The 119,996-nt window shown below is 51.2% G+C and overlaps 5 protein-coding genes, 1 non-coding gene and 1 pseudogene across 15 annotated transcripts; 3 read left to right on the top strand and 4 right to left on the bottom strand.

Moving 5' to 3' along the window:
- The first annotated feature begins 13,437 nt into the window (after nt 1-13,437).
- LOC106732076 (zinc finger protein RFP-like) lies at nt 13,438-28,919 on the top strand. The gene is made up of 7 exons (XM_089770819.1): nt 13,438-14,015; nt 15,466-15,561; nt 20,511-20,732; nt 22,355-22,377; nt 24,197-24,312; nt 26,608-26,679; nt 27,253-28,919. The coding sequence occupies exons 1-7, from the start codon at nt 13,491-13,493 to the stop codon at nt 27,765-27,767; spliced, it is 1,569 nt and encodes a 522-aa protein (XP_089626945.1). The 5' UTR covers nt 13,438-13,490; the 3' UTR covers nt 27,768-28,919.
- On the top strand, nt 17,248-20,154 carry LOC149522144 (zinc finger MYM-type protein 1-like; annotated as a pseudogene).
- Nucleotides 28,920-42,363: 13,444 nt separating the features above from the next.
- LOC149522143 (paraneoplastic antigen Ma1 homolog) lies at nt 42,364-42,927 on the bottom strand. The gene has a single exon (XM_089771483.1). The coding sequence runs from the start codon at nt 42,925-42,927 to the stop codon at nt 42,364-42,366; it is 564 nt and encodes a 187-aa protein (XP_089627609.1).
- Nucleotides 42,928-54,252: 11,325 nt separating this feature from the next.
- Nucleotides 54,253-71,994, bottom strand: LOC102457120 (E3 ubiquitin-protein ligase TRIM7-like). Its single transcript, XM_089771482.1, has 7 exons — nt 71,956-71,994; nt 69,419-69,514; nt 68,900-69,130; nt 64,872-64,894; nt 63,322-63,437; nt 58,651-58,725; nt 54,253-57,002 (listed from the first exon to the last, which is right to left on the bottom strand). Exons 1-7 carry the CDS (start codon nt 71,992-71,994, stop codon nt 56,485-56,487), a joined length of 1,098 nt encoding a protein of 365 aa, XP_089627608.1. The 3' UTR covers nt 54,253-56,484.
- TRNAS-UGA (transfer RNA serine (anticodon UGA)) lies at nt 60,276-60,357 on the bottom strand. The gene has a single exon. It is a non-coding gene; the product is annotated as a tRNA-Ser (tRNA).
- A 6,364-nt stretch (nt 71,995-78,358) lies between the features above and the next one.
- On the bottom strand, nt 78,359-94,145 carry LOC149522142 (butyrophilin subfamily 1 member A1-like). The gene is made up of 4 exons (XM_089770875.1): nt 93,589-94,145; nt 90,270-90,290; nt 89,019-89,045; nt 78,359-80,711 (listed from the first exon to the last, which is right to left on the bottom strand). Exons 1-4 carry the CDS (start codon nt 93,668-93,670, stop codon nt 80,191-80,193), a joined length of 651 nt encoding a protein of 216 aa, XP_089627001.1. The 5' UTR covers nt 93,671-94,145; the 3' UTR covers nt 78,359-80,190.
- Nucleotides 94,146-105,249: 11,104 nt separating this feature from the next.
- On the top strand, nt 105,250-116,519 carry LOC102459563 (uncharacterized). Of its 10 annotated transcripts, none has more exons than XM_075913961.2 (5): nt 105,264-105,379; nt 105,982-106,041; nt 109,190-109,361; nt 113,607-113,696; nt 113,936-116,519. In XM_075913961.2, the coding sequence occupies exons 3-5, from the start codon at nt 109,223-109,225 to the stop codon at nt 115,321-115,323; spliced, it is 1,617 nt and encodes a 538-aa protein (XP_075770076.2). In that variant the 5' UTR covers nt 105,264-105,379; nt 105,982-106,041; nt 109,190-109,222; the 3' UTR covers nt 115,324-116,519. The 10 variants fall into 10 exon arrangements, with proteins under 10 accessions (XP_075770066.2, XP_075770076.2, XP_075770072.2 ...); XM_075913957.2 differs by having other exon boundaries at nt 109,138-109,361; XM_075913958.2 differs by lacking the exon at nt 105,264-105,379 and adding an exon at nt 105,386-105,597 and having other exon boundaries at nt 109,138-109,361.
- Nucleotides 116,520-119,996: the final 3,477 nt, after the last annotated feature.

The raw sequence follows: 119,996 nt of genomic DNA, 5'->3' as shown, positions 1-119,996 counted from the left end.
GCATTGGAGAGGGTCCAGCGAAGGGCAACCAAAATGATTAGGGGGCTGGAGCATATGACGTATGAGGAGAGGCTGAGGGAGTTGGGTCTGTTTAGTCTGCAGAAGCGAAGAGTGGGGAGGGATTTGATAGCAGCCTTCAACTTCCCGAAGGGAGGTTCCAAAGAGGATGGAGAGAGGCTGTTCTCAGTAGTGACAGATGGCAGAACGAGGAGCAATGGTCTCAGGTTGTGGTGGAAGAGGTCTAGGTTGGATATTAGGAAAAACTATTTTACTAGGAGAGTAGTGAAGCACTGGAATGGGTTACCTAGGGAAGTAGTGGAGTCTCCATCCCTAGAGGTGTTTAAGTCTCCTCTTGACAAAGCCCTGGCCGGGTTGATTTAGTTGGGATCAGTCCTGCCTAGAGCAGGGGGCTGGACTTGATGACCTTCTGAGGTCTCTTCCAGCTCTATGGTTCTATGACCCTCTTATGTTATGCTCCTATGATCCACCATGCCAAAGAGGCTTCTTCATTCTTCTTCAATTACCCTTTGCTTTATCTGTCTATCAGGGTGTAGATAAATCTATGTATTAAATATATTATTTCATATGACTTGACATTGTGCCTCTCCATATAACCGTGTAACTTTGTGTTAGAAGCTGAATCCATATAACCTTGTAACTTTGTTTTCTATTTAGAAAACTTGTAGAAAACTGAGTATATAGTTAAAGTGGTAAAAATGTCTTTTGCTAGGAGTAGAATAAGATCTTCCCGCTACTCTCTTCCCCCCCACTCTGTAATCAATTGCCCTGTTGAATGAATGAGATGTGAATGAGTAAGACGTGGGAGCCAGCAAAAATAGAGTCTTGGACTAGATAGCTAAATGCAATCCCTCCTGGTGCCCTGCATGTGTACTGTGAAGACGCACCCTTAGATGACATTTTTCATAGAATCATACACTATAATCATAGCACACTAGGGGAGGTCACACCACAAAGCTATTTCGGGATACCAGAGGTATCCCAAAATAGCTACCCCATGTCTGTTGAACACGTCTGCTATTGCAAAATGTAGCGGACACGCTATTTCGGCATCCTTGTAAACCTTGTTGCACGAGAGATAAGGGGTGTCTAGAAATGGTGTTTTATTTCAAAATGTGATGCTGTGTAGACACACCAAATTTTGAAATAGCTTATTTATAAAAAGAATTGAAATAGCGCAAATTGCATATCTTATTTTGCAGATGCACCCTTAAAACAGGAAGGGACCTCAAGAGGTCATCAAGTCCAGTCCCTTATCCTCATAGCAGGACCAAACACCATCTAGCTCATCCCTGACAGGTGTCTGTCTAACCTGCTATTAAATATCTTTAGTGCTGGAGATTCCACAACTGCTCTAGGTAATTTATTCCAGTGTTTAACCACCCTGACAGGTATGAAAAGACTGGGGTAGCTGGTGCATATTAGCAATTAGATTGTCCTAATGACACAGCACAGGGCAGGACATTTTTCACAACCCTGAGTGATGTAACGCTGAGCGTGTGTTTGTTTCCTCCCCTTTATCTTTCTTTTCCTTTCTGCTTCTTCCAACCCCTCTGCTCCAGTTCTTTACCTATGTGGTTTCTGCATACTTCTTCCCTTATCTTCTCTTGCTCCTCCTCCCAGGCTCTCTGTTTACTTCACCTCATCTGTTCCTGAGTGCAATTGGTATCAGGTGGGACAGGAAGTTCCCATGATCAGGAAAACTATTTCTGATGCAGAGCAGGAGGAACGGAGAACAAAGCCCAGAAAGTTCCCAGCAGCCATGGCCTCAGCACCTCCTGTACTGGAAATGCAAGAGGAAACTAAGTGCCTCATCTGCTTGGAACATCTGACAGACCCAGTGTCCATAGACTCTGGGCATAACTTCTGTCGAGGCTGCATCACTCAGTACTGTGAGATGTGGGCAGAGGGGGACTATGACCCCTTGTGCTGCCCCAGCTGCAGAGCCCTGATCTGGAAGGGGACTCTCTGGCCCAACTATCAGTTGGCAAATATTGTGGAAAAACTCAAACAACTGGATTTCAAACCAGGAACAGTGACACTGTGTGAGAGACATGGCAAAGCCCTGGATCTGTTCTGTGAGGAGGACGGGGAAGCCGGGTGTATGGTTTGCTGGAGATCCCAAGCACAGATCTCACCCGGTGCTGCTCCTGGATGAGGCTAGCCAGACACACAAGGTAGGACACACTCTAGATCCAGGTTAATTCCATCCTTCCCTGTTCACACTCAGTCTTTCAAATCTATAAAATCTCCCATTCCCCCAGATGTTCTCCCTTGATTTCTGGTTCTGCCTAGGTCTCTCCCTTGCAGGGCCCTTTCTCCAGAAAGGTGCAGGGAGCCCTGGCTAGTGCTGCTCCAGGGAACTTGCACTGGTGTACAAACATCTTAGCTGATTCTGTTTGGCTTCACCTGGATTCCTCACCCAGTTAGATCTGGGTATTCTATTACCAGTATCACCTACCTGACTGTTAGCTCCACTGGTGTCCATCCTCCTACTCACTAATGTGCCTTTCTCCATTGTTGTATTCTCTCTTGATTTTCTTCCCAGTCCATATTCGACTCATGCATGGAGATTGCACGAGTATCTTACAACTATCTCCGAGGAGTTCCTTGTTTAAACTCTTTTAATCGGTTGCGCCAATCTATTTGTCATTAGGCGTAGGAGCAGCACGGGTGCAGTACAGCCCAGCCGTAGGCTGTCTGGTGAGTTGGGTTCCCCTGTAGTGCAGTGGTTCCTGCTCTAGGGTATAACAAGATGATTCAGCCTTTGAATGCGCTTTCCAGTGAGTGCCATGTCTGCACTACAATCAATTAAAGGACAGAGTTGCGCTTGAATGAGGGAACATACATAAGCTCACAATCCGGGTCAAGTAATATGGGGTTATGTTTTATCTTTTGTCCATGCTGTAACAAACCGTTTGCCAGATCAACAGAAGCTGAGGTTTGCAGACTTCTGCGGTTGGGACACCGTCTCACCCAGATACCGGTCATATCTTATTTACAGTTTCCCGGGCCTGAGAAAGGGGAACTTAGGTCTGGACCTCTCACCCACACAGGATGCGGGGTAAATACCCTCCGACTCAGCAAATGTATTATTAAATATAAGTCCCAAATAATTGGTTCAGGCTGAGTTGAGCAATTAGGACACAGATTGCGATAGAGATCTACAAAGACCCATGGCAACGAATTGACATATATGATAATAAGTTAAGTGCAATGATATATTGACCAATAGGAAAAGAACACTTCAGCATTAGAAACACCCCCTATTGAATATGCATAAAACATGTTATTGTCAGCGTCACTTAGTATAAAAGTGGGACCCCAGCCCCCGGGGTGATGGGGAGGAGAAGATGTAGTCCTTGGAAGGGCCTTGTGACGATGGGGAAGGTGAAGGTAATGAGAAAGATGATGGGCTAACACCTAAGATTGTTCTAGAAGGAATGATGGTAAGGAAATATGAATGGACATTCCCTGTCTTATGAAATTGAGGTGTTTGTGACTGTGCTAACCTTATGAATAAACTGTAAATATTGTAAATATACGAGAGTTTCTATATTGTGCGCGTTGCAACTGTGCACATCAGGGTTCCCAATCATTGTATAATTGAATACTGGGCCTGATCCTGGGCAGAGAACCTGTTAGCCCTAAAGGTGGGTAATTAGAATTTAACATAATCTTCACTCAGGCTACATTTTATATTAGTGAAGGAATGAATACCATTTCCTTCTTCTATTTATTCACACCATTCATGATTTTCTAGACCTCTAAAATTTCCCCCTACCCTTTAGTCATTTATTTTCCAAGCTGAAAAGTCCTAGTCTTGTTAATCTCTCCTCACAGGGAAGCTGTTCCTTACCCCTGATCATTTCTATTGCTCTTTCAGTACCTTTTCCAAATCCAATATAACTTTTTTAGATGGGGCAAAGAGATCTGCACACAGTATTCAAGAAGTGGGGGTGTATAATGACTTTATGTAGAGGCAATATGGTATTTTCTTTCTTCTTATCTATTCCTTTCCAAGGATATGTCTAGACTACAGGCTTTTGTCAACAGAAGTTTTGTCGACAGATACTGTCAACAAAGCTTCTGTCGACAAAGAGCATCTAGACTACATCCAGTTCTGTCGACAAAGCAAGCTACATGACAGTGTAGGCACAAAGGACAGAGTAGATGCAGAGTAGATACAGAACTCTGTCGACAAAAGGCATTATTCCTCGTAGAATGAGGTTTACAGCCATCGACAAAACTGCTGAGTTCTGTCGACGTTGTGTCGACAGAACTTGGCGGTAGTGTAGACGCAGGCATAGTTTTGTCAACAAAAGTCCACTTTTGTCGACAAAACCCTGTAGTCTAGACAGACCCCTAATGATTCTGTTAGTTTTTTAGTTTTTAGACTGCCATTGCACAGTGAAAAGATGTTTTCAGGGAACAATCCACAAGGATTCCAAGATCACTTCCTTGAGTGGTAACAGCTCTTTTAGACCCCATCCTTTTTGTGCGTATAATTTTTCCATGTGCATCACTTTGCACTTATCAGCACAGAATTCCATCTGCCCTAGTGCTGCCCTTGTGAGATCCCTTTGAAACTCTTTGCATTCGGCTCTAGACTTATTTATGTTAAATTAATTTGTATTATGTGCACATTTTTCCACCTCACTGTTTACTCCCTTTCAAAGAACATTGATAAGTTTAACAGTACTGGTCCAAATGTACATCCCAGCACAACCCTCATTCCTTCTCTTTTTTCCCTCTGACTTTTAAGTGGAGTACCCGGCAATGTTTCCATGATGATCTAACGATCCTTCAGTGACTTGATGCTAAGCCTTTTGTTATCTTAATCACCTTGTCTCCCTCTGTTTAGGAGAGCTCCTTGCCCCACAGACAAGGCTGCAGGCAGCTCAAACTCTGTTGCAGTTAAGAACTAACTGCCTCTGCAGCCAGGGCATGGGCTTTAAGCAGATCTCCTGTATGAAATACAGGGGAGTCCTAGTGAGGACGTTCTCAGATCCCTCCTCTGGTGGGAGGGAAGGAGAGAGGAGAAATGAGACACAAGCTGCACCAGGGCTGGGGCATCAGGGACTCAAAAAAGGTCTCTGGGAAGGGCTGGCAAGCCATGGTCAGCGTAGCAAAATAATGCAGCAGAGCGGGGGCAGGGAAGACAAGCCCCCTTTTTGTGTTACGGGCTGGTTTCTTTTTGTGGGTGGCTGGAGAGTGCTGCTTGGACTGCGCCTGCAGCCACCTCGTGGCTATTCCAAAACAGAACCTGAGTGAGGAAAACGAATTGGCCTGGTGTGGGACTGATTTACTCCAGGTCCCTCACAGCCGGGGTGTGGGGGGGAAATGCTCATCCCTGTGAGGTGCAGCAGGTGCATAGAGTCTGGGTGAACCCCTGGTTTGGGGAGGCAGCCTATGGCTAGCCCCCCAGCCCCACCCCTTCTGTGCCCACCGGCCCCAGACCCAACCACTGGCCCTGGGCCTAGGGTTGCTGGGCAACATGGCCAGTGGTTGCCAGAGCATGCAATAACCCTATGGGTGGCACAGCCCCAGCCTCAGCCAGCTCTGGGACCTGCTGAAGCCACCCCACCCCCCCCCCCCACACACACACAGCTGAGCCTCTCACCCAGCCCCGTTGCTGGAGTGGCCCCAGGAGTGCACCGTGGGGCCCCCTTCCTGCCCCAGCCACTGGGGGCCGACTAGAGGCAGCGCACGGTGAAACCTCATCCAGCAGTTTGGAAAGGCAACACCTTCCCCTGCCTAGAATACCTATCACCCAGCAGCAGGTGCCTTTGCACGCTGCAGAAGTGGCACTTACTGCCCAGGCTGAGGGACTGTATTCCCAGTCCCTGGAGGGCAGAGGCAGCTCCCTGGGACCCAGGCCTGTGCCAGCCAGAACAGGGCTGCTGGGGAGGGTGAGAATTGGCCCCAACCGCCCCCAGGGCTGAGCTCTGCCTCTCACACTCCGGCTCCCTCTCCCCTGCGATGGTGACTCTGGACCCAGACACGGCTCATCCTGTTCTCCTCTTGTCGGAGGATGGGAAACGTGTGAGACATGACTACACGCGGCAGCCACTGCCCGGCACCCCGGAGAGATTTGACACTGTGCTCTGTGTGCTGGGTTGCGAGGGGTTCACCACAGGGACACATTGCTGGGAGGTGGATGTCGGGGGGTGAGCGATGCTGGGCTGTGGGGGTAGCCAGAGAGTCTGAGCAGGAAGGGATGGATCAGCTGTGATCCCAAGGGGGGGATCTGGGCTGTGCAGTAGTTCTGGGATCAGTTCCAGGCTCTCACTGACCCGGTGACCCCCCGTCTCTGAGCCAGACCCCCCAGCAGGATCCAGGTTTGTCTAGACCGTGACCAGGAGCAGGTGACATTTATCAATGCTGCAGTCGAGGCCTTGATCTTCACTTTCCCGCCGGGCTCCCTCCCTGGGGAGAGAATCCGACCCTGGCTCTGGCTGGGAGGATTCCAGCTCAGCCTGTGCCCCTGAGACCCGGAGCTAAACCTCCCAATTAGGACAATTAAATGAGCATCTCCAGCCTCAGGCATTCCAGTCTCTGCGACCCTGCAGGACTCCGGAGCGCCTGCTTGCTGCTGACATTCTAGCATGCAGTCCGTCTGGCTCCGACGGCTCTGGGGAATCTCTGGGTTCTCAAACCGGAGAGAGCAGGGGGTGATGCAGGTGGGGGAGCCCGTCTCTTTCTACCCATGGGCTCAGATGCCTGCTTGTCACTGTTCACTATTATTCACGACGGCAGCGGGAGCCAGAATGACCTGGCATCCTGCTTGGCTCGGCCGCTCTCTCCCAGCCCCCCTGCGCCCCACTTTGCCATGGCGGTGGAAAGTGGAGAACCCTGGGAGGACAGGGGGAGTGCGGCTTTGTGGAGCAGGCTACCTAGCCACTCCAGCTCCCGCTGCCGTGCTGGGTCAGTTCTCACTCCAGCTGTGTGCATCATCCTTGCAAGTGAAGTGATGGGATTGTGGTGCAGGACTGTCACTAAAACGTGCTGGAAGTTGGGGAATCAGAGGAATTAGCTTCCCAGGGACAAGCGCCAATACCCAGGCAGGGTATCAAACAGCTGCTAACAGCCAATGCAATGCAATGGACTCTCCTGCATGATGCCGCACCAGGGGAATTTCTCAGCCTGGCTTGGAAACCCAGTGATGCTGGGGTTTGAGCTGTCCCAAGCACATGGACTGGGTCTAAATGCCAAACACAGGGGCCCCAGCCAGGAACCAGACAGTCCAGTATTTGAGCTTTTCGTTCGGGAAACAAATTGAGAAAATATCAATGAGACAATAGAAATGTCCGGTATTTTCTGAATACGATGTAACGTAGATTGGGATGGAATGTCAAGTGTGTCCGGTATGTTTGTTGAAACCATCCTGCAACCCTAAGTCTGAAGACTCCAGCCAAAGGGACTGGCCCAGATCCCAAGGGTGAAATCCATGTACTCTGGACTGCAGCATCCGGGGAGGGAGAAAAACGTCGTTGGCCAGTCTAAGAGCAAGGAGAGGTTCGACTGCGGGTCTGCGCTTTCTCTTTTCCTTTGGTAACTAACTGACTTTTTGCCTAACACTCGCACTCACAGATATTCTATCTCGGCAGTCAATAAACTTCATTTACAGTTTATTTTTACCCATGAGTTTGCGAGCAGGATGTGGCAAATCTACTCCAGTATCACAGAGGCTGGTGGACACCCTTTTTCTATGGATACTGTGGTGAACAAATTAATGAAGGAGACAGTATATTCCTGAGGTGCAGTGTTGGGAATCGGGGGGGGGATCTGGCTGGGATCTGTCTATATGCGATTAGCTGGAGTGGGCAGAGAGGACGTCCCCGAGCCTCTGTTTGTGTCAGAGGCTGGGAATGGGCGGCAGGGGAGAGATTGCTTGGTTCATTCCCTCTGGGGCACCTGCATTGGCCGCTGTGGGCAGGCAGGCCACTGGGCTGGCTGGGTCTTTGGTCTGACCCAGCCTGGTTCTTTATGGTCTTATGAGTGATTCCGGGAGCCTCTGTGCAATCTGGCTGGGTGTGGGGCGCCATTGCTTTCTCCAACACATCTTCCGTGCGCTGGACCGATGGGAGAAACAGGGACAATCCGAGCAACCTTTAAAATTGCTTTTGCAACTGAGGTATGTCTACACTACAGCGCTATTTTGAATTAACTTAATTCGAAATAGTTAATTCAAATTAAGCTAATTCAAAATAACGCATCTGGACACAAAAACTAATTTGAAATAGCGTATTTCTAATTCGAAATAGCACATCCACATTGAGTGGACCCTGAACCGAAGTTAATGGTGGCCAGAACCAGTGCCGGCAGGGCATCAGGTTAGTGCGTGGGGCTGCTGCTTCAGGCTAACTGAGCTCTGTGCTTAAAGCGCCCCTGATGGCCCTGGCGTACGTCTGCCACAACTCTTCAATTTTGAGGCACACCTGCTCCTGGGTGCGCCTGTGGCCCTTTCTGGCCATGGTGGCCACTATGCATTCCTCCGCCTAGTGTAGAGATTGTGGACACTGGGGGCCTCCCCCTAAACCTCATGGAGGTCCATGATCTCCGCTCTAGTCCACGAGGGCGTGCGCCGTCTATGGGCCCTGGCTGGCCCCTGGGTGTTGGGGGACTGGGCGGGAGATGGCTGGCTGCCACTGGCTGGCATTGTGCGGCCACTGGGTGAGGGTTTGCAGCTGCTGGCAGGCCTGGCTCTTGCACGTGCCCAGTGGCCAGACTCTACCCCTTTAAGGGCCCTGGGGCTGGGGAAGAGGAGAAGAGTTTTCCTGGTTGTGCCCAGAGAGGCCACCGAGGGAAACTGGGAAGGGCTGGAGGCCCCCTAATTCGAAATAAGTGTCTACACAGCGCTTATTTCAAATTAGGTGTTATTCCTCGTAGAATGAGGTTTACCAAATTCGAAATACATGCTCCACTATTTCGAATGTATTTCGAAATAGCGGTTTGCAGGGCTCAACAAATAATGCAATCTACTTGCCCGTGACGAGTAGATTGCAACCTGGAAGAGCCGGGTTCAGGTGATCTGCGCATGCACAGAATGATCTGCGCATGCGCAGATTGCTGGACAGCGCTGCAACGGTTCGGCGAGCCCTGGTGGTTTGGCTGTGTAGACGCTATTGAAGTTAATTTGAAATAACAGCTATTATTTTGCATTAACTTTGCAGTGTAGACATACCCTGAGTGAACAAAATAAGTGGGCTTGTGAGCAACCCAAAAAGATCCTTCTCGAGTGGAAAACTGCAAACGGACTTCTCTGCAACATGGCAGGAAGGTTTCTCACGGGGAAAACTACACGCTGTTTGGAAAGGGATGCACCATCCAGGGATGGATGATGACTGGGGGGCTTGCCACCCACCTGTGGCTCCCTGCCCTGTCCTGCTTTGTGGATTGGTCCTGCTTCGGATAGGGGTCTGGACTCGATGACTCCTGAGGTCTCTTCTAGCCCTGGGATTCTGTGATTAGAATCATAGAACCATAGAGCTGGAAGAGACCTCAGAAGGTCATCAAGTCCAGCCCCCTGCTCTAGGCAGGACCAATCCCAACTAAATCAACCCGGCCAGGGCTTTGTCAAGCCGAGACTTAAACACCTCTAGGGATGGAGATTCCACCCCCTCCCTAGGGAACCCAGCCCAGTGCTTCCCCACCCTCCTAGGGAAATAGTTTTTCCTAACATCCAATCTAGACCTGTAACTTGAGACCATTACTCCTTGTTCTGCCACCCGTCACTACCGAGAACAGCCTCTCTCCATCCTCTGTGAATCCTCCCTTCGGGAAGTTGATTCTCTGATTCTATGATCCCTGCCAGAGGTAATGCCAGACAGCTCTGGTGCCACCCGCTACGGCTCCCAGTTCAGGCAGGGTTAGTGCGGGCAGGGAGGGGGAGCCCTGAGGCAGCAGGCAGAGTTGCTGGGCCTTCAGTGAGACTCTGCAGCATGGCAGGGATGCTGGGGATGAGGGAGGGAGCCACTTGTGAGAGCTGCCCCCCGATGCGATCATGCCCCATGGTAAGAAATGGGAAGCCCTGTGCTTTTGGGCCTCCACATTTTTACCAGTGTGTCCGTGTATGGACACGGCACTGACGACCGCCTCCTCCACCCAGGGTGTGTGCAGCAAATAGGGTGGCCAGGGGTCCGGTTTGGAACCAGACAGTCCAGTATTTGCGCTTTCTGTCCGGGACGCGAATGGAGACAGGAGAAATGTCCGGTATTTTCTAAAGAAGACATAATGTAGCTCGGGGTGGAATGTCAAGTGTGACCGGTATTTTTGTTGAAACCGTCTGGCAATCCTCGGCGGCAAAGCCGGTGCCTAACTCTATGGGGGAGGTGTAGCACCTGCCCCCCTCACGGTCTCTCCCGCGGGCCAGCTTAGGATGGTTTCCCAGCTAGCTTGCTGTGTTTGTGGATGCAGCCATTGGGGCAATGCGTGGTGGGGGGAAAAGTGGGGGCACACGCCCCCCCAAATGCCATGGGCGAGAGGGGCAACGGGCCAGCAGCTGATGAGGGCGGAATCTTTGGGCAGCCAGGGGGACTAGTCGGAGGGCTGGCATGAGCACTAGGGCCCCAGCCCCAGCACTTATGCGCAGTGAGGGGGAGGGGGGAACAGAGCAACCCATCCCCAGCCTGCTTCACTCCCCTGGCTCCTGGCCCCATTGCACAGGGAAGGGGATGAGACTGCCCCCCTCCCTCCACCCTCGCCAGCAGGAAGCAGAGTGACATGGTCAGGAGCTGGGGCTGGGTTGCTCTGCTTCTACTCGCCACTGCTGGGGAGTGTGTGTGTGTGTGGGGGGGAACCCAGCCTCCACTGCCAGCACCCGGCTGCCCCCCACAAGTCCTCTGGGTCACAGAACTTGGGGGTGGGGCCTTGGGATTCAGGTAGGGATGTTAACTATCAGGTACATGAATAGTCAAGTAACCTCATGAATTCTTATCAATTAGCCGACTATTCTGTAGCCTCGGGGGTGGGGTCTGCAGCCAGTGGGCTCTGGCCCCAATTGCAAGGAGCCCCCTGCCATGCCGTGCCAGTGCCTGTGTCTACACAGCGCCACATTTTGAAATAAACCACGATTCCAAGACGTCCCTTAATCCTCATGGAATGAGATTTACAGGGACGTCGGAAGAGCGAGCCCGTTACGTTTCGAAATAGTGGGTTTATTTCAAAGAGGCAGATCAGCGCTTTCGGGACACCCGATCCACTCGCCTCCTGCCCGCAGTGCAGAGACCCTGTGCAGCAGAGAAACCTCCGGCCCAACAAGCAGCTGGCAAATGTCATAGAAATAGCCAAGCGGCTGAGTCTGCAGGCAGCGCGGGCAGCAGGGGGGAAGGGGATGTGCGGGGCACACCAGGAGCCTCTCAAACTATTCTGCAAAGAGGACCGAAGCCCCATCTGTGTGGTCTGCCATCTCTCCCAGGCTCACCGGGCGCACACGGCGGTGCCCATAGAGGAAGCTGCTCAGGAGTACAAGGTAGGGGACTGCTTCCAGGTGCTTTGGAAGTTAACGACAGGGCAAGCTGCCTGTGCCAGGCGGGCCTGCCTGGTTCAGCTCTGAAAAGCCTGAGCGGTCTGGAAAATGACACACAAGGTAAATGCTACGGATGTGGCAAGAGCAGCGAAACATGGCATGGCTGGGTGGCAGGAAGGGCTGACCATGGAGACTTGGAAAGCTTTCTAACACGAGAAACTTTTCCTCGAGAAAAAAAACAGGACTATGTAGCACTTTAAAGACTAACAAGATGGTTTATTAGGTGATGTATCCCCGGAATAGCGCTGCCGTGGAGACGTTCCTTTACTGTCCCCTCTCTATGTGGAGTTTTACAAAATGGAAAACTTAAAATGGGTTGGTCAGGCATTTTGAGGGATGGGGCCGGACTGTAAACTTTAGACTGCAAAGTCATAAAGTTTAGCATATTTATCACAATGTCGCCCTTCTGTGCCAGGGTTTGCTCCTGATTAGAGAGTTCCTGACGTTTTTATGACTTATCAGCAGGAACTGCCTCTGACCTTAATCCAGAGAGCCCAGTAGCCCAGCTGGTCCCAGGTGAGTGGCTAGAGCCGGGTGACTCAACTTGGGTAGCCCCGGAGGCCACAATGACACTCACAGCACATGCCGAGGGCTGCAACTTAAGTGTGGTTGCATAGACATGCAAATATGCAGGCAAATAGCTTCTTTCACACTGTCGGGCATGAATACAAAGATTAAGGCAAAACTACACAACAGACAGGCCCCATTTAAGTCAGTTCTGTTGATATTAATAACATGCAACATTTACCCAATTTCCACCCATAGGACAGCACTTTTACGGAGCAATGACAGTCCAGGTATTTAACCACCGAAACGCACCTCAACAGACGACCTTTATATTGACTACTTTTTGGTTTTAGCTCCCACCTGTGGGCCACAAACAAATGGGCTGCGGACCACACGTGGCCCATAGGTCGTGTGTTGAGTAGCCCTCGACTAGATGTTCAACAAGCTATAAACCTGCAATAAAATCACACGGGGGCTGTCTCAGCAAACTTGCTGAGTCCACCCGGACTATTTCAATTGCTGGTATTTCTCTTAACACCCCAACCCTTAGATTCCTGCTCCTGCAAGCTCATGGGCCCCCGGCAGATCCTGATGCATCTAGGAAGCCCTAGAGCAGTGGTCACCGACCAGTAGATAGGGATCTATGGAGGAGACCATGGCACCTTTGACAGGGGATCCTGACAGGCTTGGCCTGGAAGCTGTCAAGTGCCGGCACTTCATCTGCCCCTCTCAGCACTTCTGTGCTGCTCCTGCCCTCTGCCTTGGAGCTGACACTCACCCCTGGGAGCTCCTGTTTGCTGTGCAGGGCACAGGAAGAAGAAGAAGAGGGGTGCTGATGTCAGGGTGCACCTCCCCCCACCTTGTACCCCATCTCCACGGGTAGGGGGCAGGGATGGAAAGAGTTTTCTGGCTGCTTTAGGGAGTAGGGGTGAACCTGCCTTAGTCCCCTGCATCACCACCCAGAAGCCACCAGTGGGAAGCAGTGCCCAGCTGGAGCCAGCATTCCAAACCCTGGCCCCAGACCTGAACCCCTCCTGCACCCCAAACTCCTGCCCTAGCCCCGAGTCCCCCTGCACCCTGAACTCCTTTGCTGCTCAGCTAGCGCAGTTCAGAACCCCTCCCACACTCCAGATCCTTTAGCTCAAGATCAAAGTCTATATTCCCCTCCCCGGCACCTCAGCCCTCTGCCCCCAGCCTGATAAAAGTGAGTGAGGATGGGGGATGGAGTGAGCAGGGGCAAGCATGTTTGGGTTTGAAGTGGATCCTGGATTGCCCTTACATTCAAAAAGTGATCTCATGCTTAAAAAGGTGGGAGACCCCTGCCCTAGTGCCTCTCCACGTAGCACTGGGGGCTGGTTGCAGGGCCAGAGCTCAGCCTCGTGCTACGGTTTTCACAGAAGCCCAGGGCTGTGATGTGAACAAACAAACAAACGGCATGAGCCAAAGTCCCAGGAAGGGAAACACCCAGGTGCTGCTAGAGGTGGGGCTTATTTCCGAGCTCAGGGAAGCGACACCAATCCAGGGACACTGCCTGGAGGCAGCCATGGGTTCAGGGACCTCTGCAGAAAGTCTCCAGAATGAAGCGACCTGTCCCATCTGTCTGGAGTACTTCAGAGAACCTGTCACTCTGGAGTGCGGGCACAATTTCTGCCAGGCCTGCCTCAGCCGGTGCTGGGAGGCACCCGATCCACTCGCCTCCTGCCCGCAGTGCAGAGACCCTGTGCAGCAGAGAAACCTCCGGCCCAACAAGCAGCTGGCAAATGTCATAGAAATAGCCAAGCGGCTGAGTCTGCAGGCAGCACGGGCAGCAGGGGGGAAGGGGATGTGCGGGGCACACCAGGAGCCTCTCAAACTATTCTGCGAAGAGGACCGAAGCCCCATCTGTGTGGTCTGCCATCTCTCCCAGGCTCACCGGGCGCACACGGCGGTGCCCATAGAGGAAGCTGCTCAGGAGTACAAGGTAGGGGACTGCTTCCAGGTGCTTTGGAAGTTAACGACAGGGCAAGCTGCCTGTGCCAGGCGGGCCTGCCTGGTTTGGCTCTGAAAAGCCTGAGCGGTCTGGAAAATGACACACAAGGTAAATGCTACGGATGTGGCAAGAGCAGTGAAACATGGCATGGCTGGGTGGCAGGAAGGGCTGACCATGGAGACTTGGAAAGCTTTCTAACATGAGAAACTTTTCCCCCAGAGGCTGAGTCCTTTTGAAACCCAGCTCCCTCTGGCGAAACGGGGGGACTCTGCGGAGCAGGTGCTATGACACATTAAATCACAGCACCAGCAGGCCAGTCTGTGTCTCAGTCACCATCCGGCTGGAGAACGCGGGGGTCCAAAGCTGGTGAGGGCATTGCTGATTGTATCACGGCCTGTTGTTCACGGCATCTCAGTAGCCGCTACCATGCCCAGATGAGATCTGACCTAGATTCGGCTGGACCCTACCCAAAATAGTGTGAGGGACAGTTCCAGCCCTGAGCAAGGCTCATCAGCCAAGTAAAATGCAGGGTGAGAAGGGAAACTGAGGCCCAGAGAGAGGAAGTTAATTGGCTGAGATTGCCTTGAGCATGGGTTCCCAAACTGGGGGAGGCGTGTGAAGAAATTCCAGGGGGGGGGGCGCGAGGCTACCCAGCCCCACACACCTCCCAGCAATCCCACTGTTTTGCTGCTATTTTTTTGGGACGGAGGGCGTGAGGGTTTCTCAAAAATCAAAAAGGGGGGCAAGATGCCGAAAAGTTTGGGAACCACTGACCTTGAGGGACATGGCAGGGCAGGAAAGAGCACCCAAGCCTCTGGGTCCTAGGTCAGCCCCTGAGGCCGTGCTGTTGTGGTCCTAGCTGCAGTGACAAAGTTGGTCAGAAGGGAAAGTCTCCTTGAGAAAGGCTCAGCCAGGAGCGGCAGGTTCTGAATTCCCAGGATGCTCCATGAGGGGGGTGAAACCCAAATGCGGGTCTGCGCTTGATTTTTAACCAACATTGGCATGTTTAAGGGGGTGTGTCCTAGTGCTCAGGCCAGTCCTGTCCCCGGGGCTTCAGGGCTGACATTCAGAGGAATTTGGGCCCCACAGAGAATCCCAGCCCAGATTTCTAACCTGGGACGGCTTCTGGGATTTCGATCAGTTTGGGATCTTTTCAGAGAGGGATTATTTCACACGGAGAAAGAAAAATCCAAGGGTGTGACCCCAGCTTCATGCTGCCGTAAATCAGCGGCGTCACGGGGTCAAGTAATTTCAGAGGCTGAATGCAACCCACTCCCAGTCTCCATTCGTAGGTGTCCACTTCCCTCATATCTGGCATCATGACGCTCCTCCGGTCATCAGTGAGGTTTGCTTTTGTCTTTTCGATTGGCAAAGATGCTCCTCCCCCTCACTCTTCCCCCCCAAAAAACGGAAACCACCCAAATCGTTTCTGTTAATGCAGGAAAAAATTCAGGCCCATCTGAAGATTTTGAGGGACGAGAGAGAGAAGCTGCTGGGATTGAAGCTGAGCAGAGAGGAGAGCAGGCAGGAGTATCTGGTAGGTGCCTGTGGTTATTCACCTGCATTGACGTGGGGGGTGAGGCCTGTCTGTAGGCAGCTTCCTTTGGAGCCTTGGGGAGTGTCGGCTTTTGTCACGGACGTGCTGTGCGTCTGGGTGGAGATGGATTTCTGCCCAGGCTAATTTGGGACCTCCGGAAAAATCTCCGCCTGCCACGACTGGGGTTGGAGATCTTGCTGCCTGCCAGAGCATGGGCTTGGGAGCTAGAGGCTGGCCTCAGCGGCAGCCTGGGTAAAAGGGGGCCCTTGCCACACATGTTGTCAGGAGTGGGGTGTTGCTGTGAGTCCTCACAGCGATCCTAAATCTGGCCAACTTCACCCCTCTTAAGAAGGACACATGGAGGTTGTGGTGAAGGTGCTGGTGCAGGCCTCGGCTGCCCAGCAGGAGGCTACCCGGGTGCAAGTGGCTGCCCAGCAGGAGTCGGTGCAGCTCCAACAGGAAACAAACCAGCTGCTGATGAGCCAGGCAGCCCAAGACCGAGCCACCCTGCAGGAGGTGGTGAACCAGCTGCAAGCCCTGGTCATCCAGATGTGTAGTCAAGATGGGACCCGACCATTATGGGCCAATTGATACTTACAGGCGACCACTGGTATGCGTACGGGGTGTGCCGGGTGTGCCCAGGCACACCCTAATGTCTTAGGGTTGCCAGGTGTCCGGTTTTTTTGCGGCTCTGTCTGGTAAAAAAAATCCAGAAAATCCTGGACGTGTGCAATGGTATTTTCTGGTTTTCTGACTGGGTGCCCGGAAGCCTGGCGGAGGGCGTGACTGGGAGGCCGGGCGCGATCAGTGCTGGGAGCCCTGGCTGTGTGTGAGGAGAAGGGGCAGCCTGGTCCATGCTCCTGCGCGCTGGTCAAGCGCGTGGTGGAGCTGCAGCCGGACTGACTCGCGCTTCGCCTGGACCGTGCGGGGGGGTGGGAACGCCCTGGGATTGGCACTGCCCGGGTCAGTCCCACTCCCCACTGGCTGATACACTCCTCCCCTCTCCCCTGGCCAGCTGGTTGTTTCTCCCCCACTTCTCCTCCGGATCTTCCCCGGCCAGACCCGCTACACCCTCCGCCAGCACTGCTTCTGGCGGCCAGTTCTCCCCTCCTCCTGAGCTGTCCTGGCCAGCCCCGCTCCCGCTGACCACCCCCTCTTCCCCCAGATCTCCCTCAGCCAGCCCCACTCCACCCGACCCCTGACCCCCACTGACCAGTTCTGCTTTCCATCGGCCACCCCCCTGATCTCCCCCAGCCAGCCCCAGACCCCCCACCACCACTCTGCTTCACGTCCCCCCCCTTCCTCCTGGCCAGCCCCGCTCAAGAAGTGTGTCCAGTATTTTTTTAGGACTACCTGGTAACCCTATAATCACCAAAAAAAGTAGCTTTGCATTTTAATTTAATTGCTTGATACGCTGTTTTCGTTTTAAAGTACAGATTGCTGTATTATGCAATAAGGGCCGAATTGTATAATACAGATGTTGTAGAAATGTATAGAAAGCCCGCGTTACCTCGCAGCATGCGTCCCCACTACTGCGGCGCCACATTACCATCGGTCCTCCCCTCCCCCTCTGACTACTATTCTAGAAAATTCTTTGACCTATATAAGCTACTGCGTCAGGTGTGCCAAGCGCAGTGTTCACAGTGTTTGTAATCTTTGTCGCGAGTACTCTACTGAACTCGCATAACAAGCCCATGGCTTTACGTTTTAATTCAATCACATGATACCCCTTTTTAATTTTAAAATATGGATCGGTTCGTTGTTAAGAAAAGGAGCAAACTGAATTATAATGAATGTGCTGATAGTACTGCAAATACCTCGGACTCCTCGGTTAAGAACTTACATGAAGATAATGCTGCCACCAGTTCCAGTGTGTGCAATAAACTGAGTAATAACCAACAGAAACAGACTTTGTCTCTTACGTCAGGTCAGCATAGTTCCTATTCAAAGCCATCAAACATTCCATCTGATGACCCGGTCTGTGATATTCCTAAAAATAGATTAGAACTGTCTCGTTTATCTAGAGGTCCTTATCAGCTTAGATCGAGCATGTTTCCTAGAAATAAAATAGGGAATAAACAAAGACGTTTTTAGTCCAATTGGTATGAAAAGTATAGGTGGTTAGAATATAGCCCATCGAAGGACGCAGCATTTTGCTTTTACTGCTGTTTCTTCTGCTCTAATGATGCAGCAAACAAAGATCACACGGATCCAGCATTTATTGATAAGGGATTCAGAAACTGGCTAACAAATGTTTTAAAAACCACCAACTGTCAAAATTTCATGTGTTGAGCTGTTCTTCATGGTCAAGTTTTAATGAAGGGAAACCTATTGATGTATTGTTGGATGAGGACAAGCAGGCTTATCTGTCTAAACAAGAAGAACGGTGCCATAACCAAAGTGTAATGGAGCGACTGATTGACATTGTTCTGTGTTTGGCGAAAGGTGGAGACCATTCAGGGGTCACAGTGAAAAAGCTGACAGTTTTGAGACAGGTTTATTTCTAAATCTTGTCAATATGCTCCAAAAATATGATCCCGTAATGGTAAAGCATGTGCAACAATCTCCTTGAAACGCTACCTGGCTGAGTAATCGCATCCAAAATGATTGAATTGTGGCCTTGCACAAGATTGTGCAACACAAGATTGTGTCTTCACTAAATGGAAAAATGGTCTCTATAATTGCCGACGACACTACTGACTGTGGACACCATGAACAGATATCCATTGTGGTGCAGTATTTTGACAATGAAAAACATAGTCCAGTTGAACATTTTGCGTCTGTCTGTTCAGAGACTATTAACAGTTGATGCTCAGTCTATTTTTGACCAGTTAAATGTCATCCTTGGCATTCTTAAAATTAACTGGTCATCAGTGATGTCTGTCTGTTTTGATGGCGCATCTACTATGTCTGGATGTACTGCGGGAGTTCAAATGAAATGTAAAGAAAGAAACAGTGAAATACTCTATGTACACTGCTATGCGCATTGTTTGAACCCCGTCCTAGTAGATGCATGCACTTCAAGTAAACAAAACAGAACTGTCTTTGATTTTTTTGGTGTTATTCAGACTCTTTATGCCTTTGTGGAAGGGAGTCCTGTGCAACATGCAGTAATGGAGAAGATTTCACAAGAAGCAGGATCCCAGTTGCAGACTTTGAAGTCACTGTCAAACACAAGATGGGCATACAAAGCAGAAGCAGTGGCTGCTGTAAAACAAAACTACTCCATCGTTTTACAAGCTTTACAAGATATTATGGAAACAACTCGCCTTGCTGAAGCTAAAATAAAAGCCAGGGGCCTTATCCATGAACTAAATTCATTCAAGTTCATCTCTGCCCTTCACATGATGCATCCTATTCTCCAGATGGTGGTAAAAGTGAGTAAGGCTCTTCAAGCTCCAGATCTCAACTTACTGCAATGACAGGGGTGAAAAGCTTGCGTAACTCTTTGGCTGTGATGAGAAGTGGCCCATAATATTTTCAATCTATTTTCAATGACAGTGTGAAAATGTGCGTAGAGAATGATATATCGATTCCCCCAGTTAAGAAGAGAAAAACGTCCACTCGTATTGATGACGCGTTTGAGTCCCAGCATCACTTTGATACAAAAGAGGAGCAGGAGAGAATAACTTCATTTTACCCGCTCCTAGACTCAATGATTACCGGCATTGACCAGCGATTTGAACAGGAGCCTTGTAAAATGGTGACTGCAATGGGAAAACTGCTGAGCTTAGACATTGGCAGGGACAATATGAGAATCACTGCCAACAAATTTAAAGAATCCTTAGATGAGTTGGAAGCTGAAGTCAGATTGCTTCAGGGTTATGACGGATCTGTTCCTAAAGGTAGCACTACAAACACCACCAACAGAGAGTGGCTTGATTGGCTAAAGGAATTGGATCGATCTTCCATGTTCTAGGCCTTTTACAAATCTATTCAATGCTTTGCAGTCTTACCTGTTACAAGCTGTTCATGTGAAAGAGCCTTTTTGAAACTAGCACATGTAAAAAACAAACTAAGAAGTACAATGTCCCAAAAGCACCTCGACTCACTCATGATTTTGTACACTGAACAAGAATTGGCTTCGTCAGTTTACAATGGTGTGATTGAGGAATTTAAGACCATGACACCTGGTGAGTGACGTCTCATTCTCTAGGACAGGAAGATGAAGAAACCTTAATCTGTTTTGGTCAATTTGGTTTAGCTCACTATCTGGTTAAAGATAAAGATCATGAAAATTGACTGTATCTTTGTATACGCCTGGTTATCACTACAGCAAACATTTGTTTTTTTGTGTCTCATTTTTTAAGTTTGTATTTTTTAAGTAAAGTTCCGTTGTTAATTTTTTTTAAATTAAAGTTTAGTTAAGTTTTAGTTTCTTTAGTTTGTTTGATGAATAGAAATAATGTCCTTTATGATTGAGTATTCAATAAATGTTCGCCTTTAAAAAAAAAATTCCCTGGGTGCACACCCTAATGAAATGTGTTGCGCATGCCTATGCAGGAGACGATGATGTGGAGGCCGATCTTTTGGCCTTAGAAAGGACAGCTTTGCGGGAAGCCTAGCCCCAAGCCCATTGGGCCACCATTTTAGTCCCTTTCCTGAGTAACGTTCGTTTGAACCTATCAGATTGATTTGAACTAACTAAGTGGAGCGCACTTCCTGGTTCAAATCAGCGGGTGATCAGAACAGTGCATGGGCAAGATTATGCTAATGAAGTGCAGGATATTTAAATCCCTGCTTCATTAGCAATTTCGGTTGGCTACATTTGCATCCCTATCTCGAGATAGGGAGCAAGTGTAGACATACCCTAAGGGATCAAGTGGGGATGTGTGAGAAAATTCTCTTTCTCATAACCCCAGATAAGGGGCAAATGTTATATGTCTTAAACTGTGCGAAGATCCCTCCCTGCTACACCCCCAACCAGCCCTTTCCCTGTTTTCACACAGAAACAGACACAAGCCGAGCGGCAGAAGGTTGTGGCCGAGTTTCAGCAGCTGCGGCAGTTCCTGGAGGAACAACAGCGACTCCTGCTGGCCCAGCTGCAGAAGCTGGACCAGGAGATACAAAACGAAACTGTCACCAGACTCTCGGAGGAGATTTCCCGCCTCAGCGAGCAGATCGGGGAGCTGGAGGGGACATGCCACAAGCCAGCCAGTGAATTCCTGCAGGTGAGACCGATTTAGAAACAGCCCAGCCCCCACCCAGGGGACAGTTCAGCTCGGGGGTCTAGCAGTCAGGAAAGCTCAGTGTGTGAATTTCTGAAATGTGCAAGGCAATTCTATGAAGAATTAGGAGACCTATAGCTAGGAGAGGTGGAACAGCCCCCTTAGCTGAACTAGTCCTTGGTCCTGGGGCCCGGTGAGAGCCAAGTTTTCCCAAGAGTTGCACAATCCCTTCCCTGGGATCCCCAGTGTGTCCAGGGCCAGATTAAGACATGCCGAGGCCCTAAGTCAGGGCTACTCAGCTTTGGAAGCCCCGGGGGGCCACAGTGATACTCACAGCACATGCTGAGGGCTGCAACTTAACTGTGATTGCATAGACATGCCCATATATATGCAAATATATGCAAACAGCTTCTTTCACACTGACAGGCATGAATACTAAGCCATATCGTGGACAGTTCTCTGAAAACTTCCACACAGTGTGCAGCGGCGGTCAAAAAGGCAAATAGGATGCTAGGAATTATTAAGAAAGGGATAGAAAATAAGACCCAGAATATCTTACTGACCCTGTATAAAACTATGGTACACCCACATCTGGAATACTGTGTACAGATGTGGTCTCCTCACCTCAAAAAAGATATTTTGTCCTTGGAAAGGGTTCAGAAAAGGGCAACTAAAATGATTAGGGGTTTGGAACGGGTCCCATATGAGGAGAGGTTAAAGAGACTGGGACTTTTCAGTTTAGAAAAGAGGAGACTGAGGGGGGATAGGATAGAGGTCTATAAAATCATGAGTGGTGTGGAGAGGGCCGATAAAGAAAAGTTCTTCATTAGTTCCCTAAATAGAAGAACTAGAGGACACCAAATGAAATTAATGGGTAGCAGGTTTAAAACTAATAAAAGAAAGTTCTTCTTCACACAGCGTGTAGTCAACCTGTGGAACTCCTTGCCAGAGGAGGCTGTGAAGGCTAGGACTATAATAGAGTTTAAAGAGAAGCTAGATAATTTCATGGAGGTTAGGTCCATAAAAGGCCATTAGCCAGGGGATAAAATGGTGTCCTTGGCCTCTGTTTGTCAGAAGCTGGAGAGGGATGGCAGGAGGCAAATCGCTTGATCATTGTCTTCGATCCACCCTCTCTAGGGCACCTGGTGCTGGCCACTGTCGGCAGACAGGCTACTGGGCTAGATGGACCTTTGGTCTGACCCAGTACAGCCGTTCTTATGTTCCCACAATGCCCCGGCACTCCCAGCACCTCCTCCCTGGGGGCTGGAAACGCCGACACCCTGTACCTGTCTAGTCCAGCCAGCCCCGTCTGCTTGCATCTTTCAGTGCTCACCCTGCCTGGAAGATGCCTCACTGTTGTGGAGCGTGTTCCCAATGGAGCCATTTTGAAAGGATCCCACCTGTTGAGCCCCACGTAAACCCAAACCACACTGTGGGCCGCAAATGAACCGCGTGTTGAGTAGCCCTGCCCTAAGCTATGTCAAGTTTAAGACGCCCCATAGTCATTTATTAGTAATTATTTCGAGGTCCCTCATCTGAGGCCCCCAGCTGCATCTTACTTAGTTTGTGCATAAACCTGGCACCTTGCGTGTCCTGAGATTCTCCTTCTCTCTCCTCCCCTCTAGGATGTGAGATGCCTCTTCAGCAGGTACGTGGGCCATCGCACTCCCCTCCCTCCGCACTTCACAGGCAGGAAAGAGCGTGGAAACCACGTTAGCTGCACTCTCCCCCAGGGCTACACAGCACAACGAAGGGGGCAGGGTCCCTCTGATTAGCTTACTCCCGAGGCTTCTCACCCTGATAGAGAAGACTCCAGAATTCTCCATTCATCGGGACAGACCGAGCTCCAGGGTTTCCTGGAGCTGCCACCTCCCTGGGGACAGGCTGCCTCAGGACTGTGGGCGTGGGACATGGGCCTGTCACTGCTGGAACATTGTGGTTCCAGCTCGGGCCAGCAGAGCTCAAGAGACTTTCCCGCCCGAGGGCTGTTTGGAGACCTGTGTGGGATGAGCTGGGGAGCGGGGAGCTGGTGTCTCAGTCTAGTTCCTAGTGGGCAGATTTCTACAGCCCTGGGAACTTCCCATCCTTCGGAGCACAGAGGTCAAGATGTGGACTGGCTGTGGAGACTCAGTTCCCCCTTTATCCCCAGAGCAGGTCTCTGCAGGCCAGCTGAAAATTATGACTGAGACCTTCAGAGGTAAGGTTGCCTGGTCTTGGCCCGTGTGGCACCCGCCCGGAGGCTGGGAGAAACAGAGGAATTCTCTCTCCAGGCCCATGAGAGCAGCGACTTCCACCCACAACACTGCAGAGTTTTGGCACAAAACCAGCTGTTTTTGCGCCAAAACTCATGCAGCGTCCTCACCTCAAGGGTGTTTTTGCGCAAGAAAATGTACAGTGAATCAACAGAACAGAAGGGCTGTGTCTAGATCGTACCCCTTTTCCGTAAAAGGGATGCAAATTAGACACAGCGTAATTGCAAATGAAGCGGGGATTTAATTTCTTCCACTTCATTTGCATAAACATAGCTGCCGCTTTTTTCCGGCTCGGGTCTCTTAAAAAAAGGAATAAGGAACCTTTCGGAAAAGGCTTTATTTTCCGAAAGATCCCCGTCTAGACTGGCGCTTTTTGCCGGCAAAGCCCCGAGCCGGAAAAAAGTGGCAGCCATGTTTATGCAAATGAAGCGGGGGAGATTTAAATCCCCGCTTCATTTGCAATTGCGCTGTATCTAATTTGCATCCCTTTTACGGAAAAGGGGTGCAGTCTAGACACAGCCAAGGGGTTTTGCAGTGTAGGGGAAGGGCATGCATGTGTTCATTTTAAACAAAACGTGGTTTGGAAAGTAGATATGCATAAAGAAGCATGCTGTGGCTCACCACCCTAGGAACAGTCTAAAAAAGGCCAAGAGGAGAGGGGGAGAACTACACATGTGGAGAGGAGAAGTACAAGCATGTGACAAACAAAGCCATATATGGAAAGACTGAATATGATTGGTTTAGAAATTTATTATATATAACTTGTTATGTAACCTGTTATGTAACTGCCATGTGCTATAAAACAGCAAGGGGAGGGGCTCCTTGCTCGAGGGGCTCTGGCTGATTTTAGTACCAGGGGGCTCTCCCTTTGTGCACATTGAATAAAGTCTTGTTGAATTGAATTGAAGACCCTTGATTCTGCCCAGCACCTGACTCTCTGGGAACCACAAAATCCCAACAGTAGGTATTCCTCTCTCTACAAAAAGTAGGTATGGATGGCAAACGGGGTTTTTTTTGTGTGCAAAAACAGCCTATCAAAAGAAGCACAGGTGCACTGGTGGCCATACTATTAATGGCAAGCAGAGCTTTCTTGCGACAGTGTCCATGCAGTCTGGCTGCTTTTTCCGGGCACTTTTGCACTGTTCTTGCTCAAGAAGCCTCCAGTGTAGACGTAGCCTCATAGAAATAATCTAAACCGGCACTGTCTCTCTGCAGCTATGAGAAGGGGTGGTCCCAGCCGCCGCCGGAGATTTCTCCTGCGATGGAGAAGAGGATCTTCGATTTTCCCCAGAAAACTGCTGCTCTAAGGGAGACTCTGCGGAAGTTCAAAGGTGCTGCAATAGGAGCTCGGAGGGGAAACCGGGCTGGGCCTCTAGGCCTGGGAGGAGACGGGCAGTGGCCGATGGCATCCAATGAGACGGCGTGTCTATTGAATGGGAGGTGGAAAGCAGTGTAAATGAGCTGCTGTGATGGGGCCCAGGTCTCCATACGTCTCACATGGATTCGCAGTTTGGGAAAGGCCTGCGTGGAAGTGAATGTGAGGACTTAACTGGGGTACCCAGGGCTGTGGGGGGCAGCTCTGGGCCTCAGAAGGGGCAGGGTTGGGGTCAGGCTTCGGCGAGGATTTGAAGGGTCTTTTCAAAATTATTATTTGATATCACCCACCCTCAGGGCAGCTGCCCCTTTTGTTCCTCCCCCGTCGCTTTAATATCAGCTGGCACCAGCCCAGTTTTAATCTCTGAGGAACAGTAAGGCCCAAATTCAACAAAATGGCCTAATTTGGGACCCCCATTTTCTCTCCCAACTGGCAGTGATGGGGGCAGAGAGGTGTCCTCCGCCGGCTGCGGGTGCAAGAAGCAAGCGCTGGGCATGGAGAAGAGGTGGGGGAGGGGTGACGCAGGAACAGAGGCCCTGCTATGGCTGGATCTTAGGCCTTCGCCTGCCTGTGCCAAGGTCTGCTTAGGGCTCGGCAGCCACTGAATGTGGCGGGGAGGGGTCACAAACTGCCCCCCGTGTCTCTTTGCCAGCTCAGGGGATCTGAGCCGTTCAGCCAATAATACGCCAGCTCGAATCGCCAGACTTGGAACATGATTTTGCTCGTTGCATGTCAGCCTGTGGAGGACAAGGGCTCCGAGGAGATGCTGCGTAAAGAGATGTGGGGCACAATTAGGAGCCTTCGCCTGGTAAACACCTCTCACCCCTTTAATGCCAAAGGGGATGGAAGAGTGTATAGTTCTGCGCATGCTAATGCCTTTGCAGCATGTACGGGTGCGTCTACACTGCCCGGCTATTTCATAAGAATGGCCCATACTGGGTTAGGCCAAAGGTCCATCTAGCTCAGTATCCTGTCTGCCCACAGCGGCCAATGCCAGATGCCCCAGAGGGAAGGATCACAACAGGGAATCCTCACATGATCCCTCCCATGTCACCCACTTCCAGACAAACAGAGGCTAGGGATACCATTCCTACCCATCCTGGCTAATAGCCATTGATGGATCTAACCTCCATGAATATATTTAGCTCTTTTTTTAATCCTGTTAAAGTTCTAGCCTTCACTGCATCCTCTGGCAAGGAGTTCCACAGGTTGACAGTGCGCTCAATGAAGAAAAACTTCCTTTTGTTTGTTTTAAACCTGCTGTCTATTCATTTCATTTGGTGACCCCTAGTTCTTATATTGTGGGAATAAGTAAATAATGTTTCCTTATTCACTTTTTCCGTACCAGTCATGATTTTATAGACCTCATTTTAGACCCTGAATTGTATAGATTCCAGAATAGTTATTTCGAAATAACACGTCTACACTGAAGGGAAGCCACAAAATTAGTTGGAGGCAGGCTTCCCTAATGTAGATGTGCTATCTCGATTTAGGGCCCCAGGAGGCACTGGGGAGAAATAATGTAGAATGGCCCTGATGAGGGGCTATTTCGACATAGCAGCAGTGGAGCATCCACACACACCTTATTTTGAAATAGCTATTTCAGAATAGGTGTTATTCTTTGTAGAATGAGGTTTACAGATTTCGGAATAAACCGTCCGTTATTTTGAAATTATTTTCGAATGGCTGTGTAGATGCTCGCATTGTTATTTTGAAATAACACTAGTCATCTCGAAATAATGGTGCAGTGTAGACGCATCCTGGATGTGGGGACTGACCCAGCACTAGGTGAATGGGATGCTGAGGGAAAAGTAAATATTTCTGACAGGTTGTATGTCCGAGGGGGTGGGGAGACCTCTTGGCTCCTTTGCTGGGAGAGGCTTGAATGAAAGAGGAAAACAATGGTTTCAGAGCCATGGATTTACTAAACAGCCCTGAGCATGTCTTATGTCTACACTGCTCAGAAAAGCTGGAAAAAGACTTTTCTGCTTTTTTTCCCGAAAAAGGCTTTTCCAAAATTTGGTCCGTCTACATAGAGGCCAAATTTCGGAAAGAACTCCTCTTTTGGAACATCCCTTATTCCTCTCACCAAGAGGAATACAGAGATGCTGAAAACACATCCGCTTTTTCGGAACATAGCCTTTGTATCTCTGCTAGTTTCCTGTCACAATTCAAACCAAGTTAGCTCAGCTCAGATGCTGTTATCAGTCTGAGAGCAGGAAATCTCATCTCTTTTCTCTTTCCCTGCCAGACAGTCTACCATATGAGCTGGAAATAAAAGGTTGGGAACCCCCAGGAGCATACGGCCAGGATGAGATTACAGGTGAAGATGATTTTTCATTATGAGAAATTCCCCTGGACACATTTTCATAACATTGTACCTGACATGGCCAACCAAACGCATCCCGGCCACCAACACCCTCAGCCCCAACCATGAAGTACGGAGACGATCCCGAGCAGAAGTCCCACAAACACCCCTGATGCCAACCTCGGTGCTGTGCCCCAGTTGTATGGGCCCCTGCGCTCCTGGGAGAGCTGGACCCAGGGACCTGGCTCAACCCATGTTCCGGACCAGGTCTTCCCTCCCGCACCCACTGCACTCATGCGTCTCCCCTAGAAGTGGCAGGCTGGGAAAGTTGGACTCTTCCCCTTACCCCAAGAAAATGCCTCCTGTGCAGCGAACAGAACCAGACCCACATAGGTAGGGCTCCATGGGGCCCGGAGGGCGGGGACTTCGCGAGCAGTAGCTTGGAGGCGGGGTTGGGTGAGAGCTGTGCCAGTGCGGAGTTCAGGGGGCCTCCTTTCTTGTTGCAGGGCGGCTGGGGAGGGTGAGAAATGGCCCCAGGCGCCTCCAGGGCTGAGCTCTGCCCCTCACACTCTGATTCTCTCTCCCCAGCGAATGTGACTCTAGATCCAGACACGGCCCATCCCCTGCTCCTCCTGTCTGAGGATCGGAAACGTGTGAGCTGGGCAGACCCACAGCAGCCTCAGCCCAGCAGCCCAGGCAGTTTTGATACTTCCGTCTGTGTGCTGGGCCGTGAGGGATTCACCTCGGGGAGACACTGCTGGGAGGTGGAGGTGGGGGATGGGGAGTTCTGGGCTGTGGGGGTGGCCAGAGAGTCTGTCAGCAGGAAGGGACGGATCAGCCTTAGTCCTGAGGGGGGGATCTGGGCTGTGCAGTACTTCAATCAGTTCCAGGCTCTCACCTCCCCTGTGACCCCCCTGCTCCTAAGCCGGGACCCCCGCAGGATCCGGGTCTCTCTGGACTGTGACCGGGGGCAGGTGACATTTATCGATGCTGGTGCCAAGGCCCCGATCTTCACTTTCCCGCCGGGCTCCCTCCTGCCTGGGGAGAGAATCCAACCCTGGTTCTGGCTGGGGTTGGGATCCTGCCTCAGCCTCTGCCCCTGAAGATCAGGGTGGAATGTCTTAGAAGATTAGAGTTGGAAGAGAGCTCAACAGGTCATCCAGTCAACCCCCGGCTCACAGCAGGACCAGCCAACCAGGACCTTGCCAAGCCTGGTCTTGAAATTCCACCTCCTCCTAGGGAACCCATCGCAGTCAGGGCTGGCTCGAGGCACCAGCAAATCAAGCACATGCTTGGGGCAGCCCATTTGCAGGAGCGGCATTTCCAAGTAAGCAGCCACTGTCAGCAGTGCCCGGCCCCGCCCCGCCGATTTTAAAGAGCCGCGGGAGACACCACTACCCGCTGTGCAGCGCTGGCACCGTGCACGCCCGGAGACTGCTGGCCCCCCTCTGCCTTCTGCTGCTGCCCGGCTCCGTCGCCTTTTTCATGTCAGCCCTGCCCATGGGGGGCTGGGGCGGGTTCACGGGGGGATGGCCCCAGTGCAGGAAGTAAGTGTGTTATGAGACTTATGATGATCCTATTCTTGATCCAAAAGAAAGGTTTAAAGTGGAATGTTTCTATTGTATTTTGGATGTAGCTATAACTTCCATTGATGAAAGATTTTATCAGTTGCATGGTCTTTGTGAAAGTTTATACGATATTGGAAATATTAAAAATCAGTTTTCTAAAGAAGACCTCATAAAGCACTTCCAGGACCTACATGTAGTGCTCAGTACTGATAATGCTGCTGACATTGATGGAGTAGAATTGTATGATGAATTCATAGCTTTATCTGAGCAAATAAGTCCTAAAATTTCTTCTTTAAAAGTATTCGAATTTATAGCAAGAAAGGATTTTTTCACTCCAAACACTGCTATAGCATTATGCATTCTTTTAACGTTAGCAGTATCAGTGGCTTCTAGGGAGCGCAGTTTCTCAAAACTGAAATTACTAAAAAATTATTTGCGGTCCACCATGTCTCAATCGTTTGTCAATACTCGCATAAATTTCAGTTGAAAGGACCATTGCAGAAAGTTTAGATTTTACTGAATTATTAAAAGGCTACGCAAGAATAAAAACCAAAAAATTCAGTTAATATAAATTATTTTAATTTGAGAAACTGGGCACACCGGAAGACGTAAACGTTTTTCATTCCAGTGTATAGTTGAACCCAAGTTGTTTGTAATGGTGATTTTGTTAAAATTAAATGAGTGCACCGGTAGAAATTTGTTTTATTTCACTGACTACAAATTTTCTGTTTTCATTTTTTTTAAATTTTAAATAGTCAAAACAAAATTGCAAAGTGCACACGTGTAAAAGCCAACAAAAAAAGGGGGGGGGGGGGGGGGGGAGATGGCCAAAATTTTTTTTGCTTGGGGCAGCAAAAAACCTAAAGCTGGCCGTGAGCCCTCTGCTAGACCTCCCCGAATGCAGCTTGAGACCATTGCTCCTCGTTCTCCCATCTGCTGCCACTGGGAACAGCCTCTCTCCATCCTCTTTAGAACTTCCCCTCCAGGCGGTGGAAGGAGGCTCTCAAATCCCCCCTCACTCTTCTGCAGACTGACTAAGCCCAAATCTCTCAGGCTCTCCTCGTAGGTCACGCGCCCCAGGGCCAAGGTCATTTTTGTTGTTCTCCGCTGCATTCTTTCCAATCCTTTCTGCAATGCGCCCCTTCCCCAAAGCTGGATGCAATACTAAAGATGTGGGCTCACTAGTTGCCCAATAACGGGGAAAAATAAATCACTTCCCTGGTCCTTTTCTGTAGGCTAGTTGCCTACTCTTTTTCCACTCCACCCGTCATTATGTTGCCTTCTCCCTTCTGTAAGGGGTGGACGCCCCCAGTGTGCCTCAGTGCCCCTTGACTGTCCTCATATAGCCCCTCTCAGGGTAAGTTACAGTCTGCATGGGTTGCTCATCATAGGCACACAGTAGTATATAACTGGCCCTTTAAGCAAGGCCGAGTCCACAAAGCAGTTTCTAACTGTTGTAACGGGGCACACCCCAGGTAGGGGGACCCAGGCCCACCCTACTCCACCGGGTCCAAGCCCAGGGCCCTGTGAGCAACCAGGTAACGGGTCGCTCCCTCGGCGGGGCCATCCAGCTGAAACGCACCGAGGTTCTCGGGCCAGCTCCCACTCCTGCCCTGGGCCACTTCCTACCTGGATCCCCGGGCTTCCTTCCCCTGGACTTGTCCAGCTGGCTGCAATCTCCAGGCCAGCATCCCCTCAGCCAGCAGTCTCTCGGTGGCGCCAACTCGCCTCCACCCAGCCCCTCCTGGAGTCCCTGGCAACCACTGGGTAAGAGCTCCCTGCTCCAGTCCTTCTCCTTCGGCTGTCTCCCTCCAAGGAGATCCTGCTCACTCTGCAATCAGCCCTCCACTGGCCTTCCTTAAGCAACCTGTGCTTCTCTATATATACCTGCCAGCTGGGCTCTCACTCCCCTAATGGGTTCAGCTGGTTTCCCCAAGCCAATTGTGCTGCCCTAGATAGTTGCTGCCAGCTGGGCTCTCCCTAGCCCCAAATAGCTCCAGCTGGCCTCTTTCTTTCTAGCCCCGGCTCCAGGCCTGAGTCCTGGTCTTAAAGGGCCAGTGCAGGGCAGGCGCCCTGTCACAGGGTCACACACTTTGCCTCTCTTGTTGTTGCTAGAAACTCTTCTTGTTGTCCCTCACAGACAAATTGCTGCAACTCCAATTGCACTTTGGTTTTCCTAAATACACCCCTGATGCGGGGACCATGTTTTTATCCCCCCCTCCATCATCTGTCCAAATTTCCACTTCTTGGAAGCTTCCTTTTTGTGTTTAAGAAGCTCAAGGAGATTTCTCTGTGAAGCCAAGCAGGTTGCCGACTGTCTTTGCTAATCTTTCTGCACATCGGGAAGGTCTGTTCCTGTGCCCTCACTAAGACTTTTTAAAATACTGCCCTCTCTCCTGGACTCCTTTCCCCCTTCTATTAGTCTCCCAGGGGATCATAGAATCCCAGGGCTGGCAGAGACCTCAGGAGTCATCGAGTCCAGTCCCTGGCCCAAAGCAGGACTAACCCCAACTCAACCATCCCAGCCAGGGAGGCGATCCCGAGCAGAAGTCCCACCCCTGACACCAGCCTCGGTGCCACTTGCATGGGTCCATGGGCTGCAGGGAGAGCTGGACCCAGGGGCCTGGCTCCACCAACGTTCCAGACCAGGTCTGCCCGCCGCACCCGCTGTACCCATGCGTCTCCCCTAGAAGTGGCAGGCTGGGAAAGATGAACTCTGCTCCCTGCCCCCAAGGAAACACCTCCTGTGCCACGGATAGCACCAGCCCCACGTGTGTAGGGCTGCATGGGGCCCTGAGGGTTGGAAGTGCCGGACCTTCTGAGCAGTAGCTTGGTGGCGGGGTTGGGTGAGAGCTGTGCCAGTGCGGAGTTCAGGGGGCCTCCTTTCTTGTTGCTTATGATGCCTGCAGGGAGAGGCTGGGGGTGGGAGTCCTCTTCTCCGGCCCCCAGCCTCAGGACAGCCGGCCTTCTGCAACTCAAACACCTCCCCTGTGGCCCAGCCCCATGCCCCACACTCAACCTCCTGCCCCGGCCCAGAGCTTGCACCCCAAGTCTCCTCCTGCACTCAACTCCTCCCCCACAGCCTTAGGGGAAGTGCGGGTGTGGGGAGAGGGGGAGGAGGGGGCAGGACTTGGACCTGTTCCAGGCACCGCATAAAACTAGACAAACCTGTCGGACAGGAACACGGTCACTGAGCAGCATCCCGGCATGAACGCTGACCCGGCTTTTCAGACGTTCGCAGGAGTTTGACAGTGCAACGGACAGGCGCGAGCAGAGGGCATTGTCTGCTGAGGGCTGACACATCCCTCTCCATTACCCCGGCAGAGTGGCAGCGGGGGGCGTGGAGGGGTGTCTACTGCATCGCTCCGCTTAGCCATCTCACGTTTCCTTGGGCAAGGGCCGGCCTCTCCCATTGGAGCTGCTTCCTGCTCCCTGCCTTGGGGAGATGCTCTCCCTCTGATGCCAGCCTCTGCTCTTCTCCCTGGGCTGGTAACAGGGCTCCCCTCCTACTTTCGAATCTTAAATGGCTCTTTCCCCGCCCTGCAGCTTCCTCACTGTGCCCTGGCCTGGGAATGAGGCTGCAGTAGGGGAGGGAGTTTTCCTCTGGGGTTTGAAGCTGGTACCTGCCTCCTGCCCCCGCCTCACTAAAACCTTCTGACACCTTCCTTGTGGAGTCTGTCCTGCTGGGAAGGGAGCAGCCCCAGCAGGAGAAGCCGGGAGCTGAAGCTTCCTCAAACGTGAGAAACAGGCTGAGGCGCTGCAGCGACAGCTCAGCCCAGTCACAGGGCTGAGGACAGAGGCAGCTCCCTGGGACCCAGGCCTGTCCCAGCCAGAGCAGGGCAGCTGGGGAGGGTGAGAAATGGCCTCAGGCGCCTCCAGGGCTGAGCTCTGCCCCTCACACTCTGATTCTCTCCCTCTCCCCAGCCAATGTGACTCTGGATCCAGACACGGCCCATCCCCGGCTCCTCCTGTCTGAGGATCGGAAACGTGTGAGCTGGGCAGACCCACAGCAGCCCCTGCCCAGCAGCCCAGGCAGTTTTGATACTTACGTCTGTGTGCTGGGCCGTGAGGGATTCATCTCGGGGAGACATTGCTGGGAGGTGGAGGTGGGGGATGGGGAGTTCTGGGCTGTGGGGGTGGCCAGAGAGTCTGTCAGCAGGAAGGGACGGATCAGAGTGGCAGTGGGGGGGCGGGGAAGAGGTGTCTACTTAATCTCTCTTCTCAGCCATCCTACGTTTCCTTTGGCAAGGGTTGTAGGGGAGGGTGTTTCCCTCTGGGGTTTAAAGCTGTGACCTGCCTCTTCCACCCCCTCCGCACTAAAAGCTCCTGACTCCCTCCTTGTGGCATCTCTCCTGCTGGGAACGGAGCAGCCCCAGCAAGGGAAGCAGGGAGCAGGCACCTCTGTCAATATGAGAAGCAAAGTGAGGAAGGCCGGTGGCAGCTCCGCTCAGTCTCAGAGGCCCAGGACTGAAGCGGCTCCCTGGGACCCAGGCCTGTCCCCCGCCAGAGCAGGGTGGCTGGGGAGGGTGAGAAATGGCCTCAGCCACCCCCAGGGCCTAGCTTTGCCCCTGACGCTCTGATTCTCTCTCCCCAGCGAATGTGACTCTGGATCCAGACACGGCTCATCCCCTGCTCCTCCTGTCGGATGATGGGATGGGCAGCCATGTGGACGCCACTGCCTGACAACCCGGGGAGATTTGATGCTGTGTGCCACTTGTATGGGCCCATGGGTCCTGGGCTGCAGGGAGAGTTGGAGCCTGGGGCCTGGCTCCACCCACGTTCCGGGCCAGGTCTGCCCCCTGCACCCATGCGTCTCCCCTGGAAGTGGCAGGCTGGGAAAGTTGGACTCTTCCCCCTGCCTCCAAGGAAACACCATCTGTGCCGCAAACAGCACCAGCCCCACGTGGGTAGGGCTGCATGGGGCCCTGAGGGCCGGGGGGGCTGGACCTCCTGAGTAGTAGCTTGGGGGTGGGGTTGGGTGAGAGCTGTGCCAGTGGGGAGTTCAGGGGGCCTCCTCTCTTGCAGCTTGGTGATGCCTGCAGGAAGAGGCTGGGGGTGAGAGTCCTCCTCTCCAGCCCCCAGCCTCAGGACAGCCTGTCTTCTGCAGCTGAAACACCTTCCCCCGGCTCAGTTCCATGCCCCACACCCCAACCTCCTGCCCTCCCCCAGAGCTTGCACCCCAAGCTCCGTCCTGCACCCAACCCCTCCCCCAGAGTCTCAGGCAGGTGTGTGTGTGGGGGGGGGGGGCTGGGGGTAGGACTTGGACCATTCTAGGTGTAACCCTTTCCCCAGGTAGCTCTGGTAGCAGCCAGGGCTGGGTTCAATATCCTGGGGTCCCTTTTCATCCATCTCACCCACAACTAGCTCGAACCCCCACCCAGTAGCCTGGGAAATTCACACACTCCTGGGCGCCTCTGAGAGGCCATGCTTCCCCACTCACAAGCACAGAGTCTGAGCATGGAAAAGAAACTTTTAACGAAAGAGAGAGAGAGAAGTGACATGGCATTAGCTTGGGAAAATACCACAATCAGAGTCCATAACCAACCCGCGAGTAACCGTCCCAGCTCAAGTGGATTGAGCAACGTCCTTTGCCTCTCAGGCTCACCAGTCCTGAGTCTAGTCCTGAGAAGTGGGTCTGGCCCATGAAAGCTCATCACCTAATAAACCATCTTGTTAGTCTTTAAAGTGCTACATATTTTTTCCTTTTGTTTTACCAGGATCAGACTAACACGGCTACCTCTCCATTGTTAGTCCAACAAGGTAAGGGTCCCATTCACCTACCCAAACTTTCTCTGTACCCCACTTCAAACGCCCCCCGCCCCTTCCAGCTCCGTCCAGCTCCGTCCAGTCAGCCTCTTCTGCCCCCTTCTCACTAAAGGCTTCTGACCCCCTCCTTGTGGCATCGTTCCTGCTGGGAAGGGAGCAGCCCCAGCAAGGGGAGCCAGGAGCTGGCACCTCTGTAAACAGAAGAAGCAGAGTGAGGAAGGGCAGTGGCAGCTGGGTTCAGTCTCAGGGCCCAGGACAGAGGCAGCTCCCTGGGACACAGGCCTGTCCCAGCTAGAACGGGGCTGCTGGGGAACCCGGCTGCCCCCAGGGCTGAGCTCTGCCCCTCAGGCTCCGATTCTTTCTCCCTAGCGAACGTGACTCTGGATCCAGACACGGCCCATCCCCAGCTCGACCTGTCTGAGGATCGGAAACGTGTGAGCTGGGAAAGCACTCGGCAGCCACGGCCCGACACCCCGGAGAGGTCTGACACTCATGTCTGTGTACTGGGCCATGAGGGATTCACCTCGGGGACACATTGGCAGGAGGTGGGAGTGGGGGATGGGGAATTCTGAGCTGTGGGGTGGCCAGAGGGTCTGTGAGCAGGAAGGGACGGATCAGCCTCAGCCCTGAGGGGGGGATCTGGGCTGTGCAATGGTGCTGGGATCAGTTCCAGGCTCTCACCTCCCCTGCAATCCCTCCTGCTCCTGAGCCGGGCCCCCAGCAATATCTGGGTTTGCCTGGACTGTGACTGGGGGCAGGTGACATTTATCAATGCTGGACCCGAGGCCTCAATCTTCATTTTCTTGCCTGGCTCTGCCTCTGGGGAAGGAATCCGCCCCTGGCTCTGGACGGGGACAGGATCCCGACTCCGACTGTGTCCCTGAGACACCCAGGGGTTCTCTGGCCTCACACCCGCCAGTCTCTATCAGGTCTCCCTGTGACAGTCTGTCCTGCTGTCGCTGTGACCCTGGAGGCTGCTACAGGTCTCAGCTCTGTGCAGCCTTTGGCCTGTCCCACCGCAGAGAGCACTGAGTGAGCGAGGCAGAGACATGCATCTCATGGTCCCAGGGATCATGCAGCCTGTTTGCCACTGTCCTCTGTGCTCTGGAGATCCTGGGTCAGACAGTGTCCCTGGGACTGGGGTGGAATCAGGCCACTGGGAATGGAAAATGGGCTTCTCAAGCCACAGTCAGCCTAGCATCAGTGAACTGAAGGACCCTGGAGATGCAGAAAGAGCAAGTTCCCCGGAAGGACAGATGTGGGGGCTGGGTAGGAAGTAGAATTCACAACCGGGCTGGGGACAGGTAGATGTGGGGGCCGGAGCAGGATGCGCCTGTCTCAGCCTGGGCCCCTACCTTTGACGGGAAGGACTGACGTGAATACCACCTGTGCGCCAAACTCCTTCACCCGTAGCCCCAGAGCCCTGTAGTTACTCTTGATCCACTCAGTGTCACACCTCGCAGTATCACTAGCATGGGGTAGTAGTCAGAAGGCAGGATAATCCTCGACAATGCCTCTGTGACAAAGCTGAAGGAAGTGGCATCTTAAGAGTTGAGAATTCATGCCCCAAATAGCTGAATTTCCCAGCCACCTCCCCAGAATTTAACAAACTTGCCATTGCCAACCCAGAGCCAATTCCCTCTAAGGCAGTGGCTGTATCATGATGGACCCTTATATGGTTTTGCTAATGGAGTTCTGCCACAACTCCCATCCTTGTTGGAGTAAGGGTAAATATGCAGGATAGAGAGGAGGTGGTGTTGCAACCTGTACGTGTTTAATTACCTATTGAGGGTGAATTAACAATCTTTGATTAGCCTCTTCCTGAATTACCATTGGACCCACAGTACTCACAACAGGAGCTGGAAGAACTAATACTGATTTGGGATGCTTAACACCATATGGTCCAACTACTGACCATATTCCTGAATCCTTTAGAGTAACCTCAATCTTGAATATTTCTGCACAACCATATGCTAAATCATGCAAACTCTGTTTCCCCCTCGTACCTCCAGGGACTGGTGCAAATCTGCCAGTTGGATACAATATCCCATCCCCAGGGGCTGTGTCTAGACTGGCAAGTTTTTCCGCAAAATCAGATGATTTTGCGGAAAAACTTGCCAGCTGTCTACACTGGCCGCTTGAATTTCCGCAAGAACACTGACGATCTCATGTAAGATCATCTGTGTTCTTGCGGAAATAGGATGCTGCTCCCGTTCGGGCAAAAGTCTTTTTCTGAAAGACTTTTGCGCAAAAGGGCCAGTGTAGACAGCACAGTACTGTTTTCCGCAAAAAAGCCCCGATCGCGAAAATGGCGATCGGGGCTTTTTTGCGGAAAACCGCGTCTAGATTGGCCACGGACGCTTTTCCACAAAAAGTGCTTTTGCGGAAAAGCATCCTGACAATCTAGACGTGCTTTTCCGAAAATGTTTTTAACGGAAAACGTTTCCGTTAAAAGCATTTTCAGAAAATCATGCCAGTGTAGACGTAGCCAGGGTGTTTAGCTGTTAACAACCTTTGGGGTCACGTGGTGTCTGGCTGAGTAGAATGTATCAACCCAGGTGTCGCTTGCTTATATAGGTAAGGAGTCCAATTTACATACCGAGCCAAGAAGGACTGATTGCACCGGAGTATTCAGTCATATGCGCATATTAGACTTCCCTTGGTGTAACAGTATGGTTACAGCCATCAACTGTAAAGTCTGCTATCCCATACTCACATTCCATCTAAATTGCATTAAAATAGTGCCACACCAGGCTGTAAGAAGGGGAGAAGGCCTTCCTAATAGCTCCCCATTGTCACCAGAGAAAGAAACAGATCTCAAGATGGGTTAAGAAAAGTAACACCATTCTGTCTGGCAAGAAACTGCTCATCAATAGTTGTGGTTCTGGAATCCTCATTCTATGATTATTGTCATCACACTTTCCTATTGTTTGACCGTGTGATCTCTGCCTGGTTTGTAATTGTTTTTGTCCGCTGTATAATTAATTTTGCTAAGTGTAAAACAATTAAGGTGTTGGGGTATGATTGGTTAGGTAATTCTGTTATGATTGGTTAGGAAAATTATATTAAAATAATTGGTTAAGGGATAGCTAAGATGGACTCAAGCTTCATTATATAAACTGGGGTCCAAAAAGTGATAGAAGCAGAAGGAAAAAAGGAAACCAGCTAGAAGAAGAGCAACAGGGAAACACGCACAGAAAGGAACAAGAAGAAGAAGGAGGAAGACCTGGAAGAACTCACCTCCAAGGCCCAGCCAGGACCCCTCTCTGCAATGCACAGGGGCAAGTGGAGGGCATTTTCTGCTGAGGGCTGACGCATCCCTCTCCTTTACCCTAGAGAGTGGCAGTGGGGTGTGGGGAAGGGGCTTCTACTGCATCGTGGCAAGGATTGGGGTCTCCATTTGGAGCTGCTTCCTCCTCCCTGCCTTGGGGAGACGCTTTCCCTGTGATGTCGGCCTCTGCTCTTCTCCCTGGACTGGTAATGGGGCTCCCCTCCCACTTTTGGATCTGAAATGGCTCTTCCCCAGTCTGCAGCTTCTTCACTGTGCCCAGGCCTGGGAGCGGAGGGTGCAATAGGGGAGGGAGTTTTCCTCTGGGGTTTAAAGCTGGTACCTGCCTCCTGCCCCCGCCTCACTAAAACCTTCTGACACCTTCCTTGTGGAGTCTGTCCTGCTGGGAAGGGAGCAGCCCCAGCAAGGGGAGGAGGGAGCTGAAGTTTCTGCAAACCTGAGAAACAGGCTGAGGCGCTGCAGCGAAAGCTCAGTTCAGTCTGGACAGAGGACAGAGGCAGCTCCCTGGGACCAAGGCCTGTCCCAGCCAGAGCAGGGCGGCTGGGGTGGGTGAGAAATGGCCCTGGCTGCCCACAGGGCTGAGCTCTGCCCCTCATGCTCTGATTCGCTCTACGCAGCGAATGTGACTCTGGGTCCAGACACGACCCACTCCCCGGCTCGTCCTGTCTGAGGATGGGAAACGTGTGATCTGGGCAGATCCACAGCAGCCACTGCCCGACAACCCGGAGAGATTTGACACTGAGCCCTGTGTGCTGGGCTGGGAGGGATTCACCTCGGGGAGACACTGCTGGGAGATGGAGGTAGGGAATGGGCGAAACTGGGCTGTGGGGGTGGCCAGCGAGTATGTGATCTGGAAGAGAGAGATCAGACTCAGACCTGAGGTGGGGATCTGGGCTGACTCTCACTGACCCTGTGACCAACCCCATCCCTGAGCCCCTCCATGAAGGATCCGGGTCTGTCTGGACTGTGACCGGGGGCAGGTGACATTTATCGATAAATTTATCGATTTATCGATGCAGCATCAACCCCAACTCAACCATCCCAGCCAGGGAGGAGAACACAAGCAGAAGTCCCACAAATACCCCTGACACCAGCCTCGGTGCTGTGTGCCAGTTGTATGGGCCCATGGGCCCTGGGCTGCAGGGAGAGTTGGACCCAGGGGCCTGGCTCCACCCGTGTTCCGGACCAGATCTGCCCCCTGCACCCGCTGCACCCATGTGTCTCCCCCAGAAGTGGCAGGCTGGGAAAGTTGGACTCCGCTCTCTGCGCCCAAGCAAATGTCTCCTGTGCCGCAAACAGCATCAGCCCCACGTGGGTAGGGCTGCATGGGGCCCTGAGGGCTGTGGGGCTGGACCTCCTGAGTAGTAGCTTGGTGGCGGGGTTGGGTGAGAGCTGTGCCAGTGGGGAGTTCAGGGGGCCTCCTCTCTTGGCACTTATGATGCCTGGAAGGAGATCCTGGGGGTGGGAGTCCTCCTCTCTGGCCCCCAGCCTCAGGACAGCCGGCCTTCTGCAGCTCAGCTCAGTCTCAGGACCCAGGAGGACGGAGGCAGCTCCCTGGGACCCCGGCCTGTCCCAGCCAGAGCAGGGCTGCTGGGGAGGGTGAGAAATGGCCCCAGCCACCCTCAGGACTGAGCTCTGCCCCTGACGCTCTGATTCTCTCTCCCCAGTGACTGTGAGTCTGGATCCAGACACGACCCATCCCCTGCTTGTCCTGTCTAAGGACTGGAAAAGTGTGAGATAGGGAGCCACACGGCAGCCACTGCCCGACACCCCGGAGAGATCTGACACTCAGTCCTGTGTGCTGGGCCGTGAGGGATTCACCTTGGGGAGACATTGCTGGGAGGTGAAGGTGGGGGATGGGCGATTCTGAGTTGTGGGGTGGCCAGAGAATTTGTGAGCAGGAAGGGAGAGATCAGCCTTAGCCCTGGGTGGAGGAGAGGGGATTCTTGGCTGTGCAGTGGTGTTAGGATCAGTTCTAGGGTTGCTTTCACTGACACTGTGACCCTCCTGCCCCTGAGGCCTCCCCCCCAAAGGATCCAGGTCTGGCTGGACTGTGACTGGGGGCTGGTGACATTTCTTGATACTGGTACCAAGGCCCCGATCTTTACTTTCCCACTGGGCTCCCGCTCCGGGGAGAGAATCCGCCCCTGGCTCTGGGTGGAGTGGGGATCTGGGCTCAGACTCTGCCCCGAGATCAGGGTGGAATATCAGAGAAGATTAGAGTTGAAAGAGATTTCAACAGGTCATCTAGTCAACCCCCTGCTCAAAACAGGGCCACCCAACCAGAAGCTTGACAAGCCTGGTTTTGAAATTCTACCTCCTCCCTAGGGAACCCATCCCAGTGTTTCCCCACCCTCCTAGGGAAATAGCTTTTCCTAATATTCAACCTAGACCTCCCCCTAATGCAGCTTGAGACCACTGCTCCTTGTTCTGCCATCTGCTGCCACTGGGAACAGCCTCTCTCCATCCTCTTAGGAATCTTCCCCTTCAGGGAGTTGAAGGCTGCTCTTAAATCCCCCCTCACACTTCTGCAGAGTGACTAAATCTAAATTCCTTAGGCGCTCCTCATTGGTCATATGCTCCAATCCCCATATCAGTCAAAAAAGCAAACAGAATGTTAGGAATCATTTAAAAAATGGATACAGAATAAAACTCATCTTATTGCCTCTATATAAAACCATGGTACGCCCACATCTTGAATACTGTGTACTGATGTGGTTGCCTCATCTCAAAAGAGATTTACTGGCATTCAGAAAAAGATTCAGAAAATGAAAACAAAAATGATTAGGGGTTTGGATCATATCTCATATGAAGAGAGATTAAAAAGATTTGGACTTTTCAGCTTAGAGAAGAAAAGACTAAGAAGGCATATGATAGGGGTGTATAAAATCATGACGGGTGTGAAAAAAGTGAATAAGGAAACGTTACTTACTTATTCCCACAATATAAGAACTAGGGGTCGCCAAATGAAATGAATAGGCAGCAGATTTAAAAGAAACAAAAGGAAGTTTTTCTTCATTGAGCGCACAGTCAACCTGTGGAACTCCTTGCCAGAGGAAGTGGTGAAGACTAGGACTTTAACAGGGTTCAAAAAGGAGCTAGATAGATTCATGGAGGTTAGGTCCATCAATGGCTATGAGCAAGGATGGGTAGAAATGATGTCCCTAGCCTCTGTTTTCCTGTTTTGATCCCGCCCTCCGGGGAATCTGGTATTGACCACTGTCAGCAGACAGAATACTGGGCTAGATGGACCGTTGGTCTGATCCAGTATGGCCATTTTTATGTAAGAACTTTTCTATTTGCTGAGATGTGTTTTCAGAACCTCTCATCTCTGCAAATCTTGTTTCCTCACCCAGATAAAGCTTCAGGTGCATTTAATTCAACATACTATGACACATACTATGTACATTCATACATGTGTATGTTGAGTATCTCATCCTAAAACCAGTACCTTAGACATTAGCCATAACTTCTATGCTGCTTCCTTCTCAGAGGCTGATGCTGCTAAAGCAGAAGTGGGAAACCTTAGCTTGGTGGCCAGAAGGAGGTCGCGTGGGCATGCTGAGGGGGCAGGGATATAGGGCAGAGGAGATGAGTCAGGAGAAGCAGCATCTCTCTATGCCTTTGCTCTCCCTCGCCTTTTATCTCATGTGCGCCAAACACTCGATAACCCCAGCTCTCTGCTCTTCCTAGCTCCCGCTGCCCCCACCATGCAATCCCCAGTGTCCTCCCAGAACCCATCAACCTGGTCCTTAATGTGTGATGCCCCAGAGCCGAGCATCCTGAGGGATTCTGGGAGGAGAGGAGTTAGCAGCCCCAGGGAGGGGAACAGGTGTCTAGAGTGAAGGGGGAGGGCTGGCCCCAGTGTCCTTCCTCTCCTCCCCATGGCAGCAGGATCCTGGCTGGGAAAGGAAAGGAAATGAGGGGGGGGAACTTCACCCAGGCAGAGGGAATAGCTGGAGGAATTGCTCTCTCTCCCTTCCCTCCCCCCACTTTCTCCCAGCCTATCAGCTCAGCAGTCAGGGCTGCAGCAGGGCAGAGGGGCTGCTGGGGGCTTCTCCTTTGCTTGGGGCTTACTTAGATCAGGGCTGGCCCACAACGTTTTGGCTCCTGTGGGAAGTGCTGGCTGGCTCACATTGGCTACGTTTGGGTCCGGCGCTGTGGCTTAAGGTTTAATCTTTGTATTCATGTCCGTCAGTGTGAAAGAAGCTATTTGCATATATTGTTCTAGGACAAGTCTGTTCTTTGCTATCAAATGACTTCAAGTATCTTCAAGTAGCTTCAGGAGCTGAGATACTATGTGGTTGTCTAGATAATGCATCAGCATCTATGTTCTTGCTTCCTGGGCGGTACTTTAGGCTGAAGTTGTATGTGGACAATGCTGCTAACCACCGGTAGCATCCAATTTGGCTGATGTCAAAATATATGTTAATGGATTGTTATCCGTGCGAACCTCAAATCGTGCTCCACACAGATAATCATGCAACTTATCTACTACAGCCCATTTTAAAGGCAGAAATTCAAGTTTGTGCACAGGGTAGTTTCTTTCAGAGGGTGACAAACTTCGACTGATGAAAGCTACTGGCCTCAATCCCTCAGGGTATTCTTGATATAATATCCCTCCTAAGCCATCCATACTGGCATCCACATGCGGAACATACGGCTTTTGAGGATCAGCAAATGCTAATACAGAAGCTTTGGAGAAGCATTCCTTAATATTCTGAAAAGCCTTTTCACAGTGTTCATTCCATCGGTCCCCAAAGGGCTCAGAAGGTTGGAAATAGGTTTTATCTGTTGGAATATCTTTAGGTCTTGAGCCATTTTTGTGAGGTGGTGGAGGGTAGCCTTGCAACAACTCATTCAGTGGTCTTATCAATCTGGAGTATCCCTTCACAAAACGCCTATAATAGCCACAGAATCCCCAAAATGAACGTAGGGCAGTTAAATTCTGAGGCCTGGGCCAACTGGAAACAGCCTCAATTTTTGATGGGTCCGTGGCAATACCTTGCTCTGACACTATGTGTCCCACATAAAAGACTGAAGGGCGGCAGAATTTACCCTTATCCAAGGATAGTTTCAAGCCTCTTCCCTGATATCCCGTACCAGTTTGGAGGAGGGAGGATTTTGGCGTGAGTCAGAAAGCTGCAGCTTCAGGGCTATTAGGTTGCCAGAACAAGCACCTTTCAGTATTTGTTCCATTCTCACCTGATCCACGCAGCTGGCAAGTATCCCCTTCTTTACCAGTACCTTATGTAGGAGCTTCTCTAGACGGCATACGTACTGTGACCGTTTCTCACCCTCTTCTTGATAGGTGGTGTGAAAACGCAGATACAAATCTTCTCCACTCTCAGTAGTCCCATAAATATCATCCAAAGCGTGGAGATACTCCATAGCACCAGCAGAAGGTTTACTCATCCGTAAGGATCTAATGACATCAGAGGCTGGTCCTCTCAGACTTTCAGCTAGTCGTTGCCGTTTCACAGTATTGGAGCATTGCCATTCCTCCATCATCTGGAGAGCTTGGTCTATCCAAGATTCAAAGTCATCCTCTCCAACAGGGGTAGGATGAATGCCAGGGAAAAATCTCAGCTTCCGATATCCAACTCCTTCATAGGAGGGAGGGGTATATTGTTCCATCATTTTTCCTAAAGCAGCTATCAGACCTTCATTTGTGACAGCTGAGGACATAGATGCTGGAGTAACAATGGTCCTCACATCTTCCACTGACTTTCCCCTCTTTTTGCAGAAAAACATTCAATTTAGCTGCAAAGTCAGAGCTCACAGCTTCAGTGGTCTCCTCCTCTGGGACATTCCCAGGCAGAAACACAGGCCAGGGACCAACTTCACCCACAATACCAATTTCCGAGGGTACACATTGTGGGTCAAGATCAGCAGCTGCTCTCACCAGTACTGACACAGTCTGGGTGTTAGAGTCACCTCGGCGACCACAGATTGTGGTTTTTCCAAAGATTTTTACAGTTTCTAATGCCTGGTAGATAATAGCATCCTCAGTATCTATGGGCACTTTACCCAGCATAAGCGCTCGACTGGGTGGTGTGGGAGAAAAATCAAATAACTCCAATTGTGTCTAAAGGGGGGGACTGTGAAGGAAATCAAAACTCTCTAAAAGAAAACTGCTGTAAGGGTTAAAAGTTTTCCAGGCCTCTCTCGCTGTATCAGAGAGAAATCAAATTAACTCTAATCAAGACCCTTACAATGCCTATCTCAAGTTCATGGATACTCCTAGTCTGTCACAATTTGTCATGTAAACCCTTATCTTTGTCACAGTTTGCCTTGTAGACTCCTCCACTCAAGTTCTCATGTGGCTTTGTGTACTGTAAAAACTTACTTCTAGCACTCCTGGTGTGACCAGAAACATCTCAGAGTACTTCTGCTGAGACTTTGATATGTTAAAGAAAACAATCAACAACTAAACTGTCTGAGCATACTGTATACAGGATCCCTGAAACTGTCTCTCAAGGCTGGCTGCTACTGCTCTCTGGTAGCTGTCAGACTGCATGCATGCATAATAAAGTTTTTCCTTCTAGGTTTCTCTCCTGCCTCACTGCTTTGACGTCCAGCCTTGGACCCTTCTGGGGGCTCTGTACCCCAGGACAGTGGCACTCCTACATCTCTACACCAGGACAGTAACTTAAGGGGCTCCATGATGTACCCAATAACAGAATTAGCAACACAAACCAAGGTTTTAAATACCAGCAGATCTCAGAAAACAATCATAACTCCAACACTATTAAAGAAAGCAAGGACAATTTTTCTTGCAGCAAAATTAGAGGTGGTAAAGGGGATCCCAGCGGTGCCTCCAAAATGTAACCCCCTTTTTCCTCCCTGGGTTACTGGGGAGCAGGTCACACTCACAGGTGTGCCTGGGCGCCTGGTGTTGTAACCCAAAAGAGATCCTGAGTACCCCAGTGGTGATGGTGTTTAGCTGGGGAAAGCCTTATCCACCCCCTTGCTGCAGTCCCTTGCTGGTAATGAATGTAAAGTGGCAGTGCCTCCACCTGGCTGGCCTTGTACACACACTGGTGCCTTGAGACCCTCCAGGAATATACTCATTCCAACATAAAGCTGGATCTAATTCCAGAACAGCTACAAATCATAGACATCTAATAGAACACTTTAAAATAAACAATCTTTACTTAACTAAACAGGGATTAACAAATTAGCAAGGAATAGCATTAACAAAACACATAACAATAACTGAAGCTTATATAACTAGACAACAGTGACCCCACCCCAGAGTGTGCACACCCTTAGACTCAGTCCCAGACACTTGCTTGCTTTGGCGCGCTGATGTTGCAGCTGTAGTGAGGGTTTGGTCCAGGCTAAACAGCAGCTCTGTCCCAGGCAGCACTTTTCCAACAAGGCCCAAATTTACTGCCTCATGCTGTGCCTATAGGAAGCAGCCTGCTAACTCCCAGTTCCAACAGGCATGTAGTAGCTGCATCCAACAGCCCCTGCACTGGGTCAATGTCCTTGGCAGCAGCCTGGCTCCCCCTTTGGTTCCAAACTGCAAGGCAGAGTCCCAGACTGCTAGGCCTCTTCTTCAAGCACATGGGGAGAGCCCCCTCTCTCCCACAAGAGTCCCTCCTTCCTCTTTGTTCATGGGAATTGTAGTCTGGATTGTAGCACACAGGGTCTTTTTAAAATAAAACAGAGGCCCCTTTAGTAAGGGGACTACACCTACAGACAACGTTAACATACTTTTCTTCTTCCTGTTCAGAGACAAACAGTATTCCTTCAACTTATTCAGTTATTCCAGCATAATTCATCTTTCTGTTACAGTATAATTCTTTCTACTTTCACAACCATGTGGAGACTCTTAGTCCAGCATAAAAAAGTTCTGTGAATGACACCCAGGATGGGTGAGGGGGGGAGGACTTACCAGTGTAACTACATCTGGTTAACCACACACTTTAAAGTGATACGTTAGCTTAGAGCAGTGTAAGACAGGAGCTTAGGCCTAGACCAGGCATGTCCAAAGTCCGGCCCGCGGGCCAATTGCGGCCCGTGTTCCGGTTTAATATGGCCCCACAGGTAATTTGGCAATATCTATCTTTTATGGCCCCCAACGAATCCATATGTATTGAGATGAATACACTGTAAAATCTCAGTTAATGTCAGTTGATCTAAATCAGTTATAAATATATTTGGACACAACATATATACTTGGTGTTATGTTCCTGTTCATATTTTTTTAACTTAAAAGTTGACAGACAACCTTTATTACCAATAATATGTAATGTACTTTACAATGTTCCTGACATATATTTCAGCTTCCTGGATTTTTTTTTTCATCTGGCCTTCAGATATGAAAGGCAGAGTGATTTAACACCTGTTTAGATTTGTCATCCATGTGACGAAATGAAAAGTATGCCGTTTGCAATAAACTTTGCATAAAATAGTTAATTTGCATTTAATTTTAATGGTTCAAAGAATGTCAGGCAAAATGGTCGGCCCTCGCGCATGTTCACTTCATCAAATCTGGCCCTCTTTGAAAAAAGTTTGGACACCCATGGCCTAGACCCACCAAGGGACTTAGGTGCTCAGTGTTGTAACCCCTAACTTCTGGGCACCTAGAAAATCCCTGGAACAGCAAATGGAGCCACAAGGCCTAAGCTAAGTGTCAAGATTTGTTTCATATTGAATGGGGAGAGACATGTGCCTCGGAATGGGATCTACAAAATCATTCTTTTTTCCATGCCAGATTCTATAGGATGGGCAAGTGCAACCACCCTGGGCCCTCTGATTTCAGAGGGAAATGTGGTCTAGGTCTGCCTGGGAAGGGAGGTCTAGATCTCAAGGCAGGTTGTACCCTGGCTCCTTTGGCCTCAGCTGCCAGCCAGGACCTGGGACCTCTCTTGGTTTTTACCACTGACAGGAGACGCTGATTGTAGGAGTCCGGGGTTTCTTTGGTGTAAGAAGGAAAATGTATGTTGTTGAAAGGAACAATGTTGAAGTGTGTATGTAGCTGACCAAATGTGACCTTGCATTGTGAGAGATAGTGAACCTACTGAAACCAGCCTGATCCAGCTTTTCTGCTTCAAGGATGAGACTAACACTCATGTCACTAAGTTTATCTATGCATATTGAGATAGGGGGGCTCCGAGCATTAAGCCAATCATAACGCTGTTACTAGCTTATGTAATGTCTATTCCTTTTTGTGTGTAATCATGGATATATAAGGTTGCTGTGGACATTTGATTTCTGAAGTCTTCCTTTTGAAACTTCCCACAGCTGTGTCTTAATAAAAGTGTTTCTCTCCTTTCAACCCTGAGTCTGGATTTCTGTGACAGGTGCAAATGTTATTTTTTACAAACAACATGGGCACATTCTTGTGCCCTGAGCACAAGGCACAAACAGTAGAAACAAACATCAGCCGACAGCTTCAGCCAGCAGCTTCCTTACTCCGAGCCCCACGTCCGTGTGGGCCGGGAACCCTGGGCCTGAAGCCAGCTCTGGGGGCCTGTGTCCTGCTAGGCTCACCCTCATGGCTGCTTCTGCTGCAGACCATGTGCTCTGTGAGCAAGAGCCTGAGGGGAGGGCAGATTGGCGCTTTGAGCACTGCCTGTTCTTGAAACAGGCAGCTCCCATTGGCCAGAAACCAGGATTGTGCGGCTCAGGATGGTGCTGGGGGCCAATGGGATTGTGCTGGGGGCGGGAGCAGCCATGAGGCACCCCTCCCCTGTTCACAGTGAGTGAAAAACAAGAGGCCCTGCAGTTGCTACATTGTCCTGCATTTTGCTTCTGCAGGGCTGGAGCAAGCCGGGGGGCCTGCCAGGGGCTCCCTGCTGTGTCTGGGGCCTGATTGTTTTGCCCAGGCCTGCTGTAGCACCAGCGGGGGCTCCCTGATGTGAGGGGAGCAAGGGGGGGGGCCCTGGAGTCAAGCTTCAAAAGTCTGGCTCCCATATTTGGCTTATGAACCACGTAGGTTGCCAACCCCTGATCTAGAAGGCTGGAAAAACCACTTCCAGTAATGTAGGAAGCGTCTGCACTATGTAGTTGAGTTGCATTAGCGACTGTAGCGCACACACGGCCTTATTCTGCCTGAGGCCTGTCCACACCTGAAAGTTGGGTTGGCCTCCCTGCGTGGCTCGGAGCTGTGAAAGGTGTCACCCTCTGTGAGGGAGCTAGGTTGATCTGAGCCCTGGTGCCGAGGCAGGCAGGTCAATGCAAGAATCCTTCTGTTGATCTAACCACAGCCTCTCCCAGAGGTGGATTCACTGCGCTGCTGGAAAACTCCTTCGCTGGGTGTAGGAAGTGCCTTTGGCTAGCCGCTCATTTCCACTGCTATTGGGGTGAATGAACGCTCCCTGGTCCCCTGCGTCTTCCTCTACAGGTGCAGAGCCTCCAGCTTCTCCCCAAAATCCCAATTCATTAATGGTGTCCCTGTCACCCTACATCTGCCTGTTCCCAGCCCGGCTGTTAATTCTGCTCTCTGCCCAGCCCCTACATTTGGGTCTCTGCTCTTTCTGCAGCTCCAGGGTCCTTCAGCTCGCTGATGCTAGGCTGACTGTGACTTGAGAAGCCCATTTTCCATTCCCAGTGGCCTGATTCCCCCCCATGTCTCAGTGGCACTGTCTGGCCCAGGGTCCCCAGAGCTTTCCTGGGCCACAGACAAACAGCGGCAAACAAGCTGCATAAACCCTGGGGCCATGAGATTGGCATCTCTGCTTTGCTCACTCAGTGCTCTCTGCGGTGGGACAGGCCAAAGGCTGCACAGAGCTGAGACCTGCAGCAGCCTCCAGGGTCACAGCGACAGCAGGACAGACAGTCACAGGGAGACATGATAGAGACTGGGGGGTGTGAGGCCAGAGCACCCCCGGGTGTCTCAGGGACACGGTAGGGGTACGTCTAAACTACGTGGCTCTGTTGACGGAGCCATGTAGATTAGTTTACTTGACAAAAGGGAAATGAAGCGGCGATTTAAATAATCGCCGCTCCATTTAAATCAAAATGGCCGCCGCACTGTGCCGATCAGCTGTTTGTCGTCACAGCGCGACAGTCTAGACGGGGATCTGCTGACCCCAGAACCTTTTGTTGGCAGATCCTGTAAGCCTCGTTTCACATACATCCTCTTTTCTAAGTTAAAAAGCCTCAGTTGTTTAAATCTCTCTTCTAAACCCCTAATCATTTTGGTTGCCCTTTTCTGAACCTTTTCTAATGCCAATATCTCAATATATCTTATACCATGGATTTATAGAGAGGCAATAAGATATTTTCTGTTTTACTCTCTATCTCTTTTTTTAATGATTCCTAACATTCTATTTGCTTTTTTGACTGCCGCTGAACACTGCGGGGATATTTTCAGAGAACTATCCTCAATGATTCCAAGATCTCTCTTTTGAGTAGTTGTAGTTAAATTAGTCCCCATCATATTGTATGTGTAGTTGGGATTATGTTTTCCAATGTGCATTACTTTACATTTCTCAACATTAAATTTCTTTTCCCATTTTGTTGCCCAATCACTTAGTTTGGTGCGATCTTTTTAAAGCTCTTCTTGAAGCTTTGGTCTTAACTATCTTGAGCAGTTTGGTATCACCTGCAAATTTTGCCACCTCACTGTTTATCTCTTTCTTTCGATCATTTATAAGTAAGTTGAATAGGATAAGTCCCTGGACACACTCTTCTGGGATACCACTAGTTACCTCTCTCCACTCTGAAAACTTACAATTTATTCCTACCCTTTGTTCCTGTCTTTTAACCGGTTATCAGTCCACGAAAGGACCTTCCCTCTTATGCCATGACAACTTACTTTACTGAAGAGTGTTTGGTGAGGGACCTTGTCAAAGGTTTTCTGGGAATCTAAGTATACTATAGCTACTGGATCCCCCTTGTCCACATGTTTGTTGACCCCCTCAAAGAACTCTAGCAGATTAGTAAGGCATTTTACTAATTGTCTCATCATTTCAAGACAATCTCCAATTTAAATGGGATTCTTCCCAGTGCAGAGGGCAGAGTGTCTGGCAGGGGAAGGGATAAGAGAGTTGAGATTCCAGGCTTTCATATTTATAACACTATCCCCACTCTGAACTGGTAGAAGTACATTTTAATTATGACAGAGGAACAGACTAAGACTGTCATGGCTCCTTCCCCACTCTGGCATGATAAATGCAGAAGTGAGGACCAGCAAGTGTACCCCAAAGCCCTATCTACCAGGCTTTGGTATAAAACTTCCCCCAAAATCTTAAAAACCTAGATCTTGGGAATAAAACTTCCGCTGCCACCACCCAAATGTTGATAAAGAAATCAGGGGAAAGATCATTTGGGAAATCTCACCCATAAAATAAAAATCAGGGCACACAATTAACCACTGCCAGGTTAATAAAAAGAAAAGAAAGAACTTTTTTTATTACAACAATATTCCTGTTGCAAGCATAATGACTAGATAGGAAGGTAACAAAATATAGTCATGGAGAAACTCCATGGGCCTAGAACTTAGTTACAAAGAAAAGCCAAAACATCTTTTAAACAGTGCCAGATCTCAGATCCTATACCCAACCCTTAAAACAATAAAGCCTAACGAAACTACCTAAACTTTACCCTACTTACAGAAAATGAAGAATGGTGTCTTGAAGAGAGAAAGAGACATGCTTGTCCCTCTCTGTAGCTGCAGAAAACACACCCAGAGAGACAAAAGGAGAAAGGAAAAAACCCAAATTCCTTTGTCCCAGTTTGAAAGTCCCACCTACATTCCTACTGGTCACTCCACCTGGCTAGGTGTAGTTAACCCCTTACTCCCCAGGCTGCTGGCTAACCCTCATAATCATGACAAGACAAACACAGGCATTTAATAGGAAAAGGTCTGAAACTCACTGATTCAGGCATTAATGAATTGAACTGATTGCTTATAGTCACCATGTCCTTCAAGTTTTTAGAACTGGTAGAGCTCATCCACCTGTATCTAATGTATTTGAGACACTCTGGTTCTGTAAATGTAATGATCAGGCCTTTTTTGTAGCCATATCGGAAGGCTTAAAGCCTTCACCTGCAGGCAGATTGAAAAATCAGAAGCTGGGAGCTCTACAAGAGGGTGACACATCCTCACATTTCATCTAAATTACATTAAAATGTGTTTATGCTGAGTGATGCGGCTTTGGCCTGGTTAGCAGTTTATTTGACATAGAGGAAATGTTGCCTTAATTCATCTAGTTATTAAGTGCTCTGTTCCTAAGTGGCTCCATGTCGGGGACAGATTTTTTTTGACCAAATACTATGCTTAGGGATAACAGCCCACCAAAGTGAGTGCTAAGTACCTAATTTTTTCCTGTGAGTGCTCCAGCCCTGGAACATCCATGGGGTTGGTGACTCTGTGTCTCCCTCAGTTTCACCTGCAGGAATTCACCTGCTGGCTTCTGCCACTTCCCATACAGCTCACCGAGAGGGAAATCTGTGTGGAGTATCAATCTGGAGCCTAGCCAGGCCAGCAGGAGTCACTCTTGTTCCTCCAGGAACTGCTGCAGTTGCTGAAATTCAGCCACAATCTTCTCAGTTTGTGTCTGCTACTGAAATGAAAATAGATGTAAGCGGGGGGCTGACTCGATGCTTCCATTACAGCCAGCTGGAATGGGAAAGAAATCCTGGGTGTGTTGATCTGAGGAAGTGGGTCTGGCCCACGAAAGCTCATCATCTAATAAACCATCTTGTTAGTCTTTAAAGTGCTACATAGTCCTGTATTTTATGTAAATACAATTTGTCCCTGCTTTGCTTAGATGTGGTAGATATTCGGCTGTTACAATGGTGTTTTGTTAATTGTAATCAGCCTGTCTGGTGTTGGGTGACAAACTGTGTTAATACCAATTGCAATCTCTGTAATTATTGGGGGAATACAAAAGAAGAAAGTCTGTGCTTAACCTGGCACAAAGGAGGGAAACACTCTGTTAAAATAATGAGATTGTGGATGTGCGCATGTAAATACAGTTCAGTCAGTTTGCTTAGGCCTGATAGATATTCATCTGTGACAAGGGTGTTTTGCGCATGGTAACCAGTTTGGCTGTTGTGGGGTCACAAACTGTGTTAATACTAAGGCTACATCTACACTATAAGGTTTTTGCGCAAAAATGGCTGTTTTTGTGCAAAAGTCCGCTGAGCGTCCACACCTCAAGCGCGTTTTTGTGCAAGAAAATCTACAGTCAATTGACAGAACAGAGGGCTTTTTGCGGTGTAGGTATGCCTCCTTCTATGAGACATAACACCTTTTTGCGCTACAGCTCTTGCACAAAAAGGCATGTGTGGATGCACTGCAGGGGTTTCTTGCCCAAAAAGAGCCTATCCGAAAAAGCACAGGTTCTCTAGAGCTTTCTTGCGCAAGAGTATCCAGGCAGTGTGAATGCTCTCTTGTGCAAAAGCGCATCACAAAAGCATCCCTGAAAAAAGGGATAGAGAATAAGATGGAGAATATCTTATTACCCTTATATAAATCCATGGTACGCCCACATCTTGAATACTGTGCACAGATGTGGTCTCCTCATCTCAAAAAAGATATTCTGGCATTAGAAAAGGTTCAGTGAAGGGCAACTAAAATGCTTAGGGGTTTGCAATGGGTCCCATGGGAGGAGAGATTAAAGAGACTAGGACTTTTCAGCTTGGAAAAGAGGAGACTAAGGGGGGATATGATAGAGGTCTATAAAATCATGAGTTGTGTGGAGAAAGTGAATAAGGAAAAGCTATTTACTTGTTCCCATAATATAAGAACTAGGGGTCACCAAATGAAATTAATGGGTAGCAGGTTTAAAACAAATAAAAGGAAGCTCTTCTTCACACAGCGCATAGTCAACCTGTGGAACTCCTTGCCTGAGGAGGTTGTGAAGGCTAGAACTATAACAGTGTTTAAAAGAGAACTAGATAAATTCATAGAGGTTAAGTCCATTAATGTCTATTAGCCAGGATGGGTAAGGAATGGTGTCCCCAGCCTCTGTTTGTCAGAGGGTGGAGATGGATGGCAGGAGAGAGATTGCTTGATCATTTCCTGTTTGGTTCACTCCCTCTGGGGCACCTGGCAATGGCCGCTGTGGGCAGACAGGATACGGGGCTAGATGGACCTTTGGTCTGACCTGGTATGGCCGTTCTGATGTTCTTAAGTTTTTGTGCAAGAACTCTTCCGCAAAAGACTTCTTGTGCAAAAACCGTGCAGTGTCGACGTAGCCTAAGTGCAGGAATTGTGAGAGATGATCAGCGATGCTTGCAGTTATTTGTGGGGATTCAGGACAGGCAGACTGTGTTTAACTCAGTTCAAAAGGAGAGAGAGTGTCAGTGTAAAAAACCTCGGATGGACAAGGGCTCCCCTGCCAAAGCTCTGTGAAGTTAAATGTCAGGGCTCTAAATCAGCAGGCTGCACGTCCTCCAGGTGTGAGCTGTAAGACTGGTCTCTTCCCCCACCCCACCTCAAATGCTAAAACTAGAGCAGTCTCCACGAGGAGGCTCTTTTATTATTTTAAATTTACTCTTGTGGCTGGACTGCGCTTTGGGGTGAAATCGCTAGGTTTGCCCCAGAGCCAAATCCACCGCAAGCCAGCAGAACATGCAACGAGCAGCATGATGAGCAGCCGGCAGGGGGCGAAGGAGAGGCGTGAGGAGCGGCCCACAGAGCGGCCGCGGCGAGGGATGACAAATGGCGAGCAGGGAGCAGGCAGATGGCGGGTGACCAGCGGGATGAGTAAGATGCCTCTTTACCTCCCCTGCACTCGGGATGGGAAGTGAACTCTGCAACTGCACCTCTGAACTCTCGACCTGCCCTGAGTTCTCAGCAGCTGGGAGTGGGGTGCAGAGAAGGGTGGGGCATGTGAAGGGGACGTTTACATTGCTGGACGTAAGAACCGGAGAGGCAAAGGACGCTGCCGAGCCTGCTTGGGGTGGGACGTTTACTCGCGGGTTTGGGTATGAACTCTGTTTGTGGCGGTTTCCCAAATTAATGCCACGTTACTCCCCTTCATCTATTAAAGGTTTCTTTTCCTCTCAAACTCTGTGTTTGCGAGCGGGGGAAGCGTCACCCCTCAGAGGCGCCCAGGGCTGTTGTGTGAATTTCCCAGGTCACTGGGAGCTGGAGACAGAGGGATGGATGGAGAGGAACCCCTAAATATCGAACCCAGCCCTGGCTGCTGCTGGTGCAACCTGGCAGAATGGTTACATCGGGAAAGGGCTGGTCAGGGATATGGATGGAGCCTGGGCATCTATCCCCAGCCTTCTCCTTCCCCCGGAGCCCTGTCCCCCGACAGCCTCTTCCCCTCCCTGCCCCTGCCCTGCAGGGAGGAATGGGCCGGAGGGGATGGTGCTGGGGTACAGCTGTGTTTACAGTAGGACTGACAGGAGCAGCACTGACCCCAGCACAGAGCAGCTGCCGCAGTGACCCCAGAGTAGAACTGATGTCCTGACGTCCCACCCCAGCCTGCCGAGAAAACTGAGCTGAAGTGACAGGCCTGGACCAGGGGCTGCTCCCTGGGGCGGGGCGGAACAAGGGCCCCAGGACTGGAGCAGCCCAGCGGAGGAGGGAGATCCCTTCGCTGCCACGAACACTGGCTGCAGGTGCGCGAGGGGCTGCTGGTGTGTGGGGCTTGTGGGGCGCTGGAGCTCTGGGCTTTGCAGCAGCTGCATGTTTCTTAGAGGTGACTGGGCGGGGCCAGGCAACTCCTTGCGCTTTTATTTGGGGGTTTTCAAGCTCTTCTCCAAAGACGCATGCTGGGACTTCCCTGGTCCTTTTGGCTCTGTCATGGCTCCTTCCCCACTCTGGCATGATGAATGCAGAAGTGGGGGCCAGCAAGTGTACCCCAAAGCCCTATCTACCAGGCTTTGGTATAAAAATTCCCCCAAAATCTTAAAAACTAGATCTTGGGAATAAAACTTCCGCTGCCACCACCCAAATGTTGATAAAGAAATCAGGGAAAAGATCATTTGGGAAATCTCACCCCTAAAATAAAAATCAAGGCACACAATTAACCACTGCCAGGTTAATAAAAGAAAAGAAAGAACTTTTATTATTACAACAATATTCCTGTTGCAAACATAATGACTAGGTAGGGAGGTAACAAAATATACTCATGGAGAAACTCCATGGGCCTAGAACTTAGTTACAAAGAAAAGCCAAAACATCTTTTAAGCAATGCCAGATCTCAGATCCCATACCCAACCCTTAAAACAATAAAACCTAACGAAACTACCTAAACTTTACCCTACTTACAGAAAATGAAGAATGGTGTCTTGGAGAGAGAGAGAGAGACATGCTTGTCCCTCTCTGTAGCTGCAGAGAACTCTCTCCCAGAGACAAAAGGGAGAAAAGAGAGAAACCCAAATTCCTTTGTCCCAGTTTGAAAAATCCCACCTACATTCCTATTGGTCACTCCACCTGGCTAGGTGTAGTTAACCCCTTAATCCCCAGGCTGCTGGCTAACCCTCATAATCATGACAGGCTCCTTTTCTCTCCCCCCACCAAACAGAGACCCCCACGTTCCATGTTCCCATAGGACCATGTTCCCTGGCTGCCCAGGGCTGTGTCTGTCCCTTGGTTCCCCAGAGATTTCATTAGCTCTGGCCTGGCTCTAGTCTCTGTTTGCCAGAAGCTGGGAATGAGCGATAGGCGGTGGATGACTTGGTGGTTTCCTGTTCTGTTCACTCTCTCTGGGGCACCTGCATTGGCCACTGTGGGCCGACAGGACACAGTGTTCTAAGGTCCTGCCCCGGCTTAGGCTGGGGGTCACTGGGTCTGTGTTGTGGATGCTACAGCCCGGCTCAGAGTCAGACCCCCGGAGCAGCTTCTGCTTTAGCTGTGGGGATGGCTGGCTCAGGCCCCAGGGGGTGGGCTGCAGTGGGATCATCACACTTGCAGGTGGGAAAAACCTCCTGCAAGGCTCAGACCGGAACCGTTGGTTTTATTTTCGCATTTCCCAGAGCCAACCGTTGGAGCACAGCTCTGCGCGGAGGTTCAATGGGCTCCTAATACATTGACCCTGCTCTTCTTGCTCCCACAGGCTGTCCTGGAGTGCGGGGGCATCCCCGGGCCCTGCGCCCCCCATCCGCAGTCACATGTGCCTCTCAGTCAGCAAGTAGAACAGGTTTATTGGTTCACAGGGACACCGCGTAACTTAGACTTCTTGTTACGGGAACCAGGAGCATTCAGTACAGCCCATCTTGGGGAAAAGGGGGGCCTCAGCTCTGGGACCCTGCCCCAGCCCCCCAGGCCAGCTAGGCTCCCTTCTCCTCCCGCCAGCCAAACTAACTCACAGCCCCTGCTCACAGCCCCCTAGGCCTCCGGCTTTGTCCTGCTTTCAGGCCCAAGGGGTTACTTGCTGTCACCAGGCCCTCAGGATGGGAGAGACTGAAGATACTTCCACAGTGAGTCATGCCCACCCTCCCGCTTCTCATCCAGATAGTTCTGCAGTGCCCGGGGAAACTGAGGCGCACATGTGCACGCGCGCGCACACACACATACACACACACAGAGGCTATGTCTACACTGGCATGATTTTCCGGAAATGCTTTTAATGGAAAAGTTTTCCGTTAAAAGTATTTTCGAAAAAAGTGCGTCTAGATTGGCAGGATGCTTTTCCAGAAAAGCACTTTTTGTGGAAAAGTGTCCATGCCAATCTAGACGCGCTTTTCCACAAAAAAGCCCCGATCGTCATTTTCGCGATCGGGGCTGTTTTGCGGAAAAGAAATCTCTGCTGTCTACACTGGCCCTTTTCTGGAACAGTTTTCCGGAAAAAGACTCTTGCCCGAACGGGAGCAGCATAGTTTTTCCGGAAAAGCACTGATGATTTTACATGAGATTGTCAGTGCTTTTCCGGAAATTCAAGAGGCCAGTGTAGACAGCTGGCAAGTTTATCCAGAAAAGTGGCTGATTTTCCAGAATAACTTGCCAGTGTAGACACAGCCCCAGAGTGTGACTCCAGAACAGCACAGGGCAATAGGAATCACATAGAACACAACAAAGCAACCGGAACGAATACAAATCAGAGTGAATACTGTGACTAGAGGAGCCCACACAGCCCCTACTACGTCCCACAGGCACCTGGAGCACGGGGCTTTGTGGTGGCCTAGGAGATGGTGGAGTCTTGGAGGCCAGAGGCTGAGGGGACCGAGGTGGTTCTGCTGGAGTGAGAGGAGCATCTCCGTAGGCTGCAGTGATGCAGAGGCCAGAGACGAGGGAGAAGCAGCTGATGGCCCCCAGTGGGACATTCCCCCAGTGTCTCAGGGACACAGTCTGAGCTGGGAGCCTTTTCCCCAGAGCCAGAGCCAGGGACGGATTCTCTCGCCCTCGAAAGAGGCTGGCGGGAAAGTGAAGATCGGGGCCTCGTTCGCAGCATCAAAAAACGCCACATTCCCCCCTGCGCAGTCCAGAGAAACCCGGATCCGCTCAGGGACCCACGTCAGGGGCAGGGGGGTGAGAGGGGAGGTGAGAGCCTGGTACTGGCCCCCATCACACTCCACAGCCCATATCCCTTCCCCGGGGAAATGCCGGATCCAGTCCTTCCGCTGCACAGACTCCCTGGCCACCCCCACGGCCCAGCGCTCCCCACCCCCCACCTCCACCTCCCAGTAATGCCGCCCCGAGGAGAACCCCTCGCAGCCCAGCACACAGGCCCGGGACTCAAATCTCTCCGGACTGACGGGCAGATCTCGCCAGGTGTGTCCCCGTCTCACACGTTTCCCATCCTCGGACAGGACGAGCTGGGGATGCACCGTGTCTGGGTCCAGAGTCACCGTCACTGCAGGGAGGAGAGAGAATCCGAGTGCTGGAGGCAGGGGGCCAGCCCTCGGGGGGAACGGGCGGGCGGGGGTCTGGGATTATGTCTCACACTCCCTGGCAGCCCAGATCTGGCTGGGATACGCCCCCATTTCCTACCTGTGTTCTGGGCCCCTGGATGCTGTAGCTGAGCCGGGATTTCCCTGCTGGGATTTCACTCCCCAGGGGTGTTTCTGGGGCTGTCTGGGTGGCTGCAGAGGCTGCCTCGCTGGCTGTGGCTGAGCCGCTGTCCAGAGCCGGTCTTTGGGGCGGGCAAGCTGGCCACTTTCCACCCTCCCCACTGATTACTCCCTGCCCCCCCCCCTTTTTTTTGGCTTGACAAAAAATGGCGACCCCCGGACGCAGGAGACAACCCGGGGCCACCAATTGGTTAGGACCGGCCCTGCTGCTGTCAGACCCCCGGGGCTGGCCTGTCCCCGCTGGCTGAGGCTGCTTCATTGCAGTGCAGACGTCCCGGCTTGGTCTGGAGCCGGAGCTCTGGGACTGCCTGCGTCCTCCCATCCCCCGGCTGCGAGAGACATGAGGAGAGGGCCCTGCTGGCCCCCGCCCCTGCAAACGCCAGAGGGGGCACAGCCTAGGCTGCGTCATGCCCATAGGGGGCCACTGGTGGCCAGGCTTCCGTCCGAGTGCCCGGGGCCCCATGCAGGGAAGCACTGAACGGGCTCCGCGCTTGGGGCTGCAGGGTTGGTCCCAGGGGAAAGAGAGACGCGCCGTCCGCTGCCCAGCACTCGCCCTCGGGGCCGTGTCTCTCCCCAGCACAAATGGGTCCAATAAACCAGCGGTTTTCAACAGAGGGGTCACGCCCAGGACTGGGGCGCAGCACGTCGGGGCCTGGGTCTCGTTGCTGCAGGGGAAGCGACGGGGGGGCTAAGGCGGCTCCCTGCCTGTCCTGGAGACTGCGCAGACTGCGCTGTGCCCCAGAAGCGGCCGGCAGCAGGCCCGGCTCCTAGGTGGAGGGATGGGGAAGAGCGCACAGGGCTCCGCGCACGGCTTCTGCCCCCAGTGCTAACTCTGTGCTCCCACTGGCTGGGAACCTGCTGCTGGCTGCTTTTGGGGCGCAGCCTGGTCTGCGGTGCCTGGAGAGGCAGGGAGATGCCTTAGCCTCCCCACCTCCCACTGCACCGCTGACCGGGAGCCGCTCAAGGTAAGCCCCCTCCTGCTCCGGCCCTGAGCCCCCTCCCAGACCCCAAAGCCCTCCTCTTCCACCCCACCCCAGAGCCTGCACTCTAGTCGAATTATGCTGGGGCGCAGGCCGCAATAATTTTCTTCATTTGGAGGCAGGAGGAAAAAAGTTTGAAAACCAGCTGCTACGCAAGCGACGTGCCCTCCCCCGCCGTGGCCCAGCGGGCTCTCTGCTCACACGGGTGCAGCCGGGAGGGGCCACAGGGCCCAGGGAGTGAGAACAGCACCACTGAAGACAGGAGGCGGAACACACCTCACCATCAGTGCAGGTCTGTCCGGCTGCCCCGACGTCCGTCAGTGTCACTGGGCAGGGCCAGTCAGTCTGTGTGTGTTGCAAAGGCTCCCTGGGCAGTGGGTTGGTCTGCTCCCTGAAGGGATTTTGGGGCCCAGTTTTCTCCTATGTTGAGGCTAGCCCCGTGAAAACTCACCCTTCTTGTGTGTCCTCTTCACGCTCTCTGCCAGAGAGGCCCCCCGTTCTTTCTCCAGCTCAGACGGCAGCCACACTAGAGCGAGGAGAGGGGGAGAGAGCGAGATGTCAGCCTGTGGCGGTTATGCTAGTCAGAAACGGTCACACTGAGGGACAAACAGGGGAACGGGCAGAGATACCGAGTCGAGTAGAGACAGGGAAGGGGGGGAAAAAAAAACAAGAAAGAATTTCTAGCAAGGGCAAAGTGTCCTTAAACATTCTCCACAATCTTCCTTGCACACCTCATATGACGCTAAGGCTGAACCTTACCTGCTTTGCTGGCCCTGTCTCTGGGAGGGTCTAGAGGGGCTTGCGCCCCTGTAGGGCCACTTTCAGGTGCGACTACGCTGCACCGTTATTTTGGAATAATGGCCGTTATGCCGAAATAACAACACGAGCGTCTACACAACAATTCCGTCATTTCAAAATAAATTTGAAATAGCGGGCAGCTTATTCCGGCTTGTATAAACCTCATTCCACGAGGAAGAAAGCCTCTTCCGAAATAGCTATTTGGAAATAGCTCCGCCCCAGGGCCATTCAAACTAATTACACCCCAGTGCCTCCTGGGGCTCTACATCGAGGTAGCGCGTCCACATTAGGGGAGCCTGCCTCGGACTCATTTTGAGGCGTCCCTTCTATTTCAAAATAAGCTATTTCGGAGCATTTCTTCTGCAACAGCTTAGTTTGAAATACGCGTGCCGTGGAGACGTACCCTTTTCACTGCCGGAACGGTAAAGGCGTTACGCAGACACTTTCCTCCTGGGTTTCAGATGATTTTTCTGAGCACCCGCGGCTCTAACTGAAGCCAGCAGGACTGGTCGGTGTCCAGAACCTCTGAAAATCTAGGGCAAGTTCCATCCGGGACCTGGCAGCATTTAACACACTCAGAGGCCCAGGCAGCCCGTACATCGGGGATACTCACATACAAGTGTCAGAAGCTCCCTAAAAGGCGTGGGGGGGGGGGCGTCAATACCTAGACCACGCCCCCTGCCAACAAGGCCCCGCCCCCAGCCATCCTCTTCCCCTGAGTCCCTGCCCTCATGCTGGCTGTTACTGTCCCCTACCAAGGCTCCACTGCCCCACTGTTCACTCCCTGTCTCCCAAGGCCCCTCTACCTGCCCTCACGCCTTTCCTATTCTCCCCCAAGACAGCACTCCCGTCACCCAGTGCTTGCGCCTCTCCACCCCTTTCCCACAGCTGTGGGGGGGCCACGGGGCGATGTTTTCCTGACTTTTTTCTGCCTTAAGTGAGTGGGGGTGAGGCGAAGGCCTTGCAGGAAGAGGCAGAGTGGGGCGGGGCAGAGGCTGAGCAGGGCACTGGGTTAAGAGATAGAGCCGAGCAGGACAGGACACAGGCAGTCCCCTCCCCCCCGCAGCATCAGTCCCACCACTCGAAAGATGCCTCTGGATCCTAGTCACATCCCAGCATTTCCCCGCTCTTGGACAGCCTTTCTGGCTCCCTGGCCCCTCATCCATGCTGAGCTCCATTCACACTCTAGACAGGAGCAGTATCTAGGGCCCCTTCTGAAAGGACCAAGGGACAGGGAGTGTGTTGCACTGCTTAGGGGTGTGGCCAAAACACAGGCCTCGCTGTGAGCAGGATTCGAACCTACGCAGGGGAACCGTATTGGATTTCAAGTCCAACACCTTAACCACTCTGCCATCACAGCACTGTTAAGCGATTTAGTAAATAATCCTAGTACCCAGGTCTGACATCACCTGACAGAATTCAAACAGCAAACCTGGCTCCCACAGCCCAGAGGGGCTCATTGCTGGGCCGTGGGGTGAAGCATCAAACCAGCTCCCACCTGTGGGGCCTGTAAGCGTTGTCATCCCCACTGTACAGACAGCGACATGGAGCCGGTACCTGACCCGGCCAAGGTAAAGCCGTGACTTAGGGTACATCTACACTACAGCGCTAATTCGAACTAACTTAGTTTGAATTAGTTAATTCGAACTAAGCTAATTCGAACTAACGCGTCTAGAACTAAAAACTAGCTCGAATTACCGTTTTGCTAATTCGAACTAGCATGTCCACATTAAGTGGACCCTGAACCGGAGTTAAGGATGGCCGGAAGCAGTGCCGGCAGGGCATCAGATGAGGACTTAGAGCGTGGAGATGCTGTCTCAGGCTAGCCGAGGGCTGTGCTTAAAGGGACCCGACCCCCACCCCGGACAGACAGTTCTCAGGGGTGCCCCGCTTGCAAAGCAGTTCTGGCTTGGAGTGCCCTGAGTGCCCACACTGGGCACATCACAGCACTCGGCCATCAGACCAGCTGCACTTGCCGCAGGCTGCCATCTGAGGAGAGGGGGCAATTGGGGGGCTGCAGGAGAGCTTCCACCCCCAGAAACCCGCAGAGCCAGCCCAGTCCTGCCCATCGGGAGCTCGTACCCCATTCATCCCTCACCTCCTTCCACTTACCCTTCTCTAGCCCCCCTTCCTGATGTACAAAATAAGGAAAACGTGTGGTCAAAAAAGAATCTCTCTTTATTGAACAAAACTCGGGGAGACTGGGAAAAGGAGGTGGGAGAGGGGAAGGGAGAGGGTGGGAGAGGGGAGGGCAACTAAAATGATCAGAGGTTTGGAAGAGGTCCCATATGAAGAGAGGCTAAAGAGACTGGGACTTTTCAGTTTAGAAAAGAGGAGACTGAGGGGGGATAGGATAGAGGTCTATAAAAGCAAGAGTGGGGTGGAGAGGGTGCATCAAGAAAAGTTCTCCATTAGTTCCCATAATAGAAGGACTAGAGGACACCAAAGGAAAGGAATGGGTAGCAGGCTTCAAACTACTAACAGAAAGTTGTTCTTCACAAAGCAGAGTCAACCTGTGGAACTCCTTGCTGCAGGAGGCTGTGAAGGCTAGAACTAGAACAGAGTTTAAAGAGAAGTGAGATAAAGTCATGGAGGTTGGGTCCATGGAGTGCTATTAGCCAGGGGGTAGGAGTGGTGTCCCTGCCCAAAGTTTGTGGAAGGCTGGAGAGGGATGGCACGAGACAAATGGCTTGGTTACTGTCTTCGGTCTATCCCCTCTAGTGTCCCTAGGGTTGGCCGCTGTCGGCAGACAGACTACTGGGCTAGATGGACCTTTGGTCTGACCCAGTACGGCCATTCTAAGCTCAGGGCTCAGGGTCGGGGGTCTCAGTGGACCACCTTTATTTTCATGCACACCTGCTCCTGGGGGGTCAGGCTGGCAGCTCTCCTGCCCAAGCCGGCCACTTTCCTGTGCCTAGTGCGGAGATCGTGGACGAGGTCCACGATGTCCGCACTAGACCAGGCGGGTGCCCGCTTCTTGCGTTCCCGGGCAAGCTCCCGGGATCCGCCAGCCTGGTCCCGGGAAGAGGGCGTGGGCTGGGGGGCATCGGGTGGGTGGCTCGATCCGTGCTAGGTGCAGGGTCTGCTGGCTGGGTCCTGGCAGGCTTGTACCTGGCAGGGGCATCGTAGCCAGCCCGTGCCCCTTTAAGGGCTCCGGGGCCGGGAGGGGGGCATACGAGTTTCCCTGGTGTTGGCCAGAGTGGCCACCAGGGAAAGCTGGGGAGGGCTAGCCTCCCACTAGTTCGAATTAAGGGGCTACACACCCCTTAATTCGAACTAGTAAGTTCGAACTAGGCTTAATCCTCGTAGAATGAGGTTTACCTAGTTCAAACTAAGCGCTCCGCTAGTTCGAATTAAGTTCGAACTAGCGGAGCGCTAGTGTAGCGCCTATCAAAGTTAATTCGAACTAACGTCCGTTAGTTCGAATTAACTTTGTAGTGCAGACATACCCTTAGAGCCCAGCTCTTACTAAACTGCTTTGAATGGACTCTTGTCTCCATTTACAAACAGGTGTGAGACTGTCAGACGGGGCAATGGGACCCGGCTCCCTTTGCCTGGACCCTGCCTTTCTCCTCCCTTCAGAGACACTTGTTTAAGGGAAAGTGAATCTCATTCAAATGACTATAGTTTAGGAGCCTTTTATTGTTGCTGTTGCCTTGGAAACGCCCTCACCCATTTCCCCTGAGTCAGGAATGATCATTTATTGGTTCCCTCTGATTGGTTTTAGTTTTATGTTAGCACTAGAAGCCTTACCCAGCCTTCCCAGGGTCCATCCCGCGGTGGGAGGTGGCCGCATATCCTGGATGTTGGCTTCATCCCTGGACCAGCCCAAGACCATGGGGGCGGCGGGTACTGTCTATTGGCACTCCCTGGGCTGGCCCAGAAGCAGCGGGGGCTGTGCAGCAGCTGGCAGCTGCCCCCTGGGGCAGGGTGGGGTGTCAGTTGCTGCAGGCCAGTGGTATCCTGCTGGGGCACTTACTGCCCGCCTGTGGTCATTCTTCATATAATATCCTTCTACCAGACCCCTCCCTTTCCTTTTGATGAGAAACATTGATGGCAGACCGCAGTGCTCTGGCACAACCAAACCCCAACCTTGCTTTAAGGTAGGATAAGAGGACCCTGAATACCAAATTTGGTGGTCTTTGGTCTTATCGTTTATGAGGAGTTCTCAAACAAATGGACTCGCAGACAGACAGGCAGACAGACAGAAGCACATTTCTAAGCTATATAGTCCGATCTATTGCAACATGTTGCTCAGAGCCCGTCACTCCCGAAAAGCCCAGACTCGTGCCTCAGTTTCCCCACCCAGCTCCCGTCTTGGTACCTTTGATTTTCCTCATAGTCTCCTTCAGCGCATGGGTTTGCTGGCCCCAGTAACCGAGTCTGATTTCCAGTTCAGGGGAGGCGTCCTCTGGCTGTGGCCACGCCCCCTTTTCACATCTAGAAACAGTTTTTCCACGTCAATCATTGTTGATTTGACTGGCGCGTTGTTCTCTCCGTTTCTCGCCAGTGACAGTGCCGAAGGCAGGGGCCTGGGGAAGGAATCTCTGTGCCCAGCCGCAGAATAGCTCCGGCCCCAGCAATGGCTGGGCAAGCTCCCCCGAGGCGTCCCACCCATGTGCTTCCACCCGGAGGCCCCGAGACCAGCACTGGGGAGAGGAAGGGAGCCCAGCAGGCCCCAGGCACAATTCACTCCTTGGACTCCATGTTCCAGTGTCCGATAGAATCCAAGGTCCCTGCTGCTCCTTGGGCATCTGCCCCCCTGCAACTGGGAACGAGATCAGCTCCCCCCCCCCCCGAGCAGCCTGTTGCCCCCCAGCCTCCGAATGGGCCTCGTGTAGGTCAGACAGGCTTTGCTTGCTCCGGCCCTGGGCAGCAGAGAGCCCCCATGCCCTGGGGGTGACGGGTCCGGACTGTATGCCTGGAGCTCAGGGCATCGTCTCTGCCCTCAGGCTGTGGCTGCTTTGCAGAGCTCACAGTGGCAGGGCTGCACAGATGCAACTGCCCCCCTCCCTCCTCCGCACCATGGGCTCTTCAGTGTAGCTGCTGGAAGCCGACAGGAAGGAGCTCCCTGCCCCCAGTGAGCAGCTGGAGCTGTGCTGGCTGGAGAAGCGTTCCCCCCAACATAGCACTGTCCACACTGGTGCTTAGGTCAGTGTCGCTTATGCCTCTCAGAGGGGTGGCTCCTTCACTCCCCTGAGCGAGGTAAGTGTCACCGAGGGACAGGGCAGCGCAGGGACGGCCTCAGAGGATAAGTGATTTAGAAACCAACTTTACAGTCTAGGAACAGCAGGAGCCCCAGGTTTATGATAATCCCACGGAGATTCCGTCCCCGTGATAATCCCACGGAGATTCCGTCCCCGTGATAATCCCACAGAGATTCCATCCCCGTGATAATCCCACGGAGATTCCGTCCCCGTGATAATCCCACAGAGATTCCATCCCTGTGATAATCCCACGGAGATTCCATCCCCGTGACAATCCCACAGAGATTCCATCCCCGTGATAATCCCACGGAGATTCCATCCCCGTGATAATCCCACAGAGATTCCATCCCCGTGATAATCCCACGGAGATTCTGTCCCTGTGATAATCCCACAGAGATTCTGTCCCCGTGACAATCCCACAGAGATTCTATCCCTGTGATAATCCCACGGAGATTCCGTCCCCGTGATAATCCCACAGAGATTCCATCCCCGTGATAATCCCACAGAGATTCCATCCCTGTGATAATCCCACGGAGATTCCGTCCCCGTGATAATCCCACAGAGGTTCCATCCCCGTGTGTCACCTTCACCACAGAGCAGCGGTGTCCTGGGATACTTGTTTTCTCAGCCTGGGGCCAGAACAATGACACGGGAAGAAGCCACTTACCTATCTGTGGTGGTTCTGCCATCCTAGAGGGGAGATAGGAAAAAAGACGCTCAGTCCTGCACGCCACTACCCCCGGGGAGGGGGGTCAGTTGTGTTAACTTCAGTAGAATCAAGGGGCTCCAAAGGAGACAAAGGTGCGAATTGGACCCTGTCACAGTCCAACATGAAGCGAGTTAAACAAGGTTTAAACAAGGTTCGCAGGTTGGGATATAAACATTTCAGCCTGCTGAGTCCCATGGCAAACACACCTTTAAATCCTTGCTCGTGTTTTATTAAAATACTGAGGAAAAGAACCGGAGAGAGCTAGAATAGAAATGCAAAGCGTTCCTTGTGCCTTTTCCCAATAGCTAGAGAGGTTTTAGATGGAAATTTCCTTGTGCGACAGGCTCTTAGGTTATATCTACACTGCACGCTTATTTTGAAATAAGCTCTTCCAGAATAGTTATTCTGAAATAACTTATTTCAAAATAGCACATCTACGCTGCAGGGAAGCCTCAGGATTAGTCCGAGGCAGCAGAGGCGGATATAGGGCAGGGCGAATGGGGCGGCCGCTCCGGGCCCCGCGCTTCAGAAAGCCCCGCGCATGCGCAGTGGCAAAGCGGGGGCTCCGCGGAATTATGCTGCCCGGGGCCCCGCAAAACGGTCATCTGCCCCTGCGAGGCAGGCTTCCCTAATGTAGACCCACTATCTTGATTTAGGGTGTGTCTAGACTACATGGCTCCATCGACGGAGCCATATAGATGAGTTTACTAGACATAGGAAAATGGAGTGGTGATTTAAATAATCGCCGCTTCATTTACATCAAAATGGCCGCTGTGCTATGCCGATCAGCTCTTAGGTGGCACAGCGGGGCAGTCTGGACGCTCCACGGTCAACAATGGAAGCCTTTCTCGACCACTCTGTTATGCCTTGTGGAATGAGGTTTACTGGAGCGGTCGACAAAGGCTTCCAGACCTGGCAAACTTGTACCGGCATCTGGCTGCTCAAGCCATGGCACTTAAGTGTTTGTCTGGCCACAGGTTTGCAGCAGTGTCTTGGACAGCTAAGGGTATGTCTAGACTGCGTTGCTATTGCGGGATACCGGAAGTCTGCCGAAATAGCAACGCTGCACCTTTAAAAGCACCCGTTACTTCCCGAGATAGCAGGCACGCTATTCCGGTGTCCCTGTAAGCCTCGTTCCACAAGGGTTAAGGGATTTGTTGGAATAGTGCCTTAGTTTGAAATTTGGCACTGTCTACACAGCGCCAAATTTCAAAATAAGCTCTTTCGATTTAGACATAGCACCAATTGCCTAGCTTATTCCAACAGAAGGGTGCTGTCTAGGCGCACCCTAAGTCAGATTTTGACTGAACGGCAGCAGAAGTGTGGGAGTGGGGAGGGGAAAGAGAAAACCAGGGAAGGAAGGTAAAAAGATGCCCTGGGAGTGGAGGTGTGTTACTTAGGCCTGGTTGCCCTCAAATATTAGGTTGTTATAGCTACATCGCACAAGGGGGAGAATCATACTCCTGAGCTGCCTAGTTGAGCCAAACTAAGTCCCCCCCTGCGGTAGGTAGTGCTAGGCCAAAATAAGAACTCTTCCATCCACCTGCCTATTGCTGCTGGGAAAGGCCATCAACTGTTCCTCTAGGTGGCCCTCCCTGCGCCCCCTCCCTCCACAGGCACCAGTCACCTATATCCTCCCTGTCCCTCAGACCCTTTTGCTGGTCACCGGACCTTTTTCTACATCCTGGCACACCAGCTCTAGCAAAATCTGGCTGTTCTTTTCTGTATTATATCACTAAGGTTTGTTCTCTCCTGTTACAACCCCCGGCTAACCTCCCCAAGGTTCTTCTCACCTCACTCCAGTTTCGCCACCTTGAGAAAAGGGACCTTGTCTTGACACAAACACGAATTTCTCTCTTTCCTGAGCTACCAGGGGTAATCCAGCTAGCTCAGTTGGTTGAACACAAGCTTCTTAGTTTTAGGGTTGTGGGTTCAAGCCCTGTGTTGGGTGAGATGCTTTTGCCAGAGGATATTGTGAAGACACGGACTTTCGGGGCTACACGGCAGGGCTAAACTGGAAATAATTTATTTTTGAAATAGCTTGTTTGGCTTTTGGCTGTGTCTACACAGCAGTTATTCCACGTTAGAGCCCTCTTCCCCCGACTTCCCTTACAACGAGGATTACAGAAGTTGGAGCGAGCAGTCCTCCAGTGTGACCGTATATTGACATTACGTCACAATCACTGCTTGTGTGTAGACGCAGACTTTGTCATTTCAGAATAACGTCCGTTATTTTGAAATAATGCTGCTGTGTAGACATAGCCTGACCGGGTTCAAAGAACTAGATACATTCCTGGAGGATAGGTTCATCAATACTTATTAGCCAGGATAGGCCGGGAGGGTGTCCCTGAGTCTCTGTTTGGCAGAAGCTGTGAATGGGCGACAGGGGGGAATCACTTGGTGATTCCTTGTTGTGTCCACTCCCTCTGGGGCATCTGGCATTGGCCACTGTGGGCAGACAGGACACTGGGCTAGATGGACCTTTGGTCTGACCCAGCCTGGCCGTTCTTGTGATTCAGGTGCTAGTCAGCAATTCTGGAGACTTGGGTTCACTTCTTAATCTCCTCAGCCACCCACAGAGTCATTGTGTCCCTCAGCTCCTCTGTTGGGCTTGTCCGTGCGTTGCCAGCTTTCCAGAGCAGGGATGTGTCACCCGCCTTGCTTGTGTTCAAAGGCAGTTTAACTCTCAGCACCCCACCTTTACACATGCATTCATTCCATCAGCGCAACCTCGGGGACCGGCTCTCTCCCTTCCAGTTAAACTAGGTAGATACTGACTCAGTTTCAGCCGATCTCCTACCCAATTAAATTAAACTTGCAACAGTCTGTGGAAAAAGGAAGCCAAAGGGTTTTCTCTTGTGCAGGTCAAACCGAATCAGCGCAGATGGAACAAAAGCCAAACAATGCGTCAAGGTACAGCTCCTAGCACGAGTGCTCCCAAGTCAGCTGTGTCCTCTAGATCAGGGTTTCTCAACCATTTGGTGCGAGTGCCCTTAGGGGTACTTGAGAGAAGTCTAGTAATAGAGATGCAGCCGTGTTAGTCTGGTCTTGCTGAAACAAGACAGGACTATGCAGCATTTTAAAGACTAACAAGATGGTTTATTAGGTGATGAGCTTTCGTGGGCCAGACCCACTTCCTCAGATCAAATTGTGGAAGAAAATTGGCACGACCATATATACCAAAGGATACAATCAAAAAAGTGAACCCCAATATCATTATCTCATAGATACTAACCTCCCCCCTCACCCTCCCTCTGCTCTAAAATCTGATTTGTCAGTTTTATATGTGTTCACTTTTTTTGATTGTATCCCTTCGGTATATATGGTTGTGCCAATTTTCTTCCACAATTTGATCTGAGGAAGTGGGTCTGGCCCACGAAAGCTCAACACCTAATAAACCATCTTGTTAGTCTTTAAAGTGCTTCATAGTCCTGTCTTTTGTTTCAGAGAAGCCTGGGAGGGTACGTCAACACAACTGAAATTGGGAGAAAACTGAAGTTTTGTTTGACGTTTTACAGCATTTTATTATTTTGTACTTTTTACGCCCAAAAATTTCATCGCCTGCCCAGCTACAATGAAGTTATTTAAACAAATGTGTTGCCATGGTAGAAGAAAAATGTTGTGTGTCTGAAAACTGGGGATATGTATAATTTTTTTAAAAAGGGGTACTTTGTAAAAAAAATGTTGAGAAACACTGCTCTAGATGCTATGATGGTAATAAATAGGATTAATTATTAATTATTATTAACAGATCTTGGGACTAATTGTGTCACTGCTGTTCTGTTCAGTAGCAGCTCAGCTGGTCTGTGAGGAATTTCTGCCTGTACAGATGCCTTGGAGAGCTGTGGAGAAGGGCGTGAGACCTGGCCACACCCCAATGTCTCCTTAGGGCAAGGAATGGGTCTCCCTGGGGCCCCATGCAGGGAGTGTCAGGAGCCCTTCCTTTCCCTGGGCTGGGAGCTGGGATGTCTCCGGCTCAGTCTCACCTGCAGGAATTCACTGGCTGGCTGCTGGCACTTCCCCTCCAGCTCCCCGATCTGCTCGCTGAGCTGGAAAATCTTCACGGAGAGTTTCCTGACAGCATCAGTCTGGAGCCCCACGATCTCCTCGTTCAGCTTCTCCAACTGAGCCAGCAGGAGTCGCTCTTGTTCCTCCAGGAATCCGCGCAGCTGCTCAAATTCAGACACAATCTTCCGCCTCTCCCGTTCTGTCCTTTCCTGCGGTGCACAGACACGGAGAGGGGAGGGGAGGGGAAGGGAAGGGCAGGGACCGGGAGTGAGAAACAGCTCCCAGAGAGTGACACTGTGTGCGCAGTAAATAAACACACACAGAGACATTCACCAGGGGTGAGCATAGAGGAGCAGGAATGCAGAGAGAGGAGAAGAGGGCGCAGGAGAAGGGGGAGAAGGAAAGGAAGGATACCCTCGGCCCCAACCCTGCAGTGACACACACAGAAAATAAAGACTCCTCCCAAATAACTTCTGGTTAATGACAATAGGCCCTACCAGGTACTCCTGGATTTTCCTCTCTTCGGTCACTTTAAATCCCAGCAGCTTTTCTCTCTCCCTCTCCAGAGTCTTCAGCTGGGCGAGGATTTGTTCCTGAATGAAGAAAGCCAAGGTCAGTCCCTACCGTGAGGGTGAATGCGATCCGTGGATGGGAACACGGGGATTGCACGTAGGGACAGGGAATTTATTTCATCTTGGCCTTGCTGCTACTGCTGGTGCTGCACTATGTCTAAATCCAGTGTCCACCTTTCAAGAAGGGAGCTAATAAATTGGAGGGTTCAGAGAAGAACCAGGAGACTGGTTGAAAACCTGCCGAATAGGGACAGACCGAAAGATCTCAGGCTCTTCCTCCAACCACAGAGAGAGTTAAGGGCGGATGTGGTCTACTTCGGAGTTAGACAGCACTCCGTAAGTGCGGGTAGTGAACCCCAGGCACAACGTACCAGGAGTGAGGGTGCATTCTGCCTCACCGACCATTTTACCATCAGGATTTGATTTTTTTTCCCCCTCCAGAAAGACCTGCTGTGGTTAACACAGGAATTCATTCAGGGCATTGGAATCCATGACCGTGAACCCTCCGCCCTCTCTTCCCCCCCGCACGGAGCTCTCTGCTGGGTGTTAACACCACATTTCAGTGTGTGAGGCAGCTGTCCCCTCCCAGCGTGAGCTCTTGTCCCAGGCTCTCTGCAGACTCAGGCAGAGGCTGTGCTCATTCTGCCGGAGTCATGATTTCAGGGTTTTCTTCTGTCTTGCATCTTGTTGCTAAGGAAAACTCAGGCTCTGATGGAATCAGAGGCTGGGACCTAGGCAGGGTCCAAACTGCCTGAGCCTTAATCTAGCCCTGTAAACACTCTCCGACTTAAGGCCTCCAGGGCCCCCTAGGACTGTGGGTGCCCTGCTGGCCGTGCCTGAACATAAGAACATAAGAACGGCCATAGAGGGTCAGACCAACGGTCCATCCAGCCCAGTGCCCTGTCTGCCAACAGTGGCCAATACCAGATGCCCCAGCCTTCAGCACATCCTCTGGCAAGGAGTTCCACAGGTTGACTGTGCACTGAGTGAAGAAAACCTTCCTTTTGTTTCTTTTAAACCTGCTGCCTATTCATTTCATTTGGTGACCCCTAGTTCTTATATTGTGGGTATAAGTAAATAACTTTTCCTTATTCACTTTTTCCACACCACTCATGATTTTATAGACCTCGATCCTATCCTCCCTTAGTCTCCTCTTTTCTAAGGTGAAAAGTCCCAGTCTTTTTAATCCCTCTTCATATTGGACCCATTCCAAACCCCTGCTCATTTTTGTTGCCCTTCTCTGAACCTATTCCAATGCCAGTATATCTTTTTTGAGGCAACCACATCTGTATGCAGTATTCAAGATATGGGCATCCCATGGATTTATATAAAGGCAATAAGATATTCTCTGTTTTATTCTGTATCCCTTTTTTGCAACTGATCCTTCCATCCCTGGCCTGGCAGTAGCATGGACACATCTTGTTTCAAGCCTGGCACTCGGCTCTAGAGACCTCATCTCCCTAAGTAACTGTGCAGGGCTACTTGGCGGGGGCACCAGGGGCCTGGCGTTCTTGTCCCTGCCATGTGGAGAAATTGGAGAAGGTCCAAAGAAGAGCAACAAGAATGATTAAAGGTCTAGAGAACATGACCTATGAGGGAAGACTGAAAGAACTGGGTTTGTTTAGTTTGGAAAAAAGAAGACTGAGGGGGGACGTGATAGCTGTTTTTAAGTATCTAAGGGTATGTCTACACTACCCTCCTAGTTCGAACTAGGAGGGTAATGTAGGCATACCGCACTTGCAAATGAAGCCCGGGATTTGAATTTCCCGGGCTTCATTTGCATAAACTGGGCGCCGCCATTTTTAAATCCCTGCTCGTTCGAACCCTGTGCCGCGCGGCTACACACGGCATGAACTAGGTAGTTCGGACTAGGCTTCCTAGTTCGAACTACCGTTACTCCTCGTGGAGTAACTAGCGGGGTAGTGTAGACATACCCTGAAAGGGTGCCATAAGGAGGAGGGAGAAAACTTGTTCATCTTGGCCTCTGAGGATAGAACAAGAAGCAATGGGCTTAAACTGCAGCAAGGGAGGTTTAGGTTGGACATTAGGAGAAAGTTCCTAACAGTCGGGGTGGTTAAACACTGGAATAAATTGCCCAGGGAGGTTGTGGAATCTCCGTCTCTGGAGATATTTAAGAGCAGGTTAGATAAATGTCTATCAGGGATGGTCTAGACAGTATTGGGTCCTGCCATGGGGGCAGGGGACTGGACTTGACCTCTCGAGGTCCCTTCCAGTCCTAGTATTCTATGATTCTATGATTGTATGGGAGTGGGGGAGAGGGGGCTTTGATGGAGCTGCAGATCCAGAAATAGCAGGAAATTGGGGGGGAAGGGGGCTCTGTGGGTGGGAGAGGCTAAAACCCAACCAACCACCCAATAGACCCTCCTGCTCGCTCCCCACCGGGGAGATTGGCCGTCAGGCTGCAAAGGAAAGAGGGGAATTAAGTCTGGAGCGTTTCCTACCTTGTGTTTCTTGGCAGCCTCCTCTGTGAGCAGCATCATGTGAGATTTGTGCTCGGTGCCGGGGAGAGGGGGGTCTCCATCAAACCCCGCCCAGGGCTCCCTCCTCACAGAGCCAGTCCCCAGGTGTCTCCAGTCTCACCCACGCATCCCCTCCCCCCACTTTTGCACTCAGGGGTTTGCTTTTCCCTGCCAGGTCCCAGCAGAGTGCGTGTGTGGGGGGGGTCCCTTCCTGGATCTGGCCCTGGCCTATGGGGCAGCCCACAGGGCAGAGCTCCCCACCCCAGACCAGTTCTCACGGTGCTGAGGGAGCAGCCTGCACAGAATGTGGGCCGGCCTCCTACACTCACCGGCTCGGCCGAAGGGTCCTGGCAGGCGGGGCGTGTGGGCTGCGCTTGGGGGGCCCGTTCAGGAGGAAGGGAAGCCATGGCCGTGTGCCTCCAGCGCCGGCTCTCCCTGCCTGCTGCTCTGCCGCTGGTTTTATTGCCAGCTCCCACCCTCCTGTCCGGAGGACAAAGGAGGGGCTAAGAGGAGGAGGAGTCAAGGGGTGTCTCTGTGTCCAGACATGAATGGCTTGGCTTGGCCCCACCCTCTGCCTTGCCCATGTGGAGACGAAGGGGACGTCTACACTACAGGGCAAAGTCCGACTAAGACACACAACTTCAGCTGCGTTGATTGCGTTGCTGAAGCCAAAGGGAGAACACTCTCCCCTCGACTTCCCTGACTCCTCGTGGAAGCAGGGGGACCGGCATTGACCGGCGCGCCCGTCTCGCTCCGCATTAGCGTGTCTTCGCTAGACTCGAAGGCGAGGCCTAGGCGACAGTCTTTTATCGGAAAAAGCTACGCAACTTCCTTCTGCATTCAGTGGAGAGCCCCAGTGCCGCACGTCCCTGCCCCCCCATTCCAGGGGACATTGGGGACACACTCCTGCCCCACACTCCACACCGGGAGCAATGAGCTTGGCATACACTGGCCAGGGAGTAGGGCACCCTGGGGTGCTGCTCCGGTAAAAGCTGGCTGGGATGCTCCCAGCTGGGGTCCCCGGGGCTCTCCCACAGGCTGCCACGCTAAGCAGCAGGCAGGAAAAAGGGGCTGGTTGGGGCTCTCCACACTGGCCAGAACTGCCCCATCCCTGACCCCGCCTTGGGGGCCTTAGGGGAGGGAGGGGGCTGAATCGCCCCCCTCCTGATTAATACCAACGCGGCTGGTTGCTTGCGGTTCCCCTCCCGTCACTATCCGGGAACAAACAGCCACCCTGCCCTGTGGTGCGGGAAGGGGGCAGAGCCGTGGGCTTCCCGCGGCTCCCTGGTAGTGACAGGAGGGGACCAACAAGCAGCAAGCTATGTCGGCAGGAATTGGGGGAGGGGGCTACAGCCTCCCCCGGCCTCCCTAAAGGAACCTCTTGTGCCCCCTGCATTTCCACCACACCCCAACCCTCTGCCCCTCACCCCTGACCCCCCAGCCCTGACTCCTGCACCCCTCAACCCTCTGCCCCTCACCCCCCACCCCTGACTCCTGCACCCCCACATTCCTGCCCCCTGCTGAGTCCCCTCCCTGCCCCCCTCACATCCCTGCCCTGAGCCCTCCGCACTCCCTCCCCCCCACACTTAGGCTTTGTACAGGTATTGTCATATTGCATCCTCCCCCCCACACACACCTCCTTCCCCTGACCTCCCCCGGGGCAGCAGTACAACAGTACCTGTCAGGAATGTCAGTTATTGTCTCCCTTGCCTGGGAAAGCCACCGCTGCTGAGTGTGGAGCCAGACTGGGCGGGAATGGCCTGGAATGGCCCTTCCCCTTGCTGGGTTTGTTCCTTTCGTTTCTTTCAGCAGTTTTTATTGCATGTGCCTGTTAGGAGCGTGTGTGTGCTGGCTGGGTAGGCAGTAACAATCTCTCTGTACCTTTCCTGTGTCGCTACAGCGGAGCGAATGCCCAGTGCTGGGGAGAGCCCCTGCTGCTAGTTCCTGGGCAGGGGCAACCGCAGGCTACTGATGAGAGAGGTCCAGCAAGCAGCCCACAATCCATAGGTACCTTAAAAAGAGTGTTCTCATAAATGTACCCCCCTGCATCACAGTGCGATACCATGGCGGGCTTGTGGGGAGAAATGTGCCTGATGGGCACACGACCCTTTGCTCCCACTCACCCCCAGATGACTCGTTTTTCCCCCTCCACGCATTGCCGACATTTCCCAGAAGGCAGTGTGCCGGAGGGTGGGGAGTTGCACCGTGACCGTGCGTTGTCACAAGCACTCTGGGTGAGTGTGCGCGGTGTCAATGCACGCCATCCAGTGTGCCTGTGTATGCACAAGAAGGACAACCTCATGCCGACGTAACGTACGTCCACCGGAGTCTGCGGCACGGATGTCGCTGCAGGCGGACGAGCGCTTCACCCGCTGCTCTCTGAAGAGCGGTCGTCTCCAGCCTTTTGAAGCACGAGATCACTTTTAGAATTGAAGTGCAATCCAGGATCTACCTCAAGCCCAAACACCCCGGCCCCTCCTCCTTCCTGCCCCTTCTCCAAGGCCCCGCTCACTCCATCCTCCCTCCCTCCCCCATCCTCACGCACTTTTATCAGGCTGGGGGCAGAGGGCTGAGGTTTGGGGAAGGGGAAGCGGACTCTGATCTTCAGCTAAAGGATTTGGAGTGTGGGAGGGGTTCTGAGCTGAGCCTGGGGGGGAGTTGAAGCATAGGAGGGAGTTTAGGGTGCAGGCCCTGGGAGTGATTTTGGGTGCAGGGCGACTCAGGGCTAGGGCAGGGGGTTGGGGTTCAGCCTCCTGTGATATTCCATCTCGGCAAATGAATGTACATTGGGAAAACATCCCCTATTTGGACACAACATAGTTTTTTTGCTGAAGAAGTCTCTTATCCATCAACACATCCCTCCTATAATATCCCCCCCCCCCCTTTAGCCCGGCAAGAGGATTTTTCAGTGCCTTTAATTGGACTCAGGTGTCCATAATTAACCTGAGGTGACCCATTTCAGGGTCCCAGAATCAAGCCCTTTCCCCTGCACCAAAACAATTAATGGGGGCAATTCATACCAGATAAGTTAGTTCATTGAACATGCACATGGATCAGACCTGGCTTGGCTGTTGTTAGAGTCACAGTCACTCGCCGGGTGAAGGTCAGAGGCAGCCTGTCTCTGGGTGACAAGTTGTGCCCTGTTTGTACTTGGCTGCCTCTGGGCTAGGGCTGATCTGTCTGCATCCTGACTTCCCAGTGGCTTTGTATTCAGAGTGTCACAAGTTGCTGCGGTGCTGAGAACTGGGATGCCCACGCAACGAGGAGTCTGATCTGACCCGCTAGGGGAGAGTCTTTAAGAACATAGACTCCTCCCAGAGCAGGTCTCAAGAAGAGAGAGCGTAGTAGAAAAATCCTGTTATAGGTTATATATGAGTTAAAACTGGACCCCTTAAACTCCAGTCATCTGAAGAAGTGGGCTGTGCCCATGAAAACTCATGATACCATCTACATGTTCAATTAGTCTCTAAGATGCTGCAAGACTATTCGTTGTTTTTTAAGTTTTTCCAGTTACAGGCTAACACAGCTCCCCCTCGGAAACCGTCATGTTTTAAGTGTCAAATGTATTGTGTGTTTTATGATTACGATTATGTTTCACATCCTGCCAGCCACCCTTTCTGAAAGCAGAAAGGACCTTTACCTTACCATTTGTAAAGGCGCACCAGGCAGAAGTTTGTGTCTGAAGCTGATTCCAAGGCAGGAATAAATTCTTATGATTTTCTATTTAAGTTTTAAAATGAGTATTGAGAAAATAAGTAAAAGGGTATGATGATTGTTTTCTCTCTCTCTCTCTCTCTCTCTCTCTCTTTTTTTTTTTTTTTTGTAATTTGATGTTCCTGTTTCAATATTCATATTGTGTCTGTGTAACCAGGAAATCAGTTCTGTTTTGTGTGCATGAATGAGGAATGTATGTCAGATGATAAGTGTGAAGGCCATCACTGGACCAGATGTTTTAGTGAGAAGCCGAAACTGACGCATCAGCAAGAGACTGCTGTACACCCCTATTGAGATGCGGATAAAGGTCAGACTGACCACTCTAAAAGATAAGGCAAGTACCTACCAACAGGGACAGGACAGCTGCGGTAGGAGAAGAACAATTTAACAAAACAGGAACTCTTCAAACACGATTGATCACAGCATGATGGTGTGAAACTCACAGATCCCAATGAAGGAAAACGACTTTAACAAGGAGCTCTTTTGCCATAATTTTGGGGTTCATCCTGCCACTGTACTGGTGCCTCAGTCGCCAACTGGCAGCAGGGCACGTGTGTGTGTGTGTTTGTGTGTGTGTGTCAGCTTTTATATTGTATTCTCAATAGACATGGTGTTTTGCCTTTTCACATAACAAGAGGCAGGAGAAATCCTTGTCAGAGCCCTTTTACTATTTCACTCTGCTGCCCAGTCTCATTTCAAGCTGAGATCCTCTGCCCGGCCAGAAAGAAGGGAGAATTCTCTCTCCATTAAAAGAAAATGGCGTGAAAGTGGAAGGTGGAATTTTGCAGCATCAAAACATGTTGCTTGCCCCATTCTTAGTCCGGCCATAGTCTGCAGTGCAAGCGAGTAGCTAATTTCTCCCTGCCTTGCTTATCACAATACCCTCAGCACTCCTCAAGCCGTGAAGTCCCCCCAGGGGAATCCCTCACTGCCCAGCACAGGGTGAATATACTACAGCTGTTCACAGCAGCCCAAGGTTTCAATGGAGGGCTCAGATCCAGTGAACGTCCAGATGCTTTGTTGAGTTAGCATCTAATAAAAAGGCACAAAGTCGACAGCATGCAAACGTTGGGCCCAATTTGACCTTGTCATGGTGGTTTGATGACCAATGGGCTGATAGCTAATGAATAAAAGCAGTTCCCAAAGCCCCCCCTTTGGCAGCTGTTACATCGAACAGCTTAATCTGTAGTCATTCCCCCTTCACAGCCCTCTAGAATGCGCTGAGAGCTCGATGCTTGGGGTCACCTTAGAATCATAGAGCTGGAAGAGATCTCAAGAGATCATCAAGTCCAGCCCCCTGCTCTAGGCAGGACCAATCCCAATTAAATCAACCCAGCCAGGGCTTTGTCAAGCCGAGACTTAAACACCTCTAGGGACGGAGATTCCACCCCCTCCCTAGGGAACCCATCCCAGTGCTTCACCACCCTCCTAGGGAAATAGTTTTTCCTAATCTCCAACCTAGACCTCCCCCACTGTAACTTGAGCCCATTGCTCCTTGTTCTGCCATCCATCACTACTGAGAACAGCCTCTCTCCATCCTCTTTGGAACCCCCCTTCAGGAAGTTGAAGGCTGCTCTCAAATCCCCCCCTCACTCTTCTGTTCTGAAGACTAAACAAACCCAAATCCCTCAGCCTCTCCTCATAGGTCATGCACTCCTGCCCCCTTATCATTTGGTCACCCTCCACTGGACCCTCTCCAATGCGTCCACATCCTTTCTATAGTTGGGGGACCAGAACTGAACACACTAGCCCAGATGTGGCCTCACCAGAGCCAAATTAAGGGGATTAATCACTTCTCTAGATCTGCTGGCAATGCTCCTCCTAATGCAACCTAATATGCTGTTAACCTTCTTGGCTACAAGGACACACTGTTGACTCTCATCCAGCTTCACATCTACTGTAATCCCCAGGTCCTTTTCTGCAGAACTACTCTTTAGCCAATCGGTCCGCAGCCTGTAACAACGCTTGGGATTCTTCCGTCCCAAGTGCAGGACTCTACACTTGTCCTTTTTGAACCTCATCAGATTTCTTCTGGCCCAATCCTCTAATGTGTCCAGGTCACTGTGGCCCCTATCCCTGTCCTCCCGCGTATCTATCTCTCCCCCTAGCTTAGTATCACCTTATTGCTCCGGTTTTGTGGAGTCCACCACCATCACGTCCACACAGCCCGTGTTCGTTTTTACACCATTTCACCTCTCAGACACAACCGCAACTACCGTCAATGGGGACACTTTTTGAGGCCTGCGGTTGTTTCTTAAAAACTGAATGACATACAGGCCCCCCATGTCCATCACAACACCTGGAAATGTTGCCACGTGTCCGTCGCGCAACACGGTGGAGCCAAGACTGGGTCAAGACAAGAGCTGCATTTAGCGGTACTGGTGTAACAGGTGCCGTGAGCCTCTGCCAGCAGTGACTCAGTTCTGGAAACCCTGCAGACAGAGTCTCCCCCCTGGGAAGTTCCCTAAGCTGCTCAAAAGGCTCAAGTGCCCAAAGGCATTGATTTCCATGTAAGTTAGGAGCCTAAATACCCTCCCAAATCCTCCCCCCAGGTTTCTCCCAAACCACCCCCTCCTTTTTTTTTGCTTGACAAATTTTGGTCCGGTATTTTTTTTTAAAACCATCTGGCAACCTTTTGGGCAAGTCAGGCGATCACCCAGGGCCGCCAATTGGTTAGTACCGGCCCTGTTTATACCCCTGTGTAAGTCACTAGCCGCATTACCTGCCAGCATACTGAGGGCCTGGCAAATGTCAAGTTCAAGGTGTTGCATGAGCTGACGGCTCCCCCATTCTTCAAATAAGGGAGAGGAGCAGGAATGCAGTTGGCGGGGGCTCCGAAGGGCAAACAGGCTGCAGAACGGGGCCTTTGCATCGCCGCGGAAAAAGGGCAACGGAGAGTCTCCTGTAGAGCAGAGTTTGATGGCCTGCACGTTTGAAACCACACAGGAAGTCGTGTCCCACATGAGGGCACCGAGACATTCCATCTGGCTATTCTTGGCCACACGGGCTACAGCAGGCCAGGGTTGTTTTCCACCACGCCCTCTTTTATGGCAGCTTGTGATCTCGTTAACCTGACCACGAGCAGGATTAAAGACTATGACTCTTTATGCCCTTTGTGCTTCCCCGTAGGGGTTATAAACCAGAATTTAAAGCAAAGGTGAAGCTCTAGTTTGGAGCAGCATTGTCCTGGGGGACACGCACCATCCTGGGAAACAGCTGTGCTGTAGATCCTCCCAGTTTGCCTTCTGCCTGTCTGAAGAGGCCCCAAATCTGCCTTGGAAGGACACACCCCAGGGTAACATCCCCCAGTGGGTACCCATCCACCACCCTCACCTCTCTCATGCTGGAGCATTATGATGAGGCAGAAATGTCTTTCCAATGCCAAGTGCCTGGGAATGGAATCACACGTCTACTCAAGCGATTTCATCACTGGGCCCAACCACATCAGAGGCTCATGTAACTGCACATCCACTAATGCAGGGCGACTCAACTTTGGAAGCCCCGAGGGCCACAGTGATACTCACAGCACATGCCGGGGGCCGCAACTTAAGTGAGGTTACATGTACATGCAAATATATATGCAAATATATGCAAATAGCTTCTTTCACACTGATGGGTATGAATACAAAGGCAAGATTACACAACACACAGGCCCCATTTAAGTCAGTTCTACTGATATTTATAAAATGAAACAGTTACCTGATTTCCACCCAGATGACAGCACTTTTCATGAGCAATGACAGTCCAGGAATTTAACTACTAAAACGCATCTCAGCAGAAGACGATTACATTGACTCGCCGTCGTGAAGCGTGTTCCCACTGGAGGCCACGTTCAAAGGATCCCACCTGCAGGCCGCATGTTGAGTAGCCCTGGATTAATGGGATCTTTGCCATCAAATGCCAGCAATGCTTCTCTGCCATGTACATTGGCCAAACTGGACAGTCTCTATGGGGCTATATCTAGACTGCATCCCTCTGTCAACAGAGAGATGTAGATTAGGCACATTGAAATTGCTAATGAAGCCGGGATTTAAATATCCCGTGCTTCATTAGCATAAACATGGCCACCGCTTTTTTCGAACCAGAGTTTTTGCAAAAGAAAAATGGCAGTCTAGATACCAAGGTGTTTCTTCATGAGGTGTTCTGTTACCACCTCTCTGGCTTGTGCTCATGGCCTGTGCCTAGGTCCTCTTCGGCAGGAGCGTTTCTGTAATATCCGTCCTGTTCTTGCCAACTTCTGTCAGCAGGGCCTGCCTGTTGCTCACAGCTTCACTCTGCTTTCTACTAGCAAAGTCTTGCCCATTTCTGTTGAGGCCTCAGGCCTCACACCGGGCTGGTGATACATGGGCATCTGTTTCAGGCCTTCATTGTACTACCTGGTGCCACAGAACTCAACAGCCTGTTCATTGCGCCTGATTTTGAGACACGTTCAGTCTCCAAAGGCAGAGACATTGGGATGTCGGAGGCCTCATTTAATGGCTGATCTGCCATCTACCACCCAACTCAGGCGCCCAGCCTGAGCTCCGAGTCAGTGTCCCACAGCCAAAGTAAGGGGAAGACTCTCTCCCCATTGAAAGAGGCCTTTGGGAAAGTGAAGATCAGGGCCTCCTTATCCGCATCAAAAAAGGTCACCTGCCCCCGTTCATAGTCCAGATAAATCCCAAGCTTCCGGAGGGCCTCACTCAAAGGCAAGCAAGTCCTAGGAGAGGTTAGAGCCCGGAACTGGCCCCCCCAGTCGTAATCCACGGCCCAGATCCCCTCCTCAGGATTACGCTTGACCCATCCCGTCCTCTTCACAGACTCTTTGGCCACCCCCACAGCCCAGCCCTTCCCACCCCCCACCGCCACCTCCCAGTAATGGCTCCCGGAGGTGAATCCCTCACAGCTGAGCACACAGGGCCGAGAGTCAAATCGCTTGGGATTGTCGAGCAGCCGCTGCCGTGTGTCTCCCCATCTCACACGTTTTCCATCCTCAGACAGGATGAGCTGGGGATGAGCCGTGTCTGGGTCCAGGGTCACAGGCGCTGGGGAGAGAGAATCAGAGCGTGAGCCTGAAGCTGGATGGAGGTCAGAGGGTGCATCTTCACTGCACCATTATTTCGAGATAACTAGCGTTATTCTGAAATAACAATGCGAGTGTCTACGCAGCCATTCTGTTACTGAAAAATAATGGATGGCTTATTCCGACTTCTGTAAACCTCACTTCATTAGGAATAATGTCTCTTCTGAAATATCTATTTTGAAATAGGGTGTGTGTAGACGTTCCACTGCTGCTATTTCGAAATAGCCCCTCCTCCGAGCCATTCTAAGGATATGTCTACACTGCAACTCTATTTAGCGTTATTCTGAAATAACAATCTGTGTCTACACAGCAGGCAGTTATTTCAAAATAGTGTCAAATTCCTGTCAAGCTGGAGGACTTCTTACTCCGACTCCTGTAACCTTCATTGTACGAGGAGTGAGGGAAGTCGGAAGAAGAGTGCTTTGTTTCTAAATAAATGCTGTGCAGATGCTCCCAGTTCCAAAATACGATATTTTGACATAAAATATGCAATTGACATAGCTCAATTTGCGTAGCTTATTTCGAGTTAAGCCCTGCAGTGTAGACGCATCCTTATACTTGGAGACTGTGTCTAGACTGGCCAGTTTTTCCGGAAAATCAGCCACTTTTCTGGAAAAACTTGCCAGCTGTTTACACTGGCCGCTTGAATTTCCGCAAAAGCACTGACTTCCTACTGTAAGAAATCAGTGCTTCTTGCGGAAATACTATTCTGCCCCTGTTCAGGCAAAAGTCCCTTTTGCGCAATGCTTTTGCGCAAAAGGGCCAGTGTAGACAGCTCAGATTTGTTTTCCGCAAAAAAGCCCCGATGGCGAAAATGGCGATCGGGGCTTTTTTGCGGAAAAGCGCGTCTAGATGGGCACGGACGCTTTTCCGCAAAAAGAGCTTTTGCGGAAAAGCGTCCGTGCCAATCTAGACGCTCTGTTCCAAAAATGTTTTTAACGGAAAACTTTTCCGTTAATAGCATTTCCGGAAAATCATGCCAATCTAGACGCAGCCGGAAAGTTTTCCCTAATGGCTAATCTAAATCTACATTCTTGCAGATTAACCTTGTTATTTTTTGTCTTATTTAAAGGAGAAAATTGACCCCGGTTCTTTTCATCACAGCCCTTAGCAAATCTGGAGACTTATCAGATCCCTCCTCAGTATTCTTTTCTTAAGGCTATACATGCCCTATTTTTTTAACCTTTCCTCATCGGTCCAATTTTTCTAAATCTTTCACCAGGTTTATAGCTCTCCTCTAGGCTCTTTCCAATTTGTCCACAGCTTTCTTAAAGTATAGTGCCCAGAACTAGACTCAGGAGTCAGGACTTCAGCTGAGGCCTCACCAATGTCAAGTAGATGAGGACAATTACCACCCACATCTTACGTGCAACATCCTTGACAGGACACCACCATTATTATACACTTCTTTGCAACAGTATTACACTGCTGACTCAGATATAATTTGTGATCCACTCTAACCCCCAGATCCTTTTCTGCTGCTTGGCCAGTTAGTCCCCATTTTGTAGCTGTGTGGTCAACCTTTCTTTCCTAGGCGTAGTAGTTTGCACTTGTTTTTATTGACTTTCTTCTTTCTGGTTTTAGACCAGTTTGCCACGGTCCTAAGCCCGTCTTCTAAAATGCTCACAACTTGGTGTCATCCACAGATTTTGTAAGCAGGCCCTCTACTCCCTCTACTTGATAAAGATATTAATAGCAATGAGCACTGGGCAGACCCCCATGGGACCCCACTAGATCTGTCCCCCAGTTTTTCACTGAGCCTTCGAGAGCTACTTTTGGAATATAACCTTTCAAACCAGTTTTGCACCCACATTATAGTAATTTCATCTAGACCAAATTTTCCTAGTTTGCTTATGAGAATGCCCAGTAGGACTGTCTCAACTCACTAAAAGCAAGATACATCACATCCGCTGCATCCTCCATGCCTATTAGCCCAGTAATCCTGTCAAAGAGAGTAGTTGCTTTGGGATGATTTGCTCTTCACAAATCCATGTTGGCTATTACTTATCAACCTATTATCCTCTAGGTCAGGGGTGGACAATAATATTTGATGGGGGGGGGCACTCCAAGAATTTGGAATGTGGTCGAGGGCCACACTCTTCCATGATATCAATGGAGGAAATGTGGGGGTCTGGGATGGAGGTTGGGTACAGAAGGGAGTTTGGGGTAAGGGAGGGAGTTTGGGTGAAGGAGGTAGTTGTGACCTGGGGCACTGGAGTGGGGTGCAGAGAGTTGGATTGTGATATAGGGCAGGGGATTGGAGTACAGGAGGGGGGCACAGGTATTTAGGTTGTGAGCTAGGACAGGAGGGGACTGTGATCTGGGACAGGGGATTGGGGTGCCAGATCTGGGATGGGATATGGGGGCAGAGGATTGGGTATGTGGAGGAGGGGGCAAGAGTGGGGGGCAGAGGGTTGGTGAAGGGAGGGTCTGGGATGCCAGAGGCAGGGTCTGGCCTGGAGACTTACCAGTCAACAGCCCATTCCTGAATCAGCCTCTCTGCCTGCCAGTACTCCCTCTGCACTGCATGCCAGCCCAGCTTCACGGGTGATTAATCAGCCCTGCCCCGTCAGTCAGCTCTGTGCATAAAACCCTGAGCCTCTGACTGGGCGGGGCTGAAGCTCTGCTTAGAGGGAGCACTGCTGCCTGCCCCTCCCCTGCCCAGGCTGCAGCCATGTGCTCTGGAGCCCCTTGTGCTTTGTGGCTGCCTGTTATTGAAACAGGCAGCTCCCAGAAACCAGCCAATGGGATTATGCTGGGGGTGGGAGCAGTTCCTAAAGCTCCCTCCCCCCTCAGTTTTTAAAGTGAAACTGCCCTGCAGCCATGTTTCTGAGTGGCATACAGGTGGGGTGAGGCAAGTGGGGAGCCTGTGTGGGGCGCCCCACAGTGTCTGCTCTAAATGTTGATTGTTTAATAATTTGTTCCAGTATCTTTCCAGGTATCAAAGTTGGGCTGAGTGGTTTTCAGTCCCCTGGGTTCTCTTTGTTTCCCCTTTTAAAGATATGTGTCCTGTTCGCCCTTCTTCAGCCCTCTGAGATGTTAGCCCTTCTCCGTGAGTTCTCACAGGTGGTTCTGAGATTGCTTCAGCTAGTTCCCTAAGAACTTGGGAGGAATTTCATCAGATCATGCTGACTTGAATACATTTAAGTGACCTAAATATTCTTTAACCTGATCGCTCTCTATTTTGGCTCGGACCAGAGGCGTAGCAAGGGTGTTATGCACCCTGGGGCAAAGGCAAAATTTGCCCCCCCCCCACCTCCCTTATCGCGCAGCAGGGCCCCAAACCTAGTGCACGGCTGACCCCAACCCTGGGAGGAGGGCGGAGGAGCTTGTACCACATCTTCCCCTGCCCCCTCCAGGTTGGGGCCGGGCCCCCTCATGCACCAACCTGCCAACGGAGATGGAGGAGGGTCGGGCTGGGGGCAGAAAGGCGGGGAGGAGGTGGCTCCAGCTGGTGGCAGTGGGTGGAGGAGGAGCAGGCGAGCCGAGGGATGACAGGGGGAGAAGAGGGGGACTAAATTGGTGCCCCCCTAGCATGGCACCCAGGGGCAGCTACTTCCCCCCCCTACCGCCCACCCCTCACTATGCCACTGACCTGGACTGCATTAGGAGCCTCTGAGCGAAGAGACAAGGAAGGATTAGGGTTGCTAACTCTCCCAGACCAGATGCCATTGCCTCAAATAGCATCCAGTCAGTCCAGACAGGAGAGTGGCAACCCAGGAAGGCTAATAGCTTTTAGGAAGAACACAAAGCATCTACTCTGGATGTAGGTGCTGAAGTGACATTTTTTTGTGCCACTTTCATGCACAAAACTCCAGCTTGCCTGCTGCCTAGCCATGTAGGTGACTAAATTTATTCGGCAGCCCCTACAGTGCTACCCCGGGCAGGCAGACTGCGGCCCCTCTCCCACCTACACCCCACCACAGTCCACGCCGCAGGCTGAGAAATCCCTTTCTCATCTGTGTGGCCGGTAGGTTGGGTGCAAGGGAAGGTGTTTCCTTACAGCAGGGGCCTCCAACCCTTTGAACCACAAGATCCGTTTTTCAGCTGAAGAGCGATGTAAGATCTACCTCCAACCCTTCCCGCCCCTTCTCCGAGGCCTCACCCTGCTCACTCCATCCCCCTTCCTCACTCACTGGCACCAGGCTGGGGTAGGGGGTTGGGTGCAGGCTCTGGACTTGGGCCAAGGGTTTCGGTGTGTGGGCGGGGCTCTGGGTTTAACCCAGGGTGGGGGAATGGCATCCAGGAGGGGTTTCAGGGTGCAAGCTCTGGGAAGGAGTTTGGCTGCAGGGGGACTCATGGCTGGGCCGGTAGGTTGGGTGCAGGAGGAGGTTCAGGGCTGGGGCAGGGGTTCAGGAAGCAGGCTCTGGCTGGACACTGCTTAACTCAGATGGCTTCCGGGTGGTGGAACTGTGTAGATAAGGCAGCTCACTCCTGCTCTGGCCCTGCACCCCTCTTGGAAGCAGCTGGCTTGTACAGCAATGGCTCCGTGGGGCCGTGTGCCGCCCCTCATCTACAGGCACCGAGCCCACAGCTTCTACTGGCTACGGCTCCCCGTTACTGATCCATGGGAGCTGCAGGAGCGGTGTCTGCAGGCAAGGGCGGCATGTGGAGACCCCCTGCTCGGCCTTTCTCAGGGGCTGCAGGGACATGCCAGCCACTTCCAGGAGCAGCAGTTCCCACCGGGATAATGACTCCAGCCATGAGAGGCTCGGCATTTTAGAACTCACGCCTCAAAGAATAAAATTGAAGCGCAAGAGAGAAATGAAAATGATGAAATGCACAGACCAGTCACCAACCAAACTAGCCCACTTTTCAAGCAGCAGCAGAAGTAACAACAACCCCCCCTCCCCCTCCCCTCCATGTATGTGTTGAATCAGCAGATAAGAGTGCAGGACAGTTTGTGTGTGTGTGAGAACGAGAGACACGCACAGCGCGAGAGAGTGACAGATTCGCACGGCCAAGCTCCCTCCAGCCCCTTCTCTCTGTGTGGAGACAGGGTACAGGAGTGGAGGGAGGAGGGACACCCTGACATCAGCACCCCTCTTTTCCCTCCCCCACACCCTGTACCACAAGCAGGAGGCTCCCGGGAGGGGGGGGGCAGTTGCAAGGCAGAGGGCAGGAGCAGCAGGACAGTGGGTGGAGAGGCAACTGAAATGCCAGCGCTTGAGAGCTTCCCGGCCAAACCAGTCAGGATCACCTGTCAGAAGCTCCAAGATCGACCGGTAGATCCCGATCGACTGGTTGGTGACCACTGCCTTAGAGCCTTTACAGCCTTTGGCCCAGTGATTAGGTACTCCCCAGGATACAGGAGGTGTCTGGTTCAAGTCCCCCTTCTACCTCATGAGGGGAAGGATTTGAATGGAGATCTCCGACCTCTCGGGTGAGGGCTCCAACCACTGAAATACGGGACATTCTAACGGGTGGGCATCTGTCCTGCTGGACATGTTCAATTGCAATTGAATAACTGACTCCCCCTGTTCGAATGTCCCATATTGGGCCCGGGAAGGAGTGAAGCTTCCTGTGTAGTTCAGTGGTTCAGGCACTCCCCTGACAGATGGGAAACACCTGTTCAGATCCCTTCTCCACACTAGATAGCTGCCTCTTGCCCACCCCTGCGCTAACAGGCCGGCATTCTCACGGCACAGCAGCTCACGCCGCTTTAAACAGCCCATTGCTAATTCCTCTGGATGCTGGGGAGGCTTCACGCGCTGTCTCCACCCCCTACCAAAATCCCTCCGCTCCCATTGGCCAGTTTTGGGCCAATAGGCGCTGAGAAATTTTGCTAGAGGCAGGGGTAGCCAACGAATCCTCCTCCCTCCCTCATTCCCGCTCCTCGTGCTGGAGCAGAGCCACGTGAAGCAGCCAGCCAGAAGAGGCAGCCAGCCTGTCTCTGGTTCCTGCAGGGCTGCTGGCTGGGAGGTGTCTTGGTAAGCACCTCCCAGCCAGAGGCTGCCTATCACACACACCCCTCTGCCCCCAACGACCCGCCCCTGGTCACTACCAAACCCTCTGTATCCCCTCCCCTTACCTCCTCCAGGTCACAACTCCCTCCCAGACCCTGCACCCCCTCCTACACCCATCCCCCATCCCAGAATCCTCTCCTGCACCCATCCTCCCTCCTGCACCCCAAGCCTCTGCCCCGGGTCGCAACCCCATCCTTCACCCAAACGCCCTCTCAGACCCCATACCGTCTCCCGCACCCCAGCCCTTTATCCCAAGCTCTCTTCTGCACCCCACCTGCCATCCCAGACCACACACACCCTACATAGAATTGCAGCCCTTGATCACTTGGAGTGCTCCCCCCATTAAAAATTATTGCCCACCCCTGAGATAGAGGGTAGGCTTCCAATCTTTCTGAAAGTACCATGCCTAGACCTATCCGGGGGACTTGAATAATATCTCATGCAAGTGCCCTACCCATGGGGCTAAAAGTTCCAAGGAGCAGCTTCTCCCTCTGGCTGTTTGATACGGGGCAGAGCAGGCGCCCAGCTCTGGCTCACAAGAAGTGGTTTAGGTAACCTGACTGCAGGAGAGGCCCTCCAGGCTGAAGCTCAAAAGCAGACTGAGGCACCTCACTGCCGCTGGGCCTGGTGCCCATCTCCCCAGTCACGGTCCAGGGAGCCTGGGCCCATAACTCTGTGGTTTCCTGCAATAGTCTGGGTACCTAAAGCTGGGCGTTGTGATCAGAGCTGGCCCACAACATTTTGGCACCTGAAGCGGGGAGCTCAAACGACGCCCTCATGTCCCCTCGATGCACCAGCAGAAGACACAATTTTCTACACTCTGGGTCCTAGGGGAGCCCTCCCCCCACAGTCGGGCACCTGAGGTGGCTGCCTCAGTTTGCCTCATGGTAAAGCCAGCCCTGGTTGTGATGTGGGCATGGCTGTGGGCCGGAATAGGGCAACGCCAGCCAGATGGGTGAAGAAAGGAGGAAGAGTTGCTGTGACATCTAGGCCAGTGGCTTTTCAAACTTTCTTTCTGGTGACCCAATTTTAGAAAATGGTTGGTACCCGAAACCCAGCGGAGCTGGGGAGAAGGGCTTTGGAGTGCAGGGGGGGGCTGAGGACTGGGGCAGAGGGTTGGGGTGCAGAGGTGAGGGCTGTGGGGTGGGGATGGGTGTACAAGGTGCAGGATGGGGTCAGGGCTGGTGATGCAGGCTATGAGATGGAGCTATGGGTGAGGGATTTAGGGTGCAGAAGACTCTGGGTTTGGGGAGGTTCAGGGCTGAGGTTTGAAGGCAGCTTCTTGCCTGTCTTGGAACCATGGTCCACTCTGCACCTCAGAAACAGCCAGCAACAGGTCTGGATCGTAGATGGAGGCATGCAAGCAGCTACACACGGCTCTCACCTGCCGGCACTGACCCACCCCAGTGCTCATGGCCTGGTTTCTGGTGTGGAGCCGGTGCTCAGGGCAGGGGCTGTGCGGGGAACCCTGTGCCCATGATGCCTAGGAGCCGGGCCTGCTGCTGGCCACTTCCAGGGTGCAGCACAGTGTCAGAAGAAGCAGGGATTGGCCAGGGGTTTTCAAAGCATGGGTTTTGGCCCAGCCTTAGCTGGCCAGCTGGGTCCCTGGGTGCCGAGCAAGGCGACCTAGCACCTTACAATCCGTGACCTAGGACTGGGTCAGGACCCGCACTTTGACAACCAAGGTTCTAGACATATTGGTTACGTCTAGACTGGCATGATTTTCCGGAAATGCTTTTAACGGAAAAGTTTTCCGTTAAAAGCATTTTCGGAAAAGAGCATCTAGATTGGCACGGACGCTTTTCCACAAAAGCACTTTTTGTGGAAAAGCGTCCGTGGCCAATCAAGACGTGATTTTCCACAAAAAAGCCCCGATTGCCATTTTCGTGATCGGGGCTTTTTTGTGCAAAACAAATCTCAGCTGTCTACACTGGCCCTTTTGTGCAAAAGTTTTGCGCAAAAGGGACTTTTGCTCAAACGGGAGCAGCATAGTATTTCCGCAAAAAGCACTGATTTCAGACAGTAGGAAGTCAGTGCTTTTGCGGAAATTCAAGCGGCCAGTGTAGACAGCTGGCAAGTTTTTCCAGAAAAGCGGCTGATTTTCCGGAAAAACTGGCCAGTCTAGACACAGCAACTGAGCTACAACATCTGCCTCTCCCCAGTGCCCTGTGAAACACAGATTGGGAGTGAGCTCTGCCCTAAACTCTCAAGCCCCTGCTCCATTCACATGTCCGAGGAAAAGAAGTTGCATTGCCTCATGGATGATGGGATTTGGACAATGGTAGTAAATGACCCTCAATTACCTGGATGTGTGAGGGCTCTTCTCCATCCTGAAAGCAACCACAGAACAAGAGGTGAGAAACTGAACAAATACTGTATAAACAGGACTCAACGTTATACAAAACTGTGGCGTGGAAGGGAATTGAGTTCTTAACCCTAGTAAACTGTTATCACAGTATGAAGAGCTGAGCCGATTTTTAAAACAGAATGTAGTTCATGAGGGAAGTTCTGCTTTTTCGTCCTTTTTATTGTCCTGAATCAGAGCAAAATGTTGAAATATCAGCACTTCTTGCAGGACAAAAGAGATTAAAATTCCAGACTCAAAATGAAATGTTTGACCCTGACAGGAAACATGCCGTTTTGGGTTGGGCTGACATGAATCTGAGCCTGCAAGACATACTGTGCTTGTCGATGGGAGAGGATATTGTGTGTTACGTCTGCCCACACGCAGATGGGGGAAAAAAGATAAAGTGTTTCAGGACAGAGTAGGAGTTTAATGTATGAGTCGACACTTGAAGGACAATCCTGCCTCAACTGCTCTCTCAATATGAGGTGAAGTGTCAGTCGGGAAGGGGGAGGGAGCTGAGGAGGAAGGGAAAAGAAACACTAAAAGGTCTCTGACCAAAGCACAACTTCACTCCTTCTCCCCACCATGAGATACAAAAGAGGTGGTATGGATTTTTTTCCAACTGCAACTTCCAGTGAGTATGGTGATGGCTCAGGCGGTCATAGGTTAATATTGACCCAACCCAAAACAAAACATTTCAATTTGGGGAAAAAAATAAATATTGGCATAATTGACATATGTCTGTGAGATTTTCTCATTTTTTTTTTCGGCATCCAGTCGGCTCTCAGAGGCTATATTGACGCTGACAGGTTTCATTATACAACTTCACACGGAGCATATGAATAGGTGTTAAATTATAACCCTGCTGATGCACTGAAATTCTACGGCAAAACTCTTAACAGAAGCTAGATCCTAGTCTGTTTGAAGGTAATAACATTATATCCTTCATATCACAGGTGGCATCTCCTACCTTTATTAGATCACATTGTTGGTACTAAAGTTGGGGCTAACTGGGCATTTCTACTCAAAGAACTGAAGCATTTTAAAAATTACTCTCAGTGTAAAATGTTCTCATGCTTAATATTAATCCATGTTAAAATATAGTTAAATTAAACAATACTATTCTAAACAAGCAAACAAACACACCTGTGAGTGTACACATTTATGGGAAATATACTATTTTAGAAGGAAAGGGTATGAGACTTACTAAGTTCTGCTGCAAGTTTCTCTGAAAAAGAAACAGAAATAAATATGCATCATTATATGCACCTCGGACATGGGGCAGGAAGGGTCCTTGTGCTGACTGCACAGAGACTAGTGCAGTCTCTCTCAACCTTTTTTTATAAAGTACCCCTTTAAAAAAAAATAAGTACCTCCAGTACTTCCAGTTTTCTACCATTGCAATACGTTTGTTTAAACAAAAGCAGGCGATGAAATTTTTGGGTGTAAAAAGTACAAAAATAATAAAACGCTGTAAAATTTAAATAAAAAATTCTGTTTTGTCCAAATTTCAGTTGTGTTGATATACCCGCCCCCCCCCCCAACTTCTCTCGAGTACCCCTAAGGGTTCTCGTACCACTGGTTGAGAAACACTGGGCTAGTGCACATGGCTGTCTGGGACAGGATGGGTGCAGACCCTCTCCCGCCACCGGCTTGCCAATCCAGTGGAGCCCGTCCCTGACGCAACGAGGGCACAGCTAGGGTGGCCCGAATCCCAGAACATGGTGTGCATCTGGGGAGGAGACGGGGGTGGGGAGGAAGTCTTCTGCACAACAGTCTCCCAAACTGACGCTCCACTGGGTTTCATCTCCCCCTCTGCCCCGCCTCTGCAATGAATGTTACGGGACCTCAGAGGCTTAAAATGGAAACTGAGCTGCCTCTTAAGTATGGAGGGAAGCGGGCCCATGGGCAGGGATCCCGCTAAGCTGGGGGGGGGGGGGGCAGAACAAATTCTCAGGGCTCAGTGCTGGGAGCTGACTGACTGGGTGGGGCTGATTAATCACCAGTGAAGCTGGGCGGCCCTGCAGCGTAGAGGGACGCTGCCCATGGAAGTTACATAGAATCCTAGACTCCGAGGGCTGGAGGAGCCCTCAGGAGTCACCGAGTCCCCCTGCCCACAGCAGGACCAACCCCACCTCAATCATCCCCGCCAGGGCTTTGTCAAGCTGGGTATGTCTACACTGCAGCGCTAATTCGAACTAACGCGTCTAGAACTAAAAACTAGTTCGAATTAGTGTTTTGCTAATTCGAACTAGCAAGTCCACATTGAGTGGACCCTGAACAGGGCTTAAGGATGGCCGGAAGCAGTGCCGGCAGGGCATCAGAGGAGGACTTAGAGTGTGGAGCTGCTGTCTCAGGCTAGCCGAGGGCTGTGCTTAAAGGGTCCCGACCCCCACCCCGGACAGACAGTTCTCAGGGGTGCCCCGCTTGCAAAGCAGTCCTGGCTTGGATTACCCGGAGTACCCACACTGGGCACATCACAGCACTCGGCCATCAGACCGGCTGCACTTGCCGCAGGCTGCGATCTGGGGAGAGGGGGCAATTGGGGGGCTGCAGGAGAGCTTCCACCCCCAGAAGCCCGCAGAGCCAGCCCAGTCCTCCCCATCGGGGGCTCGTACCCCATTCCTCCCTCACCTCCTTCCACTTACCCTTCCCTAGCCCCCCTTCTTATTGATGTACAAAATAAAGGACAATTGTGTTCAAAAATGGAATCTCTCTTTATTGAACAAAACTGGGGGAGACTGGGAAAAGGAGGTGGGAGAGGGGAAGAGAAAGGCTGGAAGAGGGGAGGGCAACTAACATGATCAGGGGTTGGGAACAGGTCCCAGATGAAGAGAGGCTACAGAGACTGGGACTGTTCAGCTTAGAAAAGAGGAGACGGAGGGGGGACAGGACAGAGGTCTCTAAAAGCAGGAGTGGGGTGGAGAGGGTGCATACAGAAAAGTTCTTCATGAGTTCCCATAAAGACGGACTAGAGGACACCAAAGGAAAGGAATGGGTAGCAGGCTTGAAACTAGTAAGAGAAAGTTGTTGTTGACAAAGCAAATAGTTAACCTGTGGAACTCCTTGCTGCAGGAGGCTGTGAAGGCTAGAACTAGAACAGAGTTTAAAGAGAATTTAGATAAATTCATGGAGGTTGGGTCCATGGAGTGCTATTAGCCAGGGGGTAGGAGTGGTGTCCCTGCCCAAGGTTTGTGGAAGGCTGGAGAGGGATGGCACGAGACAAATGGCTTGGTCACTGTCTTCGGTCCATCCCCTCCAGGGTCCCTAGGGTTGGTCGCTGTCGGCAGACAGGCTACTGGGCTAGATGGACCTTTGGTCTGACCCAGGACGGCCATTGTAAGCTCAGGGCTCAGGGTCGGGGGTCTCAGTGGATCCCCTTGATTTTCATGCACACCTACTCCTGGGTGGCCAGGCTGGCAGCTCTCCTGCCCTAGATGGCCACCTTCCTGTGCCTAGTGCGGAGATCATGGACGAGGTCCACGATGTCCGCACTAGCCCAGGCGGGTGCCCGCCTCTTGCGGTCCAGGGCAAGCTCCCGGGAGCCGCCAGCCTGGTCCCGGGAAGAGGGGGTGGGCTGGGGGACATTGGGTGGGTGGCTCTGTGCCGTGCCAGGTGCAGGGTCTGCTGGCTGGGTGCTGGCAGGCTTGCACCTGGCACGGGCACCGTAGCCAGCCCGTGCCCCTTTAAGGGGTCCGGGGCCGGGAGGGGGGCATAGAGTTTCCCTGGTGTTGGCCAGAGTGGCCACCAGGGAAAGCTGGGGAGGGCTAGCCTCCCACTAGTTCGAATTAAGGGGCTACACACCCCTTAATTCGAACTAGTAAGTTCGAACTAGGCTTAATTCTCGTAAAATGAGGTTTTCCTAGTTCGAACTAAGCGCTCCGCTAGTTCGATTCAAATTCGAACTAGCAGAGCGCTAGTGTAGCGGCTATGAATGTTAGTTCGAACTAACATTGTAGTGTAGCCATACCCAGAGGGACTTCAAAACCTCTAGGGATGGAGATTCCACCCCCTCCCTAGGGAACCCATCCCCGTGCTTCCCCACCCTCCTAAGGAAATAGTTTTTCCTAATATCCAACCTAGATTTTGCCATGGCATCTGGGTGCCTCACAACACCCTGGTGAGGGACTGACATTAATAGACGGAGGCTGAGGCGCAGGGAGATTAGGGCCCAGACCCACAAACGGCCTTAGTACCGAACTCCCAATGTAGATGCCAAAAGGCAAACTTGAGGCCCCACTGAGATCCTTAACCCCCTGCGAAGCTGCAGGCTAACCCAGGAGGCACATACACCATGCACTGTGTAGGCCGGGAGACAGGGATTCCTCAGGGTGGCTCAGCAGTATCTAACTCCCATTGTGCTTCGCGGCTTAAATGACTGGAGAAGCAAAGAACTGAACCCTGGTCTAACAAGCCCCACTCCAGGGCCCTCCCTAGTCGGTACAACTTCCTTCTAGTCTCAGGCAACAATATTGAGCTGTCTTTTTTTTATTAATTACTCTGTATTTTATTGTTTAATGAGTTACCTTTCATTCTGAAGAGATGAGCAAGGAGGCCAATGCAAACAAACGAAACCAGCAGGATCATACACAGAGTCACGACCCACATGGAGAATTTTGGGAAAAAAGCACCTGCAAAAACAAAAACACTTGCGTTACTTGGCCCCTCCTTCCAAAGTCAAAAGATTCGATAACAAAGAAATACCTCCGAATTCCACAGGGATTTCAGCAATATCCACCCCATCATCAACCTCAGCCTGGACCCGTCCACACAAGAGACCCACTTCCTGGACACTGCAGTTCAATTATACGATGGCCACATTAACGCCATTCTACCACAGAAACCTACCGATGGCTTTTCTTACCTCCATGACCCTAACTTCCATCTAGGATACATCACACGATCCATTGTTTACAGACAGGCCTGAAGATACAACCCAATTTGCTCCCACAGATAGAGACACGCACCTACCGGACATTTATGAGGCATTCTTAAAATTGAAATTCCACGCCCCAAAATAAGGAAACAGATCGACAGAGCCAGACGAGTACCCAGGAATCTGCTTTTCAAGACAAGCCCAACAAGGAAAATAATAGAACACTTCTGGTCATCACCTACAGCCCCCCACTCAAACCCCTCCAATGCATCATTGACAATCTACAGCCTATCGTGGAAAACAAGCCCTCCTTCTCACAGGCCAATCCTTGCCTACAGACAGCCCACCAACCTGAAGCAAATCTTTTCATGCAACCGCACCTCAAACCTCAGACACACTCACCCAGGAACCTACCCCTGCAACAAACCCCATTGTCAACTCTGTTCACACATCTATTCCAGCGACACCGTCACAGGGCCTAACCACTACCTCAGAGGCTCATCCACCCGCACATCCACTAATGTGATCTATGCCAGCAGTGCCCTACTGCCATGTATATTGGCCAAACTGGACAGTCTTTGCAACAAAAGATAAGCGGACACGAGTCAGACATCAGGAATGGTAACAGAGAATCCTGTGTAGGGGAACATTTTAAACCTGCCTGGGCACTCAAAGATGGATTTAAAAGAAATCATTCTACATAGGAATTTCACTAACCAATTACAGAGAGAGTCTGGAATTGACCTTCATATGCAAATTTTACACTGTTTCCCTGGGCTTGACCAAAGACGTTAATTGGCTGTCCCATTATAAAGCCAGCCTTCCATACATTTAACACTTCATTGACACCAAAAGCTAAGTATGGGACACTTCCAGCACACTCAGGGCATGTCTACATTAGGGCTGTGTCTACACTGGGCCACTTATTCTGGAAAATCAGCCGCTTTTCCGGAATAAGCTGCGAGCTGTCTACACTGGCCCTTGAATTTCCGGAAAAGCAACGATGCTCTACTGTACAAAATCAGCCGCTATTCCAGAAAAACTATTCTGCTCCTGCTCGGGCATAAGTCCTTATTCCGGAACACTGTTCTGGAAAAGGGCCAGTGTAGACAGCCCAGTAGTCTTTTCCGGAAAAAAGCCCTGATCGCGAAAATGGCGATCGGGGCTCTTTTCTGGAAAAGCGCGTCTACATTGGCCACAGACGCTTTTCCGGGAAAAGGGCTTTTCCGGAAAGGCAGCCTGCCAATGTAGACGCTCCTTTTCTGGAAAAACTGAAAACGGAATAGTATTCCGTTTTAAGCAGTTCCAGAAATTCATGCCAGTGTAGACACAGCCTAGGAAATTATTTCAAAATAATAATTCCCAAAATAATAATTTTGTAATAGTGTGTCCACACTACGGGGAAGCCTTGAAATTAGTCAGAGGGAGGCTCCCTTCATGTGGACGTGCTACTTCCTAGGAAGAGCCCCAGGAAACACTGGGGAGTAATTACTTTGAATTATTCGGGGGAGTAGTTATTTCAAAATAGCAGCACCGGAGCGTCCACACTACTGCTATTTAGAAATAACCATTTCAAAATAAACGTTATTCCTCGAGAAAAGCAGGAGTACAGATTTTGAAATAAGCAGCCTGTTATTTCAAAATAACAGTGCAGCGTACTATTATATGCATGCAGTGCAGACGTACCCTAACTGGTGAACACAACTTGATCAAAAGTATTTACAAGAGAAGTAACACCAAAGATTCTTATCACACCATAAAGCCTACGGGTAAACTGAGCCCAGCCCTCTGTCCTTGGCCCAGAAAAGCCTCCAGGAAAAAACACGTGTCATTGGAAATGTTTTAAACCTCTGGGGCTAGAGTCACATAAGGACACAGGTATCTAACTGCCACTTTAGGTGCCTACATCTCATAAGCAGGCCTTTCTGAAGTTCACAAAATCGCTTCTCAGCTACTGCTAAACTCCATGGGTACCTACACTCACTCAGGGTATGTCTACACTACCCCGCTAATTCGAACAAGCGGGGTAATGTAGGCATACCGCACTTGCAAATGAAGCCTGGGATTTGAATTTCCCGGGCTTCATTTGCATAAGCAGGGCGCCGCCATTTTTAAATCCCGGCTAATTCGAACCCCGTGCCGCGCGGCTACACGCGGCACGGAGTAGCTAGTTCGGATTAGGTTTCCTAATCCGAACTAGCTGTACTCCTCATTCCACGAGGAGTACAGCTAGTTCAGATTAGAAGCCTAATCCGAACTAGCTACTCCGTGCCACGTGTAGCCACGCGGCACGGGGTTCGAACTAGCCGGGATTTAAAAATGGCGGTGCCTGGCTTATGCAAATGAAGCCCGGGAAATTCAAATCCCGGGCTTCATTTGCAAGTGCGGTATGCCTACATTACCCTCCTAGTTCGAATTAGGAGGGTAGTGTAGACATACCCTCAGGGATTAAATGTTTGCAATAAAAATTCTCTAGACACGGATTAGTCTGCTTCTGAGCATGCACCCTGCAACTCATGCATCAGTCTGGGGCTCAGGCATCTGTACACCTAGAATCAAAGAATAATAGGACTGGAAGGAACCTCGAGAGGTCATCAGCTCCGGTCCCTTGTGCTCACGGCAGGACCAAGAACCATCCCTGACAGGTGTTTGTCTAACCCGCTCTTAAATATCTGCAGTGATAGAGATTCCACAACCTCATCAGGCAATTTATTCCAGTGTTTAACCACCCTGACAGTTAGGAAGTTTTTCCTAATGTACAACTTGAGCCCATTGTTTGTTGTTCTGTTGTCACAAGTTAAGGAGAAATGTTTTTTCTCCCTCCTCCTTATAACAAACGTTTATGTTCTTAAAAATGTCTTGACAAAGGTCATGGAGGGTGTTTCTAGCAAAACTGGAACCTGAACGCAGGTCGTAGTCCAATTTCTTCATTGCATTTGCATATCTACTCTTTTCAGTGTTGATAACTAGTTTGCAGTGGGGCATTGCTGGCATTTGACTTGGCTACCCCACTGAAGATAATAAACAGTGTTTGTCAATGTTGTTTTACAAACATTAGCCCGTAGTGCCTGACTCTGGAGAATCTCTTTAAATAGTAGAATGCTGGGAAGGGAATATCAGGGAGGTGATAATGTTTAAATAGTGGGTGTGGCAGAATGTAATAATTTAAATGACACATTTAGGCTTGTGGGCCCCCTACAACCTCAGTTAGTCTTAACTATGGTGAATTCTGAACAACAGGCGCTTTGCCTAGTGCAGTGAAGAGTTTTTAATGTTGTGGGGCTGTTCGTGGGGCTACAGGCTGGGTAACATATAGTGATAGACTGAGCCATGGGCTCCCTAACCCAGCCATCTGATCCGTGTTTGCAGACCCTGCCCCTATGTGGCATTCTAAAGGCCCCTCCATGTGATGCAGGTATCTGTAAAATGCCGTGCAGAACCGTGTGTCTGACAAACGAAACCAACCACCCAGTTGTGAAAAATGTTGTCTGTGCATTTGGCCAATTAAGTGTATAATCAGTGTTGTGCAGTTGGGCACACTTTACCAGTGCCTTGCTGGAGGAGGGGGCTATCCAGTTTCCGTCTCCCCCCTCCCCCACCCAGTGTCTGAGCCAGGCAGAGCTAGCCCCCAGAACAGCCCTCTGCCCCCCTGTTCAACCCGTGGCTGCAGCGACCCGCCTGCCTGCCACACGGCCTCTGGCTCAAACCCCAACAGCAGCCGCCCACCTGTGGCCCCAAAACCCGGCAGCAGCGGTTCATGTGGCCTCAGCCCCGGTGGCAGCCAGAGCAGCTGGCCCCCAACACAGCCTTGGCCACCAGAGGAGCCGCCCGAGCAGCCTCCCCCCAATGTGGCCCTGCCCCTGCCCACCACACAGCTCTGGCCGTGGGAGCAGCCACGCCACTCACCTTCCAGGTCTAGTAGGAAGGTGAGGGCTGCGGCACAGCTCTGCAAAGGAAGTGGGTAGGCCTAGAAACTTTTGTGCGCAGCTGCGCGGGTGCGCACCTTACAGAAAACGCTGATTCTGAGTCTGAATTCCCCGCGCTCATGAACCCAGTACATGATAGAACCACAGAACACTAGAACTGGAAGGGACCTTGAGTCTGGACCCTCACAGCAGGACCATCTAGATCATCCCTGATAGATGTCTGTCCAATCTGCTCTATAGAATCATGGGGGGGGGGGGGAACAAAGGAGAAAACAGAATGTGAGGCCAAATCAAGGAGCCAAAAGAGGACACCAAACAGAGAATCCCGGACACTGCTCACTCTCCTCAAGGCACCCATCAGAACAGGAGGGGGATGCAGGGGGGGGGGAGGAAGGAAGGTAAGTGTCTGTGAATTGACGATATTAGAGGTGGGGAGAGTGGGATGTTTGTGAGTTAATGGTATTAGAGGTGATAACTGGGAAAGCTATCTTGATAATGTGTAATATAGTTCAAGTGTTTGTTCAATCCTCTTTGGAGAGTGTTGAATTTTAACATGAATGACAGTTCAGAGGATTCCCTTTCAAGTGCAGATGTAAAAGGTCTTTGTAGCAGAATGCAGGTGGTTAAGTCATTGAGACATCTCAGACACTTCGCCAAAGGATTAATGCCCACAAAACAGATATCAGACAAGATCACAAAGAAAAAACAGTTTCTTGCCATTTTAACCAGAAAGGACACTCTCTCAAAGAGGATTGAACAAACACTTGAACTATCTCACCCATTACCAAGATAGCTTTCCCAATTATCACCTCTAATACCATTAACTCACAAACATCCCACTCTCCCCACCTCTAATATCGTCAATTCACCTTCCTTCCTCCCACTCCCCCCCCCCCCGAATCCCTCTCCTGTTCTGAAATGTGATTTGTCCTTTTCATATTTGTTCATTTTTTTAATTGTATCCTTTGGTATATATGGTTGTGACTATTTTCTTCCACTATTTGATCTGAGAAAGTGGGTCTGGCCCACGAAAGCTCATCATCTAATAAACCATCTTGTTAGTCTTTAAAGTGCTACATTGTCCTCAAGGGTGTCCTAGAAAGCCGTGGACACTGTCCGGAAGAACTCATGACCAAACAAGGGATCAGAAATAGGCCCCACAACTGCAGAGCACACTTGGTCCAGCTTTCTCCCCACTTGGTATGATAGATGGGTGCCTAGACCAGTGCGAGGAAGAGGCTGACCAGGAAGTCCTGGTGTTTTATGGGGAAAGAATGAGGCATTGCAGGATCGGAGGTGTGGGGAAAATTGCAGCCAGAAACCCAGTAGGAGGCTCTAAAGGAGCTGGAAGAGGGGCGGTTCCCTGACACACCCTAGGTAGATACGTGCCAGTGTCTCCTTCTTGGAAGGTGAGTGCCCATTGTGGCACCGGAGGAATGGCTGTAGCTAAAGGCCTGCCTCTCCTCCTGAGCTGTGAAATTTGTCCCGCCTGCAGCAGTGAGCGCCTGGGTGTGTTTCCCTTCCTGGAAACTGACTCTGCTGTTTGCTAAGGAAGAACAGTCCCCCTGGCAACCTGCCAGTCCTGGAGGCTTTTGTGAAAAAAAAAAACCCCAAACAAACATTCCAGTAAAGCTGTAATCGGCAGTCAGCCCCTGGGCTGGGCCCCTGGGGCTTGACTTGGATATCAGCGCCCAGCTGGGAGGAGGGCCTTGCAGGGTGAGGGTCTGTGGCTGGTCTGGTGCCTCGCAACTGTTCTGGGCCCTTTCAGGAATCAGGCTTGTGTTGCATAAAGTTTCACCTCGCTTGAAAACAGCTTGCTTCCAAAATCAGACATAGAAAAGCGTCACAGCTGGGGTGGCTGACTTTCCCCTTTTACCATATTCTTATAAAAGAAACCAATGGGGCTATACATTGTGTACTAACATTGCAGTGTATAGTATATAGAGGAGTCTAAACAAGTCATTTATGGAATTTCAGTTTCTTTTGTCTTGGTTGGAGCTTGCTGGGTTGCCTGTTATAAAAGGAGGCAAATATCTAGGGGTATGTCTACATTACAAAGTTAATTTGAACTAACAGACGTTAGTTCGAATTAACTTTGATAGGCGCTACACAGGCAAACCGCTAGTTCGAACTTAATTCGAACTAGCGGGGCGCTTAATTCAAACTAGGTAAACCTCATTCTACGAGGACTAACGCCTAGTTCGAATTAAGTAGTTTGAACTAAGGGCTGTGTAGCCACTTAATTCGAACTAGTGGGAGGCTAGCCCTCCCCAGCTTGCCCTGGTGGCCACTCTGGGCAACACCAGAGAAACTTGTCTGCCCCCCTCCCAGCCCCGGAGCCCTTAAAGGGGCACAGTCTGGCTACGGTGCCCGTGCCAGGTGCAAACCTGTCAGCACCCAGCCAGCAGACCCTGCACCTGGCACGGCTCGAACCAGCCACCCGCTGCCCCCCAGCCCTCCGCCTCTTCCCGGGACCAGGCTGGCGGCTCCCAGGAGCCTGCCCAGGGCCGCAAGAGGCGGGCGCCTGCCTGGTCTAGTGCGGACATCGTGGACCTCATCGAGGTTTGGGGGGAAGCCTCCAACATCCACGACCGTCGCACTAGGCACAGGAAAGTGGCCGTGTAGGGCAGGATAGCTGCCAGCCTGGCCGCCCAGGAGCAGGTTTGCATGAAAATCAAGGTGGTCGAGTGAGACCCCTGACCCTGAGCCCTGATCTTAGAACATAAAAACATAAGAATGGCCGTACTGGGTCAGACCAAAGGTCCATCTAGCCCAGTAGCCTGTCTGCCGACAGCGGCCAACACTAAGTACCCTGGAGGGGATGGACCGAAGACAATGACCAAGCCATTTGTCTTGTGCCATCCATCTCCAGCCTTCCACAAACAGAGGCCAGGGACACCATTTCTACCCCCTGGCTAATACTACTCCATGGACCCAACCTCCATGAATTTATCTAAATTCTCTTTAAACTCTGTTCTAGTTCTAGCCTTCACAGCCTCCTGCAGCAAGGAGGTCCACAGGTTGACTATTTGCTTTGTGAAGAACAACTTTCTGATATTAGTTTGAAGCCTGCTACCCATTCATTTCATTTGGTGTCCTCTAATCCTTCTATTATGGGAACTAATGAAGAACTTTTCTTTATGCACCCTCCCCATACCACTCATGCTTTTATAGACCTCTATCCTATCCCCCCTCAGTCTCCTCTTTTCTAAGCTGAAAAGTCCCAGTCTCTTTAGCCTCTCTTCATATGGGACCTGTTCCAAATCCCTGATCATTTTAGTTGCCCTCCCCTCTCCCACCCTCTCTCTTCCCCTCTCCCACCTCCTTTTCCCAGTCTCCCGGAGTTTTGTTCAATAAAGAGAGTTTCTATTTTTGAACACACGTGTCCTTTATTTTGTACATCAGGAAGGGGGGCTAGGGAGGGGTAAGTGGAAGGAGGTGAGGAAGGAATGGGGTACGAGCCCCCGATGGGGAGGACTGGGGTGGCTCTGCAGGCTCCTCGGGGTGGAAGCTCTCCTGCAGCCCCCCGATTGTCCCTCCCCTGGATGGCAGCCTACGGCAAGTGCAGCTGGTCTGATGGCCGAGTGCTGTGATGTGCCCAGTGTGGGCATTCAGGGCACTCCAAGCCAGGACTGCTTTGCTGTCCCTCACTGAGTTAGACAAGCAAGCAGGGAATCCCTGAGAACTGTCTGTCCGGGGTGGTGGTCGGATCCGTTTAAGCACAGCCCTCGGCTAGTCTGAGACAGCAGCTCCACGCTCTAAGTCCTAACCTGATGCCCTGCCGGCACTGCTTCCGGCCAGCCTTAACCCCGGTTCAGGGTCCACTCAATGTGGACATGCTAGTTCGAATTAGCAAAACGCTAATTCAAACTAGTTTTTAGGTCTAGATGCACTAGTTCGAATTAGCTTAGTTCGAATTAACTAATTCGAATTAAGTTAGTTCGAATTAGTGCTGTAGTGTAGACATACCCTAGATGAGTTGATGCATCCCAGAAGATCTCTGTGTAACCCAGGGGCATGTGTACCCCTGTGTGACGGGGCGAGGCAGCCCCGCACTGAACCTACAGGGCCCAGCCAGGGTTACCTGGCTGTAGAGGCTCCTCCCCCACAGCCCTACCGAGCACGCCCGGGCTGCAGTGGGGCTATAAAAGCCTGGGGAAGGACTCAGTTGAGAGAGACAGCCAGAGGAGAAGGACCGGGGCAGGGAGGTCCCACTCAGCTGTTGCCGGGGACACCAGGAGAGGCCGAAAGGGACGCGGAGGCGAGTTGGGGTAATCCCGGGACTACCTACCGAGGGGACGCCGGCACGGAGCTCGCAGCCAGCTGGGCAGGTACAGGGGAAGGCACCCCCGGGGACTGGGTAGGAAGTGGCCCAGGGCAGGAGCGGGAGTCGCCTCTCCCGCCCAGAGAACCTCGGTGCGTTTCGGCCGGACTGCCCCGCCGAGGGAGTGACCTGTTACCCGGTCGCTCACAGGGCCCTGGGCTGGGACCTGGTGGAGTAGGGTGGGCCCGGGTCCTCCTACCCGGGGGTGTGCCCTGCTATAACCCTGAACTACATTGTGGACTCAGGCCAGAGGGCCTTGGCCATGCTTAAAGGGCCAGCTATAGATGGTGTTGGGGACTCAGGCGGGAAGGGCCCGCCACACCCTGGCTGAGAACCAGCTGGAGGGCAGGCAACTCTTTGTGTGCGGGGGGGGGGGGGGTAAGGCCAGTGGGTGGGTGACTCCTTGCCGGAGGTGGGGGGAGAGGCAGGGCTGCTGGCTGGAGGTCTGTTGGCGAGTGAGGCTCCCCTCTGTGGCCGAGGCCTGGGGAGAGAGGTTTGGTGGGAGGGGACTACTTACCTGCCTCCTAATTGGCTCTGGGTTCGAATTCTCTCTGTTCCCCAGTGCCTGCCCCATAGCTCATCCTCCCCAACAGTATGGAGAGCCCTGCCCCTAGTTGGTCACTCTCTTCCAGGTGCTTGTATTGTCCAGGACAAGTTGGGTGGTACAATACACACATTTCTGGGGATCATAGACTCCTAGGATTGGAAGAGACCTCAGGAATCATCGAGTCCAGGCCCCTGACCAAAGCAGGATCAACCCCCACTCAATCAACCCAGCCAGGGCTTTGTCAAGCTGAGACTTAAAAACCTCTAGAGATGGAGACTCCACCCCCTCCCTAGGGAACCCATTCCAGTGCTTCACCACCCTCCTAGTGAAATAGTTTTTCCTAATATCCAACCTAGACCTCCCCCACTGAAACTTGAGACCATTGCTCCTTGTTCTGCCATCACTAGCTACTGTGAATAGCCTCTCTCCATCCTCTTTGGAACCCCCCTTCAGGAAGTTGAAGGCTGCTCTCAAATCCCCCCTCACTCTTCGCTTCTGCAGACTAAATAAGCCTGAATCCCTGAGCTTCCCCTCGTAGGTCATGTGCTCCAGCCCCTTCATTATTTTCATTGCCCTCTGCTGGACCCTCTCCAATGCATCCACATCCTTTCTGGACAAACCAGCTCTTCAGAGACAAAAGGCAAACCGATCCCTCAGCCAGGTGTCCACATAATAAAATGGATTACCATTCTGGGGGGCCGGAACTGGATGCAATACTCCAGACGTGGCCTCACCAGTGCCAAAAAAAGGAGATCTTATTTTGCGCAAAAGGGCCAGTGTAGACAGCACAGTAGTGTTTTCCGCAAAAAAGCCCCGATCGCAAAAATGGCGATTGGGGCCTTTTTGCGGAAAAGCGCGTCTAGATTGGCCACGGACACTTTTCCGCAAAAACTGCTTTTCCGGAAAAGCACCCTGCCAATGTAGACGCGCTTTTCCGAAAATGCTTTTAACGGAAAACTTTTCCATTAAAAGCATTTTTGGAAAATCATGGCAGTGTAGACGTAACCTAGATGTAGTGTAAGAGCCCAGCAAGCAGTGGAAGTACTGTTAATGCTGTGACCTGGCAAATTCTCTGGTTCTGCACCAGTCAGATCCAAGGGTGGCAAACTAGAGAGGTTTAACCTGTACAATCAACTTTTATTTACTAATATTAATAAAATCACTGCTACGATGATGTATTGCAAAAACTGAAGTGACAAAATGGCATCCATCTGGACAGGACTAATGGAGGGAAATGAAGGAGTGCTCAGAACCAAAGCAGGAGTGAAATAAGTTTTAAACACAAGCCATTACAAAGGGAGAAAGGACAGGGACTGTAGGGGTACTTCTACACAGCAGGGCTAAAGTCGAATTAAGCTACGCAACTTCAGCTTCGCCAATTGCGTAGCTTAAGTCGAAATAGCTAACTTGGCTTTAGGCACTGTGCACACAGGGGCTGTGTCTACACTGGCCGCTTATTCCGGAAAATCAGCCGCTTTTCCGGAATAACTTGCCAGCTGTCTACACTGGCCCCTTGAATTTCCAGAAAAGCACTGACGATCTAATGTAAAACCGTCAGTGTTTTTCCGGAAAAACAACTATTCTTGCACAAGAGGCCAGTGTAGACAACATAAATTTCTTGCGCAAGAAAGCCCTATAGTTAAAATGGCCATTGGAGCTTTCTTGGGCGAGAGCGTCTACACTGGGGCGGTGTCTAGACTGGCAAGTTTTTCCGCAAAATCATCTGCTTTTGCGGAAAAACTTGCCAGCTGTCTACACTGGCCGCTTGAATTTCCGCAAGAAAACTGAGGATCTCATGTAAGATTGTCAGTGTTCTTGCGGAAATACTATGCAGCTCCCATTCGGGCAAAAGCCCTCTTGCGCAAATCATTTTCGCAAGAGGGCTAGTGTAGACAGCACAGTACTGTTTTGCGCAAAAACGCCCCGATGGCTAAAATGGCGATCGGGGCTTTTTTGCACAAAAGCGCGTCTAGATTGGCACGGACGCTTTTCCGCAAAAGCACTTTGTGCGGAAAAGCGTCCGTGCCAATCTAGACGCTCTTTTCCGCAAATGCTTTTAACGGAAAAACTTTTTCCGTTAAAAGCATTTGCGGAAAATCATGCCAGTCTAGACGTAGCCTGGCATGGCTGCTCTTGCGCAAAAGCACATGCCAGTGTGGACGCTCTCTTGCACAACTACTTTAACGCAAGAACTCCGGCGCTGAAGAGTTTTTTGTGCAAGATCGTGCCAGTGCAGACATAGCCTTGCCGTGTAGACGTACCCCTGGCTCAAGCTGCCTACCTGGGCTTTAGCCAGGCTGTGTAGACGTGCCCGGGAGTGGGCAGGGGCTACTGACACCGAACCATTCAGACAGGGGGCGCTGCGGGGCACCCTCCTGCCTGGACCCCAGCCCCGCAGCCTGGCTTGCATCTCCCCCCAGTGTCACACCCCGGGGGCAGCCTGGTCGCGTCCCGCTCCCCCCTCCGCTTTCGGTGCCGGCCCCGCAAGGGGGCGGGCGGCGGCTTCAGCCGCTCCCACTGCTCAGCCGCCGGGGGCTGGACTTCCCGGGTCAGCCCCAGGCTGCGGCTGCCTCTGGGGGGGGGAGCCGGGGAGGGCTGATCGGCGGCTGCAGAGCCCGCCCCAATCACCGCCCCGGAGCCGCAGGTGAGCAGCGAGCCCCGGGCAGCGCTGCTCCGGGGGGGCGAGTCCTAGCGCGGCTGCACCGGCGTGCAGGAGCCGAGCCAGCCCCGGGAGAGCCAGGGCTCGAGTCTCCCAGCCCGAGGGGGAAGGGGCAGGAGGGAGCCACCCGTGGGGGGTTCCGGCTCCCAGCCCCCCTGCCTGCAGCCCCTGGGCCGTGACTGTGCAGGGTGCATGGGAAAGCGGTGAGCCCCCCCCCCCCCTGCACACCCCTGGCTCCTTTTGCCAGTCGGTTCTCCTGCTTCAAGAATAGGGGGAGAAGGGGGGTGTTTAGACTGGCAGATAATCCCCCCGCCCTCGGGCAGACCCTCCCTCGCTGCAGAGCATGCAGGAAACAGCCCCCAACAGGCTGCCTGGGTGGGAGAAAAATCCTTCCGGGGAGAAACAGGGAGGCGCTCAGCCTGGTCTGTTTTTGGCTAAAAAAAAATTTACTGGATTGAAGGGGGGGGGGGGGGGTGACCTGCTGACCCGGCCTGTGTCCTCCGGGGCAAACCCGGTGGGGAGCAAGAAAGGCTCTTTGTGCAGGCTGCAGCCAGACGGTGACGGTTCCGTGCTCTTTCCATGTGTAGGTTCTGGAGCGTCTGAAGGCCCAAGTGTGACAGGCGCATATTGGGCAGGCCGAGCCCTGGGTGAGTGTTTTGGTTGCCAGAGCAGGAGTGGGCAGCTAACAGTCCGGTATCTCTGCCCCTTCCGAGGCTTGGAGAGCTCTGGGTGCTGCCAGGCTGATGTAGGGGATGCAGCCGGCTTGAGATCCCCACCCCCCATCTCTGTGCTTGGTTCTGCCCTGTACAATCTGGGTCTCCCCAAGTCCCATGTCCCTGGACCAGTTGTCCGTGGAAATGCTTCTGGGGAGTCGCTGGCCAAGCATTTCACTGACGGGGAGGGCGGATTGTTTCTCTCGTGGCCAAAGGCCTAAAATGAGCTGGGCTGTGTCTAGACTGGCCACTTTTTCCGGAAAAGCAGTCGCGTTTCTGGAAAAACTTGCCAGCTGTCTATACTGGCCGCTTGAATTTCCGCAAAAGCACTGACGATCTCATGTAAGATTGTCAGTGCTTTGGCAGAAATACTATGCTGCTCCCGTTCGGGCAAAAGTCTTTTTCCGAAAAACTTTTGCGCAAAAGGGCCAGTGTAGAGAGCAGAGATTTGTTTTCCGCAAAAAAGCCCCGATTGCGAAAATGGCGATTGGGGCTTTTTTGCGGAAAAGCGCGTCTAGATTGGCCACGGATGCTTTTCTGCAAAAAGTGCTTTTGCGGAAAAGCGTCCTGCCAATCTAGACGCGCTTTTCCGAAAATGCTTTTAACGGAAAACTTTTCCGTTAAAAGCATTTCCGGAAAATCATGCCAGTGTAGACATAGCCCTGGTGTCTGGAAGCTGAAGGCAGATAAATGTGATTAGAAGGAGGCATTAAGATGAATCGTGAAAGTGATTAAGCACAGGAAGAAATGATCAAGATGTGGAGAATCCACCACTTTGGTCTCTTCAGATCCTCGCTGGATAACTTCTAGATCATATGTTTTGGACAAAGATGTCTTTGGGGTTGATGCAGGTTAACTGGGTTATAGTGGATGGTCTCAGAAGGAACGTCTACATAGCAACATTATTTCGGAATAGCTTAGTCCACGTCTACGCAGCAGGCAGTTATTTTGAAATAATGTCAAAATACTGTCAAGCTGGAGGACTTCTGACTCTGACTCCTGTAATCCTCATTGTCTAAGGCAGGGGTGGGCAATAATTTTTGGCTGGGGGCCACTTCAAAAATTTTTGAAGTGGCCCCGGGTCGCCCTGGAAGTGGCAGGGCCAGGATGCTTCTCGGATACCCCACCCGCAGGCCATGATTGATGTGGGGGTGGGTGAGCCCTTTTATCCCCCCTTCCCACTAGGCACTCATGCCCCTGGCAGGGTGGGAAGAGGGCTGGCACGCTTCCCCACCTCCAGGCCAAACAAAACCTCCTCCCGCCCTGCAAGGAGCACGTCACACTTTGAAGTGCCGCACACGTCTCGCAGGGCCAGGGCAGGGCGAAGGAAGTTTTGTGCAGCTTCCCCGCCCCCAGGCCCTGATTGGCCTGGGGGCGGGAGGAGTGCGTGAAGCCTCCTCCCACCCTACCCCCGCCCTGCGAGGAGTGCATGGCGCTTCAACGCGCTGTGTGGTCTTGCCAGGGCGGGAGGAAATTTCACGCTCCCCTGCCTCCAGGCCCTAATTGGCCTGGGGGCGGGGGAGCAAAAGGGCCCACCCCTGGTCTAAGGAGTAAGGGAAGTCGGAGGAAGAGAGCTCTGTTTCGAAATAATTGCTGTGTAGACACTCCCTATTTCGAAATAAGCTACCCCAGTGGTCTCCAGCCTTTTTAAGCATGAGATCACTTCTAGAATGTAAGTGCAATCCAGGATCCACCTCTAACCCAACACTCCAGCCCCACCTCCCTCCTGCCCCTTCTCCAAAGGCACCGCCCTTGCTCACTCCATCCTCCTCCCTCCGCCACCCTTACTCACTTTTATCAGGCTGGGGGCAGAGGGCTGGGGATGCAGTCTCTGATCTAGAGCTAAAAGCTGTGGAGTGTGGGAGGGGTTCTGAGCTGAGCCTGGGGCAGGGAGTTGAGGTGCAGGAGGGGGTTCAGGGCGCAGGTTCTGAGAGGGAGTTTGGGTGCAGGGGGACTCCGGGCTTTGGAGTGCAGGAGGGGGTTCAGGACTTGGGCTGGGGTTTGGAATGCAGGCTCCAGCTGGGCACCGCTTACCACAGGTGGCTTCTGGTGGTGGTGCAGTGGGGCCAAGGCCCTGCTGGCCCTGCACCACTCCCAAAAGCAGCCAGCAAACTCCCTCCATCCCTGCCCCCCTCTGCTCTGTGGAGATGGGATACAGGGTGGAGGGAGGGACACCCTCACATCAGCACTCCTGCCCCTTCCTCTTCTTCCCGTGCCCTGCACAGCAAGAGGCTCCCAGGGCTGGAGGGCAGCTCCAAGGCAGAGGGCAGGAGCAGCATGGCAGTGCTGAGAGGGGCAGCTGAAGTGCCGGCACTTGACAGCCTCTTGGCCAAACCTGTCAGGATCCCCTGTCAAAGGCTCCAGGATCTACCAGTAGATCCCGATCTACTGGCAGGCGACCACAGAGCTACACAACTGACATAGCTCACTGCATAGCTGATTTCAAGTTAAGTGCACCCTGGCAGACAGAAAGTCAGGCTAGAAGAGTCAGGGATCCCTTCATGTTAAACTATGCTGACATAGGGGGAGGGCTAGCTCAGTGGTTTGAGCATTGGCCTGCTAAACCCAGGGTTGTGAGTTCAATCCTTGCAGAGGCTATTTAGAAATTTGGGGCAAAAATTTGTCAGGGATGGTCCTTGGTCCTGCTGTGAAGGCAGGGGACTGGACTCCTGATCTTTCAAGGTCCCTTCCAGTTTTAGGAGATAGGCAATCTCCATGAATTTTATTTAATTTAACCTTGGGATCTCGTTCCATAAACAGCCAAGTGTTTAATGTCAAACTTCCCTGTGGGCCCCTTGATTTCACTTCATCCCTGTGGCGGAGAGGATTGAAGAAAGCTCTCTGTGGGTTTCGTTCTGGTCAGAGGTCTGGGCTGTAAATAAAGGGACGAAGGCCAGGATCTTTCAGTACAGGCGCATGATTTAGACACCTACATCCGAACTCCAGCTACTGATTTAGCATTGCCCTAGGATGACAGAGAAAGTCTGGGGGAATCAGGGTCTGACTAAATCCCTTCCGAACCCTCCCCAGGCACGCGTCTTGCCCTGACCAGCGGCAGAACCACAGACACTTTTTGCTCCAGGTCATCCGGTCCCTGGAGAGACAAGGAAAGGAAATGGCTGTGGCAGAGCCGGTGACCTTCGAGGAGGTAGCTGTGTATTTCTCTGAAGAGGAATGGGCGCTGCTGGACCCGGGTCAGAGAGCCCTCTACAGGGACGTGATGCGGGAGAATTATGAGACCGTGGCCTCACTGGGTAAGGATTCCTGTCCTCTCTGGTATCAGGAGCTGGGGGCAGGAGCCTTAAAAGTACCTGGAGGCTACGTCTAGATTGCATCTTTTTCGTAAAAGGGATGCAAATTAGACACATTGCAATTGCTAATGAAGCAGGGATTTAAATCTCCCCCGCTTCATTAGCATAAACATGGCTGCTGCTTTTTTTGGCTCGGAGCTTTGCCGGAGAAAAGCGCCAGTCTAGACGTGGATCTTTCGGAAAATAAAGCCTTTTCCGAAAGATCCCTTATCCCTCTTAAAATAAGGTTATTTCCGTCCTCGGAGCAGGTTGTAATCTCAGGGCTGGACCGGTGTCCCACGACTCAGCTGTGCCTACCTGTCCAGATTCTCACAGAAGCTTGATTTGCACTTTGCCCGTGATCTGTCTCAGGCTGTTGTCTTAGCAGGAGGCACCAAAGTGTTCTTCATTCTCCTACCAGCCTGCTGGGGCCAGTTTCTCCTACGGCTTCTTTCTCCCACCAGTAGCTTGAGTTCTCTGAAAGAGGCTGTTGCTCCTGGGGGCTGGGGTTGGTTTCAGTGACATTAGGGTTTCTCTACATGGCTATGTCTATACTGCACAGTTGTTTCTGAATAAGCTATTCTGGAATAGTGATTCTGAAATAGCTTATTCTGAAATAGCACGTCTACACTGCAGGGAAACCTCAAAATTAGTCTGAGGCAGGCTCCTCTGGTGTAGACACGTTAGAGCCCCAGGAGGAATAACTTAGAATAGCCCTAGGCTATTTTGAAATAGCAGCAGTGGAACGTCTACACATGCCTTATTTCGAAATAGCTATTTCGGAATCGAGTGTTATTTTTCGTAGAATTAAGTTTACAGAAGTCGGAATAATGGCTGTATAGGTGCTCTCTGAGGGTATGTCTACACTAGCCCCCTAGTTCGAACTAAAGAGGCTAATGAGGGCGACCAAAATTGCAAATGAAGCGTGGGATTTAAATATCCTGCACTTCATTAGCATGTTCCCGGGCGGTCACCATTTTGGAAATTGACTAGCCTGGAAGAACTGCCCATGTCTACATGCGGCAGTGCAACGGGAGTTCAAAGTAAAGCCCTCGCTCAAATTAGCGGTTATTCCTCCTGGAATGAGGTTTAACAGCTAATTCGAATTAAGGACTTTACTTCAACTCCCATTTCACTTCCATGTGTAGATGCGGGCAGTTCTTCCAGGCTGAAGGAGCAAGGGAAGGAGACATGGCAGCAAATGGTGGGGATGGGGAGTGTGAGATTTAAAGGTGCCATGATTTTTTTTTTTGGGGGGGGGGTGCTTGTTTGCTCAAAATTTGGACATCCCCCCTTTTTATGAATGCAGAATTTTGTTTAAAAATGAATTACAATATCATTAAAATAAAAATTATCCAACGAAATTGTTTCTATCAAATTTACCCAATTCACATTTAATATGAAAATAGCCTTCAGTTTGCACATGTGACGCCTTTTTTCTATTTTTCTCCAAGGGGGGGGGCGGGGCTGAATAAATTGCCAAATAATTTAATAGCTTTTACATGTAAAATTACCTTTTTTATCTTATGGATTCATGTATTATGTAATATTAAATATGATGCTTTTCGTATTATTTAATGTAAAATACAAAATAAGCCTTGAAAAATTGTTGGCATCCGCCACACGCTTCTGAAAACATGTATGTGCTATTGGCCACAAAAAGATTGGGGACCACTGGCTTAGGAGGTCAGACAAGATGTTCATAATACTCCCTACTAGCCTTTACACCGAAATAGCTACCTTATGTCTACACAAGCTGCCCATTATTTTGAAATATTTTTTTAAATAACGGGCCCACTATTTCGCCAGCCCGGTAAACCTCATTGCACAAGGAGTAAGGGATAGCTCGAAATAGTGCTTTATTTTGAAATTGGGTGCTGTGTGGATGCGCCAAATTTCAAAATAAGCTATTTCGCACTAAGTAGTGCAAATTGCATATCTTATTTCAAGTTTAGGATGCCATGTAGATGCACCGTAAGAATGTATGTTTGCAGATCTGTATGTTAGGTGGAAAATCATTCGTGTCTTTGGACTCAAGGCACAATTCATCAAACCACCACGAATCACAAGGTATGCCTTGTGAAACCAGGTTTACCTGCACCGGTCAACAAAGGCTTCCTTGTCAACTGCGGCACGTCTAGACTGCCCTGATCTGCCAACAAACAGCTGATCATCAGCTGGTCGGCAGAGTGTGGCAGCCATTTAAATTTAAATGAAGCTGCAATTATTTAAATCGTGGCTTCATTTCCTTAAGCCGGGTAGCCTAATCTACATGCCTCTGACGACAGAGGCATGTAGTCTAGACATACCCTCAGAGAGCTACTAAGTGCGATCCCATGGGAAGCAAATCTAAGGCTATGTCTCCACTAGAGGGTTTTGCTGGCAGAGAGTATGCTAATGAAGCGCTGATTAGCATTTGTCGCACTATCATTAGCGTATTCTCTGCCCGAGGTTTTTTGCGCAAGAGGTTTTTGCGCAAAAACAAGCAGTGTAGGTGGATCCGTTTTGTGCAAGATCCGTATACCTACTTTTGTGAGGCATAAGGATCTTGCACAAAAGGGTTTTGGGGGTTTTTTTGTGCAAAACGGATCCGTCTACACTGCTTGTTTTTGTGCAAAAACAACTTGCGCAAAAAGCATTGGGCAGAGAATATGCTAATGACAGCACGACAAATGCTAATGAGTGCTTCATTAGCATACTCTCTGTCAGCAAAGCCCTCTAGTGTAGACGTAGCCTACAAGAAACAGGGCTTCAGGAGAGCTGGCACTTTCTCACAGAGACAGTATTTGGGGCACAGCAGCAAACTGTCCCAAGGTGAAGGAAAGGTCGGAAGAATAATGAGGCCAATATGGCTTTAGCTGGCACTTGGTCTCTGAAGGTCCCTGCGGCCCTACGTGTGCAAGGTGTTTAGCTGTAGTGGGAGGGGAATAGGTGTCCCTGGGTGTTTGGTGCTTGTTGCAGGCTGAGGCACAGGGAGAGTCAGCCAGCCCAGTGCCTGCAGGGGTAGAGAATGGATGACTGGCCAGTGATTGGCATGAGGATAGGGCCTTAGGGCGAGTCCATTCTGATGCCATGGGGGGAGGATCTTTGTTCTCTGCCCTGGAGGCGAGGATGTGATGCCCTTCTTCCCGGGGCTAGAGTTGTTTTCCTCTGTTTGTTTCCTGACAATGCATTTTAGGGCTCAAGAGGCCGTGGTCAGTGCCAAGCCCTGCACAGAGACACAATGAGACAGCCCGCAGCCCAACAAGGTCCCAAGGTCCCAATGGGAAGGAGCGATAGGCACGTGCCGTGGGAGGGAGTGTAATTGGCAGTGATGGAAGTTTTATGGTCCCCGTGTCTAGAAAGCAGCAGCATCTGCTCAGCTCCTAGGGTACGTCTAGACTACCGGCTTTTGTTGACAGATACTTTCGACAAAGCTTCTGTCGACAAAGCGTCTAGACGACATCCAGTTCTGTCGACAAAGCAAGCCGCTTTGTTAACATGACAGTGTAGACGCAAAGGACAGTGTAGATACGATAACACCTTCTGTTGGCAGAACTTTGTCGACAAAAGGCGTTATTCCTCGTAGAATGAGGTTTACCGCCGTCGACAAAACTGCCGCGTTCAGTTGACGTTATGTAGAACTCGGCGGTAGTGTAGACGCAGGTATAGTTTTGTCGACAGAAGCCCACTTTTGTCAACAAAACCCTGTAGTCTAGATACACCCCTAGAGAACTACATGTTGGTAATTCGCTAGGCAGAGGGGTCTGGACCAGCCTATCAGGGGCTGATCAAAGGTGCATCTACACAGCAAGGCTTAACTTGAAATAAGTGATGCAAAACTGAGCTACGTCAATTGCGTGGCTTATTTCAAAACTGGGAGCATCTACATGGCACTTATTTTGAAATAAAGCGCTCTTCCCCCGACTTCCCTTACTCCTCGTACAATGAGGGCTACGGGAGTTGGCGTGAGAAGTCCTCCAGCGTGACTGTATTTTGACACTATTTCGGAAGAACTGCCTGTTGTGTAGACGCGGACTAAGTTATTCCGAAATAATGTCGCTGAGTAGACGTACCGTGTGTGACAGCCCAGTTCCTGTAGTGTGGGGATGGGGAGAGGCAGGAGCCTTTCTGGGCTGGTTATTTAGCTCCTGGGGCTCAACGCAGTAATTGCACTGAGCTGGCTGCACAAGATCAACACTTATTTCCTTGTCGTCCCCCTCCCCACAGGGTTTCCAGTTTCCAAACCCAGTGTCACCTCCTGGTTGGAACGAGGGGGGAAGCTCCAGGAATGGGAGATCCTGAGAGTTCCCAGCACAGGTGAGGAATCAGCTACACTGCTTTGAAAACCAGTGATTGTATCTTCATGGCAAGACGTCACTTAGGCATGTCGGACCCTTCAGCCCTTGCTTCGGTCTCTGTTTGAATGCTAGGTCCCCTCCTCTCTCTCTGCTGGGGCAGGGGTTGTAGGTGCGCAGGGTTCCACTCCGATTTCAGTCTCCCCTGCAGTGCCCTGGATTTGTTCTGCCCTTCGCTGTTCCCCTTTCTCCCCCACATAGGGACTGACTGGATTCTGTCTGTCGTAGCAGGTGATGGGATGGTGAATGAAAACAAGGAGGAGAATCAGGTACATCCTGAGCAATCGGAGCCACACAGAACAACGTCAGGACGATCCGAAGGGGCGGTTTCTCAGACTCCTGTGCAGCGAGATGCATGCGAGAGTCAGTGCAGGCCAGTGAGGGAGCAGGAAGACCAGCAGGGGCAGAGACAGTGTAAATCCTCCCTCAAGAAAACACTGGTACAGGAAAGCAAAAACCCAGTTCAGCAGAAAGTCCTCGCTGGGAAGACACCCTCCACGTGCGGTGACTGTGGGAAAAGTTTCCGGTGCAGATCACAACTTACCACACACCAGAGAACCCACACAGGGGAGAGACCCTACACGTGTCTGGACTGCGGGAAAGGATTCAAACAACGCTCAGCCCTAATTACACACCAGACAGTCCACGAACGAAAGAAGATCTATAACTGCTCTGACTGTGGGAAAAGCTTCACTCGGAGCTCAACCCTCATTCAGCATCGAAGAATCCACATAGGTGAGAAACCTTATGAATGCAGGGAATGTGGGAGAAACTTCCGGGTAAGCTCATCTCTTCTGTCACATCAGCGAACCCACACAGGGGAGAAACCTTATAAATGCCCTACTTGTGGGAAAAGCTTCATTCAGAGCTCAAACCTTCTGTCACATCAGAGAACCCACACAGGAGAGAGACCCTACCAGTGCACTGAGTGTGGGAAAAGCTTCAGCCAAAGTTCATCCCTCGTTAAGCATCAGAGAATTCACACAGGAGAGAAACCCTATAACTGCTTGGACTGTGGGAAAAGCTTTGGTTACAGTGAGGAACTGAATTATCATCAAAGAACCCACACAGGGGAGAGACCCTACAAATGCAATGAGTGTGGGAAAAGCTTTAGTTACCTCTCAAACCTTCGTTCGCATCAAGCAACCCACACAGGAGAGAAACCATATAACTGCTCTGACTGTGGGAAAAGCTTCACTCGCAGAACTACACTTACCTCTCACCAGAGGATCCACACAGGGGAGAAACCCTATGAATGCTCAGACTGTGGAAAAACCTTCCGTGCAAGCTCCTCCCTTTCCGAACATCAGAAAATCCATAGAGGAGAAAGATCCTACAAATGTCTTCACTGTGGGAAAAGTTTCTATAACAACTCATCCCTTTCTCTTCATCAGAGATCCCACACAGATGAGAGACCTTACACGTGCAATGAGTGTGGGAAAAGTTTTAGAGGCAGCTCGCACCTTCTGTCACACAAAAGACTCCACAGTGGTGAGAAACCCTACAAGTGCACTGACTGTGGGAAGAACTTCCGACACAGCTCAACTCTTAGTACACATAAGAAAATCCACAGAGGGCATAAACCGTAGAAATGTCCTGGCTAGGTCTGGGCGAAGTGCAAGACACCTTTTCCAATTCCCATGAATTCCAAAGGGTCAGGCCAGGCTGGAGTAGCCATATAACTAAGATGTGAAATATTTATTAAAACAGAAAATGAAATTGTCTTCCTGGGACAGAGCCATGCAGAGCAAGAGACTGAGATAAGAGTCGTACATGGTGACTGCATTTGATTGTGATTTTTTTCGAGAAATGGTGAACATCCTCCATCTCCTACTACTTTTACTTCTGATGTTATCAATTATTTTTGGTTCAAGATACAAAGATTTGGAGATCCAGCCAAAAGTATTTGGTGATCCGGATTTGGCACATGGTCCATCTATTGACTACCCCAACCTAGAACTATCTTCATCTTATAGAATGTGACTTCTGGTTTATACCTGATAGTGGTTTAGACCTGGATGCTCCAAGGGACTGTGACACTGAGAATTGAAATGCTTAACTTTTAGGCACCTAGAAAAATCACAGGTTCCCCAAAGCCTGAGTTAGCAGCCTATGCTCTCTCTATATAAGGAATTGGGGGAGAAAGGTATGTAGACTGTGATTCACAAATGCCAATGGTACATGCCAATGAGAATGGTGTGATCTCAGCCCCATTGCTTACTAATACCATCATATCTGAGCTAATCCTCTCTGTTTGGTACTGTTGCATTGTCCCCTGGGATCATTCTTGTACCCCTAGATTTTGTATGTTTCATTGCAACCATTTCTAGCTAGGAACGTGTTTAAACAATGCTGAGTTTTGAGCTATAGTGATTATGTACATTTGAATTTACCTTCAGAATAATGCTTAGCTTCACAAAGTTATCTTCTTAATACAGAAGTAAAAGAAGTCATTGTTTCATTAGCTTTTGTTAAAATTACATGATTTTCAATTTGTCCTATCCAATTTCTCATTTTGTCCAAATATGTTTTAGTTGAAAAGATTTAATATCAAATTAAGTAGTTTCTTTTAATCTAGTTAGTCTCTGAGTTCATACTTGGTCATCTGATACTATTTCTCTGTCTTATTGAATTGTGTTAATAATGCTTAACTACCAGTGAAGTTTAATTAAATTAATATCATTAAATGTAATGTCTATAGATTTTAGTTTTATACTCAGTCGTATAACACTATATAGTTAACCAAAGTTTTGGGGGGGAGGGTTTGTTGTTTGTTTTTTTTTTTTTAAGAATTTCAAGTTTAGTTGAGAGGTTATTTTAACAATTGCTACATTTTATCAGCCATTTCTTTGACCTGTCTTTAAGGCAAATATCATTCACATTATCCTTATTGATTCAGTTACTTTATCCTTTTCTGATTTTTGCTTTCTTTAATAAATATTTCTTTATTTAAAGTCAATTTCAGTTGTTTATTTTGGGATGTCCCTTAGGGTACATTTAGGCAGTGGTGCTGTTTCGTGATAGTTCCAGTATCCCGAAATAGCATTTTCCATGTCTTAAAAGCGCACCCATGATTTCAAAATAGCTTACAAAATAATGGGCACACTATTCCAACGTCCTTGTAAACCTCGTTCCAAGAGGATTAAAGGACATTTTGGAATAGTGCTCTATTTAGAAATTAACTCGAAATAAGCTTCTCAATTTGCATATATCAAATTGCGAAGCTTATTTCAAAAGAAGGGTGCAGTATAGACATACCCTTAAGCTATGTATACACTGCAGGCTTCTTGCACAAGAACTGTTTTGCACAAGAGTTCTTGTGCAAAAAGTCTTCCACAAGAGCGCGTCCACACGGCCATGTGCTTTTGCGCAAGAGCATCCATGGCAGTGTAGATGCTCTCTTGCGCAAGAAAGCTCTGATGGCCATTTTAGCCATAGGGGTTTCTTGCAGAAAAAAATCATGTTTCCTGTCTACACTGCCTCCTTGTGGAAGAGCTCTTGTGCAAGAGGGCTTATTCCTCGTGGGGAGAGGAATAACTCTTCCAGAAGAAGCCCTGTTTTCTGACGCTGTACTGTAAATTTACTTGCGCAAGAACGTGCGTGCAGTGTAGACACCCAGCAAGTTTTTGCACAAGATAAGCAAATGCTTATCGGATAGTCGATAGGTTAGTTGACTAGTTGCTTCTCCCCTCCCCCTTGCTGACTCTATCACAAAGAGGCAGCAAGTGGGGGGAGGAAGAAGAGGGGCGTTTCAAAGCGACAACATCACATAGAGCCCAGGGCCAGTCCCAGGGGACTCCACACGGTGCTGCCACTTTGAAATGCCACGTGGAGCCTGACGCCGGGCTCCCTGCGGTGTGGAGCCTCAGGTCAGCAGCTGACCCCGGGCTCCATGCGGCGCTGCTGCTTTTAAACGCCGCAGGGAGCACGGGGCCCGCAGGGGACTGCTTGATTCCCCCACTGGCCCTGTGCTCCCTCTGGGGCTTTCGCCTTTGAAATGTATCAGCAGCCCTGGGGATGTTGCTACATTTGAAAGGCAGAGACGCCCCTTATCAACTCATTGAATAGTCTCAGCTTGACAAAGCCCTGGCTGGGATGATTGAGTTGGGGTTGGTCCTGCCTTGGGCAGGGGGCTGGACTTGACGACCTTCTGAGGTCTCTGCCGGCTCTGTGATTCTATGAGCCAGTTAACCAAAAATTGACATCCTTGCCCCAGGCTCTGCCCCGGCTCCCTCCTGCCCCTTTGCCCCCCCCCCCCCCTTGGATGGGGAGACTCGGGCCTGGCTGGGTGGCTCTCCCGAGGATGGATCGGCTCCTGTACGTGGTGTTGGGGAGCAGCAGCACTAGGGCTCGCCCCCTCACCCCCAAGCAGCGCTGGGGGGTGGAGGGGCCGAGCGGGGGGAGCAGAGTCGCTTCCCGGCTCAGCCCTTTGCCCGGGGCTCGCCCCTCACCTGCTGCCTGCGGCTCCGGGACTAGGGCGGGCAGGGAGCCGGGCCGGTTCCGTGGGGAGCAGCTGATCAGCCGGTTCCTGGAGCTACAGCAGCGTCTGACCTGGGAAGTCCAACCCTGGCGGCGGGAGGAGAGGGGCAGGCTCGGGGCAGTGTCTGGCTGATTTTCCCCAGCATCTGCCTGCTCTTGGCAGGGCCAAAAGCGCAGCCAGGGGCAGGGGCAGGAGGGGGGGGCTGAAGGACAGAGTCAGGGTGCCGGGGAGCTGGGTGAAGGGCAGGGGAGGCGCTGTTGGGGCAAAACCCCAGGGGAAGGGGCTGCCTGGGGAAGGGGGGGGGGGTAGGAGTTACCCCTGCGGAATAAGGGGTATGCAAAAATAGGTTGGGGAGGGGGGTTATTTTCCCTCTCCCAGGGCGGATGGCACCGTGCAGGCTGCGAAGAGCTGGAAATCCCAGTGCCCGCTCATACAGAGGGTCCCAGACTTCATAGCACAGCGGGGAGGGGTGCCCACCCCCTTCTGGAAGTGAGTCACTACCCAGCCCTCTGGGGAGGGTCCGAGTCCAACTCCGCCACCCCAGGCGAGGGACCCAAAGCCCTGGGGTGGAGCTTGGGTTTCAGGGTAATCTGGGTCCCCATGTCTAATGCTAACCCTGGTGACCCCCTTAAAATGGGCTGCCCACCCTCCTTGGGGTCCCTATCCAGTTTGAGACCTGCTCTGGTACAGCCTATTGGGGCGTTCCATTAACTATTTACACACGCCCCTCAACATGGTCACACATTTGGAATGTTTAAAAGACCCCTTTTTCCATCTTCAAGTCTACATACAGTCTCCTAGTCCTTCACAAAGAAAATGTCTTATCTGCTGTTGCGTTCCCTGAGTTGCTCTCCCTTTCGTGTAGGCCATTGGAAGGATACTTTGGCTCCGAATTGTTTATATTTGAAAATGCGGTTTTTATAATTCTTCGCACTTCATCATTTCCCTTTCTTGTTATTCGGCAGGTGCATGTCACTCTACTATTTCATGTATGTTTTAATAGTAAATACTGATTGAAAATGTTTACAAATAAATAGTTATTAACAGGGCTGACAAACAATTGTGATTAAAGTATTAATTGCACTATAAATGATGCTGGCAGCCATAATAGATCACCATTTATTTCAATATTTTTGGATGTTTTCTAAACTGTCAAAAATGTCAGTTACAACACAGACTACAAAGTGGACGGCACTCGGTTTTATTTTGATTACAAATAATTGCACTGTAAAAAATAGTATTTTTTCAAGTCACCTAATATCACTTTATCATGAAAGTTTAACTTACAAATGTAGAACTGCAAGAAACAAACAAACCTGCACCCAAAAATAAAACAACATGCAACTTTAGAGCCTGCAAGTTCACTCAATTCTATGTAAATATCTTGCAGTGTCTGCTACAAAAGTGCCATGCAAACACCTGTTCTCACTTTCAGGGGACATTGCAAACAGGAAGCAGGCAGCATGATCGCCTGCAAAGTGTAATGGTGCTCTGGTTTAGCTGAGAGAATGGCTGAACCAAGGAGGAGGAGTGAGGGGAAATGTTGGTGCTAAAGTTTTGTTGTTTTGGTTTTGAGTGCAACTATACAACCAAAAAATCTCGGTTTGTAAGCAATGCTTTCACCATACAGAGATTGCACTGCAGCACCTGTATGAAACTGAATTGCAAAATGCTATTTGTTTTATCATTTTCACAGTGCAATGCATGGGTATTTTGGGAACTGTTGGTAACTCATGCTGGGGCCTAAATGGGTCATGGGATCGACTTCCCATAATTCAATGT

This window comes from Pelodiscus sinensis, chromosome 19 (genome assembly GCF_052426305.1).
Source record: "Pelodiscus sinensis isolate ZL-2025 chromosome 19, ASM5242630v1, whole genome shotgun sequence".
Classification (NCBI taxonomy): domain Eukaryota; kingdom Metazoa; phylum Chordata; order Testudines; family Trionychidae; genus Pelodiscus; species Pelodiscus sinensis.
Note: the sequence above shows the minus strand (reverse complement) of the source record. Positions and strands in the feature narration are given on the sequence as shown.

What these genes read in the sequence shown, in the direction of transcription:
- LOC102459563 (XM_075913954.2), top strand. An exon ending in TGAGACCGTGGCCTCACTGG is followed by an intron (nt 109,362 to 113,606) that starts GTAAGGATTCCT and finishes CCCTCCCCACAG; the next exon opens with GGTTTCCAGTTTCCAAACCC. An exon ending in CCTGAGAGTTCCCAGCACAG is followed by an intron (nt 113,697 to 113,935) that starts GTGAGGAATCAG and finishes TCCCCCACATAG; the next exon opens with GGACTGACTGGATTCTGTCT.
- LOC149522142 (XM_089770875.1), bottom strand. Translation starts at nt 93,670, where the DNA reads ATGTGGGTCGTGACTCTGTGTATGATCCTGCTGGTTTCGTTTGTTTGC. An exon ending in TCATCTCTTCAGAATGAAAG is followed by an intron (nt 90,291 to 93,588) that starts GTAACTCATTAA and finishes TTTCTTTTTCAG; the next exon opens with AGAAACTTGCAGCAGAACTT. An exon ending in GAAACTTGCAGCAGAACTTA is followed by an intron (nt 89,046 to 90,269) that starts GTAAGTCTCATA and finishes GGTTGCTTTCAG; the next exon opens with GATGGAGAAGAGCCCTCACA.
- LOC106732076 (XM_089770819.1), top strand. Translation starts at nt 13,491, where the DNA reads ATGAGCCAAAGTCCCAGGAAGGGAAACACCCAGGTGCTGCTAGAGGTG. An exon ending in CAGCCAGTGAATTCCTGCAG is followed by an intron (nt 20,733 to 22,354) that starts GTGAGACCGATT and finishes CCTCCCCTCTAG; the next exon opens with GATGTGAGATGCCTCTTCAG. An exon ending in CGGCCAGGATGAGATTACAG is followed by an intron (nt 26,680 to 27,252) that starts GTGAAGATGATT and finishes CTCTCTCCCCAG; the next exon opens with CGAATGTGACTCTAGATCCA.
- LOC102457120 (XM_089771482.1), bottom strand. Translation starts at nt 71,994, where the DNA reads ATGATGCTGCTCACAGAGGAGGCTGCCAAGAAACACAAG. An exon ending in AGGCTGCCAAGAAACACAAG is followed by an intron (nt 69,515 to 71,955) that starts GTAGGAAACGCT and finishes TTCTTCATTCAG; the next exon opens with GAACAAATCCTCGCCCAGCT. An exon ending in GGAAAATCCAGGAGTACCTG is followed by an intron (nt 69,131 to 69,418) that starts GTAGGGCCTATT and finishes TGTGCACCGCAG; the next exon opens with GAAAGGACAGAACGGGAGAG.
- LOC149522143 (XM_089771483.1), bottom strand. Translation starts at nt 42,927, where the DNA reads ATGATGGAACAATATACCCCTCCCTCCTATGAAGGAGTTGGATATCGG.